The following is a 144179-nucleotide window of genomic DNA, read 5'->3' as shown; positions in this document are numbered from 1 at the left end:
TTTCAGCTAGTAATGTCAACAATAAAATACAGATTTCCCCCCTGGTGTCAGAGGTGAGCGTTGTATCGCATCCATTTGTTGTAATCCTTTCAAGATCAACAGGTTAACTGTGTCTGACCCAACTCGAGCATTATCAATCTCTTAGAACAGAGCAATGCAAGCAGAATGTTCGTGCCTTTTGACGCGATCCTCTTTGGATATGTAAAATGTTTTGGTCTCCAGCTGTTTAGTGCAAATATCATGTCCAGCAGCACCTCGACACATCATTGGCAGCACTTCGACTTGTTCTTCTTTGACATTTGAAACAAGTTGGTGTCATTGCTGTTTATTCCTGTAAATGGTGCAAAAATAAAATATTTATATTAATTTAAGAGGGTCTTTTCTGTTAATAAAGTAGGGTGGACCTGAAAATTAACATATCGGTAATACTAATACCCCAGCACTCTTCAAGTTCCCAGGGACTTTATATATTAAGTATATTCTTCATCATGGAACTACAAGTTCTATACATATAACATTTTATTGGCTTGTGTTCTCGGAATTCACTGTTGTATAGAAAAAAGGGAAATAAACTCTACATTAATTCATGTCCTTCATGCCACCACTTCTGACTTTGGTTTTCTTTTTTCCTTTCTATTACCTAAATCTTGAAGGCTGGACTTCCTATTTTTCAAGGTGCTGTTGCTCCAAACATTTTGCATGTAAATAGGTAGTCTTTAGTTATTGGAGATAGAAAATGAACAGAGCATGCGTATGCTTTCTAGTTTCAAGGGGGTTAAATCAGTCAGACGTCTTATTTTCTAAGTCCAATACCCAAAGGATCCAAGTACCGGTTTGCGTGCAGTAAAATGCACTGGAGTCTATTCAAAGTGGAACCCAACATGCTTTAAAAATTAAAAAAGAATTTTGGGGACCGGAATGTTCTTTTAAGTCTTCCCGTGAAAAGAAATGTTTAATTCAATCAATTTCATTAATAATTATTTGTTCAAAGCGTTTGGGCATTAAACGGTACAATGAATGAGGTTCCTAATGCTCCATGCTAAAGTGTTACATTTGCAGAATAGATAGAACCGTATGTTTATATACAGCTTTGAGATTAACACAGGACCTCTCTGAACATTGCAAGGATGGACGGTATACTGTATGAGAGCTTCATTGTCAGTTCACCTTGTGGTGTCTCACCAGCCAACAGTAGAAATAAACATGTTTCTAACATTCAGTATACGTGGTTATGCATAAGTAGTGTTTTAGGAACATTAGTACATAGCAAGTGACGTTAGCATATAATTAAGTACTGGTGCAACTGGAGAAACTAAATAGTGCCAGTCCAATATTTGGCATGGAAGGGAAGGCAATGGTAGTGCATAAACAGAGCTTCAGCATTACTACCGTAATGTAACCCTAGCTCCACTATTTAAATATATATTTGGGATGAGAACAATTTTATAAGGTTAAGAAGATGGGTTGGGGACAAGTAGGTCTTGGCCTGATCACCGACTGATGACTGCGAGCAACCATAGCAATCTCTAGGAAAATAATTCTAAGCAGTGACCGATACTCACTAACAACTTCTCCAATCTTTCTGGCATTCGTCTTCTCCAGCTCAGCTAACACACTAGACTCGAAGGTCAAGGACGCAATACGGAAAAAGAATTCCTTTACATTTTCCCCTGTAAAGAACAAAATATTAACAATTGGAACTTACGGAAACAGAAGGAGAGCAGGGCTGTGCTCGAACAAGCTTACAATCTATAGTGTATTGATCACATTTGTAAAATCTTAACATATAATACACCTACTTCTGAAAAGAATATTAAATGAATAATCTATGAAAAATTGTTATGCAAAGCACTGTTTGTTATGTCATGTTTACTCATTGCTGCAATATATGATGGCGCTATATAAATCAATAAATATTAGTAGTAATAATAATAAAGATAAGGGAAACACAAATACTTATCAAGAACCCTCACCTAATGAGAGTTGTGTTATAGATACTTGGCTTAAAATCTGTATATATATATTTCATTGTGTTGTTTTATCAAAATGCCAATAGAAAGGCAAGCCCCATTTATGACCTAAATTAATGCTTCTCAGATCTAAATATTAACTTTGTAAACCCAGCTTAGACTGGTATTAAGGGGAAAGTATATAAACTTTTATCAACTCCGGGTGCACGGCACACTTTGAATGGCAAAGGATAGTATTTTGATGAATGAGACAAAGTAAGGTATGCATATGTTAATTACTGTTAATTAATCTTTGGCTAACCACTAATACTGGTGATGTTTCATTTATTACTGGTGGCTGCATTGCACGGTGTGCTGCCTTTGCCATACCTGTTAGCGAGGACACAGACCAATATTCAGCCTGCATCTCCTTAGCGACCCGAAGCGCGTCTTTCTCCATGAGAGCGTATTCTGATGATGACTGCGGAGAAGAAAGACGATCATCAAATGACATTAATACCTTACATTTTCTGGTCGTAGAATGCATACTGCGCATGCACCAATACTTTTACAATCAACAAGCAAGTGATATTTTTAGTGTAAAATAATGTTGGCTTCTCCTGCCACTAATCTACTGATCACAATTCAAAAAAGTCAAAAAGAATGTAAATGCTTTGAAGGAATAAGTTAAGCCTCTTCTTTGCAGCTAAATGTTTTATGAACTTACCGGTAAACAAGACAGCTGGAACTTTTACCAGATTTATTTGCAATAACAGTTCAATAACAAAGTTATTGCATGAACTCTGCCGCATTCTACATAGCGATGGATCTTCCAAGGTTCACCAGGTGAGACTCTACATGGGTATCATGGTTCATAAATGTCTATCAGGGATCTGAGCTGTCTTTCCTGCTTTCGGAGAGCATGGAAATCAAGGGTGTTTGCATGATTAGAACAATACTTACACAAAGATCCTTCTTTGACCCAACCAGAAAAAGCAGCACAGACGAGGGATCATTTTCCTTCAACGCGTCTCGGAGCCACTGCCTGTCAATTAAGGAAAGAACCGTCAGGCTACGACCACCGGCCCTTTTCACAATGCTCCCTGTACTAGGCAGGGAGGGTACAATATATCGGCAAATAAAATAAGGATGAACAGGATGAATTTTGATGATAAAAAAAATTGTATGGGCTAAAAAGTGATCTGTCACACATTTTATGTATTTTTAAACTAGCACTTTGTTGTACGCAGTAAATGACCCCAGAGATTTATTTTTAAGACCAAAATTTTAAGCGATAGAAGATTATAGGGGGCAAGAAAGTATAGGGTGCATTAATTCTTCAAGTATCCTTTCACTTTGACTGTTCCACTAATTTCTGGTACAGCAAAAGAATATGTATTTGCTGTCTGATTATTTGATATTTCATCATTATACCATCTCTTTTTGCATATGCTAAAAAAAAGAAGCAGAAGCAAATGTGTCACTTACTTGCTGTGTTCTAAGGAGGAAATGTCTGACAGATCAAATGTGATCACTATGGCTGGGGGGAAAAAAAAAGAAAACAGATGCAAACGTGTGCTTTAAGGAAAAATAACATCAAAATGTAACTAGAGATGAGAGTTCAGTAAACTAAACACATGAGATTCCACACAACCGCTATGGATTAGAAACAAAAGTGAAAATATTTAAGTTACTAATTGTTCCCCATTGTTTAAACACTGTAATGAGTACAAGATGGCAAAATTAGGCAAGCAAAGTCCCAGCTAAGCCAAAGCTTACCTTGGGCGCCTCTGTAGTAAGTAGAAGCTATGCACTTAAATCTCTCCTGCCCCGCTGTATCCCACCTAAAGCAGAGAAATGTTAGACACTAGTAAAAAATGAACCATTACAATGTTAACCCTAAAAAATAGATAAGCCACTTTTAGAAGAAATTAGGTCTAGAAACATAAAACGTGGCAGTAGATAAGAACCATTCGGCCATCCAGTCTGCCTATTTTTTCCTGATGTAAAGACGCAGACCTTAATAAATCGTTAATCTTGTCTTAGATTTAGTATACACATATGCCCATCCCATGCATGTTTAAGTGGCCTCTGCCACTTCCACTGGGAGGCCGCTCAACTTCTCTACCAGCCTCAAAACATGGTACTTACAGCTGCAAACTAAATGGAACTCCCAGAATCTCAAATCTCTCCATCTCAAAGTCCACACCGATTGTTGCTTTGTAATTCTTATCAAACGTGTCTTTGCAAAACCTTAGGATAGATGCAGAGTAATATCAATGTAAACTACTAGTTCAAACATAACAACTGCATATATGCCTAATACATCGGGTGCTATTAATTATTGGTTATCAGCTATCAGCACTTTCTCCGCTATTCCCATCAATCGAACATTTCTGTAAAATTGCTCTTGTTTGTGATTGCATCCTTTCACACACTTCATACGATCATCACTAAATAACAGTCATGCAATACTAAGCGATATTACATCCTAACACACACTGAATGCAAGGGGTCAATGCAAAAAAGGAGGTCGCTGGCAGTCTGCTTGTACTATTATTATTATTATTAACAGGCAAAAATATATATATATATATTAGAGCGGCACTATGAGCTGAGATATTGATCATGGTTTCCAGTATGTCTGTTTTTTGTTTTTCACATGTTGCTGACCATGACCTAAAATCCTGTGGGATGTATAAACTCGCAGAAGACAATCAATTAATTAATAGACCCCTATAACCTCATTGCAAAAGGCCACATATGTTATTAAAACCCAAATTCAAAGCACCATACTAATCCAAGTGCAATTTTACTTTTGCATGATTTGATCAATTGAACAAATTCCTTTCTAAAAGGGAAATTCATATTTCATTCATCTATTTAGTCTTTTAAATTTAAATAAAGAATAGAAAATAATTAGTTAATATCAGCCTTTTGTAGCACACAGATCTCAAGGACCATATAATGCATAAAAATTCGCCTTTTCTTACCTGTTAATCAAACATGTCTTTCCCACAGAAAGGTCACCGACCACAATAACCTTGGAGATCTTAAATCTGCTGGGAGATACAGAATACATACAGTGTTAAACATGTACGCAGCATGTCACTCCCACACACTGTCAGACACAGCAGTTGTATCTCTGCTTTGGCACAGGTGTATAATATGGTTTTCTATAGACAGAGATCACTGGGTCGGGGTTGTCAGTCTTTGAGGCAGCAAACAGGACACCGGTTTCGGATATCTCAGCTTGGACACAAGCATCTCAATCAGTGGCGTAACAAAAATTTTGACCGGGTCCCCTACAAGACGTATGGTTGGGGCCCCCAAGCTCCTCTTACATATACACTGACATACTTTTGCACACACACAGTAACATTCTAACACACTCACTAACAAACTCACACACACTAAACACACATACAGTAACACACACATCCTAAAAACACAGTAACATAGTAACACACAGGGCCGGCCCTACAATGGAGCCGACTGGGGCAATTGCCCCAGGCGGCACTTCAGAAGGGGCGGCACTTTGCCGCCCCAAGCGTTTTTTTTTTTGTTTTTTTTGAAGCGGAGGAGAGAGAGAGGGGCACCGAGTGGTTTTTGCTTACCCGCTCGGCGCCCCTCTCTCTCTCCTCTGCGGCGAGTTTACCTGTTCGGTCTCGGTGCCGGCTTGTAATGCAGAGCGCCGGAAGTGACGTGAATTTCCGGCGCTCAGCATTACAAGCCGGCACCGTGGCAGCACAGGGAGACTCGCCGCAGGACTGTTTAAGGGTAAGTACCGGTGGGGGGGGGTAGATAATGCCGCCCCCCCCCCCGGCGTCGGCGAGGGGCGGCATTTTAAACTTCGCCCCAGGCGGCGTTAAGTCTTCAGCTGGCCCTGGTAACACAGACATACAGTAACATACCTACACCCTCACTAACATCCTTACTTACACACACACATACATACTAACACACTCATACTAACACACACCCACACAGTAACATATATATATATATATATATATATATATACTTACACACACACACATACACCTTTGTTGGCTCAAGAGCGGGTAGGCCCATGCCAGCTCTTCTGCTCCGGCCTAGCAGTATGCCTGACTTAGTGGGGGGCTCCCGGCCAATCCGGTAGTGGGGGGCTGTAATGCCTTTAGTTCAACTTCTTTTCAGGCAGGAATAGACAGGATTCCTGGCCTGTCTGCAGTCCTCAAGCATTGGAGTTGCGCAGCCCGGCACTAAATACTGTATATGACGGACTACATACAGAATATTTCCCTAAAGCCCACAAGTGGCAAATGGCTTGGGGGTCACTAAATATTTTACCCTGTATAGCGCTAATGCAATCATCCCTTTTGAAACTGTTAGTGAGAATAGTATCCCTTGGGTAATCCTGAAATCCTCCTGAAGTACATGCTTTAACAATAATCTGAATCCGCGTTTTTTGGCTTTTTTACCATTAGTAGCAGATTCTTATAATTTAGAGGTAGTTTTAAATTCATACACCCTGTTAAAACTGCCACATGGAATTCAAGCGCAACCGCGGACCTGGCGGGATATCTCCTTGCTGCCTTGTGTTATGACACCGAAGTGGGGGGCAATAGGGTAAAAGAAGTGTCTCAAATCCACTGAACAAATTTATTCTGAATTTAGGAGCCAAATAAAAAAATTCTAGGACCCATCTTATTTTTTTTAATAGAAGACAGAAAAGAACGCATATTTTGGGACTGATATAATATATAAACAAGAGTTAGGCACAGAAGCCAGAGATACTCCGCTCACATGATCCGGGCCCTATTATTCCCAGCGTGAAAAGAAAACATATAAACATACACACAGATGTACCGACGTGTAAGTATATTTATCGTTAGGTTCAACCCAAAACTAAGGACCGGATTTGCTTTTAACAGGTCACTCGTGTCTATCTCTGTATTAGACGCTCTTTATGGCTGCTACTGCTTCTTTAAATTGCATTTGAAGCGCTCGGGAAATGAAGCTCCAAAGGTAGCTGGAGACAGTGTGGTCACCATAGCAAAGATGACTCGGCTCTGTTCTTACGCTTATAAGTAAAGTCAACAAATGCAGGAACACAGGAGGCTCTGATCTGTTTTTAATGGAAAAATGTTGAACAGGCAGCTTGCCCAGATGAGCGGCTGCATGGGATGGGAAAGCTGGGATCAGTACCAGTGTAACTTATAATTATATTCAGAACCCTTCCGGTATTACTGGCCTGTACTGCATGCCTAACAATGCTCACACTCCCACACTCATTAACCTCATCTCTGGAGATTACAGCTCTGAAGGGACACCAGCAGCCGACACATGAAAGTTACTGCTGCTCAAAAATATAAGTGATCAGGAATGCCTGAAAATAATGACTTATCTGCTGTTAGGTATATAAACGCTATAAGGCTGTATGGAACTGTGTCTAGTTGTGGGGATTTGTCTCCGAGTGAAGCTCTGATTCCCCGGGTCTCTTTCTCCGGGTGGGATGAGGGGTATTTAGCCTACTTGCTACCCTACTCGTTGCTGTTTGGGTCTAGCCCTGTCCCACACATGGCTAACCCAATCTATATGGCTGGCTAGGAGAGGAAGTGCTTGGGGTAGCCTGTCCCGGGAAGTTTCCAGGTTTGCTTATAAGTTTACTATCCTTTTGTAACATTTTTTATTATTTTTTTCATAATCGGCAGTGGCCGCATCATGGAAACAAGAGGGACAAACCATCTGACATTTACATTAAACCACAAGTTTGTCCATGACATAGGTGACGCAAGCAAGGCGCACACTCGTAGCAAGTCCAGATCTTTAAGGACCATAGTAGAACATGCAAACATCCATGATGTTCCCCTTAGGGAGTTGGTTAGTCCTTTAAAATTAAACAGGATGTATTGAGCTTAAAGGAGTAAATCACGTCACCCGGTCCATCCTCTAACGTGTATTATGTTGGAATTCTCCCCGTTATGACTGTACCAAGAAGTGTCCTGTTGTACTGTAACCAGGATCTGTCAGCGAGTGGTACTCTATCCCGTCCAGTAAATGTACCGGCTGTCCTCTAGGAGACATGCTGTTGTATGACACGGCTGTACTTACCCCACAGTCCCGGTGCGCTGCTGCTTGCAGGCACTGCTTACTGTGTGATGGAAGGAATCCCTGGTATGGAGACATGCCTCTTTCGTGAAGCACTGAAAAAATAATTAAACAAAATAAGAAATATTAGATAATCATTACAAACCCCAATGTGCTAAAATTCGTGGTAGCAATGGAAACATGTAGGGAAACCAAGGAGTCTTCTGATGGCGCAGGTAGTGTTTGCCTGAATGGAAACTGAGCTGAACAATCATATACTAAACAGGCAAAAGATGATTTTTATTGTTCCAAGTTTGTTCCTGTCTATACAGCAATTTGCACCTTGGAGTTAGGCCCGGATCGCTGTGTTTTTTGTTCAGTAGAACTTGCACAGGCTTGAAGTCCACAAACCACAGCCAGAAAGTGGAGACCACACATGTAGACGTTGGCGAGGAGTAGGTGTCACATTACACATTTGGGGGATGGCACACATAATATGTTTTTAAAGGCATTTTAAGTAAATTAGGGTGTTTCCACTTAGCGTGGCAGTTATAGCAAAATACAGCTTTCACAGAAATGCTCTGTTGACGCCAACTCTACAGGCAAAAACTGAAAAAGTTCTACTCAATTCCTTTAGGTTCCAGTGACACCAATAGATGATTTGAGAGTAAACGTTAAACATGTTTGTCTGTGCATGTCAAGAAAACGTTAGATTTCTTTTATTTATGTATTTTCTAGGAATCTCATTCAGGTTAGTGGGACGGAAGCGATCTTTCTTCCAGCCATTGGTCTCAAAAACTTCGTTTACGTGTTTATTAATTGTTTCCATGGCAACTGGAAGAACCAACGGAATTTCCGAAAACTAAAATGTTGCACCCATTTTTGTGGAATACGAATACAGAGACAGATGAACTTCGTCGAATACAAATAAACTTTTTCCCCTGAAAACGAACGTGAACTTTCTGCTGGCGCCCAAGTCTAGTAATTAGGAGAACCTTGGTTGCAACGGACTGCCTACCCCTCGCTAAACTTAGAATGTAAAATATTGTACTCCTTTTTGGTGTTTACAGGAAAAGCAGTTAAACGTCCTTTTAAAAAGACAATGACTTACGCAGGGACAAAGGCTTCTATGTGAATCATTAAGCAGACCCTCATTAGAATTGCAAATGCCATTATTACCTTTAAACATTGTGTATGGAGTGTCAGCTCATAGGCACAATAGTCTCAAAAGCCTGCGATCCCTTAAACCTCAGTTGGCCAAAAAAAAAAGTATCATTTTTACCAAATTTGCTTTAACTTTTTCTATGGCTAACACGGTACAGCTCTATACTTGATTAGTGGCATTTGTTTTACACACATCCCATACAACGATATGCTGTGATATAAAAATCATAAATAAAAAAAAATATATATATAAAAAAATAAAAATAATAATGTTCATTTACCTGGGGCAGCTCCCCCACGATTCGGTCTCTCCTCACTGGGGGAAGAACACTCATTGTCAGCAGGACGAACAGACAAAACCCTCCTGTTGTAAAAAGAGTCACATCATTAGGGTTCCATGCAAAGAGCTAACGAGCGAGGTCTTTACTATGTAAAAAAGAATGAAGAATTAAAAGAATATATACTTAAGATTTTAGGTAACATTAAACAAGAGAAAACACTCTAAAGTTAAAAAGACCCACTTTATGATTCCTGCATCACTTAACTACACCCTGTTCACATCTTTCATGGATATTTTCAAATTACAATGTACTGTTTTCAAATTCGGTTGTAATTTAAATTAAAATACCTTCCATCTGAGCCACATCATGTATCAAGTATTTCAAATAGTGGAGCCGACGCAAAGCTGACGAAAAATAAGGTTGCAATAGACAAGGCGGGAAGTTATAACTAAGTGGATTTGGGGTTCTTTCTCCCCCTTAGAAGGAAAATTCAGGGTGACAGTGCAGATCATGAAGATGAATAGGCACAGGGGTAGATGGTAACAGGAGCATACCATGGGTGGTATTCTAAAAATAATAATAATTTTTTAGAAATGATTGCAATAAAACAGTCATCGGCATGCCCTGCAGATCATGGATAAGTAACCTAATAGGTTAGGTCCTGTAGGACCTGATCTCTGATGCCTCTGTTGTTGTTTCCAGCACTGTATTGTTTGGTAGTTGTGCTATAGGTAGGTTTGTGTTCTTGTGTGTCGACATGCAATCTGTGTCAGCAGACTTTGAATTATTCATTGTAATTCTTCCTGTTGCCATGTTTCCATCACAAAAATTCAATGGCAACTTATTTAAAGGGACAGTTTAATGTCATGGACAGCCCCACTAAAGGTCTTTAGGTATATAAGATCCCAAGAACACCGCTCTCTTCTGCTTCTCTACTAGTGTGTCTTATGTTGATAATTTTATAATTTCTTAATTTATTGTTATTATTAATTTTCATTGTAAACTCTTTCTAAACAAAATGTAATAATATAAAGAAAAATAAATATTTTTACAATATATATATACGGTATATATATACAAATTTGGGTCACCTGTGTCTGGGCACTTTATTGGATAAAAAGTGCAATGTTGTTAAAGTGCTTTTTTTCCAGCCTACCAAAGAAATGGTTAAAGCAGCACATACATCCCATTGGCCGCTGTGGTGATAAAAACACTTTTCCAACTTTCCAGCCGAATAACGTTTAATTTATAACTCGCTATGATTTGCCAGAACATTAATAGAGATGCTTGGCAGTTTAGAATATAGAATGACTTGCTCAGTAAATTTATAATAATAATAAACAGAGAACAATTTTATTTTACTGTGCAATATAATTGTAATCCACCGATACTTCATTTTTCATTTATTAGTTTAATCTCAACTTTATTGTGTTTAATATTTTTAATCTGCACTGTAAATGCACCTCTCCAGATGTTAGGGTGCGACACTTACTAACCCCTGGATCTGCAGCTTTCCAGGCGGGCGGCTAATAGGGACAGCAGACCAACAACATCTGGAGATTAACACTTGCCTAGCCCTACGGAGTTGTTGCTAGATGTATTCGTTAAATTTAACAGTTATGGTAAGATTACGGGACCACTAGAGGGTCTCGATTCTCAATTAAGAATTGTAACATTATATGATAAGCCACTAAACATTTACTTAACTGTAATACATATCCATTATACTTAGCTAAAAATATCATGAACCCCTTAAAGGAGAACATTGACATCATCTGAATTGGTCTCAGACGGGCATGGAATAAATAAAAAAACACTGTTACGTTCCAAAATGTTACATGTAACCCTTTGTTGACCCATATAGTGCAAACACAATTCTAACATATGATAATAAAACTGGGCATCCTCGGTAACTGCATCACAGATGTTTGCTTTAGCGCTGATGTTGGTGTTTTTGGATTCTTTTTTATGGGACATAAATGAGAATACTTCCTTTGCATGATAAAAAAGTTTGAGGCTTTATTGTCCCCTTAAACTTCAGAAATAGTCACCAGCAATGAACCCATCATGGTGTAAACTCATGGGTTTTATCCATATGTACAGATTATTATTACATTGTACCCCATCTTCTAAAACTGCATTAACTCCTAACCTGTTTTAATTAAAAATATTCAAGTACATCTGATGCACACTACTTTTTAAAGGTTTGGGCTCACTTAGCTGTTTTATGTAACAGTAACATAAAAGGGTTTTCTAACAATCAATTAGCCTTTTAAATTTAAAGTTGGTCTAGTGAACGCAATGTGCCATTAGAACACAGGAGTGATGGGAGTGATAAAGGAGTGAATGGAGTGATAAAGGAGTGATGGGAGTGATAAAGGGCCTCTGTGAGCCTATGAAGATATTCCATTAAAAATCAGCCTTTTACAACATTAACCCCGTCTGCGCTGGATTTCAGATGCATTTTATGGTATTTTAAACGGGCATATTTTGCTTTTCTTTTACAAACAATGACATTTCTAGGCGACCCCAAACTTTTGTTATATATATATTAATAATAAAGCGTGCAGACCCTGCTCTTTAGGCTGCCTCTGGATGATTGTGAGAAGAAATCTCCTGGAAGGGTTTTAATACACCCTGTGGAGTCTGTCCAGCAGGGGCTGGTTGGGGTAAATCCTGCAGCACTGGGGCAGTAATCTGAGAGCAGGAAATTCCAAGGGATCTGAACTCTATAAAGCAGCTCCGCGCACCGAGCCTCCACCAGCTGTGTTTCCAGACATGCTGCAAGCGTGCAGATCGGGGCACTGCATGTGTGTGGGAGCCATCAAGCCAAACATACATGGATACACTACAAACATACATGTATACACTACAAACATACATGGATACACTACAAACATACATGGAAACATACATCTAGCGCATTATTAACATACAATTCACATTGTAATCTATGCACAGAGCAATGAGAATTACATGTATTATGGGATGGATAATCCCTAACTGTCCAGCTATTCATACAACTCCCAGTACGATCAGCCAGCATTACAGACGTTTTGGGCAGTGGGTGAGCGTTGTGGGAGTTGTAGCATCTCTTATAGTTTGTAATCGCTCTGTTCATACATAACGATCTATACACATAGAGTGCGGATTGTGAGATCCCAGCGGGGAGCAGACAGAGCTCTGAACCGGCTCCACGCTCCGCCTGTCCCATCCGCTGTGCACTTACCGTGCGGGGTGTGCGGAGGAGATGCCGTGCGGGGTGTGCGGAGGAGATGCCGTGCGGGGTGTGCGGAGGAGATGCCGTGCGGAGGAGATGCCGCGCTGTAAACCTGGCGGGTGCCCACAAGCCGTGGAGAGACGACAGGGAGATGGAGGAGGAGGGCCGGCTGGCTCCAGCTGCTTCTCTTCACTGTGACTCAGATAGCTCTGCCGCCTGCCTATTATTCCCCCCCGACTGCTGGCTGCGCTCTCCGCTCTGGTTCATGGGGGTGATGGGAGTGACTAAGCCCCCGTGGAGCGGTCTGCGCTCACTCAGGAAATGCCTGCGCACCCCATGCAGAGCTGGAAAGAACCCAGGAGTGACTGGGGCTGGAAAAAGCAGAATGTGATTATCCCTCAGCCGTGTTACATCCCTTCGCACATACATGACGATCCCCTACTTTACATTTAGATGGAGCCTTTGTCTCAGATCAGCGTGTTTACATAGTGTTACCGAGTATGTGTGTGATGTACGAACAAACCAATGCACGGTGTCTTTTGGTTTTTTATAAAGAACTTTTTTTGCCAACACATCATTGTATTTCCCAATAAAAATGTCTTTATAGCATAAATCAGTGCAGGGCACCCTGAGAGTGGGATTTCAGAAGCATGTGGAACAAAAAGCCATGGCAGAAAGATGTTCCACCGTAACAAGCACCTTCCTTGTCTATTCTTTATGTCATCATGATTATTCTTGACGCCATCCTGTTAATTCTTGACATCACCATCATGGTTATTCTTGACCTCATGATAATTATTTACGTCGTCATGATAATTCTTTACGTCGTCATGGTAATTCTTTACATCATCATGATAATTCTTTATGTCATGATAATTCTTTATGTCATCAAAGGTCCTGGACACCACTCATGGCTAGGAGACCACAATTTCAGAATTACCACTGTAATGTCAACCGAGTAGGAATCAGTAGTAGACTACATGGTGTCCTGGATAAAAAAAGATAATGCTGATGGATTTAATAACTTTACTATTATTATATCACCTTAACATTGCTAGCATCGAATAATTAATAAGAAATCTTTATAGGTAATTGTATCAAATCACGCAGCGTTTTCCCTTTCTTTGGCTTTAGAGGTAAATTAATATAACTGTTTCATTGTTACCTTCATTTTATATCATATCGTAAAAAGTAAATCTATACATTCCTGTAATACACCTGGTTACTATCTATTTTTAATGAGAAAGCTGAAGGAGTGTCCTTATGATTTCCTGGGGCATTTTCATTAAGCCCTGCCAAAGCGTGTTCAGTGTTGCTGTAAAAAAATGTATATATTTAATTAGACATTTAATTACTTGGAAACACTACAGGCAATTATCACTCATCAGGGGCCAAGGAAGTTAAATGGGACGAGGTTCACTATGTGCAAAAAAGTACAAAAGATACATCTGAGTATTATTACTTGGGAGAAGCCATAGTAACCATAAAACATAGTTATAGTCATTGAAATATATGTAATTTGCCATTCTACCCCAAAATTCAAGACATACACTATATGGACAAAAGTATTGGGACACCTAAACATTACACCAACCCTAAATACATAGACATTAATATGTAGTTGCCCCCCCCCCCCTTTGCAGCTATACCAGATTTTGTGGTGTTTCTGTGGGAATTTTTGCCCATTCATCTAGTAAACCTCATTATTTTCCTAAATTAAAAACATATCACACACAACAAACAGCAGCCACTGAAAAAGGATGAAGGAGTGACGAAATATTATCTCTTCTGTAAAATGCGCTTATTTGCTGCATATGTGACGACGACATCATATACAGAGCCACGCGTCGTGACAGTTCCGCCTACCAGGACTACAAATCCCGTGAGGCATTGCCCAGTCCGTAGTAGGAACCCTTCGCGATATTTCCGGAAAGAGCCCCTGTGATATTGCGTGAGAAACCCCTCGCACTTCCTTTTCTACCCAAGATGGCTCCGAAGGCGAAGAAGGAAGGTGAGCTGCGGGAGAATAAGTGTTGCAGTTAGCGCAGTTCCTGAAGTGGAACGCTTTGCTGTAGAGGGGAGGCACCCGCAAAGGGCAGAGGCCGCGCTGTGCCGGTTACGCGCTGTTTCTGCGCATTGTAGGCCCCAGTACTCAGGGAGGCCGGCGAGCGGTGCCCGCGTGTGGCGAGACTCATACCGTGCGTGGCGGTGATGCAGGCTTGTAGCTGTGGGTTCCTTACGGGAACGCGCGTGGGGGGACCCCGGTGCACGTGATGTTTAAAGCGATCAAAGTATGAAATCCGTGATTCCAGCTTTTCACTACTGATGCTCCGGGCCCTCAATGTAGCTAGGCCTCCGTGCGCGTGGCCGGCCAATACCCGCTTTGGCAGGTAACTTGCTGAGCATGATGCCCCTCCTGGTACTTCACCCATATTCGATGTGTCACGATATACATATATATTTACATATATATCGATAGCTGTTATTTATGGGTATTGTGATCATGGCTTCCCACATGCGATATACTTGCTGCCTGTTGAATGCTTGCTTTGATCATTCGTGTTGCTGTATTACACATCACGCCCTTTGCCGTGTATTAATGTTAAAGTATGTTTTTAGGTTACACTGCACATGACTTTTTTTTTTGCTATCTTTCTTAGCTGTCCCTGCCAAGACTGAAGCAAAGTCTAAGGCTCTCAAGGCCAAAAAGGCTGTTTTGAAAGGAGTCCACAGTCACAAGAAGAAGAAGATCCGCACGACCCCCACTTTCAGGAGGCCCAAAACCTTGAGATTGAGGAGGCAACCCAAGTACCCAAGAAAAAGTGCTCCTACCAGGAACAAGTACGTGCCCGACATATCTTATTTACCAGGAGGAGATCAGAGTCTCGTGAAGGCGTTTCTGGGGTCCTTGTCCTGAGTGGTAGTCGGTATTCACAGCCGTGTGCTGTGGTAATGACCAAGATTGTGTTAGAGGATATTTCAGTCCATGGAAGCTTCTGTGAGATCTCTGAGTACAGATGATGTTTGTTAAAGCGATCAAAGCCTGAATGCCTGTGATTGTACTTCATGTGACACTGATGTACATCGGGTTTCACAGCCATGGACAGTGATTCGTGTAATTGTGTTGGCTTTAGAGAATATGGCTTTGTCATACGGTTTCCATGTGTCGTTTGATCCTGGTATGTATCAGGGCGGATTACATGTGAACATCATGCCACATATTAAAACCTCAGACATTTAGCTTGAATTCTAAGGCTGCCCAATTTGCCTTATTAGCCCGTTCTGGGACTAGAAGTGTAACTGTCATTGTAGGCATCGCTGTTGTACTTAAAGTATATCTGTCAGAGCTGAGTAATGACCAGCTAATGTGTATTGTGGGGTACAACATGTTTAAGGGTATTGTGGTTTTGGGCAGCACCCCGAAAATTAAAGCAAACTTTTCTTGGAGATTAAAGTCCTTTTGGATCGTATTTAGAGCATTGCTGTAAAATGCGGCATTCGGAAGTCATAAAAGGTACTAGGATTCTAGCTACTAATTCCCACTTCCTACCCAAAATGTCCGTTTAGTGTGTATGTTGTGTATTGCTGTACTTGACGGCCATTGCTTATAACTTTAGACCTCATATGTAATAGATGTGCAGGTGTTTGTCCTTAAGGTTTACAAGCTTAAGGTGTTAAACCTTGCCATGTTTAATAAACCTGCACTTTTAAATTGAAGGTACGGATAAAAGCTGTCTTCTATGTGACATGGGGTGGTGGATGTTCTCACGCTTGTTATATTCTGTCACATGATGGGAAGGATAAGAGTTTGTGCGCTAGTAGTTTTTCTAACGTGGTAATATAGTCATCTGGTGGACCTCATTGATAGCAGAACATGTTCTTAAGGGGTAGCTTTCTGAATAAAGAGACAATATTTGAGATTGTAAATTTTTTTGTTTTTAAGGCTTGACCACTATGCCATCATTAAGTTCCCACTGACCACCGAGTCAGCCATGAAGAAAATTGAGGATAACAACACCCTCGTATTCATCGTGGATGTCAAAGCCAACAAACACCAAATCAAGCAGGCAGTGAAGAAACTGTATGATATAGATGTTGCTAAAGTAAACACCCTGATCAGGTGAGTAGTTTATGTGCAAAGCCAGACACTTTGTATTCTTGTGTGTATGCACATGATGGAAAACTTTTATTTTTGTCTGAGTTTTGTGATGTTTTCAAAGGAACCACTGATGCATGATAGGAGACGAGCACAAAATTGCTGAAACCCTTCCAGAGTTCTTATTTTATTTATTTTTCCCCCTCAGGCCTGATGGTGAGAAGAAGGCATATGTACGCCTTGCTCCTGATTATGATGCATTGGATGTAGCTAACAAGGTAATGGGCTACTGACTATCTGGGGAAAAAAACATTTACTACTTCCGAGTTGGCTGGTCCCCAAATTGATTGATTTAGATCAGTCTATAAAAACCTTCCCAAGACAAGGAAAGTGCAAACTTTGCATTCGGACATCTAAAAAAAAAAAAAAAGCAGGTTAACATGTAGGCATCTAATGTTCTACTAATAGCTTCAGTCGGTATGCAAGTCACAGCACTTTGTTCTGTTCTCAGTTTTGTGGCTGAAACAAAATATAAGTATTTCAAATAAGTTCTGTAATGGTGTGAGCAGGCAAACAGACTGCTTTTTAATTTGTTTTTTATATAGATATATTATATTATGGGTGTGCTTTGCATGAATATTCTTAGGGCCACCTTCCTGACTGAAACCAAATATCCCTTTGTGGGGAAAAAAAAAAACTGACGGTATGGTAATGCTGTTAGGTTTTTATATATATAAAAAAAAAAAATATATATATATATATATATATATATCTCTCTTTCTAGGTTTAATAATGTTAGGGGTAAGTGTGCAAATGATGGAAATTATTTTGTCTGACTACATTGATGAGTTCAAAGGAACCACTGATGCACATTTTACAGTTTGGGAACATCCAATATTGGCTGCTCTTACCTATTATGAAAATATGTTTCTAACAAGTTTTTTCCTTTTACAGATTGGCATCATCTAAACCTGCAGTGGCAACAACTGTACAGAAGCTAATAAAAAAATAAAATAAATGGAAATGTGTTGTGTATTTTTGGTTTTGTTTACAATTTCTACATTGCTAATCATAAGTAAGAGAGCGTGGACTCAAATACAGAGTGTTTAATAACACCGCTGGATTAAAGATCTTCCATTTAATAGTGAGTTGTGCAGTATCACGGCTGCTATTAAACTGCCTGCCGTATATATGATTATTAGTTCTAGGTTTAGTGGTCCTAACCTCAACGTGCGAGGAAAGGGATTTAGGGGAAATTATTTCTGAGGATTTAAAGGTAGGCAGACAATGCAGTAGAGCAGCAGGTAATGCTTGCAGAATGCTTGGTTGTATAGCAAGAGGTATTGGTAGTAGAGGGAAGAGCTCATGCCATTGTACAGATCACTGGTGAGACCTCACTTGGAGTATTGTGTACAGTACTGGAGACCGTATCTCCAGAAGGATATAGATATGTTGGAGAAACGTCAGAAGGGCTATTAAAATGGTTCATGGATAACTTACCAGGGAAGGTTAAAGGATCTTAACATTTATAGCCTGGAAGAAAGACTTGACAGGGAGTATATGATCGAAATATTTAAATACCGTATTGGCTCGAATATAGGCCGCACTTTTTCCCCCCACTTTAAGTCTTTAAAGTCGGGGTGCGGCCTATATTCGGGGTCTAGCGCCTGACGCCCGGGACATGCAGTCCCGGGCGCCGGGCAGGGTTAGGATACAGATCCCCCGCAGCGGTGCAGGGGACCTGCATCCTACTCTCTGATACGCTTAGACAGCCTCCCCTGCCAGCACTTTCCACGGGGGGGGGGTGCCGGCACGGGAGGTTGTCTAAGCGCATCGTGCGGATGGTCACTGGCTGCAGAGGTTGTTTACGCGCATCGCCGCAGCCGGTGACCGTCCGCACAATGCGTTTTACCTCTGCCCCCAAGACTTACCAGAGCAGACTCCCGGGTGTCTTGTGGGGCCGGCGGGGGACATCTACGCAATACGCGTATACAACTTCCGGTGCCGGCACATCAGCTGAGTGCCGGCACCGGAAGTTGTATACGCGTATTGCGTAGATGTCCCCCGCAAGACACCCGGGAGTCTCCTCTGGTAAGTTGGGAGGGGGCAGAGTGGCAGCATATCTCGGGGGGGAGACAGAGTGGCAGCATGTTTTTTTGGTGCTTTTTTTTTAAAGAAAAAAACTTTAAAAAAGCACCAAACTTTTAGGGTGCGGCCTATATCCGAGCCAATACGGTACATAAAGGAAGAGTTTATTTAACCCCTTCAATCCCCTATAGACGTACCGGGACGTCCAAAAAACGCCCACAAAGAAACCCCTATGGACGTCCCGGTACGTCCTGCCCTTCGTGCAGCGTCAGGGACACATCCCTGCCGCTGCACGGGAGATCAGGCTGTCGTTGGCTTTATGCACGGGAGATCAGGCATCGCCGGCTTTATGCTGCCCGATCTCCCGTAACAGCTTCCGGCATGAAAGCCGGTAAGCTGTTACGGTTGAAAGTGCCCGATCGCGGGGATATCCTGCCCTCCGATGAGGCACAGAGACGCTGCGATCTCTATGCAGGTCTGTGAGGACCTGCATAGAGATCACAGTGTGATAGGTGCAGGGGGATCGCGGGGAGGGGAGTGAGAAACCATCTCTCTCACTCCCCCTCCCGTCCTGAAAGAAAAAAGCAGAAAAAAAAAAAAGTTAATTCATTTAAAAAATAAATAAATCAGTAAAATATATATAATACAAAAAAAATTATGTGAGCTGTGATGTCATTGTGACATCACTGGCATGTTCAGGAGGTCCCTAGGAGGACCTCTAACCATTTCTGTGTAAAAATTATATATAAAAAAAATGTAAATAAATTAAAATTAAAAAATTTTAAAAATATATATAAAAAAATTATTAAAAAACCTTACTTCCCATTGCCCTAGCATAACATCTAGCCAGTATAACCCTCCTGCCCCCGTTCACAACCCCCAAACCCGTTAAGCCATAGGCATAAAAATTATACAAAATTGTACACCTTATAGTATGTTCCCTGGTGCTGGGAAAGTCTGGAAAATCTATATAAATTAGGTAGTTCTGAAATCAGGACACCTGAATTGATAAACTTGGAGGGGATTTTCCATCACTTTACCTAATTTTGTGAGGATTCAGAGGGAAAATGTAAAAAAAAATTAGTTTAATTTTCTAATCTTCGCTAGTTTTTACTAAATTCCTCATTCTAAATTTTCAGCGAATCATCTAACTATGGTATCAAACGAAGGCTCTATCTCTCCTTGAAAAAACAATATATAGTTTATATGGGTACACTATTCACAGGAAAAGAGAATCATCGCTAAACCGACATACCCCCAAAAATGGCAAAATTGCTCTGGGCTTTGAGGTACCAAAAACCCCTGGGATTAAAGGGGTTAAAAGGAGAAATAATACCACAACAAGAAGAAAGTCATAAGCAAGAGGGGCACAGGGTTAATGGTAACATCAGGAAATATTACTTTATAGAAAGGATAGTGGGTGCATGGAATAGCCTTCCAGCAGAAGTGGTAGGTGTTAATACAGTAAAGACATTTAAGCAAGCATGGGATAGGAATAAGGACAGGTACTAAGGAAAGTACTCGGGTTGGGCAGACTGGATGGGCCTAATGGTTCTTATCTGCTGTCTCTTTTTAGGTTTTTAAGTGTCGATGCAATACCAGTTTGCTTGGCCGTTGCAGATTCTATAGCATTCTAGGCTATCGCTTGCATCTCTTTCCGTTAAGCGATAGCAGCACATCATTGTTTCAGGTGCATATGCTACTCGACTAAGCATGCCTGCTCTGCCAGAAATTGCATGAGTCTGAAAGGCTTCTAACTCGTATGAGGGAACGTTTTGCTGAAATGTAATCATTGACCCTTGACAAGTTCTAGCAAATAAGAGGGAAAAATCTTTATGCCAGGAGTCCATCTTAAAGGTGATTTCTTGTCTTCAGCAGATTACTATTTGCCATTTAGGATTCAGCCGAGCATAGAATGTTTGTCATATCACTTTATGGATGTGCTTCTATGCATTCAAATGGAAAACCTGCAGTACATCAGCTGCATATACATATATGCTCTGTATTTTTTATTTTGCAAGTGTATATTGCATGCAAAAAAACTAAAGGGTTATAGTGATTTTGAATGACCTAGTGGATTCCTGTTTTTTAGCCATGTGCTGTATAATACAGGCAACCCTCCCTTCCACAGATGCCTGGAGGAGCAGCAGGACGTTTAATTTGAAAGCGCAGGTTATAATTTTGGAATATGTTAGAAATGGGTAATTGCATTGGGTTTCCAATGTTTTATAAAGTGCATACGTCTGGCTGTGGCTAGCGCTGTTATCCACACATGAGCTATACGTGCCATGATGCATAGCCAGCAGTAGAGCTGTAGCTTTGCATGGTAATTGTAGCCCCATCCAAACTGCAGCAAATACTGGTGGTAGAAAAGCGTTCCTGTTTGAGAGCTGGTATAAAAAGGGGGGGGGGGGGGGCTGTTTGAATATGTGTTTGAAACAAGACTATCTCTGGTGTAGAGGTACTGCCCCTTTAAGAGGGAACAACCTTTTATGATGCCATAAAAGTGATGTCATGGCCAACATTGGATGTGACAACTTGCAGTCTGCTTGCCACCTGAGGGAGTGCAGATGTGGTACAAGGACAAGCTGTACATCTATATGGTATGTTCTCTATCTAAAAGATACAAGCTTGGGGTTATTTAAATACAAGTTCCAGGCAACAGGGTACTTATTAGTGAAAATGGAGTGGGAAGGCCCCCTTTCTACAAGGGAAGCACTGCTTGTTTTTCTGTTATTCCCATCAGATTAAAAATACATTTAGATTTTATTTTAAAAAAACATTGGTAATCTTTGCATGTTTTCACAGAACAGTATCTTAATATGTAATCACGGCTTTAGGATTTTTGTCCAGTCTCCTACACGCGCCGACTCGTTATACAACTGCCTTCTGGTAAGCAATAAAATGGCTCTGTCTTAATCACTCAGGCAGACCCTGATTAATTAAAGTGTACAGAGGAACATACTTAGTATGTGGGTGTATCTGAGTGGTTTTTGAGCACAGTAAATAAATCATATTACCTTAGCAGCCTCCAGATTACCTGGGTTTAAACGTTTATTGAAATAAAGGGTTCAACAAAAACTCAGTTCTATTACTGTGTACATTAAATATAAAACTAAAATCATGACACTTTCACTTTAAATACATTCTTTCTTAAATGCTGGTGGGTCTGTTATTACATGATGATCAATGATGTTTTCTACAGGTAAAGGAAGCTCATCGTAACAAAGTGAGAGAAGCAGATTTTGTTAATGCTAATGTACATCACTGTATACGGTATATTCATTCCCTTAAAGTACATCGCGAGCAGTTTGATACGGGACGATGTGTCTTTGTCATGTTAGGAAACTGAGTTACAGGTCTAGGTGAGGCTTCGTAGGAAACTAAATGGATGAGGCCAACTGACAATGTTCTAGAATCAGAATACTGAGCCACATTGCCAAATACAATATAATCAACAGAGATTGTGACCCCCAGGTAAGAAGAACATCAGCAGCGCCTAGACTACATGGAAACATTATTGGGCAATAAAAAGAAATCCAAATCTTGGGTCTCCATAATATTTTGCCTAATAATTCATAGGGACGGCTGACGAAACTGTCTAGGCTGCGTGTTATTTACATTTGTAGTTTCATCTTCCTGATTTTCAAAAGCAACACCCATGTGTGGCCCATAAGCTTAATAAATCAGAGGCAGTTCACATTCATAACCTCAATAATAAATAAGTACTTGCCTGTGGCTTTAAGATTTCGCATTGAAATAACGGGGTTCGTCAGGATAGAGCTCAAAGTAAACGGAGGTGGATATATATTGGGTGTCTCGCATTTTACCTTATTATATGCACGGGTGCGTTATAAATGTGGTCTATGGGTTCAGAATGTTACCAGGAGAGGGCTGGCACCTTTTGGCTCAGGGGGGACAAGTACAACCAAGCGACTTTTGTCAGCGACAAATCATTGCGAGTTTAACTGGAGACATGAATTATGTGGTAAACCCTCAGCGTAACTGAAATGAGAAGGATCTCTGCGTCAGGAGCCAGTTTAAAAAAATAAAATCATGCATGGATTTTGCACGCTGTAATCTGAACCGGTCTATATGTAGTTTGATTACCCCTTTAATATGATGTACATTTTCATTAGCCGTTGTGCTTGGGAAGGGGGTTGGGAGGCCTTCTCACCACCTCCCACTTTGATGCTCAATGAAGAAAGTTCCTAGGGGTCACCAGTGATGTATTTACCTTCACGGTTGCTCTAGGCCTAACCAAAGGTAGCGTCACGTGCCATCCCCTCGGTGCCGCAGTCCTCCCTTTTATCCATCATTGCAGGGGGCATGCAGCTCCCTTTTATGTTGTACATCACAGGGGGGGGGGGGGGTAACAATCATTTGATCTCTTGCAGGAGATCAAAGTGGTCTGTGGGCACAGAATTAAATTCTCTTGGTCTTTAGAGTTGTTGGGGACTTATGTGTTTGGTTATAAACTCAGTTCGTCTGTACCAGGTACTAAAATTAGGAAATATGAGGGAAGAGCGCAAATCTTTCCAAAACATGTCCTCTTTTGTGGCAGGAATGCAGGAACTTTAGCTCATTATAGAAGACATTCAACCCAAGCATTGTTGCTAAGAATTTATGTTAATATTCAAGCGTTGATTTAATTTATGATTATTTCTTAATTCCATCCAAAAAAACATTATAATTATTTTTTCCTGCAGGGATCAACATTGCAGCCATACCTTTGAGAAGAGTTCACTAACACCCAGCCAAGACAACACCTTGTGCCATCCATTCCATGACAATCTCCTCCTACCTGACATGCAAAGCAATTAATATCTGCAGGACTCCCACCCATTCAGAGCACAGACCAAAATGGCTGACCATATGAAACCCAGTAACACGATCGCAGAGATGATAAAGCAGGCCACCGAGAATTGTGCAAAGTGCGGCAAAGGCAAGAACGCAACACAGAAACACATTCACTATTCATCAAACGTGGAGAGTAATGATCAGTATTGCTCCACCAAAACTCATACTTATACTGGGAAAGGACCCTCTCACATCAGCAGCGAACCTCTATGGCCTCATTTCCTTTGCTCTCGTTGTTACCAAACAGAATGCAGACCACATGGATCTTCTCAAGACTCTTGTTCAACCATGTTGAATACCTGCGCTCAACCTCTCATTGCCCCATCACATGTAGCTGGACCAATCGATTCTCATGGATATTCCCCAAGGATCACAATGCATTCCAGTTCAGAAACATCTACCTTCTGCATCCAACATATGTGTAAGCCTGATGATTGCCATAAGCCTGTGAAGTCACATCCTTTGCATGCTGACAAGACACCTGCCATATCTTGTCCTACCTGTAAAGCTCCAAAGAAGACCTACATTAGTCAATCAAGCAACATCCCCTCATCTTCAGACAATCAGCGTTGCATGTGCCAATGTTCTGCCAATCCCCGGGATTCGGGATGGATTGTACACCGCAAATAATTGCTCTGAAACACGGAGGATTCCATTAAATTGATTAATTACACCAGTGAACTGATTAGAAGACAGAAGAGGATGGTTGATAATCATATCTGGATAGAATTACTGGATTCCCAGTAAAGCATTAAGTAAACCATTAAGTACCCATTAAATATGACGTGCGCAATGTTGATTTCCCCCCTAAATTAATGATTTTCTGCAAAATGAAAATTGCATAAACTTCAAAATTGTTCATAAACAGTTTACCTGGTATACCACCTTTGAGATCACATTATTAACATATTGGGGATTATGTACACAAATTAATTATGGTGCAAACTTTGAAAAGTGACCGAATTTTAATGCTTTGCCCAAGAATCACATTTTATTCATAACCCTCTTTGTTCTTGACATGAGACGTAGTCCTGTAGGCATACACATCCCCCATGTGGTTTTTATATTGTTATTGCTTATACATGTCAAATATAAAGCTAGTATGCCTATTTGTGGTTTGGCCCATGCGTGTGGGGAGGGCTGGCAGTTGCTGGCCTGGGGGGGCAATCAAAAAACAGAGGCCACTGACGACATCGTTGTGGCTGATGAGCATATCTGGGAATTCTTCCTGTCATGGCCCGTTACCTCTGGGTCGCAGGAGCAGCAGGGGCGTAACTAGACGCCTCAGGGCCCGGGTGCGAGAATCTGTTAAGGGCCCCCCCACCCCCTCACCCCCTCAAAAAAACATGATTTTTACCCAACAATTTTTTTCAACAAATTCAACAAATTCAATTTACATATTGAATCATATCTGTAAAAAAATCAAAGAAAAAGGGGCGCATGTACAAAGGGCATAATCCAGGGGTGTCCAAGTTTTTTCTGCAGTGGGCCACTTCATCAGAATTGTATACGTGCGCGAGCCGCACTCATTTTTCACTGTGACAAAAAATATGGCCTTTAATAAAATATGCAGATTAAAATAAAGTAAAATGACAAAACCTTTACTCTTCCTCTCACTGATTTCTGGGCCTTGAAAGTTTTGCGACTACAAATTCAGGATTCCCTAGATTTATTCTAGGGATGAACTAAAATGAAAATTCTGGACCAAAACATTCAGGGTTCACTTAGCCAAAACCGAAAATGACCCCCACCGTTAAAAATAATAATAAAAACTCACATGTTTAATAAAAGTAGGTAACACACAATTGGACAAAATTAGCAATATGACTTGGCATGATAGGAGTGTGATTGCTAACAGCAATCACACTCCTATCATACCCAGGCAACCAGTAAATGCTGGTACCTAGGCATGATGGGACTGTGCTCGCTGTGATTGCTGTTAGCAATCACACTCCTATCATGCCAAGTCAGCCAATACACGCTGGTACAGGGTGGCTGTAAGTGATGTGCAGACCCCATACTGCTGGCAGCATCAATACACAAGGGGGGCAGCTAGCCAGGTTTCAGCATGTACTGGCTGACTTGGCATGATAGGAGTGTGATTGCTAACAGCAAATTACAGTCCCATCATGCCTAGGTTCCAGCACTTACACATCCATCCAGTAAATGCTGGAACCTAGGCATTATGGGACTCCTCATCATCATGCCAAGTCAGCCAGTACATGCTGGTACAGGGTGGCTGTAAGTGCAGACCCCATACTGCTGGCAGCATCACTACACAAGGGGGGCAGCTGGCCAGGTTTCAGCATGTACTGGATAACTTGGCATGATAGGAGTTAGCAATCACAGTCCCATCATGCCTAGGTTCCAGCACTTACACATCCATGCTATCACACACACACACACTCATTTATTCATATAATCATTCATTCACAGATTCATTCCCTCAATCACACACACTCATTCAAACACCCTCCCCACCCCCCTACCTGCACTGCAGCTCCTCGATGCCGCTCACAGACTTCAGCAGGGGGCGCGGCCTCCCTCTGCCTTCTCTGCTAAAGCACAGAGGAAGTAGGATGTCACGTGAACGCCGCTTCCTCTGTGCAGTCCAGAAGACCCTCCCACAAGTAAGTAGCAGGGCTTGAGGTGCGGCTCGCGTAAGATCGGTTTCCCTGGCTGCCGATCTTACGCGGGCCGCACCTCGAGGTCTCGCGGGCCGCATGTTGGACGCTCCTGCCTTATTTAAAAAAAAAAAAAAAAAAAACGGAAAAAAGATTTCGGGCGGCCCCTTGGCTTGGGCCCCCCTGCCGCCGGGGCCCGGTCGCAGTCGCGACCCCGGTAGTTCCGCCACTGAGGAGCAGTGTTTAGAGATGACCCACTCCCTGTCCATGGTCATTTCCCCCTCCCAACAAGAGCAAGATTGTGTTTGTTCACTAGTATAAGGCTAGGTTTCCACTTGGGTTTTTGTCCTGCGTTTTTTTTCTTGATGAAAAACGCCAAGAAAACTGCCACTGCATTTTTCTGCGTTTTGGCGTTTTTTTCTGGAGTTTTTTCTGGCGTTTTAGCCTTTCTGTGGAAATTGCTTTTTTTGACCTTAGGCAGTTTTTCCAGCCTTTACAAGTTAGAAGTTTCACCCAGCTAAAAGGGATTAGGATAAATGGCAAGTATCTGCCCCCGATGTCATTTACTTGGTAGAGTTCTACTTAAACGCCCCGGCGGACCCTTTTGTCACTTTTCTGTGGTTTGTAAGGCCTGCTTTATTCCGAATGTCTGCTCCTCTAGGAAGATTGGCCCCAAATGATGGTGCAAATTGTTTGCTGTTGCTTTTGGCACGCAGGATCCAGTTGATGTGTCGCGTATGTTTGTTTGTAATGGCATGTTTGTTCCAAATGGTGTAGAATTCAATATGAACTTTGTTTTGTGTGAAACTGTTTGTTTCCAGCCTATTTCTCGTAGGACACACAGATACTGGGTCCAGCCTCTGCATTGTAACTGTGGAAAAAACGCCATAAAAAATGCCAAGGCAATAAACCCACATGGCTTTTTCATGGCGTTTTTCTCTCCCATAGACTTCTATTGGAGAAAAACGCCAAGATTTCCTTGCAAAAAACGCCAGAGTGTGAACATGCTGCGATTTTGAAAAACTGCCACAGAGCCCAAAAAAGCAGAAAAACGCCAAAGAGGACTGAAAAAACGCCAAACAAAAAAACGCCAAGTGGATATGGCATTGTGCGATTTCCTATTGAAAAACAGCTAACATCTGGCTGCTGCGTTTTTTCACTAAAAAAACGCCAGGTGGTGCTATTGGCGTTTTTAGCTAAAAAAAACCAAGTGGAAACCTAGCCTAACTTAGATAAAGATCACGTCATAGTTTAAGACCAATTTATACATAATTGCTAGTAATTCCAAAGGGTTCTCATTTATACACATAAATACATATTCGGTCCAGTTCACATGGTGGCAACTTAAAGCTATTTCTATATATATGTAATTGTTCTTTAATATATATATATATATAAAAATGTTTAATAATGGATTGTGCAGGCAGAATACTCACATTAGCCCATATCCATCCCTTAACTCTTTGCTGTCCAATTCATCCATTTGCTCGCTGCCTCCTTCACAGACCGTTGAATGCAGCAAATCCCTGATATATTTGCCCCTTTGTAATGCAGTAAGGTCAGGGAGCTGAAATGTTATTCTCTGCAGAAAACTCTCAGGTATGCAGGTACACCTTTGTTGAACGCTGAACTCTCTGCAGAGCCACACACAATATGCTGCATTCCTCCTATTAACCGCTAGATGGCACTTTGGTCCAAAAAATAAATCAGATGTGCACACTGTGAACCACTCCATAATGTGATCTTTTTGGGGGAGAAATTTATAGTGCAGATATGCACAGAAATGCAATATATACTTATACAGACAGATAATGGTCAGATTCCATGTTTCCATTTGTTTCCTTAGTTTAAACATGGTATCAAGATAATACAAGGTAAAATATGTATTTTTCCAATTTACCACCAGGTGGCACTACTGTCACTGTCAAATACAGGTGCATATTTATTTCCAGTCACAGACACACCTTGAGCCTTTCATAATGTATTATTGCACAATTGATAAATACTCCTGTCACTTACCAGCCCTGCAGGAGATCAGCTGATGTGTTGCTTTGAAGCCAAGCATGATTGGAATGTTATGGACATGGTTTGGAAGCAAAGTACAGATACACATCATGAGTGTTTATGGCTTAAGCAGAGAGGAGGAAACCATTATTATCTATCTGTTGATAGCTACAAATTAGTCTAACATCACAGGGTACATTTCTGCAGTAATGTAACAGTTCCTGACTTCTGCACCTTATGTATAACAGGGGGCATACCTAGACTATTTGGCACCCCCCAAATGAATGTTGGGAAGGAATTTGAAAAAAATAAACATAAATAAATCAAATAAGTTTAAATAAATAACATTTACTGAACAGATATGCTACAGCATAACTCCTATCACTATATACTGAGCCGGAAACAGTCTGCTTGGAAATCTGGATAGTCCAGTGTAATTATTTTGTGTGTATATGTTGTGTGGGGGCAATAATGGAACAGACTAGCTTTTGAAGTTGGGGGGCCTGGGGGAATTTTCTAGTTATGCCACGTGTCCACTCTGATAACACATGAGCACCCATCCTGCACACAATACAATAACATTTACATTATAAGGATTTGTTTTTATTTTATACATCATCATAATACTTGTCTAAGATGAATGCAGAGATGAATCCAAGGCAGTCTTTGCTATCGATAGATCATCGGCAAGCCAATGTCTGAGGACCCCTAAGCCCATGCTGATGAATTGCTCCATGCATTTAAAGGCGACACTCGCTTATCAAATGCCTTAAAGTGCAGATGATGGGTGGAGTGTACCATTTAAGTAGCAGAGGTGTTTAGACATTCCGATAAACAATTAGTTACTGCTTCTGAAAGTCTTGCAAGTTTCTGTTTATTTGGGACTTACACTTATCTCATACTTACCTGCTAATAACTGATGATGTCATTTAGTTCTTAAAGCGACAACACACTTGGTTGAGAGAACGCTGATTTCTGTCTGTAGGTCTGTAAACAATCTCATCACAACAGATCTGTTTCATCAGAACACAAAGGGATTGCTTGTGTTTGAGATTATAAAGAGGGAGAAGACTATTACCTAATAGGAAATCAGGTGTTCTGGATTGTAAACTCACTTGAACAAGACGCTACTTACCTTTTGTTTTGTATGCCACAATTGTTGTGTGATGCTCTACTTATTATATACTTTTATATACTCAATATACAGCACTGCATAGTGTAATGGTCCCATATAAATCAATAACGGTTGCTTACATAGAAATGACATATCTGTTTAGCCGCTTAATTTAAATAGTTAACTTTATTAATTTTCATATAGCTAAGTACCTTTCGTTATAGAAAGTGAGACTTGATCTGAACGTAATTGATCTAGGTTATAATTTTTTATAATTTTGAAATAGCCATTTTTCTTATAAGAAATGTGTTGATTAAAAAATGGATCTTGAGAATTGAAGAAATGATGTCCATATTTTTGGCAACATGACAGTTTTAAGCAGTATTGCTTTTCTGACGCACACCCAACAAAACCCTTCCTACCTGCTGTCAATATTTGTCAAGGCCTTCAGGCAGCCAATATAAGCCTCTGTTTATGCTTCCTTACAGCTTCACATCAATTCATGTAATTATATACAATTTGTTTCCCCCCATGCTTGAGAGTTCCATGGCAATTAGTCATATCATCCTTGCCCACGCAGTCCCTCAAATTCTATCACAATCCTCATTAAGATTAAACGAGCAAGGTCCCCCTTCTTCATCATTATGTCATACATGTCTTCGTGTTATTTTTAATTTTGAATATTGTTAAGCTTGTAATGATGTAACGATGTGTAGAGTGCTGACGTGTATCCAGCAGCTGGATAGTTAGCGAGAAGAAAGATTATAAGATTCATTAATGAGTGCTAACTACTTATTGTATAACAGGCCCTTTATCGGGTTCTTTATAAAATCAACTGGACATTTAAGTTACAATAGCTTTAGTAAACGCTCTGGCTAAGTAGCAACGAAACCACACAATGCAAAATCCCATTTATATCTTTAATCATTGTTTCCCTTGAGATAAGTGCAAACTGGTGGAAATTGCCTGCTGAGAGGTGATGACCTAGGAGGACCCATGATAAAAGTAAAATGCCAGCTATGGGCTTATACACGTAATTATTGATAGGTGTAGCCATAATTATGGCCAAAGTGGGACACTTTTGTTTTAGGGGTGTGACTATGAGGGGGGTGGGGTTTGCTAAGATTTAAATGACTATTGATAGATATATAGGTACCAAAGTAAGGCATTTAAAGTGAAATTAAAGGCTCCTATGCGTACCTTAGTAAATAAACTTTCTTTTGTGTCCATAAACTATTGTGATGTTTAGGGCTGTAGGGTGTATATTGATACACTCATATGCAGAAAACATTCTGAGCTCCTAGGAAAGAGGGACATCACAGAAGGAGAAGGGGAAATCTGGAATTATTATTTATTATATACCGTATTTGCTCGATTATAAGACGACCCTGATTATAAGACGACCCCCCAAATCTTAATATTAATTTAGGAAAAAAAGAAAAAGCCTGAATATAAGACGACCCTATAGGAAAAAAGTTTTACCAGTAAATGTTAATTCATTTAAACACTTTTTTTAATAAAAGCTATGCTTGAGAAAAATATTTTGGTTTTATTTCCTTCTATTTTCCAACCTGTCCCCCAGTTATGCACATCTGCCCCAGAAGTGCCTTATACCCCCTATATGCCACTGTGCCCCATGATATGCCTTTTAACCCTCTAAATGCCACAGTGCCCCATAATATGCCTTTTAACCCTATATGCCACTGTGCCCCATGATATGCCTTTTAACCCTATATGCCACTCTGGCACTTAGAGGGTTAAAAGGCATATTATGGGGAAGAGTGGCATATAGGGAGGTTTAAGGCATTTCAGGAGGCAGAGTGGCATTAAAGGGGTTAAAAGGCATTTCACAGAGCACTCTGCCTCCAGAAATGCCTCAAACCCACATTTAACACTCCCCCTCCCTCCTCCAAACTTACCGGTGCTTCTGAGTTGGGGGGGGGCGCATAACACAGGAGGGTCCAGGTCCCCTGCATCTGAGCCCCAGGTGCTTAGTCCGGGCAGCATGTAGAGCTCCACGCGAATCGCGTAGAGCTCTAAGCACCGGGGACTCAGAAGCACCGGTACGTTGGAGGGGGCATAACACAGGAGGATGCAGGTCCCCTGCATCCTCCTGTGTTATGCCCCCCCCCTCCAACTTACCGGTGCTTCTGAGTCCCCGGTGCTTAGTCCGGGCAGCGTTTAGAGCTCTACGCGATTGTATCGTGTAGAGCGTAGAGCTCTACACGATACAATCGCGTAGAGCTCTACACGCAGCCCGGACTAAGCACCGGGGACTCAGATGCACCGGTAAGTTGGGTCGGGGGTTAACACAGGAGGATCCAGGTCCCCTGCATCTGGGTCCCCAGTGCTTAGTCCGGGAAGCGTGTAGAGCTCTACGCGATTGTATCGCGTAGAGCTCTACACGCAGCCCGGACTAAGCACCGGGGACTCAGAAGCACCGGTAAATTGGGGGGGGGGGATTAACACAGGAGGATCCAGGTCCTCTGCATCGCTACGGGGGATCTGGATCTTAGTCTCATAATCAGACCTATTTGAGGTCTGATTATAAGACGACCCTGATTATAAGACGAGGGGTATTTTTCAGAGCATTTGCTCTGGAAAAAACCTCGTCTTATAATCGAGCAAATACGGTATTAAGAGTCATGGTAAAACTTTTGATGATGTGGGACTGGTCAAGGTGAGCCCTATGGAGGAAAATAAAGAGCAAAGAAACATTAGTAATAGAATAGAAGAATACAGTAAATGAAACCGTAAACATTAGACTTGTGGTAATGGACTAAACATGATTCGGATAAATGTCTTGTTTCAACTTTGGTCTATTCGTTTTCTGACAACGAATGTCGGTTCCTGCTCTTTTGGTTCGGGGGAAATTCGGGGGGCTTTTTCAATTTAGAAATGAAATTCGTTGTCACTTCTTTGTGGAGGCGCCCTCTGCTAGGTTAACGTAGGGGATAGCGGGGAGAAGTAGACCAGGAAAAAACACAGAAGAGCAAAAGGGGCAAGACGAGTGTGAGAGAGCATGACAGAGAGTGTGAGAGAGCATGACAGAGAGAGTATGAGAAAAAAAAATTCTGAGCTCTCTGCTTTGTTTTTGCTTGTTTCTTGGGGGGTCCCTGCTCATTCTCAGACATTTGTATGAACTATCGAAATTTGCAAATTTGGTTAAAATTTAAATTTGTACCAATCCAAATGCATACGCCTAGTACACATACCCAGAGCATTGGAAAATATGTCCCTAGAACCCTTTACAGCAAATATAAACATATGGCTGCTTTACCCACAGAAGCCTATAAAAATAGTCAAAGCGGCACCGACTCTAATACAGTCCTCTTCTACACTTTACTATATGTGTCCCCGGTTAAAAGGAGCCCAATGGCTTATACCCGTTCACTTTATTAATAGACCTTAGCCCGCCCTTAATGGCTGAACATTTCTTGGTTTACACCTTTTCTGGTCTGTGGCTTTTGTAATTCATTAACCCCTCCATTCCTCTCATGTGTTGTGTACTAGTTATTGTAAACCCTGCAGGCAAGACCCAACCATGCTTTGCTGGGTTCCTACAGCTTAATCCCATTCCAGAACAGCAGTAACCCAAACCAACCCTCAGAAGCCAATGGTTGTGGTAATCATTCCTTGTATATCATCAGCTTAGATCTGATGTTCTATCGCGATTACCACACACTTTACATGCACAAAAGTAAAAAAATGTACAATTCATGAATAAAAATTATTATAGATTATAGTAAAAGTGGAAGCTTTCTAGTTGATAGACTCCATTGTTTCATTGTTTTCACCTAGTATTAGTGACTAGTGCAGTAATTGTGTCTCCTTTTGCATCAATCATTCGCTACAATACAACTTAGCCTCCAGGGAATTAAATGGGTCTTGCTAACTCTTGGCATCCATTAAACTGTATCAATGTATTATATTCATTACATTTTCTTGCCCCTTTGTCCATGTGTAGAATGGCCAAAAATAAAGGGAGAGATCAGCAAGCAGGCTGTTAGGAACATCTCTATCAATGGTCACTTTGATTTCAGGATTCAGATATTACAGATATTGTCTGTGACCTTCAAAAAAGGTCAGGTCAAAGCTGAGACTACTATCAAGGTAATGCTTTGATGATGTTCTGGAATGAGAAGAAAGTCTTCTCCATCTCCCCACCCCATCAGACTGGTGTCTCCAGTCTTGAGTCTACAACTAGGCTAAAGTGATTTTTGCCCTTGGGTTGAGGCACCAAGCAGAGGTTGTTAAAAGTACAAAGGAGACTTCTTGTATTGTCTGAAAGACTTAAGCCCCTTTTTTCCAGCCCAACATGCACATTCTACACTCTAAACACCACAGTGACAACTGCTAATTACTTTACCCCTCATAGCAATTAAAAGGTAGAAACATGTCACCCCTCTCAGAAGCCTTACAGGGACAATAAAAGTGGTATTTAATTAGCCTGAAAAGAATTGTTAAGAACTCAGCATTGTGTGTGGGGTTTCTCAAACTACCCCCTAGACGTTCAGTTAGGATCAAACACACTTTGGCTTTACAATCACCAGAGCCAGGGACAAAAGTTTTGCTGATCTGCCATTTCTGATCTTAATTTAATTTAAGTTAATTTCTGAAAGAATAATTATTTTTGTGGTGTTTTTACGTGATTGAACATTTGGAGCATTTTCTGCTCTTGGCTTACGCAGGTTCTGTTTACATTTTACTCAAAGTAAAGTTAATCCTCACTTACAATTACTAAAATCAGTAATTGGACAGGTCACAAACACCAATGAAAAAGCAGTCTGAATTGGTTAAAACAACAATAGACACATTTGTTACATGACAACACACGCTTATCATTATGGGGTAGATTCACTGTAAGGAGACAGTATAAGAAGTGTAAACACCCAAGCTATTCTATGAACAGACTTTTAGGGCTGCAGAGTGTATTGTGTTACATTGCTATCCAGAAAACATTCTGAGCATCTAGAAGGAAGAAGAAAAAGGGGGCAGATGGTATTGTGTACTACTTCCTATGTATTAAGAGGTGTGGTAGAACATTTGATGATGTGGGACTGGTCACAGTGAGCCCTATGGAGGAAAATAAAGAGGAAAGAAACATTAGTAACAGAACAGTAGAATACAATAAATGAAATGGCAAACATACCCAGAGCACAGGAAATTATACTAATGGTCCTAATACTAAACTTTACAGTAAGTATAAACATATGGCGGTCCTCCACACCGATTAACGTTAAAAGTGATAGTATACACAATTGACAATAACATTAACACGCATACTAGTACAGGAGAAGAGGGTCCTGCTCTTGCAATCTTATAATCTGTTATATTACGAGATTGAGTGAGAATGAGATAGAAGGAGAGGGACAGCTTTACCGAGGATGATTTGATTGAGTGATATGGTGAATTCTGTGGCATTAAGGTCTCGAAGGTGGAGAAAATGGTTTTCTTTTTTTCAGGATGCAGGTTAAGCGTGACAGAATGGTACATGCTTCTCGGAACAGGTGGGTTTAAAGTTAACACAAATAGGAAAAAGTATGGCAGAATAGGTTAGGGAATTACAGACAACAGGTACAGAATAGGTAAGATCCTGGTTAACCAAGTAGGGGGAATGCCACAGGCTGAAGAGACACAAGTCATGGGAAGATAGATTGGAGATACAAGGAGAGCTACAGGGAGGAAGAGTGAAGGGCTCATAGGCAATTCAAGTGTGCAGAGTAATGTTATTACTACAGCACACAATACATTTAATGCAGTTGCATGCTTCCAACTTTGTGGCACCAATTTAGGGAAGGCCCTTTTATAGACAGATTCATTCATGTATACATATGTGTAACATCCAACAGAAATATTAGAAAGTGGCTTATCTAGGAATGGCAGCTTTCAGCGATAGTGGACACAGGTCAATTGGTACAAACGCAGAGCCATTTCAATTTGGAGTCTGTCCCTCACGCTAAATTATCCACTTCAAATGTAATAAAACAGGAGACTGGAGCCACCTTCAGACTGTCAGTCTGGGTACGTTTTAATACGTGTGAATTACAGGGCACATGGAAATAAGGACTTTCCACAGATCGGGCAATATCACCATCTTGGTCAGGTCTGGACTAATAAGTGTCTACCTATGAAAGGAAAAAGAAAGAATTCAATACATCACAGGGTACAACAGAGAAAAGTTGAGGCTAGTTATAGCTAAAAAGAATATCCCAATACATATAGACGTTGTAAAGTAGTTTCCAGATCAATACCTACAAGCCAGGGGAACTATCAATAGCCCTCCCACCCAAGGCCAATGGGACCTCTTGATGCCACCTCACTGGACACATAATCAGAGGACCAACACTTCTAACAGGTTCCCTCAACAAATGGAGTGGGGTGTTTTTATTTATTTACACATATCAATTCATAAACATTTGTATTGAAGGCTGTAGACGTTGCCCACACTGTTGATTAACCAAAAACATATCTTTTGCTCCAAGCCAAGGCGCTTAAATGGACAATTTACTGTCCTTGATGGCCCTATACTAAAGAAGTATTAAATGTACACTGGGAGTACTTTAACACTTTCAAGACTGGGGAATTTTTACCATGTTTGTTATACCAGGATTACCCACACAAATGATACATAATTTTTTCAGGACATGTACGGGCTTCAATGATAATTAGTAGTGACAATATGTAATAACACCCCATAAAAAAATCAGCTATACCAAAATATAAAAAATACAGCCCCCATGATTACTTACCACCAGTCGGAGCCAGAGTTAAGAATATATATATGAATTCAGCACATTTACCGTGGTTTGGAGACATATGTAGTGATTGTGCATCACATATACATTAACCATCAAAGCAGCCAATCAGCAGCATTAAAACGCTCTCATTATACTCAATGGGAGCACATTGCACACCGGCGCATAGTGGTCTGAGTAGACCCCCGCAGCCGGCACTGGAGCTGACGGGTGGAAAGTATATCACAAACACACGTCCTGCATAAAAAATTGCATGGGGACGGGCAAAGGGGCAAACGCACCCCCCATACATTAACAATAGTGAAACTATGGACATGTAAAGGGACCTCTCACATGTATTAAAGTGCATACGATGGCTGAAATGTTCCTTTCCAGAGCCAGTCGGTTCCAAAATCTGTTGCCACAATAAATATTAAAACCTATAAATTATGTATTAACCGATACAAGACGGCTTATTATATAAGTATCCACTTATATGAATATATGTAGGATATTATTGTTAACAAGAATGAATACAACTTTTATTACAGCTGTCACTAGCATGGTTTGGCGATAGGAATAGTGAGGCAAATATACATTAACCATTCGTGAGGAGAAAACCAGTGTAGCAAATAAAACCTGATAATCTGATGAACTAAATTCAGCGAGTGCCGCGAAAAACTATTCTGCCGGCAATCTCGATCTTACGCCTCTCTGCCTATTCTCCCCGAGCGTGCGCACTGAGACCACCGTGGCATGTCCCTCACAGGCCCCCATACCAGTTCTCGGAAGCGTCTCCATGGAGACAGCGGGAAGTTTGTCCCGGGGGCTGCAAGATGGAGAAATACAAGAAAATCCGGGTGGTCGGCAGAGGGGCTTTTGGGTGAGATCCTCGGGATAGAAGATAAATGTTACCTTCTATCCCGCTAAATAGGCGGAGGCGGAGTGTAGTAGATGAACTACGATAACGTTCTGTTAACGGAGTCATAGCCAGGGGTGTAGCGACAAGATGTAACTTCAAAAACACTAAAACAATTGCGTAAAAAAGCTCTTTTGAGTGCTTAATAATAACTATGAACAATGGCAGTGTCCCTCTTCTAGCATGCCTGCTGGATATGAGCGGGTCACAGTGTTCTGCAGCCTTAAAACCTACAATATTATGCATGTAAACAACACAAGATACTTTATATATTTAACAATGTAAATAAATTTTTCTTGTTCCAAAAGCCTTACCGCAATTCCAGAAATAACTTCCCGAATAACATAGCGTGTCAATAGCACTACCCCATGCTCTAGAACACATCTAGTCCCTCACACCCCTGAGGTAAATGTTTCCCTATAATATACACACACACACACACACACATATATATATATATATATGGTAAATAGTAACAAAATAGGCTAGTATAAAACACTGTAAATTACGAATAAGAAACACATTAAAAGAGTTAAAATGCATTTGTGCATCCGGATTGTGTTTATGGATTGCGACGGGTGTTGGTGGGTTTAGCACATGCGAGTGTCGTCATCCTGTGCCGTAGTATGTGCTGCTGTCCCGACATGACAGGACGCCTAGATCTTGTTGCACTGGGAAATCATTCTTGGAGTTGGAAAGTTTCCATCAGTGGGACAGAAGTTCTGCTAGAAGAAACTGGGACACCTGACTAGTTTAATTGGTTCATCCAATTTAAATTGCGTATTGAAATGTGCATGCAGAATAATCAGCCCGTATTTGCCATTGAAATATTCCTTTCTCTGATTTTAGGATTGTGCATTTATGCCTGAGAAAAGCTGACCAGAAGCTGGTGATCATCAAACAGATCCCTGTAGAGCAGATGACCAAGGATGAGCGCCTAGCAGCGCAGAATGAATGCCAAGTGCTGAAACTGCTCAACCACCCAAATATTATTGAATATTATGAAAACTTCCTGGAAGACAAGGCCCTTATGATTGCAATGGAATATGCCCCAGGTAAGCTGCAGTAGCTGAGTACATATAATACCTACAGCATAAAAGGTCATATGAGATTTTGTTTCATCCCATCTCAACTAAGTTATTAGTGAATCAACTCCATTGAAATGTCACCCAGCAAGTGGTTTTGTCTGAAAAGGAGACTCATGTGTACCTTGAGAAATCAGTGTTCAGGTATCTCGTGTATTTCCATCTTGGGTATCAGGGTGGTTAAGAAGAATAGATGGATCAAGAATGTTCACCTGCTTCCTGGTGAATGCAGAACTATTCTTTTATTCAACAATGGTCATATACATACAACCCACAGTGCACCCTATTAGCTTATACTAAGTTGTGGTTTGTACTGGTTTAAGAAGACCTCTTCTTTTTTTCTGGTCTATAAATTTGGATGACTCAGTGTTTAGATCAGAAATCAGTCTTGTGATAGGAACATTTGGATAACGGGTTCACTTTTAGGTAAAGCAATTTCATAAATAATATTTAGTGGTGTATATGTAGAAAAATTCCAATAACATAGTGTTACTTTTGGTGCCTCCCGTATCAAAATGTTAAGTATTTTTATGATCTGGTACGATAGTGATAAGTTCCATATGGGCCTGCATACTAGTGACTAAATTGAAGAACCAACACATTTTAAACTTTTTTCTTAGCCTATTCCTTTGTACATAATAGAGATTATTTACACACCTGTTGTAAACACAGCATATAACAACTCCCTACATGTTAACAACTGTTCACTCTGTTTAAAATTGCTCCAAATAGTGTGTATTTTGTCAACATCCACTATCTCTTGTATAATTGGTACTGTGAGAATTCTTTGCTGTAGTGGTGGTAGATCAACAATACCAAGTTCTATGTAAATGAAATAAACAGGTTTGTCAGTTATGTCCCCAGCCTGCATTCAGGTTCTATTACCTTCCAATAACGTACTTAAGCAGTGGAAACAAAAGATCTATATTTCTAAACCAACCTCACAACCCAGGTGGAAATTGATATGAACTGACTCAATATACGGCACCAGTTTCTTACAGAGAGTCTCCTTTTCATACAAGAAATCACTTGCTGGGTGACATTTTAAGGGGGTTATTCACCAATGACGAGATGACAACAGAAAATCTCATTTCATCTCATTAATGATGTATTATGGGAGCCACCAACCTGCCTCTTAAGAGTTGTCTTTTCATAATGAGCAGTCAATGTGATGACATTTTCTCATTTGCCGTTTACATTAAGTTAATAAACCCGCCTAGATATCTTTAAAAGTCATTGTCAAAATGTGCTTAATCTGAGAGGGATATTTGGAGAGTAACTGATTCGCAGGGCTTGTGACAGGGGAACTCCCTGGGTTTGCCCTGCAGTCTCCGGTAAAGACCGTCCTGTCTATGTAAAGTGCTAGAGTTAGTGTGTAGATTTTATATGTATATAATGTTAATGCGTGTGTATTTTACTGTGCGGTGTAAGTTTTGTGAACCTATGTTGTTAGGATCATATATGTTCCTGTTACTATAAAGTGTATATGTTTATGTCAGTGTATGGTGTTAGCATGAGTGTGTAGTGTTAGCATGTATGTCTTGTGAGTGTATTGGTGCAGTATTTCTTAGGTGCCCCTCATAACTAACACAAGTGATTGGTGGAACATAGGTGGGATGGACAATGGGATGGACATGGGGCAGGTTGGTGGGAGGGGGATGGGGGCCCAAGCTTTATGTTTGTACTGGGCCCCAATATTTCTGATAGTGGCCTGGTCTGCCCTGGATAGATCCCAGGTATGGTCTCTCTCTTCGTGTCAGTTTTTTTCAGCATCCTCCTTTTAATTAGTTGAATTGAGCTTTTGGTCACGCATTTTGTTTTCACTCTTTAGTAGTTTAACAGATTGCCTCTAAATAATGCCATCTGTTTTATGTTATGTTATGACTTCACATATTTCTATCCAATTAGAGCTACCGCCCCTTCCTTTATAACATACATCTGCTTGTTTGCAATCAGCAATACCATGCCTTTCTACTAGCTTTGGGAGATTGCACATTAAGCTTTTTATAACCATTTTTGAAGATTTACTAAATTGGTACCAAACCACTCAGCATTATGCCATAATTTGGCCTAAACTAAATCTAAATATAATGAAAAACAGATTATTAGATACTGAATTATTAATATCCAACACTAACTTGGATGTAGTTCCAACATTGTGACTGTACAGGTTTCCTTGAATGGAACTATGCTTATAAACATTGTCTACATTTTAAATATGGGTTTTTCCAAAAGCCTTTTAGTAACATTGATCACATATGCCACACTTTATTTTGCTGTAGAAGTCTGCATTGTTATCGTCGTTGTAATCTGTTAACAGGACCGAAACCGGGTTGTTATGTAAATTCCGGTCAGAAACCAGTGACTCACTTTGTTGATATAAGGAAGGTCATTGTTTATGAAAATGGTTTCCAGTAAAATGCAGCAGTATGGCTTTATCATGTCCTGTAATAACAACCTAATGCATTGAAGCATGAAACTATGTATAATGCGTGTACTCCAGTGCTTCAGGGGAGGCAGAACCCCCTCATTAAAAGCATTAAGACATTTTGTATTGTGTTTACCTTTAATACACATTTTCATAAAAGTTTGCCTAGTTCTGATATTGAGCTTGCGTTCCAGGCGGCACATTGGCAGAATACATCCAGAAGCGATGTAATTCACTTCTAGACGAGGATACCATACTGCACTTCTTTGTCCAGATACTTCTAGCTCTCCACCACGTTCATAATAAGCTGATACTTCATCGGGACCTCAAGACCCAGAACATCCTGCTGGACAAACACCAAATGATTGTCAAGATTGGAGACTTTGGCATCTCGAAAATCCTAAGTAGCAAAAGTAAAGCATACACGGTGCGTGAACAGAAGTTTAGATCCTGCTGTGCTCTATCTTAGTAGTAGTCTTTCGGTGTATTTGGTTTGTTGGAGTTCTGTCTTTCTAATGGTTACAACTAAACACATTTAGAACAAGGTTGACTAAATAACTGATCTCACCTGTGTTTAAGCAGGTATATATTTGAATATAGCAAAAAAAAAAGGGGTTTTGTTCAACATTGTTTAGATAAACCCTGCTTATCTGCTGATCTGGAGGTTGCTACTGTAGGCTGTCATGGTATTTTGGTTACTTTCCAAACTCCACACTGGCCAGCTTCTTTTTGACAATGCTGATTAAGGCTCTTTTAATGAGTCAGAGGGTTCACCGTAGGTAATTAAGACTGAGCCGTTCTATTGTTCACCACAATTCAATATGATAAGAGTGTGGTCCTACAGATTTAAACACGCAAGTATACAACTGTTATAAACACGGTGACCAGGATCCACAATAAGTTTGACTTAATTCAAACATTAACCAAAGATAATAACTAAAAACACTAAATAAACTCCACTCTCAACTCTGGATTGAGAAGTATGTGTGGTTGTTATTTGCTATTATATTCAATATTCTGAGGCAGGCATGTTGTAAATGATATCTGTATTTTCTTTCTTATTCAGTGCAAAACTATTTCAAATAACTTGAAGAGTTTGGGTATTTTTCTGTAGGTCAAAGTATTTTAGGTTTTCTTTGTCTTTTACTTGGTATTTCCTGCCTTGCTGAGTATCAGAACAGACATGCTGAACTTTCTTTAGTTGAAGGGAGTGTGTGTAATTAACATGAGCCAAAATGACACAAATTGCTGTTTTGGCAGAAACCTTTACAATACAAATTAATTGTGTATTCTCTTCAAAAATGTCAGGTATGTTTGCTGTAAAATATTTACTCTTGGCTTAAGAGGAGATGTGTTGATAAAATATTCATATCTTTTTTTAATATTCTTTTGTGTTTTATATATTTATATATATATATATATATATATATATGTATGTATACATGCAAGCAGGTATATGTTTAAGACATCTTTCTAGGGTGATTGGTGGTAAAATGTAAATAAATTACTGTAAATGCTTTTTGTAGCAGTAGTCAACTACACTATGCGATACTCAACATGTTCATCCCAGCCTTATTCTGTTTGTGTTTTTTTCTTAATAAGTAACATTACTTATCTTGCTCATTTAGGTTGTGGGAACTCCTTGCTACATCTCTCCTGAACTTTGTGAAGGGAAACCATATAACCAGAAGAGCGACATATGGGCACTGGGCTGTGTTCTCTATGAACTCACAAGTCTGAAGAGGGCGTTTGAAGCTGCAGTAAGGGTTATGTTTTTTTAATGAAAACTATGGTTTCCAGCCATCATTTCCTTAGATTAGTGCTTACTGAGTCAGATTTACTGAGTATGCTTAAATGAACATACATATCCAGTGACTACATCCAGTATTTAATCCAGGTCCACGTTCTAGTTGGGGAAGTCTAGGCAACAATTACATCTGCGAGATCTAAAGTACCCGTCCTGCTTCAGTAGTAGTAGGTGGGGATCAGAGGGGTTCAGTCACTAAAGTGATAATTTCCAGAAGGGTTTAAAGGAGAGTTGGGGTTTTAACGCTCTCACTCCGCTATTTATTATGAATGGTCAACATTTACATGTTTCTGCAGCAAGAAGGGCTGTACTGGCCCAGTATAATTATTAATTGATTGGACAAGGAGACACATTGTTACTGACGTTAACTGTATAAATGTAAAATGGATTGGAAATGACCCCCGATATGCATTACAAATAAAAAAAAAGGGAATGGAGTATCCCTTTAAGAATATAAACAGTAGAAAGTAAACTGTAACCCAAGATCCAGAGATGTGAAAGTTGTAGATTAGTTTTATATCTATAGACACAATGCATATACATGATAAGGAATTTGTCAAAGGGTCACAAACCATTCTGAATGTCAATAACAGTAGTTTCTTGACGTGATCCAAAAACTCCTGCGAGCAGCATATGAACTGTGTGATAGTTTCATGTACATACTGTTATTCAACCCTCTGGCGTTCTCAGAAAACAATACAAGGCATACCATTTTCAAAGCTACAGCACAATCACATACCTACAGCCTGAGAATTTACCCCCCGAGAAACATAGCCGTCCTCAGACAGATCCTGAGGAAATATTTTTTTAATAAATATTTAGTTTTTCTTAAGAGATTTTAAGAATATACAAACATATCTTAAGAATAAATATATAAATATATATATATATATAACTATAGGTATACATAGAAATACATGCTAACAGTATTCTGATATGTAGATAGGTGCAAATAAAAGTTATGAATATAAAAGGAAAAAAATGCAAAATAGCACTTATAATGATGCGTTTATCATTATAATAATTCCAGCTCATTACAAATATGCTGAATTTTACCAAAATCTATATTAGTTGGTTAACATAGGGCTTCCTTTAAGGCAGGTGGGGCAGCTGACAAGGCCACAATTTCCCTCTGAAGCCAAAATGTCCTTTTTTAAGTAGTTATTTATTTAAAATCTTTGCAAACAACAATCATTGTAGGAAATCTTGTATGAGTTTGTCACAATTCTATATTAGTTTAGAAATCATTGGAGTGTTTGAAGTGAATAGAGATGATTCAATAAACTGGATATCTTTAGTTGCCAGTAGAACCTTCTGAGATACCTGTTGTAACCAGGAGTTTTGTGTGCAGAACCTGCCTGCCTTGGTGCTGAAGATCATGAGTGGGACATTTGCACCGATCTCAGACCGGTACAGCCCCGAGCTACGCCACCTCATCCTCAGCATGCTTAATCTCGACCCATCCAAGCGGCCACAACTGAACGAGATCATGGCTCACCCCATCTGTATCCCGGCTCTGCTCAACCTGTACAGTGACATTGGGAGCGTCAAGATGAGGTCTGTATTGTGTGGCTAAATGAAGCCCAGAGATAATGTTTGCAGGAAGCATAAGTCTGAGGTTGTCCAGAAATTGGATATATATATATATATAATATATCCATGTACCGTATAACAGCAGATTCAATGCTGTGGACATATGCTGATTCACAACACTAAAAAATATGAACCAAGCTTGTTCGAGTTTAATTCATGATTTTTTGTAGTGATTAAAATTAGTTACTTTTGGTGGCCCTCTAAGCTTATGCTTCTGAGACTGACAAATTTGTCTCTGCATATTACCATATAGAGATATGTGTATAAAGTATTTAAGCTGCTGTAATATAGATACTTCTGGATAAATGCCCTGCATTGTTTGAATTATGCGGCTATAACATACTTCGCATTTTCTTTTGTAAAAATACAGGTATTAAATTATTGAAAAGAAAGGTTAACTTCTCAGAATAAAATATTTCTCTTCCAGCAAATTGTGACATCAGACAATGATGGTGATAATTTGTGCACAATGATACTTTATACACATTTTCTATAAAATATATTTCGATAAGGGTCTTTTTTTTATTGGGTTGGGCTTAGTATTTCCATACAAGGATGTTCATATATATACTTTTTTAGTCGTATATGGTATAAAGCCTATTGTAAATGCCATATTTCTAGCAATCTATTTAATTGTTTAGGTAATAACTATTACAAAATGAGGCCTACTTTACTTTATGCAGACCTGTCCCTTGGATGGCTGACATTGCATTCATAGGCTCATATATTCTGGCTACATATTTTTAGGCTCATGTGGTTTGTAGACACAGCATATATATATAAATGTTATCATATATTGTACATTCACTTATATACTATGGGCATCCTGCTTACACAGTATGTTTAGTGTGTGCCAGGGCAATGCTCCCGGGTAATTTCACAAAGTTTATTAACCAAATGTTTTTGGGTGGAATATTACCGGGCTTTTTGGCTGGGCTTTGACCCTTGGACTGAATGTTGCCAGCCATCTTCTGTAAAGTACAAAGTAATCTAGTGGGTTTTTTATGGTGTCGAGATCAGCAGTTTGGCCGGGAGCTGTGCCCGTGGCTGCCATATTTGCAGCATGTAATGACAGTATTCTCGTTTCTGTCCCGCAGGGTGGAGAAGCCGTTGACTTCAGTGCCTGGGGTTAATCGTGGCCGTCCTCCAGGACGTATCCCCAGTGCCAGGTCCAGAGGTAAGAATGGCAAAATCCATCACAGAACAATACCTCTTAATACCCACAGAAGGGTCGAAGGGTTCCGAGCCCAGCAGCTAGAACTGATTGTGCTTATGTCGATATGGAGAAAGGCAGCCCCGCTGATTGACAGCCTGCAGCCGCCGAGAGTATATTTCTCACCGAAACACTTCTCAGATTTCCCCAAAACAAGAATCAGGGAGGTACTTTCAGACAGATCCCTAAAAATAACAGAAAGGCAATGGCTTTAATGCCCGCGTGTATTGCTTTATTGAAAGTCCAATACCTGCTCAGGTATTTTTATATCATAGAGGCAGATACAGGCCTGGACATCTGTGGCTTGTAATATATACAATGATTTTTTTTTGATGGGAAAAAAGTTGTTTATGTTAAAGCTAAAAAAAACCCCAAATGTCACGTATTGTGTATTCCCTTTCATTATCTATAAACATAAACAAAAGCTGTTTTGATGGTAAACTTGCTGATCCTGCTATGTATAGATAGTAAAGCACTGCAAGTGATGTGTGTAGTGTGTGTGTCGTGTTACACTTCACACCATGCAATGTATTTTCAGTTCTGGCCAGTGTTTGCATCCACTCCTTATGGTGTAAAGCTTTTTGTGAATGAACCGAGTCATTTAGGAGAAATTGTGATCATACATGCTTCAGTTCCCTTAGGAGTGAAGCCAGCAGCACCCCTCACATGCCAATAATAGGTGAAATTGTTGGCACTATATAAATAAAAGCTAATAATAATAATAACAACAACAACCTAGGTGATAAAAAAGCCACATAGTTCCCAGAATGCCATGAAAAAATAAATAAAACAAACACAGCAGTTTACTTATACAGGGCCCTCCACTAATGTTGGCACCATTGGGAAATACGCACAAAGAAGGCTGTTTAGTGTTTAACCCTGATGATCTTTCCAACTCTCTGCTCTCATGGATATCAAAACAATTGCAAAGACAGCACAGGTTTATACAAAAAACTAAAAATCTTAAATATATATTGAAGAAAAGATCAAAGTGTTAAACAATAAAGAAAATTTTTCACAGCCTTCTTTGCTCGTATTTACCAAAGGTGCCAATATTAGTGGAGGGCACTGTACGTCTTTTGTGACTGTTACTGCTCCCCAGGTTGGTTATTATAGGGGTTCTGCAATAAAGGGGAATTTTGCTGTTTTATTACGATATTTAAAAGCAAATGTGTTTTTTGTGCTCCTTCATGCCACTGTTAAAATTACCACACACTTTCTGTGGCATTTATTAATAAGTGGCTTATGGGAACCTTAATTATATTCGCTGTTTTCATTTGTTAATTGGGGTTTTGTAGTCGGTTAAGAATAAATGATCAAGCTTTATCATATTTTGTTTCATTTGATCAAACAGGTGGCCGTGTTGGCTATTCTTCAGCAAAGCCTGGTGTCCCACCTCCCTTATCTTCTGTGTACACCTGGGGAAGTGGAATTACTTCCCCGCTTCATCTACCCATGTTGAACACAGAGGTTGTGCAGGTCTCCGCTGGAAGGACTCAGAAAGCTGGGGTCACCAAATCCGGGAGACTTATCATGTGGGAGGTGAATATGAAAATGCTAGGGGCCACAGGGCCAGAATGGTTCTCTGAAAGCATATACAAACATACCTATGTTGTAGATATGATCATGCTTTTGCGAATGCGTCCAAAACAGTCTGGAATTTAATGATGCTGCCCTGTTTAGAAACACATATTCCTAATGACTCTAGAACATGGAAACAAGATCTGTATGGAGCAATTTTAATACAAAACAACGTACTGAATTGTAAAAAATCATTATTTTATGTTCACTCTTTTTTTCTCAGGCCCCACCTGTAGGAGCTGGCCCACCTTCCATTCCGGGCTCCATAGAACATACACAGCCCCAGTTTATATCACGCTTCCTGGAAGGCCAGTCAGGAGTGACTATAAAGCATGTGTCGTGCGGTGATTTGTTTACTGCCTGCCTGACAGGTATGTCAGCCAGAAAATTAGAACCTGCTCTCCTGGATCAGTTTTAAATCCGAAAGTCTTTATCGGTCTTCAAAAGCTTCTGAAAACACAGATAACACCGGACCTACATCCTTTCGATAATAGCGATCCTATACTCGTTGATACTTTGCCAGGGGGGCTGGCAAAACAAAATAAAGGGACACATAGTTAAAGCGGATAGAATAGACAGGCAAGCTAGCTCAAATGCAAACCTCCAAAATGAACTTGGCCTTTGAGAGCTTCCGTACAGAAGCTTTCAAGACATTCTACAAGAGTTTAAACCCGATGGTACGCCTCCTCTGTGATTTTCTGTTTGCATCATATACAGGGTTAAGATATACTGTCATACACACATTCTTCACTGGTAAATACATGACATGTGAGGAGTTGCATTTCATAAAGTTTCATATGGAAAACTGTAAACTTGAGACAGAGAAACTTTACACTGTGATGGGCATCTGCACCTATTGATCAATTTTCTTAAATGTTATTTTAATTAATAGGAGTAGCAGCAACTAATCATATGTATGCTATCTGAACACACTCACTTTCTAACTCAATAATAACCATAAGCATCAGTTTGCAACCAATAAAATGCATTAGAGTCCATGAAAAATCTAGTCCATGGTATAAAGAATAATACAATTTCGAGGACCACGATTTTCAATTAACAGCACATCTCTGAAACAAATTGACTGAAAAACACAAATTACAGACTTTAGCTTCTTTTAATATTTTTTTTTCTAAATATGAAGGAGGTAATCCCCCTTTAACTGGGTATAATTGAAATAAAGATAATCTAATTGCTAGAATGGTGACATTTAATCAGTGAGTCTGGTGCAAAGCTTTAATACCCATGGACGGCAATTGGTTTGGGCTTGATGAAGGTAGGTTTTTAGTCCAATAACAAAGGTATTACAACGTATTACAGACTGGAAAGCACACATTAATATCTCACAAAGAGAGCTGTACTGGTTAATAAAGAGGTTTTTGTTTGTTCCCAGACAGAGGTATAATAATGACCTTTGGCAGTGGGAGCAATGGCTGCTTGGGACACGCCAATTTCAATGATGTCACTCAGGTAGGTTTGCTGACTAATCCATGAATTCTTTAAAATTCTTTAAAAGTCTCCAGAAAACACAAAAATATGACCTGCAACTAAAACATGCTAATCAAATAACATATTTTTCTAATAACATAATTATAATATAATAATAATAATAATAATGTGTTTCTTGGGAATGCAGTCATATAAGGTTTCAATAAAAATAATGGCACACATTTACTATTGGTTAAAGAATTGTAGAATAGTCGTATTTCTATTTTATACATGCATTAGAAGCCATATTGTCCCAGTGGCTACAGAGCAATGTTTGCAGTATGGTTTAGCACTCCCGTGTAAAGCTTTCTGTACTTATTCTCACAGCCCAAGATCGTAGAAGCTCTCCTGGGTTATGAGATAGTTCATGTATCCTGCGGGGCTTCACACATCCTTGCTGTTTCAAACGAGAAAGAAGTTTTTTCCTGGGGCCGTGGTGACAATGGTGAGGGTTGTTCAAGCCTCTCTGTCGATAAATCTTCCTGTCAATACCTTCTTTCACTCAACAGTGTTGATGTTTTTACCAATATCATATAATTATTACATATGCCTGTAGTCTTGCCTGTTTGGCAGCCGTTTAAAGATTCCCTAAAGCTGCCTACCTAGAACAGGAAGCATAATTTAGACATTTTTGTTATATTTCTATTACTTTTCTTAAAAGGGTATTTCTGGTGATTGGTCCACCTTAAGCAGAAGTTTAGTCTTTTGCTGACATTAGAAATAATGCCATTTAGTAAACTGAGACACATTTACTAACTTCCAGAATATAGGACTTTATGCCCAGTTTGATAAGGTAAAATCTGCTTTGTGATGTCTTTAAAGATTAATTTACAAGGTTGTAATTTTTCCTCCTCTACAGGGCGCCTGGGGTTAGGTAGCCAGGAATCCCACAACTCCCCTCAGCAAGTCTCAATCCCGCAGGAGTACGAAGCCAAAAGAGTTGTGTGTGGAATTGACAGCTCCATGATTCTCACGGTGGGCAGCCAGATCCTGGCCTGTGGCAGTAACAGGTTAGTATGGCGCACAAGCACCCGATTGCAGCCAGGGACTATCCTGTATTATCTCAATAATGTGCAGCGTCAGAGACCGGAAACTGTCAGTCTGAGAAGTAAGGAAAAGGTCATTAGGTATGTTGGCTGCCATGATGACATCTGCCCCTAAAATATGATGTTGTACTTCAAGGATGTATTTTAGCAAATTCAATCATCAAAAAGCCATTCTAGCATTTTTCTTAACCTTACTTGAAGCATGTAAGACATCTATATTTTACTTGTTCCATATATTCACATAGATACAAGAAATAAAGGTATTTGACACCCAGAAATGGATGATCTAGCAAAGCCCTTACATCCCAATGCAGAATGCCTGAAATCCTACCTATTGTTGCCTTCACTAGCACTGAACCAAACTGCAAGAGGAAGATAAGGCACAGATACCGGTGATCTTGACTGACTGTGTTTGAGTTAAGAGTCTGATAGAGGCTGAGTAACCAAGCAGTGATTCTCAGGAACATGTAGCTTGACTCTTACTGACACACTGACAGTGAAGGCAAAAAGGCCACGATTACCCTATTAAAGCTTATAGTTAAGTAACATATCTATAACAATTTTCCTAACTTTAAAATTATGACGTTTCCCAAAATACATTTACATTTTTTTTCATTTGCTTTCATGACGTTATCTGACCCTGCTAGGATGTCATCCAATAACTGTGCTGTAAGCAGCTTGAGCATCACTGAAAACTCAAGACACAGCCAAGAACTATTTGATTTCAATTCTAATCTGTTTATGTTTATTCACTGGTTTCTAAACTGGTATTTTCAGATTTAACAAACTGGGCCTAGATCACATAGCATCTGGATGTGAGCCTTCTCCAGAGGAGCAAGTGGAAGAGGCCTATGCCTTTACTCCTGTCCAGTCAGCACCACTGAATCAGGAGGCCATCTTATATGCCGATGTTGGGACCTCACATTCAGCGGCAGTGACAGGTGACAAGTAACAGGGAAACTGCATGGAAACAATGGAGGAATTGTGTGCGGAAATGTGTTGGGAAACTAAAAGAAACCTTATTTGCCGGGGGCTTTACTGTTCATACCAAGCTATTCCCCTGATTGATCAAAACTCCTATGCTTTTGTTAACGTGAAGGAAAGTTCTTTGCTCTGCCTTTACTAAAGCTAATATTAGTGTTGACATACACTGCAGCGTAGCCAAACACACATCGTAATGTTGGATGAGTGTAGGAGGTGGTATTTACTGGTTACTTCTACACAAAGGAGCAAGTGAGGTCTGTATAACAAGGGATGGAAGTGGCTTTCATGAACTATATAGACCAACAAGCCCACAACATGATGGAGAATCGTTATAATGCTCCAATTTAATGTAACCTCTGGAATTATGTTCTCTGTTTACACCTCCATTTCTTTTTTTTTTTTTATCTTGACTTCCTTTCTTTTAGTGCTGGGTCAGTGTTATACATTTGGCAGTAATCAACATGGACAGTTGGGCACCACAGCCCACAGACACAGCCGTGTGCCCTATCTTGTGAGTGAGCCTCGGGACTCAAAGGTGACAATGGTGGCATGCGGAGATGCCTTCACTGTCGCTGTTTGTTCAGGTGAGATTGATAAAGCTTTATTACTTTGCATAGAGATCTCATGTTACAAATTCAGCAGAGGGCTTTAACCGTTTAGTAAATGGCTAGTGAATCACCTTCACAGTATGTATCTTTCAGAAGGCATTTTTGTTTCCTTGATATTTTATTTTACTCTACTACAGTGGAGAGCTATAGACAAATTAGCTTGGTAGATTCATGTTGCTGACAATAAATAACTTGTGCTTGTTGCTATATTTTAGCCCATTCTTGGAATTTTTCGATAATTAGCGGCATGTTTTAAGCTATGGGAAATATTCTATATCTGAGCAGTGATCAGCTGACAGTATTAATGCAAACCATTAACTGAAGGTTCCCACGCTGTCCCTGATCTTGCAAGACAAGCCACTGAAAATTGATTTAGGTGATCTGGTTATGATCCGAAAACAGATTGACTCTGCTTTTTGTTTTTAGGGTCAAAAAGAAAATAATTATTTAACAAATGTTGAATTTGTAAGGAGGGATTAAACATCTTAAGCCCCATTACACTTTTATTTATTCACTTTGTGTCTTTTGAGCAATCATGCACATCAATTCATACAGTGGATAGCACACCATGACTTTCTGAGACAGTAGTGAGTCCCTATGAATGGGGGAAAAGCAAATATTCCATGCCAAACACCTGGCAAAAAAGCAGATTTCTCTAAAATACAAAAATAGTTTATTCTTTGAATGTTTTGTTTTCTGCTGTGAAATGTGTGTGTGTGTGTGTGTGTGTGTGGACTTCCCCTGGTGGGATATGTGAAAAATAAACAAGGGAAGTGTTTTGACAAGTGTGCAGCTATATAATCCCGCTGTTTGGACGGCTTTTGGATTTTTGCAAACTGGTGTTAGGTCTGGAACTGGAGTGTAGCACCTTGTCCTATAAACCATGTTTTTACTCCACAGAGGGCCAGGTCTTCACCTGGGGAAAAGGGGCTAGGGGCCGCTTGGGTCGCAGAGATGAAGGTATTGGCTTCCCCAAGATGGTCCAACTCGAAGAAAGCCACCCATATGTTGTGACATCCGTGGCATGTTGCCATGGCAACACTCTTCTGGCTCTGAAACGTAAGTATGTCACTAGCATGTGAAGATGCAGCATATTATGTTCTTACAGTTCCATGTTTAGGGCAGGATGCCCCATAGAGCGGACTAGAACGCAACCTTTTGTGGGACACCATGGGAGCGGAGCTGATACGCGACACATCACTATTTAAAAATTTAACAGCACCTGGAAACGTTACGTACAATAGGAGCTCATAACTATCAGCAATCAAAATGAAGCCGTGAGCACCATTTCATAGATTTAAATCGTATAACAGAATTTATGCAACGGCGGATGGGAAAGTCTGCAGACTCTATTAAAAAATATATGTAAGGAATGCAGGATTTTTATGCCACAGTCCAACGCATTTTCTACCTTGCCTCAAGTGAAAGCAAATACCTATGAATATTGTAAAATTTCCTATTAACATGGTAAAAACAATCATAGTAGGTTTTTTGCTAAATTGTTAATTCTGGAAGGATAGTACGTTCTAAAAATAAACCTGCTGCTTACATCTTCAGTTTGTTTTCCATTAAATACACATTTTTTTTTAGCTGGCATGCACATATTTCCAGTACGCTGCCTAAATAAAGGGGTAGTTAAACATTAGGGGCAGAGTGCAGGTAAATTCCTTTTCCATTGCCTCTGTCAGGGAGTGCTCATAGCATCACCTGTAGTCCTATGTCAACAAAAATAAATGCACCGCTGACATTTTGGCCCAATTATCTCAAGCATGACAAATGTCATAATCCAGAAAATAGATTTGTTTACTACGCCTAGAAAGCATAAAGACAAAATTAAATATTACAGATTTTATATTGCCCTGACTCAAGATCTCGTAGTTAGTATTAGTTGCTTTATTTATGTTAGTGTTACTTTATCAGATACATTTCTAAATCACATCTTTCTTAGAAAAAGATTGATAAAAAAAAAATGGACAGTTTTAACCCTTTGTCGGAACTCTTCTTTCCTGCTTGTCCTTGGGAAGTAACTGTTTAAATTCTATTTCCAGCGAGCGCAGAAGACGTGTCTGTGTGAGGTGGAACTATTACAACATGGACCTGTACGACTTCAAGCTGGTAGAGTCAATTACATCTTCCATGAAAATCCTTTCCAAAATTACAGATATCCGTTTCACCAAATATCACCATAAACTGTCTTAAGTGCTACCACGATATATACAGTTTGCATTTATAAACTTGCTAAATATATGTAGAATTTTATAAACAATTATATTTATTTTTATGATGAAAAAAAAATATTTTTCCCTTGAATTTTTGTATAATTCTATTTATTAATGTTAGCTTATGACACAGAATGATAATTAAGTAAATACAGTTTCTGTAAAGTATATATCTCTAGTAACTATATTAATGAATTATTCTAACATTGAATAACTTTGGCATCTGTTAGATGTTAATCTTGCTTTTCTCTATGTTTGCTGTGTCAAGGCGAGAGCTCATCCACACCCACAGCGAACTCAATGAACCGTAGAACTTAATGTGTACATTTGCAAGCTCGGAATTCCGGATCCAGACGCAGCGCATGTGCTGCCCAACCATTCCCTTTTTTGCTGCAGTTAAAGCAGTAATGAACTTTTGCTATTTTGGATGACATTTAGGTCTTCACTAGGGAGCTTAGATCATTTCCTATATAATAAGGTCACAGAAAATTACCTTGACTACTCTGTTACCAGGCAAGGTGAACACCTTTCCTATGATATTTAATATGTCATTTGATCCTCTAATGCATATATTAAAAACATTCATACACAACATAAAGATAGTGGATTAATGTTAAGAATATCACTTTTGTATATAATATTCCATTCCCAGGTAATTTGTGTAGCAATATTTTAAGACAAATGTTACATTTCAGGGCATGTAACCAAAATGATCTTATTTATAGGGTAAACAATATTTGTTATCACCAGTGGTATCTTGTGTTTTATCCAATGAAAGCCCAGACCACATCTCTGCATCCCCTTCCAGACGGCAAAGGATGAAGTGAGCTGTAACCAGCAACGCTGAGCTTCCACGAGGTAGCCCAGGGGAACAAGGAGTGGACGAAATGCTGAAAGATGCTCTTTCTTTATTGAAGGTCATCACAACGGCAGCATTAAGATTTGAATTGCTTGATAATCCCAAAATGAAAGAAGTAAATAAAACCAGAAGTAGGCCAGTGAGTTCCTGCCAGATGAATACAATATTGAGTTAAAGAATTCAGTTGGAAAGATTTGCCTCAGGGAGAGATGAAGCCGGTGCAGAATGACAGAACTTTTACAGTTTACCACTATATATATATATATATATATATATATATATGTGTGTGTGTGTGTGTATACAAAGTAAGATTGTCATTATTTATGTGGGAATGCATAACGCTTAGACAATTTATACAAAGGTACTCCATGGAATCTGGAAGTTCTTATTGTTATACATCTACTGTTATATATAGTACATGTATGGCAGGTATAATCCACACATACTTCACCAGATTTGTGGGCATTCATACCCCGGTTCATGCTCCTGTGATGATATTTGAGCCATAGGCTACATGAGCATCTCAGGACTTATACTTCTATAACTTCTGTAGAGATATCAGTTGGCTACCATGGATGGAGTGACTCCTATCCTATGTAATTATTCCTATTGATTAAGAAATGCTGTATTTAACCATGTATACACAAAGTAGTCGCCATATATGAAGCATTCTATGGAACATCTTGTTCAATTCCCAAGAGTATTGGAAATTAAAGTATAAAATTAAAACAAGCAGCAAGTTCCACTTTATGATTAAGTATCTGTTTACCACCGAAAACACAAACATACTATTAAAATACTATGTAACATTTGAAAATACAACTGAAAAAAACAATCTAACAAGGTTTTGAAGCCTGTGAGTCTCTCTTTCCTCCTCTTACAACTGTCTAGGTAAATGGTGGGCAACAGGGATAAAATGACATTTGTGTTAATGCACATTTATTGCACATTACTGTGTATATTGCCTTGTGTGACAGAAAAGAGCAGAGCCTCCTTAGTGACCTTACTCTGCACCACATATGCCCTAGGTCAGACTTAGGGCAGCGTTCAGCGTCTCTGAGGGCAGGATGAATAGAGATCCCCTTGGGGTAATTTTGATTTTTTTTTAAAGGGGTTGGAACTTTGTTTCCACCTCTTTTCCATCTTATCTCCCTAAATGCTGAAGTGATCACTCAGTCATCAGGATCAAAGGCTCACAGTATATGTGATTAGTGTCAGACCCTTCAGCATATCCGGCGAAAGCATCCATTTGGGTGCTCACGCCGTCGCTGCTGGCTCTTGCTGACAGTGAGAAGATGGGGCTGTGTATCGACAGGGAGACATTGAAACGGTTCAGGACATAATAATATAAAAACTTATTTTCAATGAAAAACAAATGATATTTTTTTACCATACCTTTCTTTTTTAAATATGAATGTAATAAAATATCCTCACTTGTATTTCCTTTCTCTTTTGCTTAAATATTCATGTATCCCGAAATGCAACTAACTTCACCTACCTGAATCGCTGCTCACGTAACATTTTTTTTCCTTTTTAATCTTTGCTGTATTTTATAATTACAGAAGTGCAGAAATCAGGAAATAGCAGAAGGAATATTTTCCATAGCCACAAACCCATTTAAAAAGATTAAATCTTTTTTCCAATAATCATATAAATGCCACATTGTGCTTCCTAAGAAAACATCTAGGCAAGTTTGATGCTCTGTTAATTAATATCAAGTATTTTTAGGTAAAAGAGTGCACTTAAAGCAAGGAAAACTGCATACAGTCCATGGTTTCATGATGTTCTAAAAGAGCTGACCTTATTTCTTTCCCTCTTACTCAATATGCCCATTGGGGCCATCAAGCATGAGCCATAAAAGAACACATTGACATTTCCTGTGAAAAAAAAGAAAATGTAAGAAGACAAGTTACACTGTGTGAAAGAAGTTTTCTTCAGACAGGAGACATTACCAATTAGCGTAAAATGGGTAACTTGCATTCTTTACATGCTTGAAAAGACAAGCTATCTTTTTCTACATGTTTCAATGTAAAACAATGTAATTGAGCTGGATTTGGCGACCCTTAGTGCAATAACACTTTTAGGTGAAAGGTGCTGGTTTGTTGGAGTCAATGGCCAGTCTGGTCCTAATGCGGACCACCTAGGGGAAGGGGGCTCGATGTTTTGGTAGCCCTGAGCAAAGCAGAGCATCAGAGACCAATTTTTTCACAAAAAAGATCACCAATGTGTGTATTGTACTTCTCATTTGATGGAGCTAATATCTCACACACACACATGTATGTTGTATATATACTAAAACCAAACACTTAATACGCTCCACATCTCATACCTACATTGTATATGTATTATTCTCCATTTCACCCATTTTCTTACCATCGGGTTATATGTTCTGCAGCGGCCACGATCATCTGTTGTGTTCTCAGCAGCAGGCCATTTATCAACGGGTGCCGAAAGCTAAAAATAACGGGGTGAACGAGTTAAAGGGTTACAGCTATGTAAAGGGCAGCCTACAATATAAGACAGTTTCAGTTACTGGACTGTAATCAGTGACTTGCAATTAAGGTTATTTCATCACACTGCAACTTAACCCAAACCAGCTTTCAGATCGTAATTAAAACGTTATATAATAAAGTATAATAATTACTAAAAATGTATTTGCAGCAGAAGCATACTGTTGCAGAATTTTATATAAAAAATATAACTATTTGCATATTACATTAAGTAGATTGAGATTCGCATCTGATGACAGGCAGGGTAATTACTGGCTTAGTCATTTATATTACCTGTGCTTTGGATTGTTAGGGTTACTTAAGGACACGGCCGAGAAGAGCTGACCTACATTATACCTGCCAGGACAGCATTCTTATCTCGTTCTTACTTAATACTGCTCAATGACACCTAACAAATATGCTAGCCACATTGACCACTGAATACCTATCATATTAGCTCATTTACCAGGAATTTGAGCTCTTTGTTACTAATTAATCCATGCATGTCCCTGTAAAGCATTCATACAGGTTTTATATGCATATTTATTTTTGTTAAAAAAGGCTATTTACAGGGTTGGCTCTAGATTTTAAGTGGGATTAAAAAAAAAAAATTTTTTAGCTGTTGGAACCAATGCATTTAAATGGGTATCCTAGTCCCTTACTGTATATATTTTCATACACATTGGGTTACATTTGCACTCCATAGCTTGCAAATTGATGCATGCATTTGTTTTTGAGGGTTTTTTTTTTTTTACAGGAGTTGAAAACTAAACTGATGTCTAATTTAACTCCTCCCCTTCCTGCTCAAGCAGGTAGTGTACTTAAGTATGCTACTCATGCATGAACAGCACTTTAGAGTACAATACATGTGTACCCAGTTTTTAGTGCAACTCAATAACGCAACATAGCCACTAGTCTTAGTCATAAAGGAATAGGTCTCTAATCTCCATTTGCTGAGAGGGGTGTACATAGCCAAACCAAGCCAGTCTAAATCAATCAAGCCAGGAAGCCCATTCTTCTCAGTGATGGTTTAGAGGAATCACGTAATGCAACAATCTTTACCCCACAATAGTAACACTGCAGCTTGGATTGCGTGCTATCAGGACTGAAGTCAGGTAGTGGGTAAGCTGATATAGTGTGTAGTAGACTTGTGCATTTGTAATCGGGCGAACACAAAGGGTGCGTTTTCATTGTTCAGCCCCAATACCGAATATACAAACATGGCGGCGGCAAAACGTAGACGAAGACACATAACACGAAGAATCTTTGTTCATCTTTGTCTGCTAATCACCTTGGTCCCATCTTATCGACGCAGCATCGCAGGGGTTAACAGGAGCGGAAATCCGTAGGTTCACCGTCAGGAGTTAAAGGGCCTTGCGTGCAACTCTATTGGCCGCCTGCAGGGACCTCCTCTGGCATCAACAAATTGGGAGGCCCCTGCCAGCGACCAATAGAGTTGCTCGTACAGGTGTTTAAAATCCTGGTGCCAAAACTGTTGTGTAGTGCGTACCGCGTTAACTCTGTATTAACCCCTTCTACAAAAAAATGAAGAAAAAAAACGAAGAATGTACACGAATATTCGCCCAAACCGAACACAGGAACGGGTGAATATTCGTGGAATATGAAGATTTTTTTCCCCACAAAGACGAACACGAAGAGTTAGCTGGCGCCCAAGTCTAGTGTGTAGTGTGTGTGCTGATACAGAATGTAAAATGATAAAGATTGTGGTTGTGCTTATTAAATACCCAAAGGTACCACCCCTCCCCTGATCTCCATCCTCAGTCAGGGAGGACTGTGGCATAATTTAGCTTGGGGGAGGGCAAGTTCAGCCAGTCAGCCTCATAATAAAGCTGCTCAACACATCTGGCAGATAACCTTTTTCATTATGTTTTGTCTGACCCTGTTCAACCAAACTTTACCATAACATTAAATCAAACAAAACCCTAAAAGAGCATACAAATGATCCAGTCATGTTGTAAATATCTGAAGTCCTTTCTATTTGACATCCTTGTGCGAATATGTGAAATTCGCAAGAAAGCTTTAGATTGACCAAAGCAGCCTATGAAGCAATTGCCCCCTGTGTCCAATGCCAGCCTGCCCCTGATCCTCAGACATAGCCCATAGATAAAAGAGGCGCTAAGCAGCTATGTCAGGGGGTAATACTGCTGTCGATGCACGGATATTTGCAACATTTGAAACTTCCTATACTTCCTAACTTTTAATGTTCACTTTCTTTTTTGCTTAGATATTTTAGATTAAAGTGCATACTTTTGGCAAGTAATTCATTTAATTGTATTCTATTCAGATTTTCTAAGACGCAGAAAGGGAGTCCTAGTACTATAGTATTTAATCATTGATTCCTTTGTGTGGTTCTACTCAGCTGGACATACCAACTTTATATGATTCATAAAGAAGCTTACATGCCCAGTAAGTTCTACATTCCCGCATCTCTTGCATTCTGTTTAAAATGTTAAAGTAGGGCAGTGAAAGTATATGACTTCCATTTGACCTCAGAATCTACTATATTTAATGCTATTCAGTCTGCGAACATGTGAAGAGATTGACCTAGTCTGGAATGAGCAGAGTTTTTGATCATTGAAAGAGGACGTTCTATAACCGCATTCTTTAACACCAGGCCAAAGTCAACAGAGCTGTGAAAAAAGGCTATGGTATTGGAACAATGACACTTTTAGAGGTGACTGAAAAAACAAGTCAGGACACGTTTGGGCTACTTTTGGCTTCCAGCACAGAAAGACACACAGGTCTCGGGCAGATTGGTTTCACCGAAACAAATAACAATCCACCACCATGTAAAATGCTGACAATAACTCTACTGTCTTCTGCATCGCATGTACCAAGCAGAGGAACTTTACATGTTCAGTACCCTACTTGTCTTTGTCATTGATAATTATACTTCATCCACTTGTCCTAGTTTCACGGAACCAGAAAATTCCAAGTTGTATTGGCCCCTATAAAGTTTGAGGCACACTAAACAAGAGATTTAGATGTGTTTTCTTTTGCTTTAATTAGGCTCCATAACTTAAATGGGCTTGTTGGGAAATCAGAGATCTCCCTTGTAACCAGCCCAAGAGGGTGATCTGCCCCCAGTCCCTGGATCCAGTGCCCTGACCTGTGCCTAGTTCCCTAGCAGCCCAATTCCACCATGTATATATGATTTGTATAATGTGTATAAAAATTTCAAGACATTTGTAAATTCTGTGATTAAAACATATTTGGAATGCTTTACTCAGTTACATTAATAGTTTTCTATAGGTGACAAAGTCCCATAAAAGTCAGTGAAGCCGTGCCCTACCGCCACACCTCTACCTGCACCTCATAAAACAATAGCGGCCCTCTTTGGCCATTTGCATTGTTGGCTGGTGTGTTAGCGAATGTCTGTACACGCGGAGACAGCATTTTCAGAGTAAAAAATACATATTTTGAAGTGAAACAATGAAGCCACTGTATGTAAACAATGAGGAGAGGGACTTACGAGAAATGGCTAACATCTTAGTCAGAGCTAAATACTGAGGAAAGATGTGTTTGCAAATGAAATGTCCAACATACCTCCCTGCGGCAAAATATCTTACATTTGATAACATGTTTGTTTTAGTGACTCTGTTTTAGTTCTGCTGCTTTTGAGAGTGAGAGAAACTTTGATAGAATATACATTTTATGAGGTAAAAGTTGTAAAATAAAAATGGGGCGACAGGGTAAATTACCCCCAATTATTTATATACTATTATACTTATGATGAAGACTTTCAGAGTCTGCAGAATTGTACCTGATTTTTCAAATATTGAATGTTTAGCCGGTTTCCTGGCTCTCAAAAACCCGGTTTCCTGGCTCTTATACTGGAAACCAGTATAAGCAATCCTATACTGGGAGTGTAATCCTATACTGGGAGTGTAACTTTGGCCTCAGTATTATGAAATCTTTATGTGTACTTGTGGGCCCTTTGCAGCTGATTGTTTACATCAGCAGTATGCATCACATACATGCACACAGGGTTTGTCATCATATTAATGGATATTATGTATGTGGAGGACGTGTGTTTAGAGACGCAGAGGGACGGTATTTTGCGTTACACCATCTAGTGCTGTCCAATGTTTGTATGGATGCCCAGATTTTGTTCCCACTAATACTAGCACAAATACACATACTCATTCACACTAGCAAACTCATTCACACTATTACATCCTCACTATATCATCACATCTCATACCATCACACCTTTATACTTCCACACCTCACTGATTATAAAGTGAGGTAGACCTCCCAAAGTTGCATTCTCTCACCTTCTTATAGGTGACAAGTAGAATATATGCCAGGGGTGTCCAAGTTTTTTCTGCAGTGGGCCACTTCATCAGAATTGTATACGTGCGAGGGCCGCACTCATTTTTCACTGTGAGAAAAGATAGCCTTTAATAAAATATGCAGATTAAAATAAAGTAAACAACACAAAACCTGGTTGGCTGGGCATGATAGGAGTGTGATTGCTGTCAACAATCATATATAAATAAATGGTTATTGTATTTTTTTGTCCAATTTTAGTGCGTTAACCACACTTGTTAAAAGTAACACCACAATTGGACAAAAAAAACCAAACAACAATATGACTTGGCATGATAGGAGTGTGATTGCTAACAGCAAACACACTCTTTATACCAGGCAACCAGTAAATGCTAGAACCTAGGCATGATGGGACTGTGACTGCTGTTAGCAGATTGCTGTTAGCAATCACACTCCTACCATCCCAAGTCAGCCAGTACATGGTGGCTGTAAGTGCAGACCCCATACTGCTGGCAGCATCAATACACAAGGGGGGGCAGCTAGCCAGGTTTCAGCATGTACTGGCTGACCTTGCATGATAGGAGTGTGATTGCTAACAGCAATCACAGTCCCATCATGCCTATATTCCAGCACTTACACATCCATGCTATCACACACATACACACACAAACTCATTCATTCACAGATTCATTCCCTCAATCACGGATACTCATTCAAACACCCACCCCCTTACCTGCACTACAGCTCTCGATGCCGCTCACAGACTTCAGCAGGGGGCGTGGCCTCCCGATTCCTCTGTGCAGGACAATAAGACCGCCCACAAGTAAGCAGCAGGGCTCTTGTGATCCTGGCTGCCGATCTCACTCAAGGTCCCGCGGGCCGCATGTTGGACGCCCCTGTTATATGCTATGTTTAGGGGATAATTCAATTGTGCTAGTTAAACCATCATTTATTCATTTTTGTATTATTGTCACTAAACATAAATGAAGCTTAGTGATGGCACAGTCCGCTTGGAATCTGTGGAATCTGATTGGCTGAGATGCATGCTGGTGGCATCTGTGTCTGTAGCACATCATAGAGTATTATAACCTCTCTTCTTTACAACTCCCTCCTACACCACTCACCTCCACTCTCTCCACTCCTACTATACTAACTGCCTTTTCCCCTACAACCGAAGACGAGATAGCAACTCTTCTTTCTTCCTCTCACCCAACAACCTGTCCCCTTGACCCCATCCCTTCACACCTCACAAAGTCTCTATGTCCATCCCTTGGTCCATCACTTACCCACCTATTTAATCTTTCTCTATCATCTGGAACTGTACCATCTGCCTTCAGGCATGCGCTAATCACACCAATTCTAAAGAATCCTTCCTCTGATCCCGTCTGTTTGACTAACTACCGCCCTATCTCTCTGGTTCCTTTTACCTCTAAGCTGCTTGAACGGATTGTGTACAATCACCTCACTAACTTCCTCTCCTCTAATTCCCTCCTTGACCCTCTACAGCAGGGGTGGGCAATTAATTTTCCCATGGGGCCACATGAGAAATTGGAATGGTTTTAGAGGGCCAGACCTCTACAAACTACAAACTCCGAAGCCTTGTCCATTTTGTTAACTTATGTGCTGTTTAATAAAGTTATTCAAGCCTACGTCATTGGTAGAGGTGCTTGAATAAGTAAGGCCTGAATAACTATTAGCACAGCACAGAAGTGAACAAAATGAACAAGGCTTCGGAGTGCATACCGTATTTTTCGCTCTATAAGACGCACCTGCTGATAAGACGCACCTAGATTTTAGAGGAGAAAAAAAAGGAAAAAATATTTTGAGCTAAAAAATGGGCTAAAATATTTATTACAATAACTGAATAAGCTATGAACACAGTAAGACACACGCAGACACAGTAAGACACACACAGACACAGTGAGACACACACAGACACAGTAAGACACACACAGACACAGTAAGACACACACAGACACAGTGAGACACACACAGACACAGTAAGACACACACAGACACAGTGAGACACACACAGACACAGTAAGACACACACAGACACAGTAAGACACACACAGACACAGTAAGACACACACAGACACAGTGAGACACACACAGACACAGTAAGACACACACAGACACAGTGAGACACACACAGACACAGTAAGACACACACAGACACAGTAAGACACACACAGACACAGTGAGACACACACAGACACAGTAAGACACACACAGACACAGTGAGACACACACAGACACAGTAAGACACACACAGACACAGTAAGACACACACAGACACAGTAAGACACACACAGACACAGTGAGACACACACAGACACAGTAAGACACACACAGACACAGTGAGACACACACAGACACAGTAAGACACACACAGACACAGTGAGACACACACAGACACAGTAAGACACACACAGACACAGTAAGACACACACAGACACAGTAAGACACACACAGACACAGTGAGACACACACAGACACAGTAAGACACACACAGACACAGTGAGACACACACAGACACAGTAAGACACACACAGACACAGTAAGACACACACAGACACAGTGAGACACACACAGACACAGTAAGATACACACACACACAAACACAGTAAGACACACACACACAGTAAGACCTCCCTCCCTAACCCCCCTTCTCAGTATCTCCCCTCTAACTCCCTAACCCCCCCTTCTCAGTATCTCCCCTCTAACTCCCTAACCCCCCCTTCTCAGGATCTCCCCCCCCGCCCCGGTCACTTACCTTAAACTCCTGTGTTGGAAGCGTGAGGCGTTTGTCTCGGGTGCCGGCGCTTCACTGCTGATCGCCGGCGTCTGACGTCATATGCCGGCGCCCAGCGTAAAGCGCCGGCACCCGAGACAAACGCTTCCAACACAGGAGTTTAAGGTAAGTGACCGGGGCGGGGGGGGACACCGGACTCATTGGTGAGTCACCAGGACACTCTTTGCGGGCCGGTCCGAGCTATTCAGCGGGCCGGATGTGGCCCGCGGGCCGTGCTTTGCCCAGGTCTGCTCTACAGTCTGGTTTCAAACCCCTTCACTCTACTGAAACAGCTCTAACAAAAGTCTCCAATGACTTGCTCTCTGGCAAAGCAAAAGGTCACTACTCTATTCTAATACTACTGGATCTCTCTGCTGCTTTTGATACTGTTGATCACCACCTTCTTCTAGACTCACTTGCTTCTATAGGCATTTGAGATACAGCTCTCTCCTGGATATCCTCATATCTGTCTAACCGTTCCTTCTCTGTCAACTTCTCTGGCAAGACATCATCACACCTTCCACTTTCAGTTGGTGTCCCCCAAGGCTCAGTCCTTGGCCCTCTGCTGTTCTCTCTTTATACTTCATCTCTTGGCAAACTAATCAACTAATTTGGCCTCCAGTATCACCTATATGAAGATGAAACCCAAATCTACCTGTCTTATCCTGATCTCTCTCCATCATGTCCTGTATTACCAATTGCTTGTCTGCTATTTCTTCATGGATGTCACAACACTACCTGAAACTTAATCTTTCTAAAACTGAACTCATTATCTTCCCTCCCTCCATCTCCACTCCACTACCTGAATTCTCTATCACCATTAACAACACAACTATCTCGCCTACTAACCAGGCCCGATGCCTTGGGGTCATCCTTGGCTCAAACCTCTCCTTTATCCCTCACATTCAGTCCCTCGCCAGATCCTGCCGCTTAAAAACCTAAAAAACATCTCTCGTATCCGCCCATTCCTCACCCAAGAATCCACAAAAACCCTGGTTCATTCACTTATCATTTCCCGTCTTGACTACTGCAACACTCTTCTGGTTGGCACTCCACTGTCTCGACTCTCTCCTCTACAGTCTATCCTAAATGCCGCTGCTAGGCTCATCTTCCTTGCACGTCGCTCCTCTTCTGCTTCCCCCCTCTGTGAAACCCTCCACTGGCTCCCAATTACGTTTAGAATTAAATTTAAGATCCTGGTACTGACATATAAGGCCATCCATAATACTGCTCCTCCGTACATTTCTGACCTCATTAGCAAATACTCTCCTACTCGATCCCTATGTTCTTCCCATGGGCTAAGGCTGTCCTCCTCACTCATCACCTCTTCCTTTTCCCGTCTACAAGATTTCACTCGAGCTGCCCCATATCTCTGGAATCTACTCCCAAGGAACCTTCAGCATTCACCCTCCCTCCCGACATTCAAGAAACATCTCAAAACCCACTTCTTCAGAGAAGCTGCACCCTCTTAGCTGCTAGAACTTCCTTGTCATCGATACAACCACCACACTACCTCTCACCCTTTCTCTATGCCTTAACTTTGTCACCCCATTTCCCTCTAGATTGTAAGCTTGCGAGCAGGGCTCTCTCCACCAAATGTATCGGTTTGTCTTAGGCTGTCAATTCTTGTCTTGTCATATTCCTTGAATTTATGTATTGTATTAAGCGCTGCGTAAACTGTTGGCGCTATATAAATAAAAGATAATAATAATAATAATATTATTAAACCAAAAAAACATAAATTGCCTGAAGCATACAAATAGGGTCATCTGTAGTGCACATTAATCTAAACCTGTTCATCATATACTATAAACTCTATTAATGGCTTCTAGAATTAACGCCAGAGAGACAAGTCTAGCAAATGTCATCATCACCGTCATAGATGAAACATATGGCAACGGTAAGTCATGCTCTGAAACACGCACCTACAGCAAGTCCAGATATCAATGGCTGTGCCTTTCTCCTGTAAGATTATGGTTACACAACTGCAGCAACAGCTGGAGATAACTTATGCCCAAGGGTCTGTAAACAATGTTTCAACACACTGGGGAGTTTCTCCAGGAAGAACGGCCAAATTGGCCTTCAAAATGCATAAATCTCAAGAAATAATCTCAAAAATTGAAATGTACCTTAAGCTAAATCATTCCATCTTGCTGAATAAACTCACCAAGGCTAGCCCTTCATAATGACGGTTTGCTGGTTGCATTATCCAAGGCTTCTCCAGCACAAGAAACCTGCACAATGCATAGTTACTAAACAAAATAAACATTGAGCTGAAGTTCATTTCTTTATGGCAGCTCAGAAAGGATGGTCCATTGTACATTTATTTGTAATAAACTGATCACATTAGCAGTTTTTTCCAGGGCACACATATATATTTCACATATTGCCACTCCTGTATCATGTAGGGTGTATAGTATATACCGTATACTGTATATATATATATATATATATATATATATATATATATGTATATATATACTACCATTCAAAAGTGTGAAAATTCTAGATGTGATAACATAATTGCAAAGGGGTTTTCTAATGATCAGTTAGCCTTTTAAACTTGGATCAGCGAACACAGCATGCCATTGGAACACAGGAGTGATGGGAGTGATAAAGGGCCGCTGTACGTCTATGAAGATATTCCATTTAAAAAATCAGCTGTTTCCAGGTATAATGGTCATTTACAGCATTAACAACGTCTACATTGCATTTCTGATCCCTTTCATGTTATTTTAATGGATTAAATGTGCTTTTCTTTCAAAATGACCCCAAACTTTTGAACAAGTAGTATATTAATATGTTTCATGGAAAAAATGGCTGATAGAACAAGTTCTATCTGATGTAGATGTAATATTCTTTGGAAACAGTCTGTTACCGCTTCTTTGATATTTTGTAAGACATGCTTATTTGTTCCATGCCCTTCAGCAATTATTAATTCTTGACTTATTTTTAAACTTTCACTTGTCAGCCCAAGCTTCTAGAACATAGTGATATTTAATCCCTCAAGTGTAATTTCATCTTTTAGAAGTTATGTGTTAATTTGCTGTAGCTTCAGGACACTCACTGACCCCGTATTTAGATAAATGCATCAAAAGACTCCCATTTTTTAGATTTCATTTCCGATTATTGTTCACAGCTGTTCATTGTACATAACATTTAATTACTTTAAAAGCCAGGTAATAAATTATACAGGGAAGCCAATTCACTACAGATTTAGTGACATGTGTTAATTTTGATTTCATGCTCAAAATAGATTATGTACCACTTTGACCTTATTGATTGCTGGTGATTTATTTGGGGGAACATCATAGAGAATCAAGAATCAGTCCATGGTCAGGCAGCTGAATATGGCTACTTGTTACCATGGTAACACTCTACAACATATATATTGTATATATGTTCATTATTCCATGATGTCATTAAATCTAGTATAAAAAGCCGTTATATTTTTATGAGTTTTATACCTGAGTTACAGGTTTTGTAGAATCTGGACTTGATTATTCCAGTGTGATGGAATTCTGTGTTTGTTTATGTCCTATACAGGTCAGCTCCCACCTCCAGTGTTTTGCGAGGTTTGTGGATAACATGGACTGACAACCAGCAGCTTGTGTTTTTTTGGAACAGCTGAGAAGATAAACATGCAGTCAAAAGGAAACAAAGCAGATCCGTGTGAAAATGTTGGCAGTTTTCATAAGCTTTGGTATATGTCAGCTTCCTTTTGTCTGACTGTGCTCATTCCCTTAGGATAACTCCACTGTCCTTACTATCACACCAAGTCATGTGTAGTGGAATATCACAGTGAGAGCTCCACCAATGCATGACAATGGGGTAATTGCTGCTTGGAAGGGGATCGGGGGACTTTTACGAAATAAGCATCTGACCAGTGTTACTCAAGTACTAAAGAGCTGAAAGTATTTTAATGATTTTTAAATAGGGGTACAGAAATTAAATATCAAGATATAATGGGGAACCATAAGAAACAGTTGAAAGGGAAGTCATGATTTGTTTACAGCATTGTGTTTTACTCCATGTCTAAAGAGTGTCTAGCTCTGCCGACTCACCATGGTTCTACCTATTCCCAGACCCCTTTCCACCTTCTCCCTGACCCAGCTCCTGCCCTCCCTCCTCCCATAAGGTGGAGAAGGGTGGAATTTGGGGATAGCAGCCCTGGGATGTTCTAAAGTATGACCATTATATACATCATAAGTGTCACATTTTAAACCCAACAGTCACAACTTTTGGGTCCAGTCCCACCAAGCTGCCCATTGTCCTGCTTGTGATGGCATTAATGATCATGGACCAGTTATGGAGGTAAAATGATCTCCCACTGAGTTTTGAAATTGAGTTCTTTGCAGAACAGATCTCAATGGAGGCTTCCATGTGCCTCAATCACTGCTTCTATGTGGCCCCTTCTAGGAGTGCACCGCAATATGATGTCATGTCTGGTGTTATGCTACAATACATCACATGGTGGTTAATGGCCCTGTCACCATCCCCTCCTTTAACCACACCCATTACCCCTGCCTCTAACCACGCCCCCCACAAAGGTGTCCCCCTTCATGCACCTGGAATGTTGGAGGAATGCCTTTAGTGGCCCTTAAGAAGTAGTTTCAGATCCACCACTCTACTAGATTGGGCAGGAGACTATAAATTATATTGTGTAAAAACAATAGACCTTTTTTTTCTCTGAAATGGCTAACAATAAGCCACTTAAAGGTCTTGTTACCGTCTCCCCTAGCCACAGCTCTAATCTTATCCCTTAAAAAAAAAGTGCAAACCCTGCCGTGGTAACACAAACATACTCTTTGTATGTACCGGTATGTAGAAGGGTTGGGTGTATCTTTAAGATACCTGTCGTTAGTGCACAATAACTCCTTTACATTGGTGCGGGGAGTTGCTGCTGAAAAGCTGCACTTGTGGAACAACTTTTTTAAAGAATGTATTTATTTGCACGAAAAATTTAATGTAATAGTTATTTGCATTGATTTTTTTTTCAGAATAATAGCCTCCAGATATTTTTTATGGCTTTATGTATAATGCAGAACTGATTCTAATGCAGCCCTACAGTATACATTTTCTGTTATCATCCTTATTTAAAGGACCCCTCTGGTCACTATACTGTACACTCCTGGAGAAAATATTAAGGACTTAATTACCTTTGCATAATTATCGAGCTATATAAATACTTAGGAATAATCAGTTTGACCCTGAGTCTGATGACTTGGTGCTGTAATGAATCAGCAGATGTTCAGGATCACACAATCCTTAGCAATTCACCCATGATGTACATCAACTGTGTGTGTTTTTTGTGTTTTCCATTTCTATGTTCATTTTACATGTTTCTGTCCTGCACATGTATGTAACGTGCTATTAGCTCCAAAGTAAACCAAGTAGTTAATCAAAGCTAGTATGTCATAGGAATTTCCATAGAATCGTACTATACCATACATCTGGCAATCATACGTATGTAATTTATATATGTTAGTTGACAACAAGGTGGAGGTGGCAAACATAGGACCTCTGTGAGTGTGTAATTAACATATAATAATCCCAGCATATATCTAATAAAACCAGTTCAAAGAAAATGATAAGCTTTTGAACAGGGAATCATATACATCTGAAAGGGCCTTATCACATACCATAAAGTCATTAACAGAGTCGATTTACTGAACATGCACATCAATACCACCCTGCCTCTGGGGCAAAGTATTGTTTAGTTTTGGCATCTTAATTGTATAAATGAGCTACACAAGTACTATCTACTGAAGAAGACAACCTCACCTCCATTGTTGGACTGTAATTAATAGCTGTACCTGTGTGCAGGTGTTTACATACATGAGAGCTATATGTGATGTTAGACACATCATAATATTGCTTGATGATGTAATCATTATGATGCATATTGCTTGATGACGGAATCATTGTGATGCATATTGCTTGATGATGGAATCATTGTGATGCATATTGCTTGATGATGGAATCATTATGATGGCTATTGCTTGATTACGTAATGGTTGCATCACAGTTTTGTTCACTGAACATAATTAGTCAGGAGAGTTGGGTGTCTACGACTAACCAGGCAGAGGCTATGTACCACATCTACAACTGCACCCTGATGGTACCACTTTAACATATGGCTAGAAAATAAAGTTTGGAAACTCCTATAAAACAATGGTTATAGCTGTTTGAGCGAATGTGGGTCCCAATATCTAAATTCTCCTGGCTGGATGTAGGGCTGCTACGCGGAGGTGGCTAAACCCACCTGCTCATAGTTCACCATTTTCACGTTTTAAGAACATGACTTCTACCCCTTTGGAACTAATGACAGTTATGATGTTTGTTGGCATGGAATGTCCTGTTGATTGTAAGTTGAAGTTGGAATAATGTGGTCAGACAATAACAACATGAAAATATTTACCTCCATTGATGCTCCTGACAATGGCCCCAGTTCCTGAGTTAAAGCTGCATAGATGGCAGTCTCCCTTTTCCCACAGCAGCGTATAGAAGTTCATGCAAGAATAAAATCACACTCTATCACACACTATTGTGCAGGGTGTTAAAATAGTCAATTACTTTACACAGCTCCAGCACCCCCACATTCTAACAGTTTTACAGGATCAGGCAGGGTTGAGTACTTTTGCGAGTTCCTACACATGATTGAGCAGTATGATTCATGAACATTTGCCAAAGGCTTGTGACTACAGTTTAAAAGATACTGACATACAATATTTTAACTCAAATGTATGTTTGTTCGAAGGAAAGATAAAAAATACTGTGTATTTCATTGATAACTTAGGGAATCACACACTATACCGTACCTGTTCTTCTCATTTCTACCACTTTTGTAACTGGAAATCAAAAAGCTTTACAGGTAAATGGTGAATACATGCCGGTACTATTGTGTCTGGCACAGGGACACAAGCTCTACCTGGGACCATTTGGAAGATAATATGAGGTGAACGTTGACCTACAAGGACGATGATCCTCATGCCTGAACTTAACAGATCCAGCAGTGCTTCATAGATCTCAGTCATGGTGCTGTGGGATTTACTGGTTTTGCATTATTGATGCTGCCATACTGAAGTGCCAGTCAGTGCGTGTAAGCGTACATGCCAATTAAGCATGTCCTTGGGCTTTTCCCTGACTGTAATGTTTTGATTAATATTTTCTGATTGCTTAGATTCCGAGTGCTTTTTCAAGGCTGCCAAAACGTTTTATATGACGTCAAACTTTTGCCGAAACGTAGTTAAAGTTTTAATAAGTAACTGCAGATATCCGTTCATCTTTCCATTATAACAATCCTAACACAATTATAGGACTTGTTAGTCTACAAGCTTTACTCGCAGTCTTTATTGTGACATTGGTGTGAGCATTTATGTCCCTGATTTCTCAGAGGGGGTATTTCATTAATTATGTATATTCGTGGGCTATTTATAATATATTTATATTCGCCTCTAAGATGTAAGCCTACATTTAGTATATAGTGTCTTAAAAGAGAAAAGGGCTGATGTTACTTACCAAATATATTTATATAGGTTCATTATATATATATATATATATATATATATAATGATCCCAATCTTTAGATTACGCTTACAGTTCCCTAGATCTGTAGAGCTTAATTTAGGGATGTATGTCGCTTCATCTTATCACTATAGAAATCCTGGGAAAATATAATGTGTTTAAGGGGGATCTTCCAGGCCGAAGCAGCTGTTCGGATTAATTACGTTAGAAATGAAGGTGACTTCTGAGTCAAATCTCGAGACAAAGGCTTTTATCTGATTTCGCATTTTATCTGATTTATACAACTGCAATTATATTTTTTTAAACTAGATGGTACATTAAATGTATACATGTAGCACCACGAAAGTAACCTGAAAGAACCCTTGCAATGTAATTGCTCGGATTTAAAAAAAAAAAAAAAAGTCCAACAAAGTTTTCAGGGATCTTGCCAAGGGCGGTAGTTTTCATTAGGATCTCTGCCATCGAGCTAATTAAAATAAAGGGTTGTATGGATAGAATTATTTTATCAAACACACTCAATTATTCTTGAACCAAAACATGGGGTGCGTGATAGCCTCCCTTCCCAGTTTGCAGCTGTTTGTTACTATTGGCCACCGAACGCTAACATATATATAACATTTTAATTTATTTAAAAGGGTTTGTTAAAAAGACAAATAATGCCAGTTATGCCAACAATTAGCCTTGGCAGTGCTTCAACCTTGAAAAGGTCATCTTGGAAACAGAGTCCTCTAGTCCAAATAAAGTAGTTATCACATGTATTCACATCCTCTGTTATCTTCTCACGGCTGCAACTGATACCTCAGTGCAATTCACCCAACTGATTGTGACCTTGTCTGACTGCAAAATGGAGCTCATTCCAGGCACAGCGGTTACTTTCTGACAGATAAGGTGGGAAATGCAGTGGCCTCTGTAATTACCCGACCTTCCCAGTTACTGATAACGTGTGTGTGGAGTGAGAAGCACAGAGGCTAAAATATTACCTAAAATATTATTTACCTGGCATGCTGGTTTAGATGATAAACCTACTTTATATATACAGTAATTGTAATGAATAATGGGGTCTTTGGAGGCGTTTGGGCCGCCGTGCTCTACAGGTTTTACAGGAACCGTCACTAGGCCACTGTAGTATGGGCCACTTTATCTTTAAGTCGAGTGAAGGTTCCTGAGGCTCCTGCTTTTGTAATGGAAAGTAGAAGTACCCTTGCGGTAGAGGTACTAATAATATATTAACTTAATTAAATGATGAGGGTGGTTCTGCATTTGCAAATCGTGACCTAGGCCACAAGACTAAGAAAACGTTTTCAAGGGATTGCAAGCCATTTTTCAATATTCTCTTGCTGGTATTGTTGTCATTTTCACATAGGTGGGACCTGAAACGAAACCAGGATGACTGGGCCAAGTGCCAAACACTAGGCCGAACATCCAATGATAATTATTTATTGTGTTGATAGAGCAGGTAAGAGCTGATATTAATAGCAGAGGGCAGAAAAGAGGTAGAAAATTCAAAACGAAAGGAGGGTAATTAACATTCATAGCTGCGGAGGGATGGAAGGAAAGATTATTATAGACATTCATGGTCTAGGAGGGACAATTCTGACTGGATGTAAAGTGTAAGCACATCACCACACGTGAACATTTGTATTATAGACTCCGTGGGGCAAGCTCCTCTAACATAATGTCAAAATGTTAATAAGAGGAGCACAGAAATCATGTACGTCCTAAAGGGATTTATTCTTAATGTAGGCACCCCAGTGGCTAAATACAAGTCAACACACAATAAAGGGTTTCATAGACTTGTATAAAATCTTCAAAGCTCCAACAGGCTAGACCACGGGAGACAGATGAAGTGTCCACGCACTTGAAGCCATATTGAAGTTCTTCTGAATATGAAATATGGCAATAGGGCTGGGATCCCTCGCTTATTAAGAGGAATAATATATCATTTGATATGTTAATATTTTAATAAAGAAACAATTTAACTGTATTGTTCCAATCACAGAGTTTTTAATTAAATCATTTGAACCCATGGTTAGGGAACTTAAAACTCAGGATGCGCAGGGGTTAATAGGTGAGGGATAGGCAGCTGCTCAGAGGTTCCCACAGATCTGTGATGTCAAAATTTGTGAATAAAGGACTCGGCAGCATCAATTGCAAACAAATAATACACCTAATAATTGCTGAGGGAAAACCCCATCTAGTCTCTTTAGTCTCTAGTACTTTAGTACTTTATTAATCAAATAGTACTTTATTAGTCTCTAGTACTTTATTAATTAAAAACCTATTGGATTTACAAATATACTAATGTAGCCATCATGTTTTGAGATAGTAAAGAAAGGTTTTCTTTATCTTTCTCTAGCAAGCACTTAACTGTACATTAATGCGATTATTCCGGAATAGAGACATGATGATTCAGACACGGTAGGGATAGGCCCACACCTGTGATTTTTACAAAGAGGATGATTTAGCACTAAATCCTTACAGCTTATTGTCTGCAAGTTTTCTGCAAGTTTATGTTTATCTGTGTGACGCTCAAGAAATACATGACCCATTTCTTCACCTATAGGAAACAATAGGGGATTTCTCTTAGCGTCCAGAGCCCTTCCTTCCTGTAAGTGGCTGTCTAAACGTCTCATTAGAACACAGTGCAGGATTACTTTAGGGAGCTGCCTTCATAGAACAGTTATCTACATATTGTACAAAGCCCAGTGTATGGACATGGAATTAAAAAACAAAAACCTTTACAATATGTATATTTAGCAGCAAACATGATGTCCATAAATACTTGTTTTTACAGGGTTTTTTTAGTTATGTTTTTCTTTTTATTTGGAAGGGCTGTGATTGGTTTCCTACTTTTTTCTGGTATGTCCTACAAGCATTTACAGAGATACAATGTTTGGACTGGAGACTGGGGCTACCACGTATTGTGGCCATGCAGACGGTAATGCTTTTCAGCAGGGACATGATGGCTTAACAGCAAAGTTGGATTTAGGGAACACCTAGAAAGGGTTGAAGGGCTCAGCTAGTAATCCATGTACCCTCATCAGCAGGCATTGGACCTTAGTGCACATGGGCTGCCAGTGAAATCATTCGCCTTAATATTGACCCAACATCTGGTGATCTGGTGCCTTTTTATTTTAGAAAAACAGACCAGTAAGCAAACACAATCTAAACTATACAATATACGGATGGATGAGGTTTCGTCTGTTGATGGTGGGATGAGACTGAGAATTATGTAGGTACTGCTTAGATAATAAGCTGCTTTTCTGACATTTAACAGAAATAGTATTTTAAGAAACTCTTTAATGAAAGAAACAGAGTGGTGGAGTTTTTCTTTTTGGTTCAGTATATACACAGGTACATTGCATTTGTTATGTTCACTGGCCAACCATAGTTACCATCTTCGAAAGGTCCCATGCTGGGACAGGCAAGCACTTGTGATGTCACATGTGCCTCTACCCACAAAACGTGTCTTGATGCCATCCTCCAATATATTAATTAATATTATCTGTCCATACCCCAGATTCTCTGTATTTTTCCTGCATGAGCTTTAAGTAATATCAATAGTTTGCAATACATAACACAGCCACCTGTGAGGATATAAGCATGGTTTCTAGGACTGTTGGTCCTCAGAAGTAGGGCAAGTGTATATATTAGTTTCTTTTTCTAACAGTTTCTAATTTTGGGGGGATTTTTTAGCACAAGATATATAAATTGTAAAGAACACTGTTTGGATTTTACTACCATGGCATGGTAGAGGCTATTTAAGCTTCAAAGAAGCAACCTGGGCGAGCTTCCACTAGTGGGCTCCATAGCTCAGTCATAAATGCCACCACGCAATGGAGCTGGGGGTCTCAGCAGCAGGTGCCACAGACTTCTCCAAGAGAACTCCTTCGCAGTCTTTGTGGCGCCTGATAGCTGGCTTCAGGTTATGACGTCGTATCCTGGCACTCAATATCACGTGATGCACAAATAGCAAAGAAGTGCTGTGCTGATGGCTGCAAAGACCTCAATTCCAACCTCAGCTCATAACTGGAGGTTGTTAAAGGGGTAGATAGCAGCTTGCTGCATTGTTTCCCCAGAGTTAAAGATGGTTCTGGAAATGACAAGCAACAGTACCTTGAAAATATAAACACATAGTAGCCCAACACAGTTGCCCCTCTTTGAAGTTAAGTGTGCCTCAGACGTAGTGGCCTTAACATGCTTAATTTAACCCTGACAGCAGAGTAGGCTGACAATAGGGGTTATGTATAAAAGTGATTCTAGGGCAGAACACAGCTGGGATGCTCTATTGTTATGCCAACAAGACCACTTTTAAGTCTTTTCACCAGAAACGCTTTTTATAACCCATATGTTTTGCTCACACTCTGACTCTAAAAGACTAATTGACTAAAGACCGTATTTAAATGTTGCACAGAGGCAGCACTGATTCTAACACAGCCATGCAGTATATTTTCCATATCCATTTCCCACCCCCAGTCAAAGGTGGAATATTGGCTGCCCTTCAGTATAACAGCTTCACGGGAAATGCTATTTATTAAGGAGTTGTCTTGTATTCCCAGATGGAGTTAATTCCAACTGTTCCAGTAAATGCTCTGCATAATTCCAAATTCCTACAACAGTGAAATGGTCTAATTTAACCCAGACAACCCACTATGCGTGTGGGACAAATTAACCCTGAAAGATAATGAATGCTTCCTCTAAAATGAAAACCAAGCGAAATAGAATGCATTCAATTAGATTGCTATATTTTAAGATGTCCACTAATTCCATTACAGATTTTTCCCTTTAATTTAAAACCAGATGGAAGCTGAGACCCATACAGCTGAGACCCCTGATAATAAAGTCAGTATAGTTCCTAATTAAGCATTGATCTAGTATTCCTGCTTATGCTATGGTTTGTAAGGATTTATTTATTAAGTTGGCATTATACTTCTCAGGATATGTACTGCGGAATTGAAAATTTTGGGAAATATACATAAAAGATAAATATATTTTTTATATTTTTGCAGTAAAAACATGATGGCTATTCATGCTGGAGGATTAGTGGGGATTTAAATGCATGTGATATTCATACGGCTATCCCTTTTATATATATATATATATATATATATATATATACTGTATATATTTATTAGCGTATGTATGTATGTAGAAATAACAATACGCGTTTTTTAGCTTATGACCTTTCTCTGTAAAGAATAGACAAATTGGGACTTTTGTGTTTTAATCTCCTTAAGACTTATATATTGAAAATACAACAGACAGGATGTGACTATATTTGAAAACCAAAATCAGTTCTTTTTTTAGATTGCATGCTCCCCTGACAGGATCTCCCAGGTATTTTTATTTAGTGGTGAGTAAATTATACTTTCTCCCTGCATGCTCTTCAGTCCTGGGTAATAATGAAGGTGGTACCCAGTTATTCATCTTATTATTATCATTATGCTTTACGTATCACAATTCCAAAGTACTGTAGAAAAGCGTGTACGCGGGAGAGTCCCCCCCCAAACTTTGTCTTATCCTGCTTACCCAAACCATTATGGTTGCTATATAGATTATCATTTAATCGGCATGTAAAATATTAGATACATTGGCAACCCTATACACTATACACATCAGGTCTTTAAATTGTTTGGTTATTTTGAAAATAATATGCACACTATATACATAAATAGCTACCAGATATATGGATAGTGGGATTTATATGCATTAATAACACAAAAATTGTTTTTCTATCATGTACCGCTCTTACATCTGAACAGAGCTCACCGGAGAGGATAAAACCATTTAGTGCACTTTGTTAGATTTGGCTAGTTCGCAAGTCTGGCTGGTGCTACGGAATATGATGGTGCTATATAAAACCATAAATAATAAAAATGAAATTATATTTATTATATTTATAAGCCTTTGTGGGTGACAAGTGTATAGAGCTACGTTAACCCATTTTGCTTGCTTCTGGCCCACCAAAATTAAAAAATGACCAAACAGTTACTGCTACAATAAAATTCAGATAGAAATCCCATATCAAGGTGGCTATGGAAGGCAATATCCCAATAACTAGGACGCTTGTTGGGAGCAACACACATGGTTTGACTTATTTAACGGGCAGATTGAGTCCCTGTGTTAGGACGTTGGATCCCTGGATATGCCTGGAGAAGGGATCTAGATAATCTCAAAAGCTTGCAATCCATTATACGTCTGTTAGCCAATAAAGGTAACATCTTTACCAAATTTGCTTTCTCACTTTCTATGGCTATCATGGTATAACTCTATACCTTTATACCCGTTATGTAATATTTGGTTGGCACCCAATGCTCACAGGCCCCGCTATGCTTTATAAGGATGTGAGATGGCCCATAAGTATTCTATCATTGTAGATTTGATACATACCGTAGAAGTGAATCAACAAAACCGTTAGCTATTATATTGGATGATTCATTAATAAATAATACATGTGTTTTTAGCTGAACAAATTACTACAGTGTGTGTTTTTCATGTGGAATGATGGACTATATGCTTACACTCTTGTCCAGGGCCCTATGTGACTTTACAGATCATATAATGAAAGGCCCTGGGTGTCTAATAAGTTTGAATAGGTATCCTTTTTAAAGTGCAGTTTTAGATGTAGCCACAGGGGGCACCAAAGTTGCAGCAAAAGAGTACAACCAGAAGTGTATTTTAGAAAGGACTCTCAATAAATACCCAGTGCTAACCCTGAGGTTTGATCCTCCACTTTCTCACAGCAGTATTTCATTTCCCAGTAATGTCACACAGATCTCCACTATGTGGTATTGGAATACTTCATTTAAGGAATCCCTCATGAAACTGTTACTAGTTAAAAGTATGGTGACATCATATTCATTGCTTGGATTAGTGGGAGGAATCAACTGATCTCATGGCAGGCATGCCCCTTTGCATTTAAACAGAAACCAATTGTATGCAAGACCCTTTAGGAAATTGTTGGACTGATAAACCCCCCCACACACACATACACCATACCAGCCCTCCATCCCAACATACAGTTTTTATATGGAGGGTGCATGGGGTATTGGTTGTAGCCAAAAAAAATTTCACACATGGATATAAATATCAAAGTAGTTTGATATTGACCTTATGAACATTATTATGGGACTCAAGTCTGTTTTATGTTGGAAGGAGTTGCAAATACTTGATAAACACTTATCATTATCAATATCCTTCTAAGAAGTTAATGGTATGCATTAGCTGTCATGATGTCCCAAGAGTCATCACATATGGTAAACATCAGACGTTTCAGACCACTGTTCAGGGTGACTTGTAAGAATACTTAGAAACACAGGATTAGATGAATGTTCCTGCCTCAATACATAATTAGTCATCAGTATATACTGATAAAGCATTTGCTTTTAGGTTAATACAACTCGGAAGAAAATAAGTGATTCCATTTTTATAAACCAGAACTGGCATGAAGATACATTTATCCTGAAAGCAATAGAATTGGATTATGTTTTTCCTGTAAAAACAGGTCTAGGCAGCGTCTTGAGTTCTGGCTGCGTGCACGTTTTAGTTTGTGGGGTGGGATCATACATCAGGAGCTCTTCACAGTCCAACTCTTTGCTGGTCATTTATAAAACCAAATAGAAGTACGTGTCCCATTATCAAATGAGGCTATGTGCTATGTATCCGTTTGGCCTCGCTATGGCTGCTGGTGAGAATTCTGAAACAGCAATGATGAAGAAATCAAATATTTAACTGTGTGTCTCCAGGACAGTAGACTATCAGGGTCAGATCTAATTAGTGTTTTCATTGCGATGCACTTATACGGTTGGACCATCGCAATGATTGGCACTTTGGTGTAAGAAATCTGAACAGCTTCTAGATTGTAAGCTGGTTTGAGCAGGGCCCTCCTTACTTTTTGTCCCTGTAAGTCCAAATTGTTATATTATGCGCCAAGTGTTATGTGCTATTTACCCATTGTACAACACTATGGAATATGAAGGTGCTATATGGATCAATAACTAATAACCAGTAACTGGAAGGACTGGTTGTTGCTTTGAAGACGACTCTTGTGTAACTTATTAAAAAGTAGCGGAAGATGGATTTCTGCCCAGCAGCTTCTGAAATGGGCCACTCTGAAGCCCAGTGTGACATTTACAATCTACGTGTATGGGGTCTAGAAATGCCACTTTAACCATACTTGGGGTTTGTCACAAAGGGACACATAATTAGGTAGGATTTAGCACATGTAACGTCCCAAATACTTTTCCCACTGTACAAAAAAATATATTGTGGTAGTGTCGGTGCTGTGTACACACAGTCATTTATTAATATCTTACACTGTAAAAAATATTTAAAATATCTCACGCATTGATGATGTGTTCCCTTAATGACTATACACATGTTGTAGCCTAAGAAAAGGTAAGTTCCTATCCCTGCAGAGCACTTCCTCCTCACCTTTTTGCATGTTATTAAATACATTTGTGTTCATAGTGATGCATTGTTTTGCCTTGGTTATGTGTTTTCCTCTCCCCTTTCTCTGTGTTGCTGTAAAATCATTAGGGTCAGGCAGATTTTTTCCTTAGTGGAGTTGGGTGCCCTTTAAAGAATGACCCAGTCTCCGTCCTGATCAGGGCAGCAGCTGCAGCAGCAGCAGCACATGTAGTGGGCGGGGCTTCCGTGCAGGCGGGCGGGGTCTCCGCCTTGACATGCATAGGAGGGGCAGGGGCTGGATGTACCTTGAGCAGCTGAGCAGGAACAGACAGAACAAGCCCTGCAACAGACAGCTGAAAGGAGCAGCGGTGTCTGGGGACCCTGGAACAGGGAAGGATCCTGCATGAAGTGGAAGCTGCTGGGGCTACCTATGCATGGATGTCCCTGGTTTACAAGCAGATGAAGAGGACCACTACTGACCTTGGACCTTTTGTGTGAACACCAAGAAGAAGAAGAAGAAGAAGAAGAAGAAGAAGCAGCAGCAGCAGCAGAAGCTTTCTTGCTTGCCTGTGATTGTTGTGTGTTGTTGCCTGAGACCCACAACCCAAGATGCCTGGATATGATTACAAGTTCCTTGAGAAGCTCAGGCGGAAATTCCTGTGCCCCCTGTGTGGGAAGGCAATGAGGGAACCGGTGCAAGTCTCCACCTGTGGACATCGCTTTTGTGACACCTGCCTGCAAGAGTTCCTCAGGTACACATTGAGGGTATGGGGCGGGGGGGGGGGGGGGGTTATAGCACCCAGTCCGGTGCTCCTTAATCTCATAATAAATCCACCCATCATGTATGTAGCTGATCACCTCACCTATGATCTCATAATTTGCAGTTCTAGGGTATTTGAAATGGGAACCATCACGTATCCCTCAGCCTATCACAATGCTATTTGCAAACAGAGCCTCCTCCTTTCATTTACAATGCGGCCATTCCTGTATCTGCAACTTAATCTCATTGCCCCCCCCCCCTTAGCTGTGTCTGCAGGTAATGTTTGCAAATTAACCATTTCAGAACCAGAAGGGTGCCCAACAATGCCTTTGCACACAGCTTCAGGAGCCGAAAGGGTTAAGCCCTATTCTGTAGGATATACCCTGTATATCTAACTCTTTCTATTGAGCTTCTTAGCATCTCCACCCCCTCCACCTTCATGATCAGAATGTTACACACACACACACACACTGACACATACTTACACACACGTTTGACTGCTTTCATGATTGTCACCTATGGGAAGGAGGAAGAGCTGTGAATGGCTCAGCAGGAGTGGCTTTTGTGTTACATTGTTACTGTGTGCTGGCTGTCAACAAACAGCAAACTGTAAAGGCTTAGTGTGCGAAGAGAAATGCACATTTAGGTTAAGGAAATAGGTGAGAAAGCACACAATATGCACATACTGTACATGTAAAGCAGATCATATGGAGTCTGTGCCCTTCAGCCTAATCCTTTGTTCAGTTCCCTGCTGCCTGCTACAGACAGGAGGATTTACAGTGTCCTCAGCTCTGCTGGTGCTTGTAATTCTGCCAAAAACCTCATCTGGGCTGCCAGAGGTATTCCCCATGCTCAGGGACAAAAATATGACTCGAGTCTATGGGGATTTCTTCTACTTAACCATTTGATTACGAGCTATGGGGGCTCCATCTTCAGAGTGATTTTGAAGTAACATTTTTTTTTTTCCCAGCGGTTTAGCCTACACCACTTTCGAAACCCATAACTGTATCAGATTAAAGAATTAATAAAAAAAAAAAAATGTTTTGAAAAGTATGGAATATATGCTGTTTCTAGAACCAATTTTATTATAGTAGCCAAGCGAGGGAACAGATGACATTTTCTGTAGACCAGGTATTGGTCTACAATGTAGGAATGTGGTAGGCAGAATTTTGGGAGCCATCAGAAGGTGTGCACCCATAGTAGTTTAGTATTTCATCATAATTACTTTATGCTACCTTGGATTACGTCATAACTTTGCTAGTAGTTGAAAATTAGAAAGTACCCTAAACATAGACTTCTATATAAATGACCTTATAAATTATGCCCCCCCCCCTGTGTTCCAATGCCTAGCAAGTCTATTACCCCAAAACTGTCTATTCTATTAGAAAAAAATAACTTATAATAAGCTATAAGCAGACTGCCTTCTCTGGCGGTTGTGATGGTCTTTAGACATGTTACTTGGTCAATTGTTGCATATAAATACTGTTATAAAACATCAGTATGCACTGTGACAAGCATTATAGTAGTACATGATCATTTAAAAATGTACAATGACTGACCAGTATGTCGGAGCAAAACAGTACATGTCTTCGTAAGTGGTCTCTCTTGGCCCTGGATGTCTCATTTCCTGTACTATTTTCTGTGTATACACGGTTACATTGTTTTACTGTAACTATCTGGCATGTAGGAAGAAACGATTACTCCACAGGAGTACTAGATTACTCTATTACTTTAAGGTCGAATAATGTTTTTGGATGTTCGCGGGATAAATGCCTTGTTTCAAATTTCTAAGGCTTGACCACTGCAGCATGTGGATCACTACTCTAGGCATCAAGTGGTTAAAAGAAAGTAATTTTTGTGCACACACCGGTTAGCGAAACCAGCAGACCAGCGTAAGCATGAACAGAATGTCAAGGCGTACAACCAATGCTTAACTTTGCATATTTGCTAAGGTATATAGTACTTGCAATATTTAATGTCAGAAGGGGGAGGGGTAGCAGACATCATGGTTACGCAGAGCTACTGTATTTGTGAAATAATTATGTGATCAGCGCTTCAGCTGATCGTTGGCACTAAGTACCATATTTATGTAGATCAATATAGGGCAAAGTTTCACTATGGTGACTATGATCTGTTGAATAATTATTATTTATTTATATAGCACCAACAATTCACAATACTTGCATCCAAAGGATATGACTGAATTAGAATAGACTGATTGGGTGAGATAACCAACTTTTTGGAGATACAGTATATTGATAGACCATGGGTGTATTCAATATTTGTTTCTTAACCTGAGCCTCCAAGTTCTTCACTTAGCGGTAAATACTGGAGTTTAGGTACAGTATATTGTAATGTTTTCATTGGATGGAATGTGTTGAAGCCTTATTGAGAAAGGGTTGATGTCTTCATTGACTGACCGGTTGCTGCTTGGGTTTCACAGTTCTCATCTCAAGTACAAGCTCTTCAAGTTGTCTACAGTATTGCATGGTTGGTTGGGTAAGGGTTTGACATTCTTTTGCCTGCATGGGATTATTAATTAAAGGGAGTGCATAGTTCATGAATGTTTCATGCATTCTGTGCCGGTCACCCATGGTCCTGTTTGAGTTCTTCTAAAGGCTGGCTCCTAGCACTGTTTGGCTATTACTGTGCTTTCACATACCTACCAGCGGGTGTGCGTGGCTAGGTATTTGCCAATATATTTGGGTTACTTAATGGCCGATTTATTGACTTAAATTGGCAAGCAATATATTTGGAATTAAGACATATTGTCCGTTTTATCACAAATAATGTGATGCGATCATTGAAAGTGTAGCAGTGGGAGGCTTAGGTACCAGAGAAATAATTTCCTTCTGCCTTTGTTATCTAGTGAAACTTCTATCAGTCAAGGGGCGACTTACATATACGGGTATAACTAATGCAGATATCATATTATCTATAATATGCCATCACTCTGTGCACAAAAGTAAATATTCTAAATGTATCTTCTTCTTTTCCATTTCCTTGGATGACTTGATGCTTTTGTCGCCTTCATTGTCTATTGTAGCAGTAAATTGACCCTAATGGACTGCGAGGGATTAAATTATTACATAATTCCTTGAGAGCTTTGAGCTGCCGAGTGGTTCCAAAAACGCCACTAATAGGACCTTCCTTTTTCTGAGTGCTGGCAGGAGAGCAGTAAAGGACTCCTTGTGATAATTTGCGTACTTAACTATATGAGTGCTGTATGGATGGATTGCTTTGCCCTTACAGAAGCTAACATAAAAACGGTAGCACCATAACTGCAGTCATCATACGTGTTTGCTGTAAAAATACTTCTGAACTCCTCATTGTGAGTAAAGTAAGATTTTATCCCATGCTACATGTTTTGGACCCTATGAAGTTGGGTAGATTGTTGCAAATTGGTGAAATTGCATTTGTGGCTTTTGTGTTGGAGGCCGCTTATTTACAATGGTGGATTGGTGGAAACATATGTCTGAGATGCTGGCAAAACATCCAGTACAGCAAAGACACCAGTTGTCGCCATTTCTTTAAGAAACAGAATGTTGAAAGACGTTTTCCAGGTGCATGAATGTTCGGTGAATACACGTGGGCCACAGAAGCTGCTACCATATACCAAGAAACTGTGAGCCATTGGCTAGTCATAGTTTAAGAATAAGCCCACATGAGAACTGACTGCTCTTTAAAGTGTTTTGGATCCAGGGAAGATGACTACGCAAAACTAAACAAACCTTCTCTCTCTCTTCAAGCCTCACAGCCAGGTAAATTGTCCGTGATACAGATATTGTGTTACGTAGAATGATTCTGAGTGTGTTAACATTTTTGTTGCGTCTCGCAAATACAAAGCTATATAAAGGATTTAGTTATAAAACAATAGCAGGGCTTTTATTTTGAGTCTATAGGGGGAAGATTTCATCTGTGATGTTGTGACTTTTTTTTTTTTCTTTTTCTAGTGACCTGTCATCTGTCTAATCCTGTTCAAACATATTATAACGTGTACACATTTTTGTGCCTAGAATTTGCATAACTGGCAAGTCAATATTTTTATTAGTATTTATTTCAGTCCTGTATTATAATGGAACATTTTTTATTTTTTTTTTAGTATTTTGGTGTCCCCGTAGGGAACGGTTGCTTTTGTTGCTCAAAGCCCAGTAGCCTGACATTAGATTTCAAATATTTTGTTCAGGTCAGGTTTCATAGTTCATTGGATAAGCAGGGGATTGAAGATAAGTGCTGCATAGCCATTTATTACAACCCTCCCCCACCTGCGTCTGGAGCCTGATGAACATTCCCCTCTCTATTCCTGACTTCATTAAGTGCCACTTGGCTGACACACAATGGCTCCTATGCTGTGAGTGACACAGGGAGGAGCGTCATATACACAAGAAAGCGAAGGAGGTGCGCAGCCGGCAGCTGGCCCTCATACGGCTCTCTCTGCACGTGCGCATGGATACCCCCAGAGCTCTCTCCACACAACCCGTCAGTCTGATTTATGTGTTTCCGGGTGGTTTTCTAAGGCTGAGATTGCGTATCATGGAGGTGAAACTGGAAGGAAACAGCTGATTCTGCTGGCTCGGCACAAACACACTTTTAGCTGTTGCGTTTACACACGTGTACACAAAAAAATGCATGTTTGTGTGAGCAGCGTTTTCGAGGGGTGCACGATGGCGCTGCCAAAGCAATCCATACAAAATGCTTGTAAGGTTTTTGTATGGTTATTCAACATTTTTATGTTATCTCTGCTCTAGAATGTTACTGATTGTTGTTAATCGGTCAAGACAGCCATTGTAAAGGGGAGAGGACTTCAGCACCGGTAAATTAGACATAGACCCCAATTTATCTGGGTTTAACAATCCCGACTGAATACTTTCATTGCTTTCAAAAAGCAGTAGTTCCAGACAAGCCAATAATATCATCAGGCAGCTGTCATGAAGGGGGGGTCGGGTGGCTCTTATTCGGAAAATCAAGTCCCTGCATGTATTCAAGATTAAAAACATTAATAACCTTTAAACAGAAAAGCTTGACACGTACATTTGTAATATCTGAATACATAGTGCCGCTGTGCACTTAAAGGCACATAACACATGCATTTTTTTTTTTCCTTCTTTCCTCTTCTTCAATAAATAACCACAAAAAAAATAGATTTTTGCAATTGTCGAAAGTGTTGATGTGTGGGTGTGATCAGTCTTCAGTTTTATATCCAAAAGGCTACCTTACCTATGCTTCCATAAATAAGAAGGTTTTCTTAGAATTTCTGTTTATGTTTCATGATGCTTATCTTTTTTTGTTGTTGCTAGTAAAAGATTTATTGGGATAGCTGTCTTTCCCTCATTAACGCAAATCCCTCAAACCGCCCAAATCTTTCCGTGGCTGTGTGCAGTGATTGAAAGAAACAGGCCTGGTCTTGTGGACAACTTATGAAAAGTGCTGAAAGGAAGCGTGCGGAGTAGAGACAGGGCCTGCGTATACCTGTCCAACGATCACCAAAGAACTTGACATTGATACCCGTAGATGCATGCAGATTGTTCTACACTTCTCCTAGAGCTATAAATCTTCTAGAGAAGGCAGTGATGTGTTTTTTTTTTAGATTTATATTACATTCCAGGAGTGGTTTTTTTTGTTTTTTTTTTATTTGTATCAAACCCTCTTTTTGAAGCACATCTAAGTGATCACTCGAACTTAGAATTACGTGAAAAACTTAACTTGGTGCATGTAGGTCAACAAGATATTAATAGCACAGAAACTGATGTATGGTCCATTCCCTGATACCAAACCAGAATTACTGGTCAGAGGTCATTGACAGTATCTTATTATCTGTGCGCAGCTATGTGGTATCGATACAGATAATATGGTACGTTTTTAATTAGGTCAAACAAATAATGAAATAGAATATTGAGATGCATATTTTAAATGGCAACAATGTGGAATGCTGAGATCAACTACTTAATAACAGGCTTGGTAGATGACAAGTTGGCTATTCAGATATGGTCTGGATGCATTTTAGTTACTGTTGCATCATACCTTGTTGTTGGTTATAAAACTGAATATATTTTCTTTATAGGTTATTATTTGATGGCTTATGGAACCTGGTAAATCAAAGTATTGTTTTCAATAAGAGAACACCTTAGTCGATTTATGAGACATACTGTGATTCGGTTAACTGCACGTAAAGTATATAACCCACGGTATTTTTGGTAATGAAAAATGCTGATCGCAACAATCACAATAATAAATTGTGGAAATCCATGGCCAGCTAGATTTTGCCCACGCTGCATATTCTTGCTGTGACAGCATTCTGCCTAGCAACAGATGGCGAGGCTGTGCTGACATCTGCCTGAGACTACTAGGTGTGAAGAGGCAGATACTGCCTTTGTTCTGAGTGGCAGTGTAAATGGCTTTCGACAGATCCCTGCAACTCTTCTCAACAGGCTGAGTTTCAATATGAAAAGCAGCAGCTATCACACCTTCTGTGTAGCTTTCTCTAAATCACGATGGCTGGGTACCTTGAAGTGTGCTCAGTGCTTTGTCTTCGGGAGCAATGTTCTTTTTGCGTGATGTAAGTCTCACTGCTGAACAGTGACATCCTTGAAGATCCAGGAACTGTAAAGTGAACCCTAGTATCATGTTAATTTCCATTTGGAGAACATGATGCTCCTGGGTGCCACATGGGATCTGCATCTCATTTCATTGCAATATGTTATCACAGTCTGGGACTGCAGGGGTCAGAGGTGCAGTATCACTGAAATTGATGGCAGTCACAGTTCATTTGGTTCCACTGAACCACAAGTTATGTGTCTTTATAGCACACTTCTCCTGCAAGAAGAAAACCACAAGAAACACAGCTGGTGCCAACAAAAGTTTGGCCACTAAAAACCTCCCCTTAAGGCTCCCTTATATTTCATTGTATTACTTCAAACATTGTGTATGGGGGTTTTTTTAATCTCATTTTGTTTCGTAGTAATTTGCTTAACAAGAATTCAAGAGTAAGTCTTTCACCTCCTTGAAGTCTTCGCACCATTTCCTCCTTCATTCATTTCCAGAGAGAGCTGTGTCCATGAGAGACGTAGCTCAGAAGTCTCATATTTCTGCAAATTACGTTTTCCCCTCAAATTCCACATCATTGATACTGATGACTTTTAGATCCTTAGATATGCAGACTGGATTAGTGCTACAGGGATTAAGTAGCAGGAACCTCTAATTTGCCGGACCACACCTTTCTTAACAGTTTTAAATACAATAAGGCTGTCTACTTATCAGTGAACTTTAAAGCTCTACTAATTTACCCAACAAACATATTTGAACAATAGAGGTTTTTCATTTTATTTTTTACTTTTGGATAGAAAGCCTTCTTATCGTAATACAAACTAAAATTCATTTTTAAAGCAAGGTGCTGCTGGAACGCCAAATCTCCCTGATAGGAGCTGTCAAATGCTGACAGATATTGGAAGCCCTGCTTTCTATTCTTCTGGAAGAGAACATAATCTCTTTATTGTTCTAGTGCCCCTAAATAACCTCAGCAGGGAGAAGTCTGCTCTAGAAATTCAGAGGTGAATGGGAAGGAAGTCTGTCTTTCACCCAGAGAACTATAGTGGAGCGTTTTCTCTTGAAGGGAGAGTGCACATTTCCATTGTTTATCCGGGGAAGTAGCATGAAATTCCGGTACTGTTCCTCTCGGATGTCTTGCTAACGCCTGCACAGAGCGGAGTAAAGTCTATGTACAAATCTGTTAGCTGTAATGTTCTTTCTGTAGTTCAGAAACAGTTGACCCTGGAGAACTGTACATTAGCCGTTGGCTGCACGATCCCTGCCGGGTTTGGTTCTGTGAGTTGCCAAATTCAGATGAATTCAGTGCCCTCTATAAGTCAGTTTATAGTAGATGAACCTGATGTGGTTTTCGGTGGGGTTTGGCTGCTACTTTGTATTACGGTTTTAGGCTGAATCCTTTTTTTTTTTTTTTTTTTAACTCAACATCCATCAAAATCTGTAGATCCAGAATGAATGCTTGCTGCATAAAGTTGTCGTTATTAGCATTTTTATGCTGAAGCACATAGGCTTTTCATTTTGTTTTTGCCAGAGAAAGATGACTGAAGGCCATGTGTAGTACGACTGAATGTTACTGCTGAAGGTTGTGTAAATGTGTTATTGTTGTTAGTCTGTATTTGAAGAGGCAGAATCACTTGACTAATTAAGTCTTTATGTTTTGTCATAACAGAGACGGCCAGGAAAAGCCCCTTGGGCAAATGGACTTTACAGATTGAGTTTTATGCAATGTTTTAAAAGATTAAGGTGTTTTGTTTTTTCCTTTGTCCAGTAACAATACCACATAAAATAAAAAGCATTCGCACATTTATTCATCCAGTTCTTACTAGCAAGCATTCATACATCTCAGAAGTATTTATTCAAAAGGTGGCATGTGTCGCATCTTCTCATCAATGGTTGATGAGAGTGTGGTGTGGTCCAGCAGCACAACAAATCCCATCAGGGGAGAGGAACGTGTTTCTGAGAATGGATTAAGCTGAAAGTATTGTTCATTGTGTAAGAACCAAGAGTCGAGATCCAACACGCCTGCCTTCTTTACCAACATAACTAAGCTGTGATTTTTATTTTATTTTTTATTTAATTTCTTTTTTTTTTCGTCTTCTCTTTGAGGAGCTCTGGAAGTGGCCACGGAAAATTGTTTAACTGTGAACACGTCTCATTTCCTGGCTATAATTTCTTTAAAATTAAACATCTCGCGACATCTGAAATATCCACTATAATGCACTTTTGTGATTCAAATTCATCCATTACGGGGGGAATAAAACTAACTATGTGTGTTCATAACTAATAAGGAATTTAGCACAGGTCACATTGTGTGCTCACAATTTCATTATTGTGGCTTCGTACAAAGCTACGTGTGCTCAAATAAAGCAAGTAGCCAGTTACAGAAAATCTGTTTATTCAGTTTAGCCCTTGGCAAAACGGATTTAACTAACTGTTTTGGGGAAGGAGAGAGAAGAAAGCCATTTGTTTGTGGAGTTTCCCACTATCGATCTAGAGGTTGGAGATGATACAGAGAAAAAGAAAGTTGCTATGCTGGCAGATACTGATAGAGCCCATATGTTATATTGTTTTAACATGTCAAGTCATGTGTTCTCTGCATGCTGACAAATGCCAATATGGCATGATGTCTGCTTACTTTAGCCCCTATTGATCTGTTTGGAGGCCTTGGAGGCTTTTCATTTATAGAATGTCTTTCTATGAAAAGAACAGAAGGTCTGGCTGTTGTATGGCACTCCGAGACATCCCATCCAGCATCTATCAATACGTACCTCAATTGTACGTTTGCCGCTGTCATCATGTGGGCTGGGTAATCTGGTGTTCTAAACATTCCTATTCCCTAAATTTAAACCATGATGTCATTAATTAACAGTCTGGGCAAGTGCCCGCTTGTACAAATGCCTTCATCAATGGGGTATAATTTGCCACTGGAAATAAGTGAAGACTAAGAGACAAAATGCAGGGCCGGACACATCCTCAAAATTATGCCTCATTTAAAACCCTTCTTTTTCTTTGTTTTTTGTGTAGAATGACAAAATCTAATATTCCAGATGACAGACACTCCTAACAGGATTCAGTTGCTAGACATCTTTTATTAAGTGGTTTAAATGGTATTTTAGAATCCATATCGGTGATGTGGCCATCAAAATCTTTTGTACCGCATGCGTGCTGCTTGAAAGACTGCATTCTGGCTTGTGTTTGTATTCTTTAATAATATGTGAGCATCCTGCAGGTGTACAACAGGTAAATATGGTTTGGGAATTCATGGTTTTTATAATGGCTCTTATTAAAAGCATTTGGTTGCCAATTAGTGAGTCTGGCCCATACATTTTTGTAATGGACTATTAAAGGTGTATTGTCTTTATGTATATCAGGGTCACCTAATGCCGAGAGCTACCAGTTTATCCATATCCTGTTTAAAGGCAGTGGAGAGATGGGTTGAAGCTAAACTGACCGAGTAAATTTTGGTCATAAGAAGCATTGCCAGAAGACAGTTGGTGGAAAAAGACAGTGGCTGGCTGCTTCTCCTATTTATTTATTTTATTAATTTGTCTTTTCTTTCTTGGGTTTTGCAATTTTGTGTATTTATATATAATTCCTGTAAATGTGTGATTCTTCCTTTTTCAATGTCGGCCTGTAAGTTTCTTAACATAATCAATGCTTCCCATTGTGTAAGACGCCACTTGGAGACAAGTGTTTTAAGTGTTAGTTATGCTTGATTCTGTAATCGTTACTCAGAGGATCACCCAGTCATGTTACGCAGCAGGTGACTGGCAGTGAATGGACTTGGCCCTGCTAAGTGAAAGTGGGAATTACAGAGAAGAATTCCCACTGCATTTTTGGGTGTGTAGCGGAGCAGCTGCCTCTTAAGATATGACCGAGTGTAGAAAGTAGAGCACATGGTACATCTGTTTTCGCCCGAGAACCTCCTATTTGTTTTGCAGGCGCTGCTTTAGACCAATTTTTAGCTGCTACACTGAAATCTTCTTTTACTAAGGCTTCCTGAAATGTCCAGCTGTCCCGTAAACCATGTAAGGTCAGGGTGCCTATAACACCAGTTCTATTAATCATAAATTGACATTGCTGTTTAAAACAGATTGGCCCTTCACAGAGCAGTTTACAGTCTCCTCCCGTATGCATAATATTTAGCTGCCAATGCCATTCACTCTTATCTACTTCCTTATTATTTTCCACTTCTCATTCTTTTGCCCTTTGCACTTGCTACGATAAATTAAAGGGTGTTATCTTGTATTGATACTTTGACAGCAGTCGGTAGGAACTCTGCCCATTTCAGATAGGACTTCTGTGCTCTGTGACGTCCAGGGTGTCCTCCTGGAATCGTCATAGTTGATGCAGCAGGTGAGATTGTCTGATGGTCCCTGCGATGTCGGTGTCTGGCATGTAAGCTGAGCGGGTGGGTGTGCAGCGAAGTCAAACTCTACTGCAGGTCATGCAAGACAGCCGAGTTTGTTTTAAAAGGACTTTATGACTTATGTCCTAGTAATGCAGATGGTTGTAGCATTGTGCGTCTATTTACTTACTCTGCATGGGATAAAGTTAAATATTAGCTGAGTGGTGGTGGTGGTGGGGTTAAGCGTTACTAGAAGGGGAAGAGAACTACTGATAAGTGACTCTCTGGCTCCTGTCTGCTTTACGCTATCCTTTTATATTCTACAGCAATCGAGTTAAAAAAAAAAATTCAAGGATTTGTACTTAAATCTATCGATTTTTTTTTTTATTGACCTTAGCGTACCTACATAAACTAGGAGGAGTAATACAAATGCGGTGTCACGGACCAATAACACATTTCTAGGGGCCCTGCCGGCAACCAAAGTTATTGTAGTGTTCTTTTTAAAACTGATATTCTCTGTGGGATCGTTTAAACCAAGTATGAAGACCGGATGAGAAAAAAGTGTAAAAAATACAAACATTATGTAGAATATTTGCATGTACAGCATGGGATGAGGTTATACAGAGAGGAGAATGTTACACGAGGGAGAGAAGCGCAGAACAAAGAATTTCAACGTGCCAGCTGGCAGGATGAGCTTTTAGAAACATCTGCATGTTACTCCAGATGTTCATAGTAACTGGGTTCATACTGAACTCAACTCAACTTTTTTTGCTGCTATTAAGGGACATTGATTGTGTGGGAGTCTATAGGTTCCATGCTAAGAATCTTCATCTGGTGTGGTTTTAAGTTTCACGGGGGCTGAGAAAGATGTAAGGGTGACCTTTGTTAGGTTCTCTGTATGTACAGAACTTAAAGCTCAGTATGCTCTAGACCAGTGCTTTTTAGACTTTGCGATCTGGGCCATCATGGGTTTGTGGCAGTTTTTCAAAGTGGACCTCAGAATGAGGTGTGTTTCATTTAAGAAACAGGCTGTCTACTGAAATTTCATTAGCCTTTTTGTCCCTCCACTTTTTTTTTTTTTTTTTTTAATATCCCTAATACATTGGAGAATATGAATCGATAAGATTTCATAAACTGTTTTTTGCGTCTTCCGAGCCCTTAGAAACCCGATTGTGGGTACAAAGTAGACCTCGGACCAAAGCTTCGTAAATATAGGATGTTATTTAAAGGAATACAGATGTGTATGTTGAATTAAAAGGGTTAATTTAAAATTGTTAGTCTCAGATTGGGGTAAATCCGTATGTAAACGTGGAGCGGAATGTTTTCAAAGTGGCTTAAATTGGCTGAACAGCCGTATTCTTCCTAGAAATATCTCCATTCTATCCTTTGCATGTTTTTGGAAAGTGTTCATAGCTGGGTGATGGTTGCTAATTTGGATCAGCAAATGGAAAAGAACATTAACCATATGGTTACAGACGACAAATACATTTGTCTGTTTTCATGGCATTTCCACACATGGCAGACTTGTTGATATTTTCCCACATGTTTTAACCTTTTCTGTAGTAATTAAGAAAAAGAGCATTCCAGAGAGTACACGGTATTCGGTGCTGTATACAAACCGCTTTGTATACAATACCAGCTATCGTAAATAATAATTTTTTGATCTTATATTGACTACTGGGACAAAAACGTTCCCTTTTCCTTAAACTGCAGTAAAACGAATAGTCTTGTTTGTGAAGCCCCAACCTATGCTTTATCGAGTTAACTTGAATCTAGATATGACATCTGTGTTAAAGTTGGTATTGGACAAAAACATTAACTACATACTCTAGTATTACACGTTATAACTTGCTCTGAAAGTTTAATATATATTATTTTTACTGTTAAGTTTTTTGTTTCTATAGCAACCGCCTATCAGGGCCTCGGTTTGTGTCACATGACAAGTGCAAAAACCACAAAAAAATTCTAAATCAGACAAAAGTGTCAATTTCCCAGTTGGGTGGGACAATGCCTTTTTAATTACCAGAAAACACTCTAAAACAGGTCCGCACAACTCCAGTCATTGAGGACTGGAAACCGGTTGCCCTTTCTGGATATCCCAATTTAAGACTGCGATATCAATTAAACTACTTGCCTTTAGATATGGATACATTGTATTCCTGACCTGTCTGAAGCGCTCGAGGACTGGAGTTGTGCAGCATTATTCATGTCTGTCCAGATTCTGCCACTTGGAATATATGATGTGTCTGTACATGAATATTACATTTAATCAGCCCTGGACTTACATGGTAAAGATATGTTACCTGTGTAAGCTGTGACAGACCAGGTTATTTACTCTCCTTTCTTTCTTTCTTTCTTTCTTTCTTTCTAGCGAGGGAGTCTTTAAATGCCCAGAAGACCAACTTCCACTTGATTATGCAAAGGTAACAAATACACGGATTGTTTGCTTTAAACTGGAATAACTCAGTTTTTTTTTAAAGGGTAATAATGTAAGCGTGGTTCTTGTGCAGTGTGGAAGTTCTATGGCTAGTTAGCTTGGCAAACATGCTTTAACTGTGAAGCACAAATGGTGGCATCTATGGAAAGGGCTAGTTATTGTGTAAAAGATTTTTCTGTGCACAGTTATTTTGTGTGCTGTTTAAAGAACTCTTTCTCCTGAAATAGCCCCAGGAAGTGCTGGTCGAGTATTCATAGCCAGAGAATACTGCTCTAGACCCGTTACGGGCTGACACCAGGACCCACAACAAAGCCCTTCTGTTCCAGACATCTCTTTAAATGCAACTCAAATAGGAGTAAAATCAGTCTTTTTTTTCTGTCAGAGCCAAACCTGTCACAGAATAGGCTAAAGTAAGAGTCACACAAGGATCGAGATGTATAAACAAAGAAGAGAAGCATTGTAGTGACCATACTGGGTGCCAGGCTGTGCTGGTGTGTACCAGGCCTCTTGGTGAATGGGATATTTAAATACGTCCAGTCAGGGCCTCTCGTTATCCAGACCGAGGCCAAGATTCACGGCATCCTCTTGCTTCTGCTGAATGTGCATTAATTTTCTTTGCACGCACATTCCATAAAGCAATGCTATTTATCCCCCAGGAGCTAGAATGCTAGATCACGACATATAGCTGCCCTGTTTTTTATTTTTATTTTATTCCCATATGGCGATCCAGGGCAAATGTGTTTTTTTGTTTTTTTTCATAGAGACACAGCTGAATTGGCAGCTGTCCTGTGTGTGAATGTCTTCCAGAGCTTAGGGATTAATGGCCATTCTCCAATTTAGACACAAGTGAAATCCTAATGTCCATAACACAGAATGCCCATGTGTTCATTTTTGTTCAGTAGTGCATTCTTTATACTCTTCTTGGATTGTTAGTTTTGTAATATCATGTTACCGTTAACCAATGTATGTCTTTGACACAGATTTATCCAGACCGTGATCTGGAGACCCAGGTGCTTAGTTTATCCATACGATGCATACACAGCGAGGAAGGGTGCCGCTGGAGTGGACAGCTCAAGCAGCTTCAGGTAAGAAAACAAGATAACAGAGTGACTTGTATAAATGTAATGGAAATCGGTTTTCCCCAAACTAATCCTTCCGTATGTGTGTGTTAAGAATACACAGGGATGGTAACAACCACATTCCCTAATGACCTATTCAAAACTTTCTTTGGGCATTCCAGACAAACGTATCATTTTGAACAATGTTTCTAGCATTTTTTGGTTTAAATGATTTTACAAATGTATCAAATCCAAATCTATCTACTTCGTTTTGCTTCTGGCAGTCACTCTGCTGTGCACTAGGGCAGATATTAAACATTAATGCTGTAAATATTCATTTCTAGATTAACTGTTCTTATGAGCTGAGTAATGTGACATCTGTTGGTTGATGTCTCCTGAATGCAGCTGGTATGATGGTGCCTCCCTCATCCACCATTTGCTTTCTCTTTTTCCTAGACTCATCTCAACATTTGTGCCTTTAATGTTATCCCCTGCCCTAACCGGTGTAGCACCAAACTGATCCGCAGAGACCTGCCAGAACACATGCAGCACGACTGTCCAAAGCGTAAAGTACGGTGTGAATTCTGTGGAAGCGACTTCTCCGGCGAGGCTTACGAGGTAAGGTTAGCTGTGTCTGTCCTGGCCCTTAGTCTGTAGTTTAGGTTTGTTCAGGACATTCGAGACCTCTAAAGTGGCAGAGCTAAGGCATTAAACGGATGGGCTATATCGTGATGTAACGACTCCATTCCAAGCCTTATGGTATCTTCAAGGGCATTAAGTTCTCCAATAGAGAATAGAAATTTGGTGCACAGCCCTTAAATTGTTACTTTTTTTAATTTTCCTCTGTGTTGTTTTTAATTTACTGTTTTGTACATTTGTCATCTTTTATTTTTAGAAACTGTATGTACTAACCATGACTGTAACTTTTTTCCTCAGGATCACCAGGGATGTTGTCCGCAGGAGAGTGTTTACTGTGAAAATAAGTGCGGAGCTCGAATGATGAGGCGCATACTATCGCAGCATTCCTTGGCAGAGTGTCCCAAGCGTACCCAGCCCTGTCCGTACTGTAACAAGGAGTTTGTGTTCGATACCATACAGGTTAGAGAGGGAGGCTGTCTGGGATCAGGAAGACAAAAGATTAACTCTACAAGATAACAACATTACTGTTTAATTTTAAGGTCAAATGCAATATGTAAAGTACCGTATTTGCTCGATTATAAGATGACCCTGATTATAAGACGACCCCCCCAAATCTGAATATTAACTTAGGAAAAAAAGAAAAAGCCTGAATATAAGACGACCTTAAAGGAAAAAAGTTTTACCAGTAAATGTTAATTCATGTAAACTATTTTTTTAAATAAAAGCTATGATTGAGAAAAATATTTTTTTGTTTTTATTTCCTTGTATTTTCCAACCTGTCCCCCAGTTACGCACATCTGCCCCCAGGCCTGCCACTCCAATATGGCACTGTGGCCCATGATATGCCTTTTAACCCTCTATATGCCACTGTGCCCCATGGTATGCCTTTTGACCCCCTATGTGCCACTCTGCCTCCAGAAATGCCTTATACCCCTATATCCCATTCTGGCATTTAGGGGTTAAAATGCATATTATGGGGCAGAGTGATTTTGGACGCAGACAACCCCTGCTGCTAGCCACACCTCCTTCCGGCTGCAGCGGACGTTGTCTACGCGGATCGCGTAGACGTCAACCCGCTGCCCCGGCAATACAGCAGGAAGCACCGGTAAGTGTGTGTGTGTGGGGGGGGGGAGACAGGAGGATCCAGGTCCCCTGCAGCGGTGCGGGGGATCTGGATCTTAGTATCATAATCAGACCTCTATTTGAGGTCTGATTAGAAGACGACCCCGATTAGAAGACGAGGGGTATTTTTCAGAGCATTTGCTCTGAAAAAAACCTCGTCTTATAATCGAGCAAATACGGTATTTCGATTTTTGTGGAACTTTGCCCTTAATCCCATTATAAGGTTTCTAGGACAACATGATTGGACTCTGCATGGGCACTGATGTCCTATATGTTTTATCTTCATATCTTAATTGCTGATGTTCAAGAATATAGTCTCTCTCTGTCAAGGTGGATGATCTTGTTGTTCCTACTACAAATGTAGAATTAATGAATACAGTTTTACCCATTATTTGTGTATCAAAGCAGTGTAGTGCACTGACATTCATTAAAATACATGGATTGTGAGGGGTATGGAATCATGAAACAGACTTTATTATATATTGTATACATACAGTAAATCCAGTTCTAACTAAAGTAGAGACATTAACTTTGATTCCCTTTGTTTGTAGCAATGCATCCCACATTCTGAATTTTTTTTATGTAGTACCAATAAATACAGATACAGACACAGGTATTAACAACGCTAAACTAACCTTTCTCTCTTGTCCTGCAGAGTCACCAGTACCAGTGTCCGCGATACCCAATCACTTGCCCCAACCAGTGTGGCGTTACGACTATTGCCAGAGAGGATCTGAGTGGGCACCTAAAAGATAGTTGCAGCTCTGCTCTTGTGCTCTGTCCATTTAAAGATTCTGGTTGCAAACACAGGGTGAGTCTTTGAACATACATAGTAATATTGGATGCAATGGCTTCATAGCAGTTTTTTTTGACTTGCAAGCAACAAACTGGCTATTTGTGACAAACTCATGCTTGCAAACGGTGCTTTTATAAAGAATATTGTGCAGTTTTTCAAACATTCTTTCTCGGTAGCGTAATTTAAAAATGTACTTGGAACTCCTGAATAAAGTTCTGCCATACGCTTTTTAGCTCAATGTATAATTAAAGCATACATTCAGTTCTTTCAGTGCATAAAAATGTCTCGGTTTACATCTATTTTCTCTTTGTAAATGGTGTCAATTATACTTGTTTTTTAGTGCCCAAAAATCAGCATGACCCGACATTTGGAGGAAAACATGAGGTCCCACCTTAGCATGATGTCCTCCCTGGTCAGTCGACAGAGGCAGGAGATTCAGGAATTGAGGAAGCAAGTGGAAGAGCTGTCTGTGAGCAGTGAAGGGGTGCTTATCTGGAAGATAAGTGACTATTCACGCAAAGTACAGGAGGCAAAGGTGCGGGGAAACTACGAGTCCTTCAGTCCGGCATTTTACACGCACAGATATGGATACAAGCTCCAGGTGTCGGCCTTTCTCAATGGAAATGGCAGCGGTGAAGGAAGTTATCTGTCTGTGTATATTCGCGTTCTGCCTGGGGAGTATGATAACCTTCTAGAATGGCCCTTCTCATATCGAGTTACTTTTTCTCTACTTGACCAAAGTGATCCATCATTGTCCAAGCCCCAACACATCACAGAGACTTTCAGCCCTGATCCCAACTGGAAGAATTTCCAAAAACCCTCTGGTTCTAGGAACTCACTGGATGAGAGCACTCTTGGATTTGGATATCCCAAATTTATATCTCATGAGGACATTAGGAAGCGCAACTATATACGTGACAATGTTGTATTTCTTAAAGCATCAGTGGAGATCCCTCAGAAGATAATTGCATAATGTCAAGGATTTGAGTGAAGGAAAGAAGTCTAAGCCTCTTGTTGAACTGGATTTTCGCTATAGTTTACCTTTGCATTCTGAAATCCACATTCAGCATCAAAACCCTGTGGCTAGGTTTTTCATTCACACCACTGAATGTTTGAACAAATGACCAAGTCAACTGTGAACCCTTGAAACAAGGGTTATCCTTCACCCCGTGGATGTGTTCTTGGAGAGATATAACTCATAACCTAAAATTCACATACACTTTAGTCCATATGCCAAGTGAAAAACTAAAGGAAATTGTAGCTGGCCATATCCATATAGGAACAACTCTGGACAACTTAAAGAAAATATATACAAATAAGATACCATCTCTCACCGCATCAGCCGGCTTTTCTTTGTGCAGGGTTTTGTTTCATTAGTTGCAAAAGGAACATGCAGGACAATGTGTTTCAACCTGTTCCCCAGTAAACTAATTCAGTACCATAATACTGATAATAAGAACTATGTCTTCTTTCGCTCGGGATAAACCAATTGACCAGGTGCTAATATGAAGCCAAAGTGACAAATCGGAAAATGTAGTGCGCGAGGTGTGCCACGGCCAGTAGCAGAAGGTCAGGGCAGGTCTACTTCGGTGTTAGTTACACAACACTGGGTATCTTGATCACATTACTTTCCAGTGTTTCAAGGAGATTCATATGTAAGTCTCGAAATGGTGAGCGTTTCAGCCACGGAAAGGTCAATATTTTCATATTAAAAAAGAAAAAAAGCAAGTGGCAGCAATGCAAAAAATGCAACTGTAATGTGATAACAAGCAGGACTGTGTCCTCCGGCCATCACGAGAAGTGAAGCCATTAGATTTGTATTGTGCAGCAGTAAACGGCCGCAAACTTTTCTACATTGTTTTTTGCAGTTTATACTCTTTTTACACCTTTTTGTAATTGACACAGTTTGATAATGAAATGTTCTTGACATTTTGGGCTTTGATTCAGTTGATTTTTTTTAGATGGGCTATTGTCTCGGATCGGATCAGATGTATAAGAAGAATGTCTGTGTGTCTACTTGTAAACATTGCAGCCATGATGAAATGTATACTGTAAAATGCTAGCATAACCACATAGTGTGTATTAATCCGTAAGGTACCACTGCAAGCGACTTCTTGTAGGTGACTTTCCATTCTGTACAGGATTTCAATATGTTGGCTGGATTATTATTATTTCTCTGCACACCAAGGACCAAACTATTCTTCTCACAAAATCCATTTCTTGGATTGATTGGGGAAAATCCTCTTTTAAAGATCCCAAGGCATATAATAAATACCTTTCTGTGATGGATTTTTTTATTTATCAGAAACCTGATATAAATGATTTGTGCCAATATCTTATTTTGTTAACTACTAAGATAAAAACAAAATTCTCTTAAGGTCATCCTTATTTTGCCCTGCCCTTACTCTTGTTTATCTTGTGCTGAAGATCTGGGGTCTGACTCCCACCGTCAAGAGCCAGAGTTTGGAATTATTTAATTCTACTCAAAAGGCAGAAAGAACAATCTGACTTTTAAAGGCTCCTTTATGGTGGTTGCTTTGCAGACACAAAGCCACAACTTATGATTTCTGATCAAAGTATACTTCAGGTCTTAAAATATTAACCAGTTTGTATGCAGGCGTCGGTGCTGATTTATGACAAGCGTCATTTACTAAGATGATTGTTTCCTGATGTGATACTATATCTTGCGCAGAGTGGATAAACAGAGTCCAGTTTGGAGCTGGTGGTCCTTGATTTTCTAACCCTGAGCCCTCCTCATTGCTTTTTGGCCCTTCCATGATGCGTTGGAAGAATGTTGAAGTGTAAAAATATTAAACTAATCAGGGATCAACATTACACAGGACAGAACCATTAAGTACAAAGTGGTTTGGGTAATATCTTCGCAGTGGAATACCTCTGTCAGTCTTAAAAAATATAGCTAGTGCCTATCTATGACATTGTGGGAGAGATTCTGTGGTACGATTCTTCACCATATTGTTGTGGACTATTAATACTGTTGACAAGCAATTTCTGGGCCAAGTATTTAGAAAGAGAAAGGAAAAAAAAATATTTATTGTGCTATATCCACCGATTCTTTTGTCCAATTTCTGCATTCCACAGACCAATACAAAACGAGTTAATCACTATGTGCCGAACTAAGTCAACTTAATATTATTTAATACAATTGATAGAACACAAGTTAAAAATAAAGTACGCTGATGAATATGTCGTGGGTTAAACGGAATAAAAGCACTTTTGTGTATTCTTTAAATGTACTGTGAAGATCAATTATCAGACAACTAAATCAATAAGAAGCTTCTAGTTCAGTTCCTTTAGTGATGAGAAGCAGAGAGAGGTTTTCAAGATTCATCCTGCATTATATGGGGTTTTTTCCAAGCAGAATCTAGCTTTGGATTCTATAAACCAAAAAATAACTATTTTATGGCTACAAAAGAAACCATGAATTCCTGAAAAATCCATATCAGTTGTAGATGTTGGAACACACAGTGTGATTAACCTGACAATTGTGACATTGGTGTTTTATGTAGTATCTGAACTTTTTTCTTTTCTTCTCTATTATTTATTGTGTAAAAGCCTTTTAAATGAAGAATTAATGTATTGGATGGGAGGGGTGGCTGATTGCCTTTATACTTTTGTAAAATAAATCCTCTCAGTATTGAAAATTCAAATCTCTGTTTTTTTTTCTTTTTTTGTATTTATAATAAGAAATAGCTTCTTTCCCCATGCACAAAGAGGAAAAATTATTGAATTCAACAATAATAGTCATGGAGGATGAGTTCTAAGTTCCGAAACACATTTTGATCATTCACACTATCCACGCAGAAGCCGCAATTGGGCTCTTTCTCTGTTTGAGTGCCCAGATGGCACAAGAGTCACGATTTGAAACAAACACAAAGACTAAAACGCAACGGGACGAGGAGGAATTTGGTTGCTCAAACTTATTGAATGTTTTATATCGCATTACTCTATTCTACCCAAAGGTTGTAATGAAAGAACGTTTTCCCAGATCTAAGGATGTGACTGCAAACTTTTAAACAAATATCTTTCGAACTTAGCTGAATTGTGATCACAGCAAGCTTCTCCTCCAAAAATGTAAAAAGTGTTTGATTGGTATAATTTCCTGTACATCATCTCATTGAACTATACATTTTAAGGACAATTGGTTGGCCTGAGATTGTGGGAGGGGCTTTGGAGTTATAACCGACGCCCTCCTCTCACACAGGCATGTCGCTTTGGATCATCATCATTTCCCACCCATGTCTCCCAACTTTTTTTTTTCTTTTCATTTATTCACGTGTGGCCCTCTTCTAGGCCTACCAGGTACGTCGGTTTCAGCACCCACTAACAGAATTTCACCCCTTTTTCCCTTATCCCCCTCACCCTATTATCTGTATTTTCCTAACATGGCCTCTACCACAAATAGGAGTTTATTAAATGGAGGGTTTTGGGAGGAGAGTTGCAGTTTCATCATCCTTTTATTTTACATATACATTATGAAGGGCCAATTCTATTGAGCTTCTGCTCCAAGAATGTGTTGACTGGCTCTGTAAAAAGGATATTTAAGTCAGTGACAATCAATTATGCCTTGTGCAGGGCCGCATCAGCCATTTGTTTGCAGAGAAGTTAGCCATGGACTCCCTTTATAATGTATTGTACATTCAAGCAGTTGAAACCATAAATCTCTTGCAAAGTCTTGTGCATCCAGGGCCAAACTGGGGATGATTAAGTGGCCCTGGCACTTTAAGGCCCGTGGGCGCTGACTTGATACACACACCTACACATGGTTTTTATACTCACTGGGGCGGCAGTATTGGTAAGTAATAAGACCCTTGCTTTTGGCATTTGTCTGGTGTGCCAGGTGGCCAGTCCAGACCTACCTGCCCCTTTGAATGAATCCCATCTCTTCTTGCGAGATACTAGTCCCCGTTACATTGCATAGTAAACTCAGATCTAATATTCACCTTTTCTTTGAATCACACTGTGGAACTTATTTACTAAAGGGAGAGTTGACAGAACAAACTCTGGAGACACTTGCTAGTATTAGCCCTTAATAATGAGTGAAACAAGGGAGTTGCAATCAGAACTCTCCTGACAGCTCTTCATTTAGTGAAAAAAAAAAAAAAACTTTTTATTTTTTAAAAGTTTCTTTATGTATTGCTCTCCACTAAATGGATGTTCCATACAGGCCAAGAAACATTACTAGTCCATTTAATGCTAATTATAGAGAAAACCAGGCTTTCCACACATCATCTTCTGGATCTTCTTCACAGGTAATAAAATATTATGCATATTAAAATTTAGGCAAAGGCCAGTTAAGTAAAATGATTGCTAAAAGAAAACATTGGACATAGTGTGAGATGAGATACACTCACTGCCCACTTTATTAGGTCCACTTGTTCAATTGCTTGTTAACACACATAACTAATCAGCCAATCACACAGCAGCCACTCAATGCATTTAGGCATGTATATGTGGTCAAGACAACTTGCTGAAATTCAAACCGAGCATCAGAATGGTGGAAGAAAGGGGATTTCAGTGACTTTGACCGTGCCATGGTTGTTGGTGCCAGACGGGCTGGTCTGAGTATTTCAGAAACTGCTGATCTACTGGGATTTTCACGCACAACCATCTCTAGGGTTTACAGAGAATAGTCCGAAAAATAGAAAATATCCAGTGAGCGGCAGTTGTGTGGACGGAAATGCCTTGTTGATGTCAGAGGTCAGTAACTCAAATAACCACTCGTTACAACCAAGGTATGCAGAATACCCTCTCTGAACGCACAACACACACAATTTGGCGTAAACAACATGAAAGCATGGATCCATCCTGCCTTGTATCAATGGTTCCGGCTGGTGGTGGTTTTATATAATGAAAAAAGAACGATCAGGATTATGAAGCATCCACTATTCACCTCCTTCCAAGTCCCATTTTGTCTCATACACCCAAGTCTCCCCTAGAACATCAGTTTGGAAACAAGAAGAGAAGTAGAACGTACACAGAGAAATAAGCCAATGAGATTTCAAAAGTAATCATAATTTTACAAATTTTTATCAACATTTGTGCTGCTTTGTGCTTTCAATCCTATGAAGCTATACAACTCTGTGGAATCTGGCACTTTCTAATAAAATAATAAAAATAATAATAAACATTAACAATTACATACTTATTGATCCTTTTTATTGTGATGCCAACAATCTGTGTGAAAATTAACTGTTAGACATGTATAACCTTTTTTTATATACATTGCATTGTTTCCATTAATTATGTAAGGGCATTGATGTTGTTCTGTGCTTTGCACCTGTCCCAAACCCTGTTACAGTGACAGGAGCCATCTATTAGGCGTGATTCTGGAAGGTGCTATCATTACAATTAAGGGAAATCTGACAGCTTTGTTATGTAGAGGTTCATTTTAACTTTAAAGCGACTGTTAATAAGCCATTTGGGAAATATACCTTTCAACAGGAGCTCATTTGGCTTCTTTACATCCATTCCCCTTGTTTGTCAACAGACAGTAATGAGAAAGAGAGGACCCAGCTGCCTCCATGGGGCTCTGAGTCAAACCATGTTTCTGAGACAACCAACATCCCGAGCAAATGCAGATTAGATTAATGCATCAACATGTAAGTACTCAGAATGTTAGCTTCGCTAACGGTTAGTTAGAGGTTGGTTGTTAACCTAAGCTGACGGCCTAACCTTAGTACCGTCACAAACACGTATCAACCCCACGTGTCCCCATCCCATCATAAACAATTTGATTTCTACAGAAATATCTAACTGGTACTATTAGCTTGGGTAATGCATTTTTAAGAAAGAAAAAAAACCCCGATCTGTCACCGTGCCTGATTTTGTTGACGAGAATAGAGAATTATTTTCATTTTGTTTTCCAACAAATAAGGCTGTTGTGTTTGAATATAGTTTGACCACTGGCTGGATCCCTGCTGTTATCTGCTTTTTACACATTCTCTTTCTGTACATGTATTTTGGATGGGACATTAAGAGACCCGACACCAATACACCTAAGCCTCGTTGTGCTTCCTTCTGTTTTTGGATGCAGATGCGACATCAACCCGGGGGGGGACCTCTGACCTTGCCCTTAGCGCCAAGATCACTAGCAACAGCTTACAATGGGGGAGTAATTGCTCCTTACCTTCTTGCTAAGAGATGGGGTCTGCAGAACTTTACACAATATTACAGTATAGGTGAGGACTGATCAGAAACCTGTGAAGTGGCAGAACCACCTCTCTCTTCCTGCTACTAATACCTCTAGCTATACAACCCAGCACCCTGCTTGCCTTTTTCTGATGCTCTATTGTATTGTCTGCTTTCCTTTTAAGTCCTCAGAAATAATTACTACCACGTATCTTTCTTCTGTTGTCACTGACGGATCAGTGTCCCTGATGCTATATGTTGCTTTGGGATTTTTACCTCCCAAGTGCATTATTTTATATTTATCAACACTAAACTTCAGCTACCAAAATCTCAATTAATGTACTTAAATTTACTTAATTATATAGACCAAAAAGTTTGGCTGTCAGTGTAAATGTTTTAAGGAAATTTAGTTTGGTGTCTTACAGTAGAGGGGACAACATTATCTAATGTGTTCACACATTCTTCCTGGTGTTGTAGACAATGCTATTTGAAAAGATGTAATATTGTTTTGACATAGACATGGTTAAGCAACGAAAGGTTTCTAGCAACTAGGATAAAGTTTAGGCAAAACACATTCCAGAATGATGGTGCAGTCTGCAGAAACTACACCAAGCTTTGATAATTGTTGGAAACCCACAGCTGGCTCTACTCTATCACACCGGGGATACTGCACAAAAAGTCTTTCCAAGGAACCATTAGCATTACAACGATGGGGGCAGTCATTGTTTCGCAATAAGTGTGCTAAACACAGCACATTCTATGTGAATGGTGACTGTAACAGTGTTCCTCCTAACACGTGCATTTACATCTCATTAGTGGTCTGACGAGACTTCACGGGTAGACGTTGCACCCTGCAGCTGATGAACTGGGAGAGTTTCTGATCTCCGGGGAGCAGAAACAAATGAGTCAAAAATACATTCTCAAGCTGCAAGCAAACCAGCACTTCCCACTCGCTCATTGTGAACATCTGTACGCATACACATACATGTCAATGAAAAAAAAAACTGTCTCTCCTTAAAATGTAAAATACAAAGAATTAATATTAAGTAATTGAACCCCTCTGTGCATTTGCAACAGGGACCACTCAGCTATCATATGCATTAATGTGCACGTAATGGCCGGAAAGTCCCTTTAATCAGCAGCAAGATAATCATTTCAATTCTTAATACATCCCAGCAGGATACTGGATGAGAGATACCGGAGCGCTTCTATACATATATGTAATATATGTACTTTCTTTAGCCCTATTCTTCCTGTTTATCCTTAGCCAGGATGAGTAAAAAGACATGGTAATGCCATTGGCACAGATACAGAGATTAGGCTTCCCAGTTAATCAGTGATGTATTAGTCAGAGAAAGCAGGCTATCCAGTTGTTATGTCAGCGCTGACTGATCAGCTCCTAATATTTCCTGTCATCGACCTACTCCCAGCGACAGCCCTTAATTTATACTTGTACGAGCATCCTGATCTTCCAGGCTTATCATCAACCAACACACCAACATTTCCTTCGCCGATCAAAGAGTTAAAGTTTACCTGTCATACAGAAGTCAAAATAGGTGTATTTTAAAGCGCTAACAATTTAATGTATTTGTGCGGTGACTCAATTATCCCCACAAAAGATAACTAGACTAAATATGTTTTTTCTTAAATCATCAGATCAGTGTTTACCCAACTCTTAACTCCTCAATAAAAAAAACAAAAAAAAAAACTAAATATATAGCTTAAATAGTATGCATAGCCTATAGTTTTGGTTAGTTTAGTCTATAGTTTTGGTTAAGAAGCTGTTCTTTCCTGCTCTCTATTTCTGTCGCACACATCATTTTAAGTCACATGCCTTTCCTTTCACCTTCCTCATACCCTTCTCAAGACCACCTTGAAGTGTGCAGAGATCAGCTGGTGGTCTGCCTAACACCATTTAAATACTAGCTTTTGGCTGAGGAATTCCAGTTATATTTTGATCCAATCCTCAATATAGCTATTTTTGTTTTTATAAATGAAAAAGTATAGTTTTAAAGTATAATTTTTAAACTGTAGTTTGTCAGTTCACAAATTTTCTTCTGCGGAACCACGCACCTACCTAACATGTTGATTATTGATTTACGTTGCACCATCATATACTGCAGAGTTGCACCAAGAGTAAACACAACATATTAAATGTTTGAGATCAACCATGCAACTGTGTCTCGGAGCTTAAATAAATAAAATACATATGTACAAACCAACTGAATAGTTAGAAGGCATGATGGGATGCAACCAACGCAGTGAGGCTAAGAAAGGCAGTGGTAGAAAGAATGAGGGGAGTTAAATTATCAGCTTCCCCGAAGAAGTAGGTCTTAAGGAATGTTGGTGCAGGACTGGAGACAACAGAGAACTGGATAAGGGTAAAACCCTTGAAAAGTCTTGCATACTTGTATTAGAGGAACAGATTAGAGCAGAAGACATGTGACACTCATCAGGTGAGGGACTCAGTAGGTGTATATTTGGTGAGAAGATATAGGCAGGTGAACCACTCTATAGAGCCTTGGCGGTGAGAGTTGGGATTTTAAATAAAATACAGGTCGACGTGTACAGGCAGCCAATGAACAGACTGACAGAGGAGAGAAGCGTTAGTAGAGTGATGGGTGAGGAAGATAAGCCTGGCAGTAGTGTTCATGATGGATTGCAAGGGGGCACGACCGGTATGAGGGAGACCAGCTATGAATGAATTGCCTTAATTAAGATTGGAAGAGCTTTATTTGCGTCTTGTGTTAGGAAGGGGTGAATGTGAGGAATGTTTTTGAAATGTAGTTCTTGAAAATAAAATGAATGTGAGGAGTGAAAGAGAGGTCAGAATAAATGGTGACACTGAGGTGGTAAGTGTGCGGGCATGGGAGTAGGAACCGGGGGGGACAGGGGGGACAGATCCCTTCCAGTAACTCATGCGGGGGGGACCGATAATGAAGAAATCCCCCCCAGGGCCGTAGGAACCCCCCCAATAGAAACACCGCAAATGCGGCCCGCGAGACCTCGAGGTGCGGCCCGCGTAAGATCGGCAGGCCAGGGCAATAGATCTTACGCGGTCCGCACCTCGAGCCCTGCTACTTACCTGTGGGAGGGTCTTCTGTACTGCACAGAGGAAGCGGAACCCAGCAGAGTTCACGTGACATCCCATCACATCCTGCTTCCTCTGTGCAGTACCAGAGAACGCAGAGGGAGGCCGCGCCCCCTGCTGAAGTCTGTGAGCAGCATCGAGGAGCTGCAATGCAGGTAAGGGGGTGGGGAGGGTGTTTGAATGAGTATGTGTGATTGAGGGAATGAATCTGTGAATTAATGAGTATATGAATGAGTGAGTGTGTGTGTGATAGCATGGATGTGTAAGTGCTGGAACCTAGGCATGATGGGACTATGATTGCTGTTAGCAATCACACTCCTATCATGCCAAGTCAGCCAGTACATGCTGAAACCTAGCTAGCTGCCCCCCTTGTGTATTGATGCTGCCAGCAGTATGGGGTCTGCACATCACTTACAGCCACCCTGTACCAGCATGTACTGGCTGACTTGGCATGATAGGAGTGTGATTGCTAACAGCAATCACAGTCCCATCATGCCTAGGTTCCAGCATTTACTGGTTGCATGTTAAGTGCTGGAACCTAGGCATGATGGGACTGTGATTGCTGTCACAGCAATCACAGCAATATGGGGTCTGCACATCACTTACAACCACCCTGTACCAGCATGTACTGGCTGCCTGGGTATGATAGGAGTGTGACTCCTAGTGTGAGAGATGGGGATAAAGCGGGGATCTGATGGGGGAAAATGCTGTCCCCCCCAGTAGGGGTTCCTATTCCCATGTGTGCGAGGTGGGAATGATGGTTGTGCCATTGAGGGAGACTGTTAGGGTTAGAGAGAGGGCAGTTAAGAAGTTCAGTTTTAGTGAGAGTACGTTTTAGGAAGAGTGTAGACATTCATTTTTGAAGAGAGGAAAGGAATACAATCAAAGAGGGAAGGTGAGAGATCAGGAGAGGAAATGTAAGTTGGTATATCCGAGTGCCACCGGCGTTACTGTAGGCCAAAGGATAAACGTGAGGCAGTATTTAAATGTGAATGAATGTTTACGTCTTGTTGGGTGTAATGCGCATGGAGGGGTGCGGGTTTTGTCCAGTATTTTGAATACAATGCATACATGGTTCTTAAAGAGAATACAATCAAATTAGCATTGTGGCTACTCTGTATCTTTTATAGGTTCCCATGACAGTAAATTGGTAATTTGATAAATCTATTTTGGCAAAGCACCATAAGAGGGAGTCAAAGGTCACTCCTGACCTGCAATTCTAAATAAATAATTACTAATAGTAATCCAAATGTAGTTACATATTTATTAAATACCATGTTGGTTACTAAAATTTACAAAATGATTTTAGAAGAACAAAGAAGAATATGGTTTAAGAAAATGTGTTTAAAAGTATGTTACTGGCACTTTAAGCATTCAGCATAATACAAGTGAGTATTTGAATGGGGTGCTTTGATGATTGTTTCATTGACAAACTAACTCTTGAAATTAGAAAATATTGTGCATCACAACGTGGAACAAAGTCACTATTGTTGGTTAATGTATGTCACCCTCCCCCACTTTCCTGCCAGTCCATCCTGCCTCCGGCAAGCTGTTTAGTTTGCATACACAGTGACAGAGGAATAGTGCTGTTCTATGTGCTTGCCAGATAAAACACAATGACAAGCAATAATAAAGTCCTTTAAGACATTCTGACGCTATTCTTGGAACCATCCTGGCACCCGGATTTGCTTTACTTTATTAAGTTTGCAAAGTAATTTCAGAATGTGCTCATTCACAAGGGGATTTAATAATGTAAATGTTAATAGTAATAAATATTATAATGGAGTAAAAGTGTTATTGATTGTCTAGTAAAATCAATCAATGGTTTTGGATGGAAAAATACATAAATTAATATTTTTTTCAAAGAGCAACTGAACTTTTTTAGCACACCTGCAACACAACCAAAATGAGAGAGAGATGTATGCAAGTATGTATTTTTTTATTATTAATTTAGTGCCAACAGATGTACTTGGTGCTTTACTTGTTCAACTTGCTCAATAAGTGTGGTTGTATAAGTACAGCCATTAAATTTCTTTAAAAAACCAGAAGGGGGCACCCGGATTTGAACCAGGGACCTCTCGATCTGCAGTCGAATGCTCTACCACTGAGCTATACCCCCAGCACATATGGAAAGGAAATCTACAGCATGGTGGACTATCCATAGGTCATGTCCACTATATGGACAGCTGTGTGGCTGATCTAGAGGATGGTGGGTGTTGGGAGGTTTTATTGTGAGACAATGTAAAATAATTACCAGGGCTAGTGACTGCAGGCAGAGGATAAGGTTAGTGGATCATTATTTCAAAATCCATAGATATGCGCTTCTTATTTTTTGTGTGAAGTGTCAGATTTCTTTATTGACTAATCTGGGAACATTATTCTTGTTTTTTTTCCGCCTGGCTGCCGAGTTATAATTTAGCAGCAATATGATTACAATGCATTGGTCAAAATCAGACTGCCATTCATTAAAAAACTACAAATCAGAGACACATTATCACTAAGAATAATGTAACATTAAAGAGACTTGCCAGCTGAGACATGTTTTTGGGAGGGGGTTAAACACCAGGCTGATTTTTATGACATATTAAACACTAATGAGTCCGTATTAAAAGATATCCCTTGATTCTTTGTTGATTAACTGTTTTCTAGGAATGCGGAGGACAGCAGGGTTTTCACGGCCATCATGTTCCTACCTGGGGACTAGTGACTTAAAAAAGCCCATATAGATGGTGAGAAATCATATTGTTTTATTAAAAGCATAAATATAACTTGCTTATGATCCATACAATTGACCTTGGGCAAAGAACGTGGGGATTTTCAAAGCCTAAAAGACACACAATTTCTTTCTTTCTTTCTTTTTTTTTTTTTCTCGTCGCAGACATAGTAATTACTCATTATAAACATCAAGCATCTGGGTTTTTATAACTGGTCGCCAACCATAATAAAACTGTTAATAGTTGCCGGGTACTTTATGGGAGACTGTATTTTTAGTTAGTGCTATAACTACCTTACACTTGATGTTCTTGTTATTAAGTTTTTATGTTTTAACACGTGATGTCACATATCTCTGTAGCACATGAAGTTTTGTGTTGTATAATTTTGGATCTGATAAATGCTTTATTACAATAACCAGAGATTTGGCAAAAAACGTTAATGGTGGCAGCCACGTTCTTAGAGAGCCCACACAGTTCACCAGAGTGGTCCAAAAGCTAACAGCTATATACTGCACGAGATGTCTAAAACCGCTTACATGCTCCAAATGATGGAGTCGGGGAAAGGATTTTCCTTGTTTTAGGGTTTTTCTTTACCTATACTATTAAAATACTATGTCTTCTTTAGTGTAAACGCCTTGAACAGAGAGACATGAGCAATAAATTCAGTAGTGGCTTAGCCCTGAATATATCGAGAAAAACTCTAAGCTAAGAGAGTATTACAGAAGAGTAACAATACATGAAATACAGTCTCCCGTTCAAGCTCCTACAATTTGTGAGAGTAGTAGAGTGCTACCCTCAGCAGTAGAGTGGTAGAGGCTAATACAATGAGGGACTTTAAAAAATCCACAGGATTCCACGGGATTCGCATGTGGCTATATATATATATAATTTTCCGGTGTGCAGCTGCATCCTAAAACATCAAAAAGTTCACACAAGTTAAGAAAATAAGTGAGATGTGCTATTGATTGGTAGTCCAAGTGTGAATAAGACCCCACCAGCCATAACTGGTGCATATTGCAGAGAGTGGAGGGTCAGTATGCTGCAGGCTTCAGGCTTTAGCAGATAAGTAGAGGATCAGGAAAATAATTCATATTTAAGTACCTATTAAGAACTTTAATTTGTATTAATCATTGGTGGGGCAATTTGGGAAAGCCCTTTAAAAAACAAAACAGCATTTACACTCTGACTGCTCCTTTTGTGTGCTCCGTTCATTTGTTTCTTCTGCGGTCTCTTCCGCGGTCTCCTTTGGTGGCTGTGTACTGGGCAGGGCATGGAACACATTTCATCCGCTATATTACTGGGTTGTAGGTGGCTAGACCTCCCCTGCCAGTTAAACTGGAATTCTGAGTTTGGTGCGATGATATGACAGAGACTGCTCACCATCCAGAGAGTTAATTGAAAAACTTATATTCCCCCACTGTGCACAATGCAGAATGATCAATATCGCAAAACCACCATATCTCAACGGGAACTGTATTTGCCAGTTAGATATATGGGGTATTTGCTAGGATTTCTTTTTGATGATGGTACAGCTGTCCAGGCGTATTAGAACCGGTGATGGAGTCGGGGAAAGGATTTTCCTTGTTTTTCTACAAATTCCATGTGTGGTGGAAGAAAAAAAAAGCTTCATACAGAATAGCTTTGTCACTTTAGAACCTCTACGTCTGACTGTGTGACCGTCCCTCTCACAATGGAATGTGCCGTAGGCTGGAAGACAATGGGTTAAACTGCAGCAGCAAAATGATGGGGACAGATCATATTTATACTGAAAGGAAAGCGGAGGCAGTTTAGGGGAGGAGGAATCTGCGTCCTGGGGGATTCCATGTTTAACGCACTTCAGCTGGGCGGGGGGTCTTACTCAATGCTGAACCAAACTGCTGTGTTTATTTTCAAATGCACTAATTGGGACTGGCCTTGGGGGTTTCAAGGCAAAGCATTTTGAGCATAGAATAATTAAAACATTGGTACTAATGAACAACCCAGGTCACTATGCTACAAACTATCACTCCCATGAAGCTCAGCCTGCCGTGAAACATACATGGAAAGCTTGTCACAGATGGCATGCCAAAGCTCGTCTAACCATGTACCAATATTTGTAAAAAAAATCTCTGCTGTAAGCATGACAAGTGATGGCTGATATCAAGTGACAGCTCCATGACCCATGCTCCATACCAGACATTGTTGGTCCCTGATGGGGAAGCACGGCTCAAGTTAAACAGATTTTTTATTCAGATTTGCCATTCTGTCCCCGGTTGTCTCACTATAACAATTCATAGAAATATATAGAACAACACAGTCTCTACAAGCATCACTGATATATGATGTCATATCGTAAGAAGCAGCACTGTCTCTATATAAGGGCTACATGATCTGGAGTCCTATTGGGACAGTAGGTCAGCACACAGCACATTTATCTCTTCACTCATTCCATGTTGGCCCAAACATACAATGTCATACCTCCCAAGTGTCCCTCTTTAGGCAAGTGAATCCCGCTTTAGAACTCAGAACCGCTAACCCTCTTTCTTCATCCAATGGCCTGTTTTCCTGGAGCTCATAGTGTTTAGTTGAAATGACACTATGTTCTAGAACTCTAAAAGTTACAATTATATGTAAGTAAACAACACAGAATTATTATAATATTTTATTTACAATTTACGCAGCACTTCTTACAAAGTCTTGGTAAAGCCATGTCCCTGACATCCCATAAAACATGGGTCCCTCTGTGGCTGTTTGAAATGTTGGGTTGAATGATGGCAGAACCTATTGCCCTTCTGTACCTCCTATACCTGTCCCCGTGTCAGAAGGGACAAGTGAGGGGCATATTGCCCATGAGAACACACGGTTCATGCACTGTGGGGGTCCTAAAGCAGTCTGTCCCCTCTCAGCTCTGGATACTGTCACAGTTTCCACACATGTAACACAGTTACATCACTGGTATTTCCAAACACGCTTAAAATGTGTCAACTGTTTTCTAAAACAACTCGCGAGCAATACTTTTTTTAAAAATGTATAAATGGCATCCTTTGTTCAGCGCCAATAATTGGCCTTAGGAACTTCCACTGTCACATGACATCTGTTCACGGGACGTCATCATAAAGATGCCAGAGTCTCACCTTACATATACGTCTATGGTTGGGATTTTGTGCAAAAGAGAAACAAAAAGGCGAAAGTTCTGGAGACTACACACATAGCAAAGAATAATGTGTTCCTTTGATTAATGAATGCATCAGCCGAATTCAATTGGTGCTTTCAGATAAATGAACAACTGAATAAGAGTACAGATTGATGACCTAAACAGGAATGCGTACACACATTCTATTGCAATAATGTTTCCTTTTCACTATTGTGTGCAGCTGATGATATCGATATAACAACTGACATGCAGACAGGCCTGGCGGGCCGCTTGGGACAGCACCACACGCTCACCTGATCTGCTGCTACAGAGGCAGATTGGGTGCCGCAGCATGTGGTGGGATATGTCTGGCTGCACGCTATGTGAGCATAAAAATGTAGTGTGTAGCTGCGTATATCCAACCATTGGCCACACTTATGTCATCGGGTGGCTGCTGGCCTTACAGTGCCTCTTCATCGGTGACCAAATCATGCTTATTCTGCTGTACAGAGCACTGATGAGACCTCACTGGGAGTATTGTGTACAGCACTGGAGACCGTATCTCCAGAAGGATATAGATATGTTGGGGAAAGTTCAGAGAAGGGCTACGAAAATGGTTCATGAATTACAGGATATAACTTACCAGGACAGGTTAAAGGATCTTAACCTATATAGCCTGGATGAAAGACGGGACAGGGGGCATATGATAGAAACATTTAAATACTTAAAGGGAGTCAACATGATAAAGGAAGAAAGTTTATTTAAAAGGAGAAATAATACAACAACAAGAGGACATAGTCTTAAGCAAGAGGGACAAAGGTTTAAAAGTAACATCAAGAAAATGTTACTTTACTGAAAGGGTAGTGGATGCATGGAATAGCCTTCCAGCAGAAGTCGGAGAGATTGCATGGGGTAGGCATAAGGCTAAGCTTGATATAAGATAAAGCCAGGGACCAAAGAAAGTATTCAGAGGTTGGGCAGACTAGACGGGCTGAATGTTCGGCTCTATGTGCGACTGCCGGTTGAATACACGCAGTTTCATGTTATGCTCACATACTCTTGCAGCCTGCACACTAGAAAACAGGACCTGCCACAAGAGCGGCAAGCAACATATATGAAAGGCACAGTTTGCCACATGGTCAATCCAGGCCTGAATGAAATCTGAATGATATAGGCCTTTTAAATTTAGAAATGAAATTGTCAAATGTGGTAAAACAAACAAACGAATAAAAATATCATTCAGATAAAAGGGGCATCAATAAACGACAAATAATTGACAGCGATTCCAAGTAATGAGAAAAGACAACTCGGTGTACATGTACATTGGCATCTATAAACTCACAAAAGGGAATATATTGTTAATTCATACATCCTATAACCAGCAGGGTATCTGATGAATGAATAATTATCCCCCCAAACAAAACGGCCAATATGTCAACACTAGATAGGCCTACCAGTGGACATGAGAGCAGGAAAGACCATGGGTCACACTGCACCAGTTTGGCTAACGCATGGGATGGCCACTAATCTCTAAAACCAGTGGCCTACAATCTTTCCTAAAGCTGGCTCACTTGGCTGGTCAACCATATCATCAGGAGACAGCCAGCCGCAGATGGCTATCCTTGATAATGCCTGCTCTAGCCCACCGATCCCCCCCTCTCTCTGCTAGTCATGGCTCATTTGCACCATGCATGTTTGTAATCCTAATTTCCTCTCTTTCTTTGCTATTTCCTTTATTGCTGTTTTTTAAAAGATAAGGCAAGATATTTTTTTAGCAATTTAAAAGTAAATTGTGTCTACATTTCCGACATCCTATGTTAAATTGCTTTCCTCTGCTCATTGCTTCAGTTGAAGTTATCGTATAGATTGGGAGACTCATAAACTGGCAAATTTGTGATAGTTAAGGAAACTCTAAAGCTTATCCAAATACATAGAAAGTGACGGTTACCCTAAACAAACCCACTATATATTTTAGATAATGTTGGTGCATTAAGAGAGTCAGGGTAACTTTGATCACCATTTCCTGTATGTAAAAAGTCCTGGTCACAGCGAGGGACAGAAATGTTCAGATATCACATACTGTTTACCACAGTCTATCTTAACAGAAGGCCAATAAAGCAGTAAAAAATAGGTTAGATGCCACTGAAACGTGTTTATATATGTTCCACAAAATGTAAATTAAAATAAATAGCAGGCCCAGCAAAAACATTAAGTGAGATGATTTTCCAGACATTTTCCCGCTTTAGCTACGCATTATACGAGCCTAAGTGGGCTGGCACCTTCTCGCACAGGGGCATGTAGAGCAAATGGCCCCCAGTCCCTTCCCTATTATAACTAACACACACAACACTACCACACATACAAATTAAGCCAATCAATCCAACACACAGTCTAACTTCGTACACTTCCAGCCAGCTTGCACATGGTGCTGCTACCATCATAATTGTGTGTTATGTGACACCACTCAGCCTCACCTCTGTGAGCGGGCCAGCCTGAACTGGGTGTTTTGGAGAACTAGGACCGGCCAGGAGATGTAATTACCCCCCCCCTGCCCTCGGGCCAAACTGCCCCTGAGCTCAGCCCTTGTTAATGAATCGTGCCAAGCTGGTGCCTCATAACACATGATGAAGTTGATGACTTGAATAAAATCTAAAGTATCCAGTCATTAGCATTTATACCATTAATAAGTAATGACATTTCAGAAGAAACATTGATAAATATTGTACCCACAGGCATATCCATGTACATATATATATATATATATATATATATATATATATATACATATATATATATATATATATATATATATATATATATATATATATATATATGAGCATTGTTTACTCATTTCCTCTCTTTCTGACTCTACGATACACTGTTGCATTAGGTGTTATTAAGAAAGGGCTCTGCCTCCCTATCACACCTCAGGGTAAGGAGTGCCTGTGTGTTGTGCCAGTGACTTGGTGTTCCTAATGGACACAGGTGGAGAGGAGGCAATTATAATATTGCAGGGTGGATCTAACCACAGGTACCTACACCTAAACTTTGTCCCCACTCTGCACTTACGGTATATGCATTGTGTGACATTCCAATGGAAGGTATTTTAACCCCTCACGTTCACTGTCTATTTTATTTATATTAAACCAACAGGTGTACTGTAAATGTTTGAATTATCCACAACATTGTCAAAATGCTAGGCTGATGCAGTTTCTATTAGGTATTTAAATATCATAGAAACGTATTCTTAACTTTTTTAAAGACATTGCCATTTTAAATGTTTTATATTTTCAGTACTAGGCGCATTTTAATAGTTACTTATGTTCTCAAGCCTCCAAGAAGTCAGATATTCAGTATCTTTTCCCATCAGCACAGTCAGTTCAAGCAATCAATAATAACAAGGCAACGTGAGAATTTTTGAAGACTGAAGTTGGGGGCCATTTGGGTTGCCATGTTGGCCATTTGATTCCTGGATACATCTAATTTTTACATCATCACCACCTATAGTGTTGTGTTGAAGTGTATGGCCATCTTAATGCATATAATGGTTGAGTTACTTTATATCTAAGGTGTTTTTTTATCCAAATGCATATATGGATAAATCAGAATCCTCTCAATGCATTTGAACCCCTCCTGCTTCCACATTAGGCTCTCCCGTTGATTTGAATGGGAGCACTTTCCTGTCAGTGATTGGCTGCTCCGCGGAACCAAAGCCGATGGTAACGGTAGACAGTGGAGGGGCAATAAGCTGCAATTCCTAAGCTCTAATAATTCAACTCAGTACCTACTGAGTACTTTTGTTTTGATTAATTGCTGATGAGGCTATTTGGGGTAATAAACCTTCCCTTTTAGTTTGCCGTAGAAATTAAAATATGTCTGATAGGCAGTGGTGATAATATTGGGACAATATTAAAGACTGCAAAGCCCTCGTCAGTAATATTTTGTTAATATTTATTATAATTTTATACAATCGTTGCAGTAATAATAACCATTGGTTGAAACATTATAACACACTTGTGTTCAGAGTTGGTTAATATTTTCACCCAAGGCATTTTGCAACTGACACCCCACCCAAGGAAGGTATGAAGTGCAATATGTTTAATAGAGGAAAGAAATATCATAGCCAGCTGGAAATGTATCCATGCAAGTGGATGCTAACCTGTGAATGCAATGCATTTTTTTATCATGAATTCTAATTAATCAAATGAGAAGTAAAAATTAAAATGACTGCATATGTGATGTAAATAAACGCCCGCGTCTCAGAGCCTTCCCCTCTGTTTGCAGTTTTGCGCCAGACTGAACATAAATGTGGCATTTGTTTTATGCCTGTTCTGTGCAGTATACGTATACCATTTTTATAAATTACAGTGAAATAAAAATGATGAAATCTCTCGGATTATATGATTTGCTATTCTGAAAAGTCGTCAGATTGTACTTAAATAGCAGGTAGCTGGGTTCGAAGAGGAAGGGTGATAAGGGAGGTGGGAGGGGGCAATTAACCCTGGTTCTGGTTTAAAGGGGAACTCTTACTATTTTTACTAAATTATTAAATAGCTTCAGTTTTTTTGCATAATATAATATTTTAAGACAGCTGCTCTGACTAAGGAAAGGATTTCTGTGTATAAAAGGGACTTAATTAGCATTTCCATAAACAATCAGCTCAGGGTGGTGTTTGAGCAGGGAAAGTCACCCATAATATCACAATGACTGACACCAATGGCAGCCTCTAGGTGAATTGTGCAAAATAAAATAAAACTAAGTTGTTGTCAATGCTTACTTAAATTTTTGTATAATGCATTGTTTTATTTCTCCCCTTTAAAGATTTTTGTCTAGAGCATTACGGCATTTTGAAGACTGTATCCATTGGCTGAATCCTTTCTGTGTTCCTTTAATGGGTATTTAAGAATTTCATTATCTGTTAATTCGTTTTGGATACATGTATTTGGCACGTTGTATTCTAAATTTGTTTTGAGCTGCTTTATTACTGGGCCACCTAGCTGGAATTGCAGCCCAGGTTGAATGTTGCCAGCCCTGCCCTGAGGGTTAGCAAGTTGCTGTTAAAAGGAGGTTGGGATTCTAGCTTTCTTCTTTAGGAATTTCTACCAACCTTTTATAACAATTTGGATAAATGGTTGTGTATCCATAGCCCGGGGCAGCTCTAAGTAATATAAGATCTAGAGGAGCCCCATCACACAAAGAGGAAAGTTCTGATTTGATAGAATCCATATAACACCATATATACCATATAATAGCTATAACAGCCCAAATGGTTTACCTAACCTTAAATCAGCATACAGCAGCAATAAAAAGCGCTAAAAAGCCAATAATAAAAACATAGATGCAGAGACAGCATGAGTTTTCATGACCACATTGTTGAAAAAGCTTTAACCCATTGATACATGGGGCCAGAACTGGATTTACCGTACATTCTATGTGCTCCAAGGCTCAAAGAATGATGGTACCCCACATGGTTACAAATAAACAAGCAAACAAACATTGGAAGCGTGGAACAGACTTCTTGTACTTTCTGCCTGTAGGTTTCACTGTTGTATATGCCACACTAGTCGTATCATCAGAGTACCACTCACATCTTTTTTATGAGTATCATGTGTTTCGCTAAACCTGTTTTATTGCTATTTATGGATGTAGGAAAGTTTTGTTAGAAGAGGACTGGAGCCCAAAGCCAAGAAGTTAAAAGAGGTCAGTATGCAGAGGGTGTTGAATCTAAATGTAACAGTTTTAGTACACTGAATACCCCACGCCACCCCTGTCCTATTAAGTGTCCAGTTTGGGGACGGTGCATGCATAGTTGCCAGCATTTTATCAATCAGGACACTGACCGCTTGAGGACAGTTGACAGACAGGCATAAGGTGCTTGACATTTTTTAATAGATCCCCCACACACTCATACTTAAAGCAAGCATCTGACTGATTTAATTATGTGTCTGATAGACAGCTCTATTCAATATCCGAGATGTCTGGCTCCAGCAATGCTTTTAAAACAAAAGACATTTTATAATGGCCTCATAGTAGGGGCTTGGGTGGAGAATGGATGAAATACATATTTCCTTACATTTATCCACTTTTAGGTTTTGTGAAGTCACCAGCGTAATTAATTATTTTTTTCTTTTCTACGATCATAATGGCGCTCCTTACTGCCTCGCAAAACAAAGGGAAATGTATGTATGACCTTGGGAAAAAAATTGCAAAAGTCACTTTTGCCCCAGCTGGTGGAACAAGCTCCTCTGTCTTTAATCTTCAGTAATGTTCAACAACATTACATTAATATATCTTTGGAATAGTGCCAGGAAGCACTTATAGAAGCACTGTGGCTTTAATCCCTTCTTCCCAGCTGTTGCGGCTGTGAGTATTACACATAATTGTCCAGTAACGAGTTAGCCAAAATCTGATAGTTTTCTTGTTTGTGAAGAAGGTGTTAAGGAGAAAACTGCAGTACACATTGTGTTAGCTTTCAGCAACAACTGTACTTGTAGACAAGACTACATAGGCAGTGTTATTATAGGTTTGCAGCGTTATTTATAGATGAAGATGTGTACTGTACTGTGTTATTATAGGGTTATGGTGGCTCTATTACGCTTCTGTGCTGCTTTAGCGTTGCCATTTTGCTAGCTGTATTTAGTGACATGACTTTGGGAACTGCATCTCTTTAGTTTCTCAACTCAAAGCCCAGAGATCAGGCTACTTTCACAACCACCAAAATTGGACAGATGCAATCAGGAAGGAAAGTGAGAGGAACATCTTAATCCTCAATGGACATGACTAGGACAAGGAATGTTTCTTCCGAAAGACAGAACCCTGATGAATACAAAGTCTCGTTGCCATCATGCGTATTGTGTGTATGAATGAAGCTATACAACAGAAAAGGTCTTTTATATTTCCCACCATTTGTTTTTTTTGTGTGCCAAGTATCTACTGTTTTATACAGTAATGACTGAAACGTAGAATGCCCTTACAGCTGTTTCAAGAAGAGTACAAAAGCAAATGTGCCCCTGTTAGGGCAAATTTATAGGATGTGCAACTCCTGCTATAGAGGCAGGGGATAGCTGGTGCCTTCTGGCTCATGGAGCAGGGAAGCCAAGTGTCCCCCGCCCCATGAACCCCTCCTGCTGTAACATACATATGAACTAGCACACCCATTTACACTCTCACAGTAATATACATGCACAAATATAGACTGATATACATAATTACACACTTATGCTTATACAAACACACACTCTTGCCTTTACCACGTAGACACGTGTATTATGAGTCCCCACTGTGCTTAGCGGGCAATAGCCCACCCCTAACTTATTGATAGTTACAAATGTAGAAGAGTAAGTAAGTAAGAGTAAAAAAAAAGAATAATGGCTCTTATTTAAACCATTAGAAAACTTTATTTCATTTCCACAAACATTATTGTGACTTTTAGGGCTGTAGAGTGGGAAAAAAAAAATATTCTGAGCTCCTAGAAAAAAGAGACATCATGGGAGGAAAAGGGGACATATGGAATACTTAATACTTATTAATGTGTAAAGAGGTGTATTAAAACGTTTGATGATGTGGGACTGGTCACGGTGAGCCCTATGGAGGAAAAAAAGAGAAAAACATTAGTAACAAAACAATAGAATATAACAAATGAAACAGTGAACATACCCAGAGCACTGGAAATTATACTAATGGTCCTAAGACTACCCTTTACAGTAAATATAAACATATGGCTGCAATAACCACAGAAGCTTATAAAAATACATTGTGCATTGAGATACATGTAGGGATACACACTATTACACACACTTACACATGTATGCTAACACAAATACGCATAGTAGCACACTCACTCATACACATTCATACTAACACACACTTACACATTCACACCAACACATATACAGACATGCAAGCACAGATACATTTACATATAAACACTACATATAAAATCTACTAACACAAACCTCGAGTTGCAAAAAAAAATCAGTGTCTATTTACGTCTCTCTTGGACAAAAAGCAAACCTTTCAAGCCCAATAAAGACCAAATTACACTAAATTGTAGCCTTTTTTGTCCCACAGAGACATGTTAAATAGACATCTGTGCTATTTAGAGGTGTTGTGTCTCTCTTTTTTGCTTGGTAAATGGTGTGATGGAGCCAAGAGATAGCTGCACCCTCCTTGGTGATTGGATGGTTTAATTGTGAGTGTTTATATATATATATATATATATATATATATATATATATATAGCAGGGTCTCCTTTTTAGTAATTCTCTGCATAAGTAATACTTTTAATTCATACTCTAAAATGTATTATTTGTATATGGATAGAACCTACGATGTGTCTTGTCCAAAGCAACAAATAGGTTAGAGGTTAAAAAAGGAGCACCTTTCACTGGCTGTGTGCTCTGATGAAGAAGCCACAATAAAGCAATCAATGCCATTAGCATCTATACACTACTAGCAGCAAGCCTAATAAGTACTTTTTTTTGTTTTACAGTTGCAGAACTGTCTCTTGAAGGACAACTTCTGAAATCACACTAGAGGCTAGCAAGTTTCTCTCTCCATGCCCTGCTAATTCAATATAAATAACGATCTTTCTCAATAAGGTTGTGTAAATATTTACCTTAGCTTAAATTTAGAATATCAGCAAATAAAAGTGCACATTATTTAAATGTCAAATGCGGTTCACTGTTTAGCAAGAAACAGTGCAGTCTTAAGCACTCTGTGGCAAGGTAGTATAATTCATCCATATCCGACAAATATCCCCAGGTACAAGTTTCCAGACAGCAATAAAACAGTCTTTGTGAATGTAACCCGGATCTGGATCCTTATCTAGTGACAAATGATTAATTTATCGTACGCTAGAGGAAAAAAAATTATTAAGACGGTATGAGCTACGGGGTTAAGTTCAATACCAAGGCCTTCTCTATCTCCATCATCTTTTAGTGCAATTTTTAAAATCAGCCATACACTAAACCTTCTGTTCTTTTAATTTGGGGTGAGTAATCTATGGGATTTGAAAGAGGGGGGGATATAATCTTTAATTATGGGGAAACAGTTTATTGATCCAAGGAGAATTCTGACTGCCATTTTGGGGTCAAGAAGGAATTTTTTCCCTGGTTAGTGCAAAATTGGAAAGAGCCAAACTGGGGGGTTTTGCCTTCTTTTGGATCAACAGCAACAAATTAACAGATATAGGAAAGGCTGAACTTGATGGACACATGTCTTTTTTCAGCCTATGTAACTATGAATAAAGCTGGAATTTGCATTTTAAATCAATTTAAATCTGAAAATACTCTGAAAAAAAGGGTAACCCAAAAATAAATGTATGAATTAAAAAGAAAAAATGTAAAGAAGAGGCTAAAACATAACCATTAATTATTGTTTGTTATTTAACAAAAAGAGACGGAAAAACTAATATAATAATTATTTTTTTACTAGGATTACTGAATGCACATTGGAACATTTTTTTTAAAGGTAATGAAAATTTTATTGGAGGACCCACATTGTATTTCACTTCTAGGGTGTATAGTCACTCAATACGTCATAGTGGTTAAAAGAGATGCACTTGCCTCTTGGCAGCAAACCAGTCCAACCAGAAGCGTGTAAATAATACTCTTCCCCTGGAGATTAACGGTTTTGTTGCCAAAGGGCCATTTTGATGCAAATCAAAGTATACCGCACCCATGTGCACAAAGGGATTCAATGTGCATTATAAATCATACTGTATGTTTATAAAACGGCGGAGTGTGGCTTCTTTCAGCTACTGACGGATATTCTCTAATATAAAGAGAGATAAAGAAGAATAATCAAGTATCTCAGAATATAGAACTAATATAAACCACAAATACTCCACATTTTGTTATGTATTTGTACACATCATTGTATTCATTCATACAGTGATTACTGTACTTGTTGCTTGCATGTTCTGTAGTGAACCTCTTCTGGGTTTCCATAAAAAAAACGGAACCCAAAATTTGTTAATAATGTAAGTGTTCAATTGGTTTGATAAGTATCTATTGAGTTAGCTGTGGGCAGGTATCCATGTGTTGCAAAGCACTGAATAGAAATTAGTTCTAGTTTAGTCTAAGAGCTATGTTAGGGTTCCAAGCAAGTCTAAGCAAGCCAACTGCTAGAAAAGGGAGCACTTACTCGACATATCTATAAGCTGATCCTACAGGCTGCTAAGTGCTAAATTGATTAGACAGACTGACTCTGATTTACAATATGACTATTAAATTACCTTTGCAATTAAGATAAGAAGTTAGTAATTATAATTGTGTTAAAGCAGTCTCAATGAGTTTGGCTTGGCCATTAATAGTGTGTTATAAACACACTAAATGGGAACTTACTTTAAGGGGGTGTCGTCACTAGGCACAGGGCTGTACAAAGGATTATGTAATTTTGTGACCCATTGAGAGATATTTCTATAAATCAATATTTACAAGTAAAACAAATATTGTGTTTACATAATACAATACATAATCACATGCACGGTTCATATACACATTATTTTGACACATGATGGTGTTAAAAACACTGTTACACATTCATATCCAACAGGAGGGACATCAGAGGAGTAAAGGAGGACACTTGGGAGGGAAACTGGTCCCTACCAGCCATGCAGGGCTAGAGGATACTGAGATATGACATAATTTCCTAGCTCATTCAGACAGGGTAAAATCAGTAGCAGAAGCATTCCTTTTTTCTTGTACTAGACAACCAGGGACTTTCCTTTAAGTCCCCATTGTATTAAAAAAGTATGCAGTGGGTTTGTAAATTGTTCAGGCAGTATAAATAGCTTAATCCCTTAATGACCAAAGACGTGTCTGGCATGTCATGGCATTAAATAAGCTTAGAAAGCAATTAAAGGTTGCTTGCCATCAGATCCCCACTTTCTCACACTATCTACCCCCTCTCACACTTTCTTACTATCTACACCCCTCCCTACCCTCCCTTCTCACTAGCTACCCTCTCCCTACCCTCCCTTCTCACTAGCTACCCTCTCCCTATCGCCCCCTTCTCACTAGCTACCCTCTCCCTACCACCCCCTTCACACTAGCTACCCTCTCCCTACCCCCCCTTCTCACTAGCTACCCTCTCCCTACCCCCCCTTCTCACTAGCTACCCTCTCCCTACCCCCCCTTCTCACTGTCTACCCTAGGGGTGTCCAAGGTTTTTCTGCAGTGGGCCACTTCATCAGAATTGTATACGTGCGCGGGCCACACTCATTTTTCACTGTGAGAAAATATGGCCTTTAATAAAATATGCAGATTAAAATAAAGTAAATAACACAAAACCTTTACTTTTCCTCTCACTGATTTCTGGGCCTAGAAAGTTTTGTGACTACAAAGTCAGGACTCAGGATAATTAAAAATGAAATAGTTCTATTTATTCTAGAGATGCACCAAAATGAAAATTCTGGACCAAAACATTCACGGTTCACTTAGCCAAAACCGAAAATGACCCCCCACCTTTAAAAATAATAATAAAAACTCACATTTTTAATAAAAGTAGGTAACACACCACAATTGGACAAAAAAAATTAGCAATATGACTTGGCATGATAGGAGTGTGATTGCTGTTAGCAATCACACTCCTATCATGCCAAGTCATATTGCTAATTTTTTTGCTAATTGACAGCAATCACACTCCTATCATACCCAGGCAGCCAGTACATTCTGGTACAGGGTGGCTGTAAGTGATGTGCAGACCCCATACTGCTGGCAGCATCAATACACAAGGGGGCAGCTAGCTATGTTTCAGCATGTACTGGCTGACTTGGCATGATAGGAGTGTGATTGCTAACAGCAATCACAGTCCCATCATGCCTAGGTTCCAGCACTTACACATCCAACCAGTAAATGCTGTAACCTAGGCATGCTGGGACTGTGATTGCTGTTAGCAATCACACTCCTATCATGCCAAGTCAGCCAGTACATGCTGGTACAGGGTGGCTGTAAGTGATGTGCAGACCCCATACTGCTGGCAGCATCAATACACAAGGGGGGCAGCTAGCTAGGTTTCAGCATGTACTGGCTGACTTGGCATGATAGGAGTGTGATTGCTAACAGCAATCACAGTCCCATCATGCCTAGGTTCCAGCACTTACACATCCAACCAGTAAATGCTGGAACCTAGGCATGATGGGACTGTGATTGCTGTTAGCAATCACACTCCTATCATGCCAAGTCAGCCAGTACATGCTGGTACAGGGTGGCTGTAAGTGATGTGCAGACCCCATACTGCTGGCAGCATCAATACACAAGGGGGGCAGCTAGCTAGGTTTCAGCATGTACTGGCTGACTTGGCATGATAGGAGTGTGATTGCTAACATCAATCACAGTCCAATCATGCTTAGGTTCCAGCACTTACACATCCATTCTATCACACACACACTCATTCATTCACAGATTCATTCCCTCAATCAGGCATACTTATTCAAACACCCTCCCCACCCCCTTTCCTGCACTGCAGCTCCTCGATGCCGCTCACAGTCTTCAGCAGAGGGCGCGGCCTCCCTCTGCGTTCTCTGGTACTGCACAGAGGATGTGATGTAATGTCACGTGAACTCTGCTGGGTTCCGGTTCCTCTGTGCAGTACAGAAGACCCTCCCACAGGTAAGTAGCAGGGCTCGAGGTGCGGAACCGCGTAAGATTGGTTGCCCTGGCCCTGGGGGGGATTTCTTAATTATCGGTCCCCCCCGCATGAGTTACTGGGGGGGATCTATCCCCCCCGTCCCCCCCGGCTCCTACGCCCATGAGTAGAATTAGTGCATGGAAAGTGTTGAAAAAGCAGCATTTGAGATACTCAGGGGTGTCCGTGTTTCAAAAATATACAGTTTGATGGGGGTAAATTGAAAAATATGTCATATAGGACATGGGGACAGGGTTACCAGATTTGAAAAAAAAAAAGTTTTTTAAATAGCAAAATGCTACTTGTACTTATTGCCCTATAATTTGCAAAAAAAACATTGGGTATTTCTACACTTTTCTAATAAAAGTGAGAAAAGGTGCTTTATTTTATTTTTTAATAGGAAATTAGATGACCTGATCAAAACATTGCTAAACATCTAAATAAAACAATATATAGCTTGTGTGGGTAAACTAAATAAGAAGAAACTTACAGCTAAACAGGAGCACAGCAAGAATGTTTAAACAGCCTTGGCAGGGCCGGACTGGGACTGAAAAGCAGCCCTGGAAACATTTGGAGAGCAGCCCCATATAGTTTATCTCGCGATTGAGCTCTTATACCCACACGCACCCCTTATACATACCCGAGTCACACAATTTGCCGTACAAATAACTATAAAACATTCTTTTTATCATATTATTTGTATTAAAATACCAGAAAGCAAAACTGTTAAAAGGCCTAATAAATGAAATATATTACACATAATGGAATCAAAACATTTACTACTGCAAACATTTTTAGATTAAGACATTTTTTGTTTTTGTTTTTATTTCCTTTTATTTTCCAACCTGCCAACAGCCCCTTCTACCCCCTTTTTATTTTCTTTTGCACAGAGCCCCATGTCAAGGAGCTTTCAATTACTTAAGTTAATAGAACCTGATTAAGTTAGTAGAATCTGATGTATTTTCGTATTGCAGGGTACATCCAGAAAACAAACGCAGATCAATTCTGGTGGAGTGCCAGACATCTGCCCCAGGCTTGCCACTCTGCCCCCTTTTAACTCCCTATATGCCCCTCTGCCTCCAGAAATGCCTTATACCCCCTATATGCCACTCTGCTGGAGGTCAGCTGGAGGATCCTCTGATCTACCCCAGTTGGCCCAGGAAGCAGTGAAACACCCTAGAAATTTTAGCACAGACCTCCACTTCTAGGGGTTGTCCCACCCAGACCACTTCTGGGGTCAGCCTTGCCCCCCAACCTCTTGTCACACACCCCGACACAGGTATCACCTGAAATGTTGGGGGTATGAGCTTTGATGTCCATTTCATTCAATCACAGACAAATCACAAGGAAAACACCTACTTATAGCAATTATCTGTGTGCTCTGTTACACCCATTAAATGGGACACTCCGGCTTCACATGCACTTAATACGAATGATAACTGATCATTGAACTGATATCAGCAGATCTGAAATCTAGTGGCAGTTCCTGGTGTGTTTATCTCTTTATTGTGGGTGTAATTTATTAACCTTTCAATATGGTTTTTCTACTTACAAGTAACTAAGTACTTTGGCAGGTTAAAGAAAAACATGTGCAGATCTGTCGTTTTTATCTTTTCATCAAAATTTTAAACACAAAAGCATCTATGAACTTTTTCTGTTGTTATGGCAACATGATTAGTACCCTCTTTGTTTTAAATGGGAAAGTCCAGCGATCATAGCAGATCATCCCTTTAAATTTTCATTTTGTCTCTCTTGCAAATGCATTGGGGAACTTTGCTGAATCAGGACAACAACTCAACAACATATTGCTGGCTCGTTAGTTTAAATGAATGAATTAAGTTTTAAAGACAGTCCAGACTGTACCTTTTCACATATGTCTAATGTTAGCTATTAACCTGGGCAACTTGGACCTGTATGCAACAACTCCAGTTCTCCTGGCGTAAGCCTCATGGATACAAGTGCTGACCCAGGTCAGAAGCTGAACTTGCTGAACCTGTCTATGCTATTTCTATTAAACTCAGCTAAGCTTGAAAGGAATGACTGGTAGCCTCCAAACTGATTAGCATAGTCCTCAAAAGCTAAAAATAAAAACTAAAATTATTTTTCAAAAACCTCTGTGCTATTCTTGAGGGCACCTTCGAAAATAACTGCCTTGGTGCATAAAAGCCAACCATGAAACCACAATGATAGGTATATAAATACATACAAATGTATGTAACATGTTTCAATGATTGGTTAAGCACACATCTCTATATTTGGAAAGTTTCGGGGGAGGGGGGTGATTAAACAGCCTTAATCTATGCCCCTTTGCTGCATTAAAATCAGAACCCTCCTCATTTCCTGTCTCTTCTTCGCACATGCAGCTTCTTTCTTTATCTGCAGAGGATGTGCAGGGGAGGAGGAGAGGAAGCCTCTGTTTATTCAGGGTCTCTTGTGAAGGATTAGCAGTGGGAGAAAGTGATTGGTCTGTGAAACATTTGCCACATTTTCTGGAGTCTTTGGGAAATTGTCCTTCTTCTAGAACCAAATGTGGTTTGTTTTGAAAAAAAATGTATAATCTGTTTCCAAATCCAGCTACAGTTTATATTAGTAGGCCAGTCAGCACCAGGCATCCCAGATAGGAGCCTGGGGTGCCTCCATCAAGGGGGCACCAGGCAGCGGCGTATTCTTCCAAGGGAGACAGGTCCTAAGTGGTGGTGGTTCTTGGTTACTAGGGGCAGATCTCCCTACTGGGATCCATAATACCGCGCCCCTCTTTCCTCCAGTGTTTTACAACACAGGCCTGAACTGGCCATCTGGCACACCGGGAAAATGCAGACAGAGCCACACACTCATCTGCTGATCCATTGGCAAATCGGGTCCCGCATCGTGCGGCCAGCGTCTGGATATGCCTGGTTATATGCCACGTGAGCATAAAAACGTAGTGTGCAGCCATCTGACGCACTTACATCATCAGTCAGCCACTGGCCTTAATGTGCAATAGCCACATCTTCATTTTCAGTCTGGCTCTGCTTTAGCCCAAGAAATAGTGTTTAGATAAAACAGCAAGAAAAAGCAGGATATTTTTTTGTAAATTAAATTGTGTAAAATCGTGATGACATAATAATATAAATTTAAAAAAAAAATATGGGGGTACAGAAGAGTATTTTTGCCTGGGGTACTATGTGGCATAGGTCCAGTCCTGCACATACATTACTGCACTAGTTCTGCACCTCCAATGATGTGCGAGGTTTGATGTTAGGAACAAAGTATTGCATGTATTATTCCTGTAATTTGATAAAAAGATACATGGTAGAGTAAAAGGGAGCATTTGCATCTCACCCCTCCACTGCATTTACATTGTACCCAGTAATCTTAATTATCAGATGAACAAGACTACTCTTATTATAGTTAACCTTCTTGACTATTCATATAAATGACACATTGTTGCAATTCATATACATATAGTTTATATAATGTATCATATAAACTAAAATGTCATTACAAACTAAAGATTTGATCTCACATTTTTTGTTGAACCAATTACTGCTAAAATATCTTTTGATCAAATCAAAAGGATTTATCTTTTCTTTCATACATTAGCAGGGCAATTAGAAATGGATGATGTAATGACAAACTAGGAGGCTGAATAATGAGGGTTAATATTCCCACAGCTGGTAACTTAATAATGTTTGACCTCTTTGAGTTTAACCTTGTAACCAATACGTCCATTTGTTACACTGCTGTAACCGCTTGCAGTATACAATATCATATGTCCTAAATGCATTTTACACACTTCCTTTCTGCTGCTCCCACTTTATTCAACCACAACCGGTTATGTGCTATACCAGGGGTCCTCAAACTTTTTAAACAGGGGGCCAGTTCACGGTCCCTCAGACCGTTGGAGGGCCGGACTATAGTTAAAAAAAAAAACTATGAACAAATACCTATGTTGGCTGGCTATACCATAAGATTGAGACACTAAAACAAAAAATAAGGGTTATATTGAGACTTTGGAACATTGCAACCGGCAAAGAACTGTTTTGTCATTTTGTGGAGAAGACCATGCCTCTAGGTGTCATCTAACAGTCTTTATGCTCTGCAGATAGTTTCTCTGTAAAGATAAAAACATTTAAACTGGTAATTCTATTGACCAAGATCTGCAGTAATTGATTTTAACATTATTTAAGTATGTGCCTAGACCAAGTGTCTTCTTTCAGGCCTTAAGTTATATCTACTGTGACCATAATTGTCAACTATCCTGTTTTTCCTGGGACAGTGCCAGGGATTTGGGCCCTTTGCCCTGTGTCTTCTTTCTTCATTTACTTCTTCCTGAACCAGGCCTCCCAGAGCACTTCTGTAAAATAGCAGAGCCATAGCATGCACCCTGTAGACAGCCTCTCACCTGTTCCCCCATATGGAACAGGGGAGCGGCTGTCCATGGTTGCACCATGGTGCTGCCCTTTTGCCAAAGTTCTCAGAGAACCCAGAATATTGCATATTGTACTGTACATCAAAAGGGCAGAGCTCCGGTCAAAGGGACGACTGAAGAAGAAGCAAGAACTGTGGAAAAGGAGTGAGTGAGTGAGTGAGAGTGAAAAAGCAGCGAAATGCAAATGATGACGATGGGAGTTATGCTGTACTGTACCACCCTCAGTGTCTGGCTCAGTATATAGTGATGGGGGTTATCGTGAACCACTCTCAGTGCCTGGCTTATAGGAGTTAAGCTGTACCACGTCTTTGTCTGCCTTATTATATAACGATAGGAGTCATGCTTTGTCTGGATTACTATGTAATGGAAGGAGTCATGGTGTAAAACCCTCTTTGAATGGATCACTATATAATGATGGGATTCATGCTGTATCACCGTCTGTGTCTGGATCATTATCTAATGATAGTACCACTTCCAGGCTCAGTATATATTGATGGTATGTATACTGTACCACCTTAAGGCTCAGTATATAATGATGGTAGTTATGCTGTACCAGTTTCTGGCTTATTATAAAACTATGGGAGTTATGCTGTACCAGTTTCCGGCTTACTATAAAACGATGGTAGTTGGACAGAGTGGGTGGAGCTTTGGAGCAGTGGGTGTGGTAAATTGTCAAGTAAGTAATTGGTAGATATGCTTCAAAGTGCATAGTGCTAACTATGCCTAACATTTATTTTAAAATTTTGGGTAGACTGGTGCACTATAATAACCATATCAAATCTTTGTGGCAAGCCTATCTCAGCTACAGTCTACACCAGATTTTAGTCTTCTCGTGACTTAATTTAAAGAAAAAAAAAAAATCTTTCCTGATTACTCAAAAGTATATAGCATAAATCTCGCTGGGAGGAATTCTTCTGTGTTTCGTTTCCACAACACATGTATACAGATCACAGTTTATTCCTCAATCAGCATCTATACAAAAAGCTGCCTGTCAGGCTAATATTGTAATTACCTGAGAGGTGTGAGTTTATATGACAGATCAAATACACATGGGCCTCACGACGATCCTTTCTATTAAATACAGTGACAGACAGATGAGAAGAAGCGACAAGGAGATGAGAGCACACAAGGAAAAGAAAAGGATAGACTATGGAGCTTAGAAAAGGAATGTGGAACAAAAGGAGGGTTAAGAGCAGTGGAAAATACAGAGAACGCATCATATAAAATTAAGAAAAAAGCGATTAAGACATTATGGAAATCAAAATTAGCAGGGGAGATCTGTTTCTCACATATTGTTATATAGAATATATATATAAATACACCTACATGATCTGGTCTGTACTACTACCCCTGGGGTGTGTAGCCAACAAAAATTATATGGATTTTAGACCAACAGCTAGCGACCCATCTTAAACACATTGATAAGCAACCTCTGGGTGCTCCAGACTATCATTCTCAAAATAATCAGCCAGCTAAATCTCTCATATTGCTCTTCAAGTTTTTTGTTTAGTTCCACTTTCTGCGGTATTTCATTATTTGTTGTCAAATATATTGCTTGACTGGGTCTAGAAGATTAATTTGACTCTTAGTCAAGTCACTGCTGCCTCATGGAATAATAAATAGAGCTGATTATTCCACATGGCACCAGGAACTAAGTAGCGCGCTTTACTCTTTGTTCATATCTTTCATGTCTTCGAATTGATTCCTAGAAAGCCAGCGGTATCCTTCCCAGTGAAGAAAGTCTCTGTGACATCATACAGCCTGAAGCCCCCGTTACTGACGTGCTTGTCCGTGACACTCAAGGTCAGTGGGTCAGGGCAAGAAATGAAAGGGCCATTGATGTACAATGGAAAGTGGGTATCTCATTAAATAGCCAAGAGACTGATCAAAGAGAACAATGAATGAAACTAATATTTTTCTTATATAAACATTACAGCCTTAAGACATTAAACATATAACAAAACTAGAAGTTTGGTGTTCACTAATAGGATTTCTAAGTTCTACCGTAAAGAATAAAAAAAAGTGTCACACTTTTAAAATAAATAGTGAATAAATAAGGTGACAGAAATAAACACAGCTTTATTTGTCAATAGGTCTTTCAACGTGAACTACCTTGTATCCTGCTGATCAAATCTTATTTTCATCCTTCAGAGAGAAGACTGTGGGGAGGTAAATTTATTTATTTGCTTTTATAGCAATAGTTCTCCCATCATTACTTATTTCTTCGTTGGCCTAATAGTTATGTTGTCAGTAGATCACCTAGTAATGTGTGCTTAATAGACAGGTGTTGGATAAATCAGTGCATTGGAACAGTTACCTGAAGTTTTCCATAGGCGTCCTTACTTCCCCAGTTAGCCCAATGTGCACAGAACTGCTATGATTTCCACTGCAACATGACGTAAAATCTGTTTAAGATGACTTTTAGGAAGAATCAAGCTTTTTCATTTAAACCAACATCATCAAGTTGCCCTCAGCAAGTGAATTGCCAAGTCAATTGACCAATTTCTCTATTCGTAGGTAAAAATGTATTTTGGTGTGGCTTGGGATTGTCACAATATGCTGCTAAGAAGATGAGAGCGCACTGTGGGGACTTTTTCCAACCCTATTTGCGTGAAGACTCAAGGAAGGCAATGTGTTAATATAATGTTTTCAACATGACCCCAAAATCTTCTTAATACAAATGTTTAAGCATAAAATAACAGATTTATATTCAACGTAATCCTTAATAGGGTTTAAAGTTAAAGTGAGTTAACGTAATATCATAAAGTTCCACCTATACGTCTGTTTACCTTTTGATATTCTCTGCTATTGATTCATGACTCAAGACATATATTCTCTCTGGTTTTGCCATCACTCTTTAGGGCTTCATAAAACAGGGTTGTGTCAGAGGCACAGCAGGTTCTCTGTTCAATGAGCCTCTTTATGAAAAGAAGCTTTTACTGTTCCTTCATGGGTGTATCACGGAAAATATGTCACCTGACCTCTAATGGTAGTCGACCGGCAGGTTCTCAACCGATGGCTTGTCTTTAGAGAGTAGCTAGCAGTGCACAGCATAGTAACAGTTTGCCCCCGAGAGATTGTAGCTAACAACTCCTGGGGCATTAAAAAATTCTACATTCCAGCACCAGCAGCTCCTTACCACCTAGACTTTACCAAAACAAGGCTGTGGTGTATACAACTGGCGGTGTGATTCACTTTCTAGTTATATATTATTATTATCTCCTTGTCTCCTTACATTGTCCCCTAGGCACATGTCTTACCCTTGTAGGTTGCATTTTGTTCTAGGGTATATATACATTTCACATGTTGCCAGACAGCTTGTAAAGTGCTGCCCCCTGCAGTGTGTGGGATGTATAACGGAGCAACCGATTCCCTGGTGGGAGGTTATACATCCCAATTTACAAGAACAGGTCAGGATCAAATGAAAGCTATAAGCCTCCTGGAAAACATGGACAATATGGTCACCCTAGATGGCATGTGGCCCCCTGCAGCTTGGTACTTTTAGCCGAGATGTATACCTACCTCTTATTTCACCAGCTGGGTTTTAATAGTTTTACAGATGGCCAGTGATATTCCATTGGTAGTATTTAAATGGTAGTACGAACCTTCTAGGGACACTCCAAACAAGGCATCTTGGATCTTTATGTGTATTTCCCATAATGATCTGGTCATCAGATAAAGCAGAATATGAGCAGACTGGTCCCTTTAGAGGGACACTGGAGCCATCAGATGGACCTTCAGCTATATTCCATGTAGGAAACACATCTCCCTGCACGGTTCTACTTACCTCCAGTTAGCTCCTCCATTGGCGTGGCTAACACTGTAGGTGCAAGCGCAGGAAAGCGCTCCAATTAATTTAATTGAAAGTAATTTCCTGCCATTGACTGGCTGCTCTAAGCATTCAATCAGCGGCAAGATTTATTTGACCGCAGAGGAGGAGGGCTGCTGCAGATTCGTGCAAATATAGGTACTTTTTTCCAAAAGCATATGAAGGTACTTACAAAGTATTTTTTTATATGCAAATTTTGCTTAGGGGGCTCCCTGGGGCACAAGAGTGTCCCTTTAAGATTTTGGAGACAGACTAGCTGTCAACAAAAATGTTTGAGATATACCCCAGCTATAGATGTCTACTAGAATAGGGCCTCATACACCGGGCAGAGGAGGACAAAAGGATTGATGACCTTCCTTGTGTGATTTTAACCTGTAAGTGACAAACAATAGGAATGCCATCCTTTCACTAGTTGGGGGACCAGGGAAGCACAGAATAAAATCTATAACTGGTTTTTCAGACGGCCAGAGCAGCTGTAGAGCTGTCCTAGTAACCAATTACCGATACACTTTAACCTTTCACCCTTACTCCAAACCCCTTCAACCAAAGCCAATTAAAGCACATGAAGCTGATCAAATCACTCTGCTATGTCTTCTGCTCTTCCAGGTTATTTATGCAGCCATATTAAATGCATGAGCTGTTACTGAAAAAATAAATTGTTTTCATATATTGTGCTGTGGTTTTCTGGCACCAAGACATCAGCAGCAGATCCTTTAAGTTGCGAGGTGGATGCATCAGTTCATATGCTCACGTGCCCATTGTAGGCGCTTTCAGCAGTGGACAGGGGCCAGCATGGGCACCCTAACTGGTCTGCGGCTACACAGCAACTGTGATGCACTGTGTGTTCTGACACCTTTCTATCAGAACCAGCATTGACTTTTTCAGCCATTTGAGCTACAGTAGCACATCTGTTGGATTTGACCACATGGGCCATCCTTCGCACCCCCCACACACACGTGAATCAATGCGCCTTGGCCGCCCATGACCCTGTCGCGGGTTCACCGCTTTCCCTTCGTTGGACCACTTTTGATAAGTACTGTCCACTTCAGACCGGGAACACCCCACAATAACTGAAGTTTTAGAGATGGTCTGGCCCAGTCGTCTAGCCATCACAATTTTGCAATCGTCAAAGTGGCTCAGATCATTTTTCCTGCTTCTAACATACTTCCTGCCTACTGACAGGTGCCATGATAACAAGATTATGGCTGTTATTCACTTCACCCCTCAGTGGTCATAATGTTATGGCTGATCGGTGTATGCTGTTATATATGACATGTTTTGACATTTAGATACATACGGATACACACAAGTAGAGCAGGGCACCTCAACACCAGCCTGTTGGGGACACAATTTGTGTTATGTCTGTTTAGAAACACTCCGCGATCAAGTAGTCAGACCTGTGCTGATGCAGATTCCAAATCCAGTCATATAAGAATTGTAGTTCATGGAATATATTCTCCTCCAAACTTCTTCCTCTTTTTTGTGGACAAGGGAGCATTTGCAAAAATGGGACAAAATTTTACAAAATAATACACTCAAAACTCCTATCACTGGCAGCGGTAATATTACATGGTAAGGGACATGTACGCTGATATTTTTATGTGTTTGTAATCATATAATTTGTGGCAAAGGCTCTCATATATCATCTGTGAATTATACACAGAAGTTCGTTTTGTGAAAAGCCCTTCTATAGGTAGCTTTCAATCCACTTAGGAAGCCTGTTCAAAAAAATGCAATATATTTTCCATTGAAAAATATCATGTCTGAATAAGCCAAAGATATTTGAAATATCTTTTTCATGTCTTAAAACTGTCTACTGTCTTAGTTTAGGCAGTTTGAGGGGTTTTGAGTTATGGGGTATAGGACAATGGCTCATGAAGAAGTGTGCGAGCTTTTGCATATACAGAGGTAAATCCCTTTTATAATATTAAATGAGATCTCTGCTTCAATACAGATTATATTGTATGTCAGGAGATGCGGGAAATATTAAGTCACCACAATGGACTAGTTCTAATGGACTGTTAAAGGAGAATTGTTCTCAGAAATATAAGCTATACAGCAGGGAATTAAAGAAATCAAGTATGTGTTGTGTTAAATGACTATGAACAAAGTTCTTTTAAGCACCTGTTTATAACTATATCTTTCAACAGACCTTTGAAAGTTAATGTATGTAAAACTCCAAAAGTACAAAGAACTAAAGTAAACTTCCAATTAGTTGCTGTGACTAATACTGTAGGGGTCCATCTCCAGGCATCTGATACACAGTGAGTGTGGGGATATGATGCATAAAAGCCAATGAAGGCATGAGGAGCCCTGCATATAATCTAATATCAGCATGAGTCACGAATGGCATTAATCAGTATTCCTCCAGCTAGCGAAATGTCGCAACTCACACATTCCACCCACTCTCACACCTTATATTTAAGTTACACTCCTAGTTTGCCCTTTGTGCTTAAGACTGCATTCTAAGAAACTTTGTTTGTTCAACTGATCCAACCCACCGTACATACATGGAAGCAGAAACATCCATATTATGCAAGGTTAAACAATATCTCGAACAGGGCACAACAGTAACATCCATCTGTATGCTATGAGATAGTTTCTGAGTTTCTGATTTAAACTGTCTTTTTTGGATATTACTACAGATGGAGTTTAAGGATAATATCTTTCAGGTCTATTCAGTGCAAGCTACAGAGATGGAAAAAATATTCACAGCACCAGTACAAGCAGGGACCGACTGGGAATGAAAAGCAGCCCCGTAAATACTTGGATACCTGCCCTGTATAATTTAATTCATGGTTGAGCTCATGTGCCCACATGCCACATCAGGGGCATAACTAGGAACCACAGGGCTCCAGGGCATCCCAGCTTCCCAAGAAACATGTCCCACCTTTGTACCTAAACATCTTGCCATCTTTGCCCCCCAAGCAGCTTGTCTGCGCCATCTGTACCCCCTTAACAGCCTGCCTGTGCCATATCTGCCCCTCCTATCTGTGCCCCCTAAACAGCCTGCCTGTACTACCTCTGCCCCCTTAAGCAGCCTGCCTGTGGCACCTCTGACCCTAAAACAGCCTGTCCGTACCACCTCTGCCCCTAAACAGCCTTCCAGTGCCACCTCTAACCATGAAACAGCCTGCCTATGCCACATCTGCCCCTGAAACAGCCTGTCTATGTCACCTCTGCCCCGAAACAGCCTGCATGTGCCACTTCTGCCTCTAAAACAGCCTGTCTGCCACATTTACCCTTTAGCATACAAAGTGTCTTAAGTAATGCAGTCCCTTAGGATGGATGTATCTGTGTTACATATTGAAAATATGAACTGGTACCGGTAGTGTAAGTAACCCTTTCACCAACAAGGGGGTGTGTGAACTGCTTAATTGATAATACATTGGCGCCCCCCTCTGGTGCAAAAAAGGCTTTAAATGCACTTCAGAGCATGTTTGACATTTTACTTTACAATATATTCTCTGATATGCTTCAATGCACCACATAGCAATAACAAACACTAATAAGTCTTAATTACCTATTAAAACATTTTGATGGGTCTAAGTGGTTGAATTTATTGTAAAATTATGGGTTGTCTTCTTCAACTATATTTAATGAAATCGCCAATAAAGCACAATAAGAAAATCAGGACCCTGTAACCCATACAACCACAGCTTTCCCAGGGTTGTGTTTGATGTTCAGAAAATCCCTGATTGCTTCTTATAATGCAACATTTATTCATGAAGAATCAATCAAGAAACTGTCTCCTAAAAAGATTTGAAATATTGCTCTATAAAATTAAAATTTCAATAGCAGCTGTAAATGATGTAACTCTCTGCTGGAGTATGGAATATGGGACCTAAGATCACTCCCAGAGGTGGGCTTACTAAAGCTTTTTCTTTGGTGTTTAGTTGCAATTCCATACTTTGCCACCAGGGTGCTTAAACTTACAAGGACACAGAGCAGCACCTACACTCAGATTGGATTGAATGCGTGGTTAATGTGGGCGCTTCCCATAGGCTAGGTTTCCACTTGTTGTTTTTTTGCTAAAAACGCCCATAAAAACGCCAATTTAGCCACACAGCGTTTTTTTTGTGAAAAAACGCTGCGGCCAGATGTTAGCTGTTCTTCAATAGGAAATCGCACAATGCCATATCCACTTGGCGTTTTTCTGTTTGGTGTTTTTTCAGTCTTCCTTGGGCGTTTTTCTGCTTTTTTGGGCTCTGTGGCAGTTTTTCAATATTGCACCATGTTGACACTCTGGTGTTTTTTGCAAGGAAATCTTGGCGTTTTTCTCCAATAGAAGTCTATGGGAGAGAAAAAACACCATGAAAAAGCCATGTGGGTTTTTTGCCTTGGCCTTTTTTATGGCGTTTTTCTCCACAGTTACAATGCAGAGGCTGGACCCAGTATCTGTGTGTCCTACGAGAAATAGGCTGGAAACAAACAGTTTCACACAAAACAAAGTTCATATTGAATTTTACCCCATTTGGAACAAACATGCCATTAAAAACAAACCAACTGGATCCTGCGTGCCAAAAGCAACAGCAAACAATTTGCACCAAGATTTGGGGCCAATCTTCCTAGAGGAGCAGACATTCGGAATAAAGCCTGCCTTACAAACCACAGAAAAGAGACAAAAGGGTTCGCCGGGGCGTAGAACTCTACCAAGGAAATGACATTAGGAGGGGGCAGATACTTGCCATTTATCCGAATCCCTTTTAGCTGGGTGACAATTCCAACGTGTAAAGGCTGGAAAAACTGCCTAAGGTCAAAAAAGCAATTTCCACAGAAAGGCTAAAGAACTTTCACCTGTTCAATAAAGATTCCAGCATCATGCTGTTGCAAAACAAAAAACGGCCACTAGGTGGCAGTAAATATAAAAAGATATAAAAAACCAGGTTATACTGCTCATATAATGCTCAAAATAATTTTCTGGAACAGCTAAGCCAACGTCATAGTTATCACTACAATTTTGACATGAAATATAATTATAATAAAAATAATAATAATAATGTAGCGACTCATAGGTTTCTTCTTCACATGACATCTAAAGAAGTACTTCTTAAGACAAGATCTCAGAGGTCCCAAAGCTTCTGCGACTTTACATCTTTCCCTGTGTTGAGCCAATTAAAATGTATCATTTGACTACAATAGACCTCTATTACATATATAGTGTATTTCTGAGGCTCTGATCCATTTTAAAGTTTCCAAGAAGGCAAATTAACACATATTAATAGTAATATTATGTATATAGATACATTCATAAAAAGGAGAAATGGTTGATTATAGGAAGGAGAGAATAGTGAGGTAGGATGCTTGTAGATTTTGATGACATTTTCATTAAGTTTTTGCCGCGTTCATTTTCGGGCAACAAATTTCAGTTTCCATCTGTTCGGTTTGGATGAAACTCAGAGACCTTGTTTGATTTAAAATAGACATTCAGAGGACGTTCCCATGCACAAATGGATACACACGTTTTTGTTTTTTTAAATGTTTTTTTTAAAAAGAAGATCCTTCAGCGTAAGGAAGTAGACAGAGGAGCAGCAGCAGATGTAAGGTATGTGGCCTGGGCAGCTGGCAGATGATGGGCACACACACAGCACCTTGGTGCAGGACTGAGTTTCCCCAATATTAGAAAAATCAAAAGAAGTGATCCCATAGAGTAAGGGAGAAGATAGAGCAGAAGCACTATTTATTATTTCCGTATTTACCCGAATATAGGCCACACTTTTTTTTTCCCTCTATAACCGGGGTTTAGCGCAGGGAATGCGCATGTCCCGGGCGTGGGTCGGGTGTTTTTTTTTTTCGCTCTCATTTAGCCCTGCTCCGGGCAGCGCTGCAGGGGACCTGGATCAACCGCTCCGGCAGCCATGGACATCGGCGTGATGCGCATATAGACAATCTCTGCTGCCAGCACTTCCCCCGGGCCTTCTCTGTCATAGAAACCCCAGCAGCAGAGGTTATCTAAGCGTATCGCACAGACGTCCACCGGCTGGCCACGATAGACACCAGAGGGTATGGGGGTGCATTGGTAAATCTGGGGTGGAGTGGAAATTCTAGGGGACATAAAGCATTTCTGGGGGAGCAGAGTGGTATATCTGGGAAGCAGAGGGGAATATCTATAAGTAAGATGCATTATGAATTAAGCGGGGACCTTAAAATGGCTATTGGTTTTCCAAATTTCTGTTTGCATATAACCTATGCTGACTAACTGCATAATAGATAAAAAAAATATTAAAATACATGTATTCCTGTTCATTAGATAAAATACTTTTTTAATGTCTTTAAAATACCACCAAACTGTTTGGCTGCGGCCTATAATCAAGCCAATACGGTATTTATTGTTTTACATAGCACCATTATATTACATAGTGCTGTACAATGGATAGTCAGGACACAACAAGAAGTATATAACATAATGATTTGACTTACAGAAACAACAGGTGAGGAGGGCCCTGCTCAAGCATGCTTACAACCTAAAGGGAGAACCACACTCACTTTGAACATTGAGTGCTGGGTAACCTAATTTGGGCAGAATGCCTTACAAGAAAGCCATCTGCTCCACCAGGTGTGGGGAGGGCTGTGTTCTCTGGGGGTTGAGTACGTTGCCTGTCACAGAGAAAACCCTCTCGCTTTGGACACTGGGTGGAGAGGCCTGGCCACATAACAGCTTTCTGGTCCCAATAATGTAGAGGGACAGTATTCGGTAGTAGCAGTTGCTCATCATAGGCTTTGACCACCAAGTATCAAGGGCCTCTACCCAAACGTCTAATGTTTCGGTGGACCTAGTGCTGTTGCTCTGCATCAGTGCACAGTATTAGGAATTGGACACGTGGGTGGTGCTACTGCCACTGTGCTGTGATTTTCCATTTCCAACTCAGGCATCTCTCCTTTTGCTTAATATACTCCTATTGTGCTGCATCTCACACACTCTACGGACAAGCATGTCTCTCCAAGTTTTAAAATAATTTTTAAGGGCCAACTTGCCTTAGCCCTTGGTTCGCAGACGGTGGCCAGTATGTATCGTAGGAGTGTTCTAATGGCTTCCATGCGACCTATCAGCTCTTCTATCAGTGTTTCAATGTCAATGTATAATCTGTTGCCCGGGAAGCCATCATTTTGTTCCAGAAATCATGCATTTCTTTTATTTAAGGTAGACGAGTAGAAGGTGACCTGGTCCAAAGAGGCAGTGCTCCAACTCAAATTTTCAGTCACATTCCTTTAAGACCACCACCACCTGCCCCATTAATGCCCATTCCCCTCTCCCCAATGGGCTGGACACTCCAATGTTCTGCTCAGAGGACTTGGAGCTCAAGGATAAACTCCATCATGTCCAGGGTGGAGTTCCAGCAGGTGACTATACCCTGATGTCAACAGCGGTGGAGTAGGCCTGCCTTCTCCTGCTCCTCCCTCAGCTGCTTGCTTGCCTTCACAGTCCAGTGAAAAAGTGCCTGGCAGTCAGTAGCATACCTAGCGGGGGGCGGGGGGGGCAGTCCGCACCGGGTACCGCTCATCAGGGGGATGCCAACTTGCCGGCACCCGGCACCCCTCCAGAGACGGACAGTAATGTCCGCCGCTGGAGGAGAAGGCTCGCAAGGGAGCGGTATCGGAGGTCTTTAGCAGACCTCCGGCTCCCTTGAGTGATTTTAAGCCGGGTTCAACCCTTGAACCCGGCTTAAAATCACTCAAGGCAGCCGGACGTCTGATAAAGACCTCCGATATCGCTCCCTTGCGGTCCGCGCGGCAACAGCTGCTGTGCGCCGTGATTTGTTGTCAGATCCCGGTGCACAACACTGAAGCCGCGCCCACTGCCGTTCGTGCCCTCCGACCCGGAAGAAGACAGAAGAACTGAAGAAGAGGAGCGAAGAGGAGGAAAAGAAGCTGTAAGGAGAAAAGAGGAAAGGTAGGAAAGCATTCAGTGAGTGAGAGTGGATTGGTATATGCGTGGATTGGTATGTGCGTGGATTGGTATGTGCGTGGATTGGTATGTGTGGATTGGTATATGTGTATGTGTGGATTGGTATGTGTGGATTGGTATATGTGTGGATTGGTATATGTCTGGATTGGTATATGTCTGGATTGGTGTATGTGTGTGGATTGGTGTGTGTGTGGATTGGTAAATGTGTGGATTGGTAAGTGTGTGAGAGTGATGGGTGTTATGCTGTACCATTTCCAATGTATTTTTCATTATATAATTATGCTCTAGTACATCATAACTCCCATCACTCTATACTGTTCCATACAGTGGCAGAGCTGGGAGACAGAGGCCTTGCACCCCCACCGCAGGACTCCTGAAAGGTAAGTGAACTTCAAAGTGGGAGAGGGTAGATAGTTAGGAGGGGGTAGATAGGGAGAAGGGAGTGAGAAGGGGATTAGGTAGGACAAAAGGGAGTGAGAAGGGGTAGATAGGGCAATCATACTCCTATCATGCCAAGTCTGCGAGTACATCCTGGAATCTGGGTATGCCTGGGCATGATAGAAATGTGATTGCTGTTAACAATCATATATATATATATATATATATATATATTAATATTGTTATTTAATTGTTTTGTCCTATTTTGGTGTGTTACTTACTTGAAATAAAAGTGTTAGATTTTTTTTTATGGTGTGTGGGGGGGTCATATTCGGTTTCGGCCAGGTAAATGCTGCATTTTCGGTTTCAGTCCAGAATTAGTTTCGGTGCACCCCTACTACTAATGAAGTGGTAGGCCTACACCACATCAATGTTTGGCTGAGTATATAGTGATAGGAGTTATGCTGCACTATTGTCAATGTCTGGCTCAATGTATAGTGATAGGGATTACGCTGTACCACCGTCAATGTGTGCCTCAGTATATAGTGATAGGTGTTATGTTGTACCACCGTCATTGTCTGCCTCAGTATATAGTGATAGGTGTTATGCTGTACAACCGTCAATGTCTGCCTCAGTATATAGTGATAGGTGTTATGCTGTACCACCGTCAATGTCTGCCTCAGTATATAATGATAACAGTAAGTGTTATGCTGTACCACCTTCAGTGTCTGCGCCGGTATATAACGGTAGAAGCTATGCAGTTTTAAAGTGTGTGTGGGGGGGGGTGCCACATACAGGATCCGCCCCAGGTGCCAAATACTCTAGGTACGCCCCTGCTGGCAGTGCCTGCACTTTTTAATCAGTTTTGACAGGCTATACTGCCTGCCGATCACTACCACTCCCATTTCTACAGCTGTGTCTGCCTCTAAGCCATTGCACTGAAACCTCAGCATGGAGTAGGAAGGATCTATAACTCTGCTGCCCTTCTGCCCATCCTGTGACACCACTTGCCTAAACCAGCTACAGTGGTATTGTCCTCTAAGTATTTGTGCACACTGGTGGCTGCACAAGGCATGCTGTGCACTAGTGGAGGATAAGTGGATGGTTTGTCACGCAGCATTGGATATCTCGGTCTTCGCCTTCAACAATGAGACGTAAGACCGGTAATGGGCACTAAATCCTGCTGAAGGTGATGGGACAGGGGAGGCGGTAATGGCGAGCGAGACCCTCTAGCAGCTGCTAGAAGGGCTCCCCGCAATCTTGGAAAAGGAAGCACTTCCGACAGCTATAAGGTGACCAGTCATGTCAATTGTTTTGACATGCCCCTCGGAGCTATCGGAGATTTGTGTAATTGGCAAATTCCTTTAAAAATTAACTTCATAAGAATCCAGAATCGCAAGTCTAATAACCTGTCCTAAGCTTCTGACTGGGAATATAAAATCCATTTACAGATGTAAACCAGACAATGAAATATCAGAGATGGTTAGCCAGTACATATTTTGCCTTGGCCATGACAAAAACAATGCACCTGGGCCCTGCCAATTATATCTTCCTTCCCCAGATGCTCTTCAAATGTCAGATGTGTCTTTAAGCACCTCTTAACCTTTCCATACAATAATGATCTCATAAAAAAACTGGCTCAGCAGCGAAAGTGCAGGAAACCAGATTAATACGTTTGGGTTGCAGAAGGGCAAGCATTGTATTT

At 40.1% G+C, this 144179-nt stretch overlaps 4 protein-coding genes and 3 non-coding genes across 8 annotated transcripts; 5 read left to right on the top strand and 2 right to left on the bottom strand.

Moving 5' to 3' along the window:
• Positions 1-263: 263 nt before the first annotated feature.
• LOC149286109 (ras-related protein Rab-34-like) lies at positions 264-9520 on the bottom strand. 2 transcript variants are annotated; one of them, XM_089494463.1, is made up of 10 exons: positions 9460-9520; positions 8046-8142; positions 4943-5008; positions 4101-4202; positions 3729-3793; positions 3438-3489; positions 2913-2994; positions 2340-2430; positions 1563-1670; positions 264-331 (listed from the first exon to the last, which is right to left on the bottom strand). In XM_089494463.1, exons 1-10 carry the CDS (start codon positions 9518-9520, stop codon positions 264-266), a joined length of 792 nt encoding a protein of 263 aa, XP_089350589.1. The 2 variants fall into 2 exon arrangements, with proteins under 2 accessions (XP_089350589.1, XP_089350591.1); XM_089494465.1 differs by having other exon boundaries at positions 8046-8137; positions 9467-9520.
• Positions 9521-14672: 5152 nt separating this feature from the next.
• Positions 14673-17791, top strand: LOC149286106 (large ribosomal subunit protein uL23-like). The gene is made up of 5 exons (XM_089494458.1): positions 14673-14697; positions 15347-15527; positions 16630-16806; positions 16991-17060; positions 17737-17791. The coding sequence occupies exons 1-5, from the start codon at positions 14673-14675 to the stop codon at positions 17749-17751; spliced, it is 468 nt and encodes a 155-aa protein (XP_089350584.1). The 3' UTR covers positions 17752-17791.
• Positions 16853-16921, top strand: LOC149286108 (small nucleolar RNA SNORD42). The gene has a single exon (XR_016277693.1). It is a non-coding gene; the product is annotated as a small nucleolar RNA SNORD42 (small nucleolar RNA).
• Positions 17590-17653, top strand: LOC149286107 (small nucleolar RNA SNORD42). The gene has a single exon (XR_016277694.1). It is a non-coding gene; the product is annotated as a small nucleolar RNA SNORD42 (small nucleolar RNA).
• A 19254-nt stretch (positions 17792-37045) lies between the features above and the next one.
• On the top strand, positions 37046-53035 carry LOC149286105 (serine/threonine-protein kinase Nek8-like). Its single transcript, XM_089494487.1, has 15 exons — positions 37046-37092; positions 37978-38183; positions 40836-41068; positions 42270-42401; positions 43800-44005; positions 45139-45218; positions 46609-46796; positions 47059-47206; positions 48229-48305; positions 48651-48768; positions 49183-49333; positions 50147-50310; positions 50779-50937; positions 51862-52020; positions 53010-53035. Exons 1-15 carry the CDS (start codon positions 37046-37048, stop codon positions 53033-53035), a joined length of 2094 nt encoding a protein of 697 aa, XP_089350613.1.
• A 27125-nt stretch (positions 53036-80160) lies between these two features.
• On the top strand, positions 80161-98227 carry LOC149286104 (TNF receptor-associated factor 4-like). The gene is made up of 7 exons (XM_089494488.1): positions 80161-80303; positions 93574-93625; positions 94620-94724; positions 95154-95315; positions 95634-95795; positions 97114-97269; positions 97595-98227. The coding sequence occupies exons 1-7, from the start codon at positions 80161-80163 to the stop codon at positions 98225-98227; spliced, it is 1413 nt and encodes a 470-aa protein (XP_089350614.1).
• An 11314-nt stretch (positions 98228-109541) lies between these two features.
• TRNAC-GCA (transfer RNA cysteine (anticodon GCA)) lies at positions 109542-109613 on the bottom strand. Its single transcript has one exon. It is a non-coding gene; the product is annotated as a tRNA-Cys (tRNA).
• Positions 109614-144179: the final 34566 nt, after the last annotated feature.

This window comes from Sceloporus occidentalis, unplaced genomic scaffold (assembly GCF_023333645.1).
Source record: "Sceloporus occidentalis isolate IW3139 unplaced genomic scaffold, rSceOcc1.0.p SCAF_72, whole genome shotgun sequence".
In the NCBI taxonomy this organism is placed as follows: domain Eukaryota; kingdom Metazoa; phylum Chordata; class Lepidosauria; order Squamata; family Phrynosomatidae; genus Sceloporus; species Sceloporus occidentalis.
The sequence above is the reverse complement of the archived record's forward strand: the minus strand, read 5'-3'. Positions and strand labels throughout refer to the sequence as shown.

What these genes read in the sequence shown, in the direction of transcription:
- LOC149286109 (XM_089494463.1), bottom strand. Translation starts at nt 9,520, where the DNA reads ATGAGTGTTCTTCCCCCAGTGAGGAGAGACCGAATCGTGGGGGAGCTG. An exon ending in GGAGCTGCCCCAGGTAAATG is followed by an intron (nt 8,143 to 9,459) that starts AACATTATTATT and finishes TTTAATTATTTT; the next exon opens with TTCAGTGCTTCACGAAAGAG. An exon ending in GTTCCATTTAGTTTGCAGCT is followed by an intron (nt 3,794 to 4,100) that starts GTAAGTACCATG and finishes TCTCTGCTTTAG; the next exon opens with GTGGGATACAGCGGGGCAGG.
- LOC149286106 (XM_089494458.1), top strand. Translation starts at nt 14,673, where the DNA reads ATGGCTCCGAAGGCGAAGAAGGAAG. An exon ending in TCCGAAGGCGAAGAAGGAAG is followed by an intron (nt 14,698 to 15,346) that starts GTGAGCTGCGGG and finishes TATCTTTCTTAG; the next exon opens with CTGTCCCTGCCAAGACTGAA. An exon ending in AAAGTAAACACCCTGATCAG is followed by an intron (nt 16,807 to 16,990) that starts GTGAGTAGTTTA and finishes TTTCCCCCTCAG; the next exon opens with GCCTGATGGTGAGAAGAAGG.
- LOC149286105 (XM_089494487.1), top strand. Translation starts at nt 37,046, where the DNA reads ATGGAGAAATACAAGAAAATCCGGGTGGTCGGCAGAGGGGCTTTTGG. An exon ending in GTTTACTGCCTGCCTGACAG is followed by an intron (nt 47,207 to 48,228) that starts GTATGTCAGCCA and finishes GTTTGTTCCCAG; the next exon opens with ACAGAGGTATAATAATGACC. An exon ending in CTGGCCTGTGGCAGTAACAG is followed by an intron (nt 49,334 to 50,146) that starts GTTAGTATGGCG and finishes TGGTATTTTCAG; the next exon opens with ATTTAACAAACTGGGCCTAG.
- LOC149286104 (XM_089494488.1), top strand. Translation starts at nt 80,161, where the DNA reads ATGCCTGGATATGATTACAAGTTCCTTGAGAAGCTCAGGCGGAAATTC. An exon ending in TTGTGTTCGATACCATACAG is followed by an intron (nt 95,796 to 97,113) that starts GTTAGAGAGGGA and finishes CTTGTCCTGCAG; the next exon opens with AGTCACCAGTACCAGTGTCC. An exon ending in ATTCTGGTTGCAAACACAGG is followed by an intron (nt 97,270 to 97,594) that starts GTGAGTCTTTGA and finishes CTTGTTTTTTAG; the next exon opens with TGCCCAAAAATCAGCATGAC.